This window comes from Balaenoptera acutorostrata, chromosome 9 (assembly GCF_949987535.1).
Source record: "Balaenoptera acutorostrata chromosome 9, mBalAcu1.1, whole genome shotgun sequence".
In the NCBI taxonomy this organism is placed as follows: Eukaryota; Metazoa; Chordata; class Mammalia; order Artiodactyla; family Balaenopteridae; genus Balaenoptera; species Balaenoptera acutorostrata.
Genome location: NC_080072.1, coordinates 29,233,324 through 29,377,502, shown reverse-complemented (window position 1 = coordinate 29,377,502; position 144,179 = coordinate 29,233,324). Strand labels below are relative to the sequence as shown.

The following is a 144,179-nucleotide window of genomic DNA, read 5'->3' as shown; positions in this document are numbered from 1 at the left end:
TGAGTGTTTTTATGTGCTGGTCCTCATCCCAGGTGCTTTACATATATTAATTCATGAATGGCCTTAAATATTACTCAAATCCTTTCCTTCCACTCCATTTCTACTGCCAGCTTCCTAATTCAGGGCTTGTCGTTTCTCCTTTGGATCACACTGCCTCCTAATTGATGTCTCTCACTCTGGCCACGTCAGCCCTCTGGTCTCTCCTCCATATTGGGACAAAGAACCTTTCTAATTCTGAAACCTGATCTTGTCACTTCTCTGTTCAAAATTCTTGCATGGTTTTCTGTGGACTACAGGATAAAATTCAAATTCCCTAGTATGATGATGGACAAGCACTCTTTAGCTATTCCGTTTACTCTCCACCTTGCACTTTCTTTATAAATCACTTTGATGTCCTGAAACACAGTACACCAATTCACTCCCCGCCCCCCCACCTCCATATACCATGTGCAGGCTGGAATGCCCTCCCCTGCTCCATGCTGGCTCTTGAACTCCTTTACTCCTTCAAATCCCAGTTCATACTTCACTGTGTCTCTGAAGCCTTCTTTATCCAACTGCAAAGTCCTAACTCTGTATTTATATTTATTTTCTTTACAAATTTCCGTCCCCTAATAGACAGTGAGCTCCATAAAAACAAGTCTAAAACTTTATATATTTTGATATCTTCAGGTCCTGCCTGTACAGCCTCCTTTCAGAAATAAAAGTTTTACTTCATGGAGTGAGAATACATAACCTCCCTTCTAGTTCCAACATTCTATAACATAATAGCTTCCGAGACCTAACTATATACAGGGAATGCTTGATATTATACAGATATGAACCCCAGTCATCCCTCCAGTCATTCATCAATGGCTGTCTGAAGATAAGGTATTGATGTGTGCCAGATGGCATATTCTAGAAATTGCCACAACAATATCTCCCATCCCTCATGGTCTTCTTGCAATGGACGTGACTCTCTGCCCATTGAGAGGTGAGACATGTTCCTTTCCCCTTGAATCTGGGTGGGCTTGTGACTTTGAAAGAAGTGCTACTACATGACTTTCAAAGTAAGACCGTAACAGGTAGAAAGCAGCCACCATGCTGTCAGGAAGCCCAACATCCACATGGAGGCACCGTGTGTAAGTGTCCCTGCCAACAGCTACAGCTGAGGTCCCAGCCACTCCAGACTTGTTAAAGAGGCTGCACGTGATATCAGCCTTCAAGTTACCCTGAGCCTCGGAGTCTTTCCCACTGACATTTAAAGAACAGAAACAGCCTATCCCTACTGTGCCCTTTACAAATTCCTGGTCCACAGAATCTTGAGTATAATATAATGGTTGTTCTTTTATGCCAGTAAATATGGCGTGGTTTATTATGCAGTAAAAGAAAACTGATACAATAAGCAATAAGGTAGGGCACCCTTTCTTGTACTGCTCTAAGAGAAACACTGGTGCCCCGGGAGGTATCACCAAGTTTTCTGAGAAAAAATAAAGGTGGGGGAGGGAATTCCCTGGCGGTCCAGTGGTTAGGACTCTACGCTTTCACTGCCGAGAGCGCGCGTTCGATCCCTGGTTGGGGAACTAAGATTCCGCAAGCCTTGGTCAAAAATAAAAAATAAAGGTGGGGGAGAGAGTGGTAGTTCTGTGGTCACTCATACTGTATCTCCTTTTTAAAAATTTTCCATTGCATAAAACTAATGGCTTTAAGAACTCCACAACATCAGGTCTTGAGATACAGAAGAGACCATGACAGTAAAAGGCTATCTTTATAGAGTTTAGATTCTAATCAGGAGCGATAAGCATTAAACAAATAAATAAACAAATTATGGGTACATAATGTCACTTAGAGGTATCTGAAATAAATGACGATTGCATCAATTAAAAAAAAAAAAAGAACTCCAGAAGCAACAACCCAAGGCACCTACCACTGTCAACACAGTATTCCCCAAATATATTTAACAATGGACTCCTTTTGTCATCATACACAAAACATACCCCCCAAAACTACAGCTTGTAGAATAGTCTGAAACACTGGGTTAAATTCACCAAATCAAACAATCCCAAACACTGGCCAATTGGAAGAGAATCTTATTTTGTTGCTAAAGCATTATACTCAGGAGGGGCGGCCTTAAATGAGAAGCACAAAACAGTCCGGTAGTGGTTGGCTCAGCTAGCCTTAGTGCCTCCCCTCAGAGGTTCCTACAGGAAATCAGTCCCTGTGAAGTAATGAGAGGGGGAAAGGGAAGGTATTTGATAAGACCCCGTGCGTGTATAATTTGCATAGAGTGTGCAGGCCCAGCTTCAGCTGTACTAACAGGCACACAGGTGTCCCTGGCAAAGAATGACAGGTCTGAATGCATTCAAGGAAAGGAAGGATGGGAAAACAGGGAGACACCTGCTCAAAGGGAGACTATTTCCAAGCAGTAAAAACCTTGTTTTTCTGCATGGCTTCTTTTTATTTCAAAATAAAAAGGATTCACAAGCCAGAGTGGGAAAGTGATCCTCAATTGCCCAGAACAGTTAATCTTGGCTGTTCATACAGTGATAGAAGCCTTGGAATCAGTGAGTCTGTCTCATGCCTGGGGCTTGAGGCTTAGGTGGCATTTCCAGTTCTCAGGTTTCCTATCCACTTATGTTCTGCATCAAAACACCAGAGCCTTGCTCTTTCAGTGTGATTTGATGCTGATGAGAGGCAGGGTGGTACACAAGGTTACGCATCACCTCGAGCCAAGTGGCTGGCTCCCAGCACAGGTTACCTGGGCTGTGGGTGAGCACCACTGCCACCTAGTGACCATCTTTCAAAAGCACACTCTTCTTCCTCCACTTTCAACAGTCCTGATTGCTCAGACTTTAAGGAGATGAAATTCTCCAGATCAAGAAAGACAGAGTAAAATATCATATCTTTAGCTTTATTTCAAAGACATCCACTGGTTAGCACCTTGAAATTATCTTTCATTTGAAAATCTCGAAGAGGCAAACCATATAGCAGAAAGCTCCTGGGCTTTGTCTAAATGGAGCTGGACTGCAGTTTAAAAATGTGTGATTATGAGCTGTAATAAGTACCACAGACTGGGTGGCTTAAAACAACAGAAATGTATTACCTCACAGTCATGGAGGCTAGATGTCTAAAATGAAGGTGTCAGTAGGGCTGGTTTCTTCTGGGTACTCTGCCGAAGAATCTGTTCCATGCCTCTCTCCTAGCTCACAAGGGTTTCTGGCAAGCCCCGATGTTCCTCACCTTGTGGACACATCACTCCAATCCCTGCCTCCATCTCTAGTGTGTTCTCCCCGTGTGTCTGTGTCTCTGTTTCCTCTTACTAGAAGAACACCAGCCATTGGATTAGGGTCCACTCTAATCCAGTTTGACCTCATTTTAACTAACCGCATCTGCAAAGACCCTATTTCCAAACAAGGTCACATTCGGAGCTTTTGCGTGGACACGAATTTGGAGGAGACACTATTCAGCCCAGTATAATGACAGGATGTGAGTAGAGGGGAGAATGAGCAATTGGGTCCTTTTTGCATAAACTGCATCATTACTGCAACTGTGAAGTCTTTATATTTTTCTATTTTATTTAAAGGGAATTTGCTCCAAAAAATTTTAAAAAAAAATTATTGGTCTAGGCCCATCTTCTCCTATAAGAGATGAGGACAATGAAACCCAGAGATGGAAAGTAGATGGCCCAAAGTAGTGGCAGGGCCAAGAAGAGGACTCAGTGCAGATCACCTCTCCCTCCCCTACGCAGCAACACCACCCAAGGCAGCAGCTCCATTGTTGCTGCTCCTGTTGTGGTGGTGGTGGTTTAATAGCAGAGCACCCTGCTGGGCACTGTGGTAGGCAGAATAATGCCTCCCCCAAAGATGTCCACATTTTAAGAAATTTCATTCACTTACTCATAATTCAAGCCCCATTTATTTAAACTGTGCTACACAGATATCTTGAGACAATTTTATTTATCTGTACATTCACTGAATCTTTTCAGCAGCTGTTTATTAGGAACCTACTACTTCTAGAAACAATGGATTAAGAAGTGAACAAGACTCATAAAATCCCTGCCCTCAATGGAGCTTACATCCTAGTGGGAAAGACAGACAGTAAACATGTCCTCAAATGATTATGTAAGAGTTTCAAATAGTGCAAAGTTTTAAAAAGTAGTGATGGGACACAGTGTAACTACGTAAAAAAAACCCAGACGACATGAAGAGCACTGTAGCCAGGGTCAGTGAAGGTCACTTAGGGGATGTAACATTTAAACTGAGATCTGAATGAGAAGAAAGCAGCCATGTGACTATTTGAGGAATGAGTATCCAAGCAGAGAGAACAGCAATGGCAAAGACGCTGAGGTAGAAAAGCTCTATATATTTAAGGGACAAAAGAAGGCAAGTGTGGCTGGATGATCAGAGTAGCTAGGGGTAGGTGGTGGTGACTTTGGTAGAGAATCATAGGCAACAGATTCAGAGGCAAAGACTGGGGACCTTTAAGAAACATGATATTGCATTTAGATTGTATTCTAATCACAAAGAGAAGCTACAGGAGTGTTTTAAGCAAGAGAGAGATATGATCTGATTTATTGTGGGAGAAACAAAGATTTTTAGAAGAGTTGTTCCCTGTCCAAGGACAGGGGAACTCAGAGGTGTATCCCTAGACCAACCTGTGTGGGAAGATTATGGGAATGCCTGTGGGAGGAACTAAGTCATCTCGTCAACCTTCATAGCTGATTTAGGCAAAGGAAGTGAGAAAAAGCGAGGAGACAGAGAGCGTCCCATGAACACACGCAGCATAAGCAAAGGCACTGTGGCAGACAGTGTGTGTGGGCAGGGGTATTGTAGCAGGTCTGAATTAGTGGAGAAATACAGTTAAGGCACAGCATGGTGAGGTCTGAGGTAGAGCAGAACAGGACAATTCCTGGAAAGGCCTTGTATATGCTGGGATAAGGAACATGGACTCGATCCTTAGGGTAAGATATCAGAGGATTTTAAGCAGCATGGCCAAAGGATCCAGTTTATGACTTAGGCAGAGTAGCCTGAAGGCACTGCTGAAGTCAATGTGACAACAAGAAGAGATGCAGAAGGAAAGTTACGAGGCTGATTAAATAATCCAGATAGGAGTTGATCAGAACCTGAACTAGTTGTGTTGGTAGTAATAATAATTAATAATAGCATTAACATGTTGTGGTACTTGCTCTGTTCCAGGCACTCTTTTAAGCAATTAATAAATATTAATTCATTTAATGCTCACAAAAATCCCGTAAGGTAAGACCTATTACTACCCCCATTTTACAGATGAGGAAACTGAGATAGAAGGTAGTTAAATAACTCTCCTAAAAGTAATAGAGCAATACAGTAATAAGAAATAAGTGGTAAAGCTGGGAGTGAGGATGAAGGGAAGGAATTCCAGAAATACTTAGGGGAAAAAGTATTTCGGGGTGTTTAAGGAAAAAAATTGGTAACATTTTCTGAGTAGGAAGAATTATGAAAATATCCTACATTTCCAACTGTGCCTTCGGTGTTTGACTATGGCACTGAATGAGATAGAAAAACAGCGGGTAAACCAGTAGGCCTGTCAGGAAATGGATGGATTCAGTTTGAGATGTTTGAAACACCTGTGGAATATCCAAATGGGTATAGGTGAGCAGCAATTTGGAAAAGCAGTTTACTTTTCTTCTTTAAGTTTTATTAAAATATAACCAGAAAGATGTCCACATTTTAATCTGTAGAGCCTATGAATAAATTATGTTACATGTCAAAGGGGAATTAGGTTGCAATTGAAATTAAGATTGCAAATCAGTTGACCTCGAGATGAGGAGATTATCCTGGACTAGCCAAGTATGTCGAATGTAATCACAAGGGTCCTTAAAAGTAGAAAAGGAAAGCCAAAGAGTGTCAGAGAAAGATGTGACCATGAAAGAAAGGCACAGAGAGATGAACGTCATTGGCTTATTGAAGATGGAGGAAGGGGACCACTAGTCAAAGAATGTGGGTGGCTTCTGGAAGCAGGAGAAAGCAAGGGAACATTCTTCCCTAGAGCCTCCAGAGAGGAACACAGTCTTGCCAACACCTTGATTTTAGCCCAGCGAGATTCATTTTAGATTCTGACCTCCAGAACAGTAAGATAATAAGTAAATGTGTGTTGTTTAAGCCTCTGATTTTATAGTTTTTTGTTATAGTAGCAATAGAAAACTAATATAGACACTCTGAGGAAGAATCTGCTCAATAATGAGAAGTCTGGAGTTAGTGATGGCAGGGTGGTTCAGCTGCTCAGTGAGATCATGAAGGACTCGGGTTCCCTCTTATCAGAAACCTCCACACAACTCCTCCAATAATACTATATTACATGTCTTATTGGTCCAAACTGGGTTATACAGCAATACCTAGTTGCAAGGGAAGGTGAGAAATCTAATATCTGGCAAAGAGTAACAGCATTATCAGGACTAGATCAGCCGAGCCGTGATTCATTGCTTGGAGCTGGGAATATTACTGCCCTGAAACTCGCTGGTAAGGATGCAGTGAAGATGGGTATAAGGAGGTAAATAACCTTTGGCAAAGATATAATCTAGCATCTGCCCAACTCTGAGAAGCTTAAAATTCACAGGTGTTGGGACAACTATTCATTTCTAAAAAAAAATCTAAAAATCCAAATACGGCACTTATATAACCAGATGCCCCCAATCAGAGAAACACAACATACAAACGGGGGAGGCTAAAGTGCACTAACTATGTATAAGAATTAATACTTTCAATGGGTATAGAAGGCAAGAGTCACTGTTCCCACTTAGGAGATAAGGAAACTCTCTCTTAGTCTTAAGGAGGTTAAGTGATGTACCCAAACCCATCTAGTGAGCAAAAGTCAGATTCTCATTCTGCTTTTCCCTAGTTGAAAGAGTAAAGAGGAGCAATCGATGCTAATTAAATGCTGGTAGTTAGAAACTTCACAGATCTATCTAGAAGGGCACCTGAATGGGAGTAGCCAAACTGCTGTTACTAGGAGGCCACTGGACACGACCAGCTCTGAGGAATGAGGAAGGGAAGCATGCAAGGAGGCACAGGGGTTTTTTGCCTCCTCACCTCTGGAACGCTTGAATCAGAATATGATTCTTCTTCTGTCCCAAGAAATTAAGTTTCACATAACTTCAAACTTTTCAGAAATTGAGGGCTGCTTATAGTCTTAGTTATAAAAAAAAAATCATTCCCTTGGTCTGCACCAAAGAGTGATTTCGTAATAGCGGTTACCTCTGAAAAGGAAAGAAAGCGAATGGGATCAAAAGAGGCAGACAGGGACTTTCAACTAAAACCATAATGTTTAATCTCTTAGAAATATGAAAAATCTGAATAAAAACAATGGCACAATATTAAGAGGTATTAAATATTAAAGCTAGCTGATGGGTATAAAAGCATTTGTTATAGTATCCTATTTTTTTCTCTAAATTCATGAAATATCTCCCAATTAAAAAAAATATTTTTAAAATTAAAAGATAATTTTAACTGCACAGTGCAAATGGGTTTTATTCATTATTCATTAACTATATGTGAGTTAAGTGGTGGTTGTGTGCTAGTCACGCTTCTAGACGCTACAAGCAAGACCCACAAAGTCACTGCCTCCATGGAGATGACATTCTTGTCAAGCCAGACAGGAATCAAACAAGGCCACTGCAGTGAGTGTGAAGTGTGTTACAGGAACAAAACAGAGGAATGTGATAAATAGGGACCCAGAAATTGTTGATTCTCATGAGGTAGACAGGAAGAGGAACATGGCTGAGGAGCTGGCATTTGATCTAACACGTGAATAATAAAAACAAGTCATTCAAAGAATCAGGAAAAGAGTACTTCATGAAGAGTAATCAGAGCATGCAAAGGCCCTGAAGGCTTACAGTATTCTAAGAACCAAGAGCGGCCCAGGCTTGTTAAGTCATAGCAAGCAATGTGGTGACAGATGTGGTCAAAAGGTAGGCAAGAGGGCTTTGTAGTCATGGCAAGAAATGTAGATTTTATCTGAAGTGCAATGGGTAGCCAATGGATGGAGGGTTGAGGGAGAGGGTTTAAGGAAGGGTACAAGGTATATATATATATATATAAAACATGTGAAATATATTACAGTGTACTGACAAGTGGAAAAAGCGTATTAAAGAACACTATGATAGTAACACATGTTTGTCCCCAAAATGCATATTGTTTGCATGGCAGAAGTTGGGAAACATTTATTCAAATGTGGTGGGATTTCAAGTGACTTTATTATATTTTCTATCTATATGTTCTATCTCTCTATATGTTCTTCCTTTTCTTTCATTGCCCAGACACTAAACCTTACTTCTAATCCAGTACTCTTTCTGGTGAATCATAACATCCTTCCCATATCTGGCTGTCCTGATAAATGTTTTAGAGAGAGTTCTACTGGCCCTCAGGCTAACTTTGGATCATCCCCTGTAAGTGCCTGATTTGGGGGCCTGGGAGGGATGTGATGGTGGGGTTTCATTTTAAATATGTCAAGTGTGAGATGTTTACATTAGTTAGGACAGCCATAACAAAAGACCACACACTGAGTGGCTTAAACAACAGAAATTAATTTTCTCACAATTCTGGAGGCTAAAAGTCTAAAATCAAGGTGTTGGCAGGGTTGGTTCCTTCTGAGGTCTCTCCTTGGCTTGTAGATGATTATCTTCTCTTTGTGTCTTCACACGGTGATCCCTCTGTGTGTGTCTATGTCCTTCACCTCTTCTTATAAGGATAACACACCTTTTAGACTAGGGCCCACCCTAACAAGCTCATTTTAACTTAATTACCTCTATAAAGAACCTATCTTCAAATATAGTCACATGTGGAGATACTGGGGTTTAGGACTCCAACATATGAATTTGGGGGGTAGGGGGAAGGGGACAAATTCAGCTCAGAACGATGTCCATCCAGGGGGAGACTTCCAGAGGATGTTACAAACGTGGCTCTGCAGCTGAGCAGAGTACACTGGCCTGGAGGTAAAGACTTGGGAGTCTTTTCTGTGTAAATGCACTCACCCTAGGAGAGCCTGTAGCAACAGGAGAGTCCATGACAGAGGGTCGCCAAGGAAAAGAGCCTACGAAAGAGATAGAGAAGGCCTGACCCAAGAAGTAGGAGGACAATTAGGAGAGACTGAGGACATGCAAGTTTCAAGAAGGAGAGTGGTCATTAGTGTCAAACTCTAGGTTCTGAAACCGTATCCTACAAACAATCCTTCTAGGGCCCCTCTCGGATTGCACCTCTACCGTCGGCTCAAGGTCACCACCATGGCTCCCACTGGCAATAAGACAATCAGTCCACCATCCAAGGGTCTCCACAATATGATTCTAACCCCTTTTAAATGTTATCTCCCTTTAGTGTCCTTCAAAATCCTTCAGCATTAGTGACACAGAATTGTCCCTACATACTTGCCCAAAGTGCAGTGGTCTCTGTCCCTTTGTGATTGTTACCTCCCCACCCAGGAATGACCTCTCCATTATTCTGCTCATCCTGATCCTACCGTCCTTCAAGGACAACACCACCCTTAGCAATTTCTCCATATGAAGTTGATTTCTATGTGTGTCTATCTGCTGCACTGGGGCTGTGGACTCTTTAGGGAAAATCCTTTCTATTATTTATCCCTGGCACCCCTTGAAGCCTGCCATGGTGCCTAGTATATAGCAGGTGCTCAAAAAAGGGCTTTTTGCATGAATGAACTAATGTTGTTTTGTAGCAAACAGAATTAAACAGAATCCAGCAGCTGACATTTAAAAATGTTAATGCTACTGACTCACCTGTTTGGGGGAAGGGATGAGTTTTCTTTGAAGACTTAGTGACTTTCACATCTGCCAGATGTGCCGTATCCTCTTTAATGTGGTCATTTATTACAAGGAGAAACAGTTACTCGTGATTCAGGTATTTTCATACAGTTGGATTATTATGCCTGAAAATTAATATTGTTCTGCCCTTTGATATTTACTTCAGGGTCAGTAGAAATGTAACTATCCTCACTCTCTATTTGTGTTCAGTCTAATCACTTAGCAAGAGGATTAGAGCCAGTACACACTGATTTTTTTTAAGACTTGGGAGTGATTTTTTTTTTATTCTGACACTGTAAGTATTTTCCAAATGTATTAATATGTGATAATTATTTCTTAATATTTTAATCGTCTTAACATTCTTAACATGTTCTTAGTCACTGAATATTGAGGGTAATATATACATAAGGTTGTACACTTGTACACAAAATTTTTTCTATGATGTTTTATTGTAATTATATGTACAGATAAGATAGGGTACTGCTTCCTTCAAGACCTTCATTAAAGTCAAATTGGAATTTTATTGTGGATTAAGGATGTTAAGGCGTTAATTACTGTAATTCCTTACATATGATGCTATTCAAAACCTTTCCAAACCCATCAACTCATGTAACAACACTCTGAGATAGTTTGGCTAATGTTATCACCACCATTTTACGCACTAAAAAAAGGGGCACAAGATATTAAGAAGATGTAGTAAGTTATCAGACCCATGACAAAAACAGGTCTCCTTTCCTCAATTCCATGTACTTGCCAAAGACTATATAAACCTCATTACACAAATAATTCATGATTAGATTAAATGACCTTTAAGGTCTCTTCTAATTCTGAGATTCTATGAGTCCACAGATAAATATATTCCTTTCAATAGTCCTTCATATACCAACCTTTATTTTTTATTAGCTGTAGTGCTTAATGGTTAAGAGCCAGTGATCTGAAGTGAATCTGAATCATAATATTCCAGCTAGGCCAATTATAATATTGCTTTAGTCAAGTTATATAATTTTTTCTGAATTTCATTTTTCTCCTCTGTAATTTGGGGATAATAATAGTACCTGCCTTCTGAATTATTATGAAGCTTCGATGAAATAATACCTATAAAGTCCTTAGCAAAGTACCTAGGACATATTAAGCACTCCATAAACACTAGATGATATAATTAATGTTGCTGCTGCTATTATTATCATCATTATTAAATTCGAGGATATATTTGTACTTTTAGAACTATGTCCTGAGGATAGTAAGAATAAACTAGTTAAACATCTTCCCTCTATGAATTTTATACAAACCAGGGTCATGAAATATAGTTAGCCAGTTGATCATTCATGTTGTAGAAGACAGAGCATTTAGATGACCTGGAACTGGAATTCAATCATGAATTAAAATACCCAGTCTCCTGACTGTAATAAAGACAAATTCTCTAGTGGAAATAGTTCACCAAGGATTTATTAAAACTTCCCTGTAGGAGAAAAAGATTCAGAGGTTTTTCACTATAAGTAGAAAATACATAGAATCAGAACTTAAACCTCAAAGCTTTCATCTTTCTTTATGAAATTCAACAGAAGTCCTTTTAAGAAGTGTTAATCCAGTTAAATATTTACCAAACCTTACTCTCAGCTGAAATGGGTGTAAAATCTGAAATTAGAAAGTCTCCTATTTGGTTAACTCCTATCAGATTCGGCTGCATTTTAAGGAGAAGGGCATTAGCACAAAACTTCAGTATCAGTGTTGGAAACTGACAAACCGGTGAAAAGGAAAACATGACAGTCAAAGATAGAGTGGATTTCCTGTGTGTGCTAAAAAGAGAAAACCATTTCTTTGGCTATTACGGATACAATTAAAGTAAAGCTTTAAGATAATGTTTCTATCAGAGGTCGAAGGGATGAATATCAAATCCCAATTATGAGGCAAATATACATATATCTTATCAATTTTTCTTTACACAACCTTATAACAAAAGAATATTATTCCTTATCAACCTAAAATTGTGCAGAGACCTAAAGAAGTGAGTCGCCTGTGATCACATAGCTGGTGAAATATAAAAGTGGATTCAAGTCCCAGAGCCCAAGACCCTCAGCTAGCTCAGACTGTTCTTCTTTATTATTCAACAAAAGTTTACGGAAGTATATCATTTTAAGTTTATTAGGAATCAGCTGGAGAAACAGTGGTGGGTGAGACATTGTTCCTACCCGCTGTAAATTTATAGTCCTGGAAGAGAGATAAACAAATGTGCTAAGACAGCAGTAAGAGAAGTGAAAAAGGAAGCAAAAGAGGGACTACTAATTCAGATCTGCTCTCTCATTACAGGTCTCAAAGAGGGTTGCATTTTCAAAGAAGCACGTAATACAGGTTTACAAGTATACAAACTGTGAGCACATCGAGGTTTAATTTCACTAGCAGGACCCCAGCGATCCAATCCCTAAGCAAACACCCAGGGCTGATCTCCAGAGATGTTTCTGAATCTCAACCAGTACCTCCACAGTTCCCAACCCAGTATGGATTTCAGCGTGAGGATGAGAAGAAGAATGAGAAAGAAGGTAACTGAATGACTCTAAACTATAGCTTAAAACAAAAAATCAACTCCCCTCTCAGAGATACTTAACTTTCAATATCCCAGTTGAACTTTAAAGGACACTTCTGTTTTGGTTAAGGGAGAGTATAGATCCACACAACAAGGTCAAACATATTAGAGTTAGTTGCTTTATACCCTTTCCCACATCAGCACACCAGCCAGCAGCTAGACTAAGGGGGAGACAGCTATGCTGAAACTAGAGTGAGCTCAAAATTATAAAAGCTCACATGTAGTTTTCACAGTCTATAGATTCTCTCTTTCCTTGTCACACTGACCCCATATGCAGTCATTATGTTCTCCCCACAGTCACTCTCCTTTGTGCCATGTTCTTTTATCTGAGTTGGGACGCTGGGATGTTCAACTCTCCTTTGTTCATTAATCATCAAAACTTTAGTGGGCTTCCATTATGTGCCAGGCAACATACTGTGGGTTGGAAATACCAGAAAGAGAATGAAGGGTCCCATCTTCTCCCACATACATATTAACAGTCTACTGCTTGGGCAATAGACTGCTGAAGCAGTGGTAGCAAAGAATGGTTAAAGTGGTTGAACTAGCCCAGGAATGGCAAATAAGCTAGGTGAGGAAAACAATTAGGAGCACTAGAGTCAGGCTGTCGACACTCAAGTCTTGATTCCACTAGCTGTTGGACCTTGAGCAAGTCATTTATGTCCTCTCTGCCACAGTTTCTCCAGCTTAAAAATAATGATAATAACAATTCCTAGCACATAATGTTGTGTGATGGTTTAAAAAGAGAGTACATATTGATTATCTAGAACAATTCCTGGCACATGATAGGCGCTCAATAAATATTGCTGTGTCTCTCTCACCAAGTGATTAGTACTTATGCTGGTTGGGGTTATTTGGATGTAGATGTGATGTGAAGTTAGGAGTGCAAAAGGTGTATTAGGGGGTAATACCTGTAAAAGGAAATGGAGAGGAAGTGGGATTGGACAGAGGGAACTATCTGACAAGCCCGTCTAGGAGCTCTAGAGCAGACTGCCCCTTAGAGGTGTCTCACAGTGGGCACAAAGGGCTGGGCACTTATACCACAGCCCCGCTCAAGGACTGAAAGAGTACAGCCTCAGTTCAAAAGTTCAGACAGACCCCAAAGGACCGAACAGCGGAAGGCCACTAACTAACCATACCGTCGGCAGCTGGGCAGCAAGTCCTTTCCTGAAAGGAGACCTGGGCAGGCATTTCCATGTTGGCCGTAGCAGTCACTGTCTGGGGTGCTGGTTCAGAAGGATTCGGAGGAAGTGCTGGAATTCAGTGCGCTAAGGCAAGTGGAGACATCAGGACTGCTTAAGACTTCAGCCACGGCTCTTGAGCAAGGAGGAGAGGCCCACCTGCCAGGAATCTGCCCTACTCAAATAGATTGTCTCAAAAGGCTCCTCCACCTCTGACAAACTCAGTTCTTTATTCCTTCTTCAGCAGTTTCTTTTAGACCCCAAGGATGCCAAGAGGGCCCTGGCCCTAGGACTCCGCTGCTCCCTAACACAGTGCTATATATACCATGCTCTTCTAAGGGAGGGGAAAGCAGCCAACTGTCCAGAGGCTCAGGATTTACAGAATCATAGAGCACTAGTGGCTCAAGGCCCCACCCTTAGCTTTGGCTCTGTGTGTCCTTCTCAGAACCTCTTCTAAGGCCCAGAGGTTCTCATTTGCATTCAGACTATCAGTCTAGGTCTAGAAGAATGACAGTCTGCTTAGAGCAACACTAATTACTTACACCCCAAACTTATTCCAAAATGCATTTACAGAATCTTTAAAAACAATATAACTAGGCTACTTCTAATAAAGGCTTTATCTAAATTACTGATGCACTTGTAAGGGAAACAAAATAGAGTACAACTATGGGGAAAGTTTCTAGCAAAGGGGGGCTTTGGATAAAAGTAAAATGCTATCAGGGAACAAAATCAGAGTTATCAGCTCAAACAGGTAGTGGATCTTTTAGCACTTAAATATTTTCTTGTTGTTTTGCAACTGTGCTTTCAGTAGGAGGGAATCTGTGATTTAGTAAGACAGCTCATTTTTGCTGTCCATTGTATTTCATTTATGGTTAAGCACAGAGAGGATCTGGGCTGTGGCAGGTGTGTGTTCAGCTGCACGCGGCAGAGAGCAGGAAATCTGAACAGCTGACGGCGATACCTAGTCCCATCTCTCACTTGGTGGCAGCCACCTGCAGGGAGGTAAATCTCCCAGGAAGAAACTAAAAGTCTCAATTGCAACTTTAGAGTCTTAAACTTCAGAACTCTACGTGCACACAAAAACTAAAACAACCTCTGATGTCGATACCTGAATTCTGGATTTTAAATGTTCTCAAATTTTTAAAAATATTTCTTCGTGAAGCGTAACTGGTGGTCATGAACAGTGCCTAGAATGGAGCTGGTTTCTCAGTTCCGTAAACGGTTGCTGACTGTGTAAGAAATAACAAAGCAAAGCTGTCTTCCATCCTTGAAGTTCATGAAGCAGATTTACCAAGTTTAAGACCACACACTATATGTTGGTCCTAATGTCCTCTCTGTGATTCCAAATCATGGACTCATCACTCTTTTCCTACTAAACCACCACCCCAACCTCGCTTAACATCATCAACTTTAACAACACCTGCTCCTGGTCCTTGTTCCCACAAGCCTGTGATAACAGAGATACCCATCAGGGCCCCTGGTCGAGCTTCCCATCCCTCACCTCACCTTCGAATTTAGACTGCAACTCACTTTGAAAGTCAAGAAAGTAAGTGACCCAGAGGTGAACCTTGGCGCAGTTCCAACTGGACTGGAAACGGGATTCCTCCAAAAGGCCGCAGCCATGGCCAGAGACACCTTTCTCATTTCCAGGCAACAGAGTCCCAGGGAATACTCTGTGACTCATCCTCAGCAGCTGTTTCAAGGGCACTGAGCTCTGCAGGCTGAACAGGTGGGGGTCTGTCTTATTTATTTGACAGTTTTTCGTAGTCAAGTGCCAGGAGAAATGAAAATTACAGTCATAGCTCTTAAGAAACTCCTAAAGAAACACAGGGTTAGCCTTGGGTAAATTTTGATATCAGGCAATTGGCTTTAAGGCCCTCCAACTTCATTTTTTGACAATCTTCTTGCTCTATGATGCTCCTGATTATCATACTCCAACTCTCCCCTAACACATATCACCATGTACCTATCAGGAAATATCTGTGAGCACCTGAGAAGGCTGCTCTGACTCTAGCTGGGACTACTCGCTCCCTTTTCTGTGATCTTATTGCAACATACTGTGGCCCAAAGCATATTGCAGTATTGCCTATGATCCGTGTATTTGTCTACTTGATAGACTGTAAGATCCCTAAGGGCAGGCACCAAGTTTTACTCATCTTAACCTAGCACATAGGAAGCTAGTTGAATTGTAACTGATTTGCACTGAAGCCTTAGAAGGAAATTATGGAGGAAAATATTATTTGGAGAGATTAAAATTTAAAGATTCTTTATTAAAACAGATATCCTTTTACTCACATTTTAAAATGAGCAAATTAGATGAGCCAATAATTCACCAAAGAAATGCAAATAAACAAATAAGAAAAAGTTCAGCATTACTAATAAAGAAAATACAAACAAGTTACAAGTTTCTGAGCCGCAAACTGCCAAATATGCCACACACACAAACACACACACACGTACACACGCACCCCTTCTTTTAAGATTTTCAATATAAAGTGCCAGCAGTGTAAGGTCCTTGTTACTATAACCTCATCAACTTTTACATATGTATGCATGTATATATATATATACACACACACACATACACACATGCACACACACATATATATATCTCCCCTGTTTGAGAACATTTGCCCTTTAATTTGCATTTAAAATCAGTTTCTTTAAATATTTTAGTTACAAGCTCTGAATAGTGAAGACATAGTAGATACTGCAAGCACCTCAGTATCTGTTCCCAGCCCCAGGCCTTGCTTCTTCGTTCAAGAGACAAATGAGCACTCTGCACTAAATTGGAGCCCTGGGGTCAAGTGTCAGCAGCCTCAGGCCTGGATGCAGTTGGATATTCCAATGACTGTGCCCAGACCTAATGGACAGTACCTGAGAGGTGACATCAGCCATTTCCCCACTGTGCACTAACAACTTGCGATTGGTTTCTGCCATAGGCCATCCTCCCCCAGACCTGTGTTCTGAGGAGGAAGAACCAAGACCCTGCTCCCTAAGAGCTGCAATGCAGGAAGGAACAGAACTGCCTCTTTAGGCAACGTGCTTACACCAATGAAATTTAAAAGCTCAAGTCAAGCTGAGCCAGTCTACAGGCCTCCCTCACCCCAATCCCTATATATATATATATATATATATATATATATATATAGTCAGGCCATTCAAGATGGCTGTTCTCTTGCTCGCTGTACATCCCCTGCTCAACCAGTCCCTGCTTCACTCACATGACTACCCAATCCTCTTAATTATAGGGCTTAATTAGACCCTGATAACTGATAAGCCCACCTGACGGCAATTCGCCCGATAAATAGTAGCCTCCTTCTCCCCTGGGGTAGCGAAGGCTGCTGTCATGTCTTGCTCACCTTCTGCTGTACACAGTGGAGGTGCTGCTCCAGGACCTTGCTTTGGGCTGGTAAGATTCCATGTCCACTAAGCCACTGATGTCTCTGTCACTGTCTCGGGGCTCTCTCTTCGGTCTCGAGGCTGGGCGATTACAAGAAATGCAGGCCTGCGGGGTGTAGTCCAACATATATATATATATATGTTTTTTTTTTCCTATTCTCCTAATCCTACCTCTAGAAATCTGACCTTAGAAAAAAAATCAGATACAGATAGATAATATTATGATATGCTGGCAGTATTGCTTATAATAGTGAAAAAAAATGGAAACAGCTTATCCAATTGTATGTAGGAAAGTGGTTGTTAGATCAATCAAGTTCATCCAACAATTGAAAACAAACTTTATAAGGATATTTAATCACATGAATGAAAGCTAATGATAAAGTATTAAGTGGGAGACTGCAGGAAAAAACAATTATTTTAAAAAGAGGAGAGTAGTCAACCGGAAAAATGGTAAACAAAAGTCACATAAGATAAAGTCTAAGAATTGAATAGCTTATTACTTTGGCAATTTAGGAGTCCAAATTTATCCTCAGCAAAAGTATTCTTTTGTCTTTATCTTTAAAAAAAGCCAGTTGCTTTTCTGAGTGTCTAACCAGCTCCTGGGCTCTCTGAGAGCTAGAGGTAGAGGAAAGCACACAACATTGAAGTTGAATATGGCTTTAAGGTCTTGATTTCACCACACATTACCCTCATAGGTCTCATAACCTTGGAGATATTAATTAAACTTTAATCCTCAGTTTTTTTCATCTGTCAAATGAGCATAATACTTGTAAAGAGTCTATCTAGCAGAGTAACTAGCAAATACTGATGATAATTTTTTCCATTTCTTGCATATTAAACATATTTATAATTACCTGTCCCACTCAGCTTCTAACTGGACATTAACCAGGTGAAACTAATCCTTGACCATCGTTAATGGGACCAGGTTAACTGACCCTAGAGGAGGCCCATCCATAAACTAATCTGACTCAATCAAAATTTCTCACCTGAAAATCTGAATAGTAGAGGAAAGTTCCAGTAACTGGAAGGAAGTAGAGCTGAAACATCAGAATACAGACTTGAAGCTGATGGCTACAGCCATATATAGGATAAATAATATTGAAAGCTCATTAAGAGAGGAGTAGCAGACATGAAAAGAAAGGAGTGAGGAGAGCGCTTATACATTCTTGTAACAAATTATCACAGGCTTCTCAGGCATGCCAGCCCAGGGTCAGGCTGGACATGGCTGGGGGCTTCTGAAGAGCTACTCTCCCCTGTGGGCCTAGCGGTCCCTTGAACTGGTGGACCCTCACCCTGGAGTCTGCCTGTCTCTCCCACAAAGCTTCAGCCCCCAGAAAAGCCTCAGCCCCTTAGTTTGGCCCACGGATGCTAGCTGGGCTGTGTATGCCAACCCAGGCCCTCCAGCCAGGTGCCACCCAGCCCTCCTGCTCCGTCCAGCCCCTGGCCTTGGTGGCTTCCACCTGTGCCTCTACCCTCTGAGTTTTGCACGTTCCACTAACCCAGGCAGGCAGCGGGTAGAGGCGGGAGCTTCCAGCTGCATCTGTGAGGGCAGAACAGTAACTCCCTCCTGAGATGCCTACCCCCAATAAAAGCAACTCTAACCTTACAAAAATATTCTCAAGCTCAGTGACTTAAAGCAACACAAACTTATAATTCTGACGGTCAGAAGGCTGAAATGGGTCTCACTGTGTTTAAATCAAGGTGTTGGCAGAACTGCATTTCTCCCAGAGGCTCTAGAGGAAAAGCCAATCCCTTGCCTTTTCTAGCTTCTTCAAGGCCCCTACTTTCCTTGATTTGTAGCCTCCTTCCAGCTACGTCATCACTCCAACCTCTGCTTCCATCATTACATTTTCTCTCCTACTTCTGCTGTCACATGGCCTCCCCTACTATGTCCTATTATGACCCTCAGACCTCCCTTTTATAAGGACTCTAATGATTACACTGGACCCATCCAGATAATCTCCCCATCTCAAGCTCTTTAATCACATCTCCAAAGTTCCTTTTGTCCTAATTCCCTTAGCCTGCCATATTACCTTACATGACATCTGGGGAGCATTATTAGCCTACCATTGTGACCACGCAGCCTCAGACTATTTCCAGCCCTGACTCTGTAAGGTTGCTTACTGTAATCTCATGTGGCAGAAATAATGCCTTTTCCAAGGCACATAGGAAGTCTATGCTCCTCAACCCCTTTGCAGTTAGATTGGGGCCAAGTGAGAGATTTAGGCTAATGGGATGTGTTCAGAAGGGAGATGAGCCCTTGCTTCTCAACATGTGGTCTGCAGGGCAGCAGCAACACCATCATCTTGGAGCTTGTTAGGCTCCAACTGAGGCCTCTGAGTCAGACTCCTCATTTCAATGAGGTCCCAGGTGATTCTGATGCACATTAAAGTTCAAGAAGCACTGATATAGGCCACTTCCAACCCTGGCACTTAAAAATACAAAATCCAATCCTCTAGCTCTCTCTTCCTCTACTGCAGTGACCTCAGAGGCCAAGAGTTCCAGGTCGCAAAGCTACAAAACAGAGGCCACCCAAAGCACAACATAACATAAGCAAAAGATAAACTTCTAAGTTAAGGCACCAAAATTTGGGGGATTGCCTATTGCAGCAACTACTTTTTTTTTTTTTTTTTGGCTGTGTTGGGTCTTCGTTGCTGCGCGCCGTCTTTCTCTAGCTGCGGTGAGCAGGGGCTACTCTTCGTTGCGGTGCGCGGGCTTCTCACTGTGGTGGCTTCTCTTGTTGTGGCGCATGGGCTCTAGGTACACGGGTTTCAGTAGTTGTGGCACATGGGCTCAGTAGCTGTGGCTTGCAGGCTCTAGAGCTCAGGCTCAGTAGTTGTGGCGCACAGGCTTAGGTGCTCTGCGGCATGTGGGATCTTCCCGGACGATGGATCAAACCCGTGTCCCCTGAATTGGCAGGCAGATTCTTAACCACTGCACCACTAGGGAAGCCCGCGGCAACTACTTTGAATTATCCTGGTTTTCAGTAAGGTATTGATTTGAGCTAGCTTGGGTAGATTTGTTTCATGCAATCAAAACTTTGCCCACAACAGCAGTTCTCAAACAAGTGTGCATCAGAATTACCTGAAGAGCTGCTTAAAACAAATTTAAGCCGGGCCCCACTCCCTAGAGTTTCTGATTTACGAGGTCATGGGTGAGGCACAATAACTTGCATTTCTAACAAGTTCCGCAATGATGCTGATGCTGCTGGGCTGAGACCACATTTTGAGAGCCACTGGCTTACAATTTCACTGTTAGGAGCTTTCCATCACTATATAATTCAATTCAGACAGTATAGACCAGGAGTCTGCAAACTATTGCCCATGGGCCAAATCTGACCCACTGGCAGTTTTCCCGAATAAAGTTTATTGGAACTTTGGAACATAGCCGTATCTATTTATTTATCATCTATGGCTGGTTCCTCACTACAAAGGCAGAGTTGAATCACTGCAATAGAGACCATATGGCCTGCTGCTATGTACTGAGTGTGGATTAGTTGAGGGCTAATCCACTAAATTGGTTGGGTGGCACTTATAATAGTCTCTATACAAATTCACATGTTGATCTAATCACCAAAGTGATGGTATTAGAAGGTGGGGCCTTTGGGAGATGCAAGTCATGAGGGTAGGGCCCTCATGAATGGGATTAGTGCCCTTAGAGACCCCATAGAGCTCCCTTACCCCTTCTGCCATATGAGAACACAGCAAGAAGATGGCTGTCTATGAACCAGAGAGCAGGTTCTCACCAGACACCAAATCTGCTGACGCCTTGGTCTTGGATTTCTGGCCTCCCAAACTGAGAAATTTCTGTTGTTTATAAGCTACTCAATCTGTCATATTTTGTTATAGCAGCCCAAATGGACTGACACCCACAAAACCTAAAATATTGACTGCCTGGCCCTTTACAGAAATGACTGCTGATCTCTGATATAGACTACAGTGGAATTGTTTTCCTTATATTATCCTGAGACTACAGAACAGGCAGTCAATATACTTGAGTATATTCGTTGATCATTCTCTACTTCTACTATGCCATTTTCACTTTGACAACAACCACAAGAAAATTATTTGAAAACTGGTATTTACTATTATTATTATGTCCCTAGTAAGAGCATTTGTTATCAAGTACAAGTCTCCCCAACATGGAACTGGAAAGATTCTTGGGAAGCAACAGGATTTTCAAAGCGCTTGTAAAAGGTGGCAAAGTCAGGGTTGTTTTAGTATATCTAGAAGAGTGCTGAGGCAGAAGGGAAGTTGCACAAATGAAAACCAGGCATTTTTCAATGTTATAAACACCATCTTGATTACCTCACGACCTATCTGCTTGAGTTACAAATCAAAATGGGCCTCTATGTCTTTCATCACTCTAGGGTCAACCTAGTTTATTAAAATTAAACTGCCTGTTATCTTCCAGAATGGTACATAAGCCTATAATATATGCTCTTTCCACCCACTTCAAAAGCCCTATGACCGATTTTTTTAAAAAAAATCCTTAAATGTGCCAACCCACACACACACAAAAGCACTGTCTTTTTTTTGGTAACTATTCTTTCAGGCTTATGCCTTTTAAAATAGTAGTGTCTGCAGAAATGTCACATCAAAAGAAACTGCCAGAGGTAGAAGTACTTAACTGAAACTTCTTTTATTAGTATACTGGAAGAAATCTGCTGGCCTAAGAATGGAAAAAGGACTGATACTGAATAAAAACACCACGGTGCCAAAGGGAGATTTTTTTTTTTTTGGCTATTAAAAAAAATCCCACCTCATATTTTAAAATCTAAATGAGAAGATTCTCTACTGACTGTAGCCAGTTTCTTTTTGTTTTTTTAAAAAAAACCCTTTCAGATCCTCCCCAGAATTCTGATCCCTAAATGGAACTTAGGGATCAAAATGGAACTTAGGGCTAATGGAACTTAGGGCTAATCCATTAAGTTGGTCAGCTGGCATGTATACTAGTCTCTGTGTAAAGTCAGTCTCCACTACACAGTTGTCAACTATGTCAATCCCCCTCATACTCCTTTAGAGCTACTCACACCAGAGCTCTTAGTAGGCACTGTGCCCTCACTTTTTTCTGGGGTATACATAGACACTTCCCTTTATCTGCAAAACCTTAAGTCCACTGTTTTGATTAATCCTCATTCTATTACCTTATGACTCACCATAGCCTCCTCCCTTACCCACCACCTCAGGAAGAATCCTGACCCTACATCCTCCAAAGTGTCCCCAACTTTCTAAGAGGTCCACAAAGGGGTCCCTCACATGCCCATAGACCAGGCATCCAGTTTCGTCCTTTACCTAGTGTCCGCCATGTTTTCTCAGACTCTGGCTCCCTGTGTCTAGGGCCTGAGAGCAGTATCCACTGCAGATGATGCCCGTCGTATGAATGCCAAAGTTCTGGCCAAAGATATTGTTGCTGAAACTGCTAAGATGGGAAAGAAACGGATGCTGGCTTCCCTTCCGGGTAGGAAATTGTTCCTCTCCCTCTAACTCTATACCACACTTTGTCACTTGGGCCCCAAAGAAAACATGTGTCATCTTCCTGGGGCAAGTCCCTAACCAGAACTCACACATCTTTCTCCAACAGTATGCAACAGTTCTTCCTCCTCAGGACAGTCTAAATCTAGTCATTTAAAAATATATACCCTCAAGTTCTCATTTTACTGACATGGTATTTTCCTTCCAATTAGTCCCCCAGTCACACCTCCACAAACATGTCCATTTTTTAAGAAAGGTTTGGCTTTATATAACCCCTTCTATGACCCACAGCATTGGACAGGCATAAAGATGGATTATTAGAAATAAACATCTCTCAGGAATACTCATAGAGTCATCCAAACATGTCTTTACTTTTCTTGATCACTTCTGATCCACACTGAATCAGACTCAGAAGAGTATCTGAGAATCTTCTCTCCCTGATCTCCCTCCAGCTTCTCTTTTCTACCCTTCTGTTCCTGGCCTGCTGGTTTCCCCACTCTCTCCCAGATCAAGACCATACATATCTTTTTTTCATGGCTCCTCCATAGTTGTATATTGGTTTTTTCAAATTTTTCACAGCTGAGCATCTATAAGCCAAACATTCCTTTCTTGTCTCTAATAGCATCACATTGATGCATTATGCCAAAAGACCCTTTTCCTACCAGTGCCAGGAAGGAAAACGAGGGAAATGGAAAAAGAAAATCGCTCATGTCACATGTATGTTTGTCTAACTAAAAGGTTCTGCACCAAAGATGTATTAAAATCTCCATCTTTGGAGGGGACCTTCAAGATGGCAGAGGAGTAAGAGGTGGAGATCACCTTCCTCCCCACAAATACATCAAAAATACACCTACATGTGGAAAAACTGCTACAGAACACCTACTGAACGCTGGCAGAAGACCTCAGACTTCCCAAAAGGGAAGAAACTCCCCACGTACCTGGGTAGGGCAAAAGAAAAAAGGAAAAACAGGGACAAAAGAATAGGGATGGGAACTGCACCTCTGGGAGGCAGCTGTGACGGAGGAAAGTTTCCACACACTAGGAAGCCCCTTCACTAGCGGAGACAGGGGGTGGCGGGGGGGAAGCTTTGGAGACACGGAAGAGAGAGCAGCAATAAGGGTGCAGAGGGCAAAGTGGAGAGATTCCCACACAGAGGATCTGTGCTGACCAGCACTCACCAGCCTCAGAGGCCTGTCTGCTCACTTGCCGGCTGGGGTGGGTAGGGGCTGGGAGCTGAGGCTCGGGCTTCAGAGCTCAGATCCCAGGGAGAGGTCTGGGGTTGGCTGTGTGAACACAGCCTGAAGGGGGCTAGTGCACCACAACTAGCTGGGAGGGAGTCCGGGAAAAAGTCTGCAACTGCCTAAGAGGCAAGAAACCATTGTTTCCAGGTGCAAAAGGAGAGGAGATTCAGAGCACACCCTAAACAAGCTCCAGAGATGGGCACGAGCTGCGGCTCTCAGCGCTGACACCAGAGATGGGCATGAAACGCTAAGGCTACTGCTGCAGCCACCAAGAAGCCTGTGTGCAAGCAAAGGTCACTATCCACACCTCCCCTCCCAGGAGCCTGTGCAGCCCGCCAATGCCAGGGTCCCGTGATCCAGGGACAACTTCCCCGGGAGAACGCACAGCGCGCCTCAGGCTGCTGCAACGTCACGCTGGCCTCTGCCACCGCAGGCTCGCCCCACATCCGTACCCCTCCCTCCCCCCAGCCTGAGGGACCCAGAGCCCCCTAATCAGCTGCTACTTTAACCCCGTCCTGTCTGGGCGGGAACAGATGCCCTCAGGTGACCTCCATGCACAGGCAGGGCCAAATCCAAAGCTGAACCGCAGGAGCTGTGTGAACAAAGAAGAGAAAGGGAAATTTTTCCCAGCAGCTTCAGGAGCAGAGGATTAAATCTCCACAATCAACTTGATGTACCCTGTATCTGTAGAATACCTGAATAGACAACGATCAAACCAAAATTGAGGCAGTGGACTTTGGGAGCAACTGTAGACTTGGGGTTTGCTTTCTGCATCTAATCTGTTTCTGGTTTTATGTTTATCTTACTTTAGCATTTAGAGCTTATTATCATTGGTAGATTTGTTTATTGATTTGGTTGTTCTCTTCCTTGTTTTTTTATATATTTTTTTTCTTTCCTTTTTCTCTTTTTGTGAGTATGTATGTATATGCTTCTTTGTGTGATTTTGTCTGTATAGCTTGGCTTTTACCATTTGTCCTAGGGTTCTGTCTGTCCTATTTTTTTTTTTTGGGGTACAGTTTTTAGCACTTGTTATCATTGGTGGATTTGTTTTTTGGTTTGGTTGCTCTCTTCTTTCTTTCTCTTTTCTTTTTTAATTACTTTTTTATTTTTTATATTTAATAATTTTTAATAACTTTATTTTATTTCATTTTATTATTTTTTCTTTCTTTCTGTTTTCTTCTACTTTTTCTGCTGAGCCGTGTGGCTGATAGGGTCTTGATGCTCCAGCCGGATGTCAGGCCTGTGCCTCTGAGGTGGGAGAGGCGAGCTCAGGACATTGCTCCACCACAGACACCCCGGCCCTATGTAATATCAAAGAGCAAAAGCTCTCCTAGAGATCTCCATCTCAATGCTAAGACCCACCTCCACTCAACAACCAGCAAGCTACAGTGCTGGACACCCTATGCCAAACAACTAGAAAGACAGGAACACCACCCTATCCATTAGCACAGAGGCTGCCTAAAATTATAATAAGTTCAAAGACACCCCAAAGCACACCACCAGACGCAATCCTGCCCACCAGAAAGACGAGATCCAGCCTCATCCACCAGAACACAGGAACCTCTCCCCTCCACCAGGAAGCCTACACAACCCAGAGAACCAAACCTACCCACTGGGGGCAGATACCAAAAACAACGGGAACTACAAATCTGCAGCCTGCGAAAAGGAGGCCCCCAACACAGTAAGTTAAGTAAAATGAGAAGACAGAGAAATACACAGCAGATGAAAGAGCAAGGAAAAAACCCACTAGACCAAACAAATGAAGGGGAAATAGGCAGCCTACCTGAAAAAGAATTCAGAGTAATAGTAAAGATGATCCAAAATCTTGGAAATAAAATGGAGAAAATACAAGAAACGTTTAACAAGGACCTAGAAGAAATAAAGAACAAACAAACAATGATGAACAATGCAATAAGTGAAATTAAAAATTCTCTAGAAGGAATCAATAGCAGAATAACTGAGGCAGAAGAACGGATAAGTGATATGGAAGATAAAATAATGGAAATAACTACCGCAGAGCAGAATAAAGAAAAAAGAATGAAAAGAATTGAGGACAGTCTCAGATACCTCTGGGACAACATTAAATGCACCAACATTTGAATTATAGGGGTCTGAGAAGCAGAAGAGAAAAAGGGTCTGAGAAAATATTTGAAGAGATTATAGTTGATAGCTTCCCTAATATGGGAAAGGAAATAGTCAAGTCCAGGAAGCACAGAGAGTGTCATAAAGGATAAATCTAAGGAGAAACACACCAAGACACATAATAATCAAACTATCGAAAATTAAATACAATGAAAAAATATTAAAAGCAGCAAGGGAAGAGGAGCAAATAACATACAAAGGAATCCCCATAAGGTTAACAGCTGATCTTTCAGCAGAAACTCAGCAAGCCAGAAGGGAGTGGCAGGACATATTGAAAGTGATGAAAGGGAAAAACCTACAACCAAGATTACCCAGCAAGGATCTCATTCAGATTCGACAGAGAAATTAAAACCTCTAGAGACAAGAAAAAGCTAAGAGAATTCAGCACCATCAAACCAGCTTTACAACAAATGCTAAAGGAACTTCTCTAGGCAGGAAACACAAGAGAAGGATAAGACTTACAACAACAAACCCAAAACAACTGAGAAAATGGGAATAGGAACATACATATTGATAACTACCTTAAAGGTAAATAGATTAAACGTTCCAACCAAAAGACACAGACTGGCTGAATAGATACAAAAACAAGACCCATATATATGTTGTCTACAAGACATCCACTTCAGACCTAGGGATACATACAGACTGAAAGTGAGGGAATGGAAAAAGATTTTCCATGCAAATGGAAATCAAAAGAAGTCTGGAGTAGCAATTCTCATATCAGACAAAATAGACATTAAAATAAAGACTATTACAAGAGACAAAGAAGGACACTACATAATGATCAAGGGATCAATCCATGAAGAAGATGTAACAATTATAAATATTTATGCACCCAAAATAGGAGCACCTCAATACATAAGGCAAATGCTAACAGCCATAAAAGGGGAAATCGACAGTAACACAATCATAGTAGGGGACTTTCACATCTCACTTTCACCAATGGACAGATCATCCAAAATGAAAATAAATAAGGAAACACAAGCTTTAAATGATACATTAGACAAGATGGACTTAATTGATATTTATAGGACATTCCATTCAAAAACAACAGAATACACTTTCTTCTCAAGTGCTCATGGAACATTCTCCAGGATATATCATATCTTGGGTCACAAATCAAGCCTTGGTAAATTTAAGAAATTGAAATCATATCAAGTATCTTTTCTGACCACAATGCTATGAGACTAGATATCAATTACAAGAAAAAAACTGTAAAAATTACCAACACATGGAGGTTAAACAATACGCTACTAAATAACCAAGAGATCACTGAAGAAATCAAAGAGGAAATCAAAAAATACCTAGAGGGCTTCCCTGGTGGCGCAGTGGTTGAGAATCTGCCTGCCAATGCTAGGGCACACGGGTTCGAGCTCTGGTCTGGGAAGATCCCGCATGCCGCGGAGCGGCTAGTCCAGTGAGCCACAATTACTGAGCCTGCGCGTCTGGAGCCTGTGCTCCGCAACAAGAGGGGCCGCGACAGTGAGAGGCCCGTGCACCACAATGAAGAGTGGCCCCCGCTCGCCACAACTAGAGAAAGCCCTCGCACAGAAACGAAGACCCAACACAGCCAAAAATAAATAAATAAATAAATAAATAAATAAAAAGTAAAAAAAAAAAAAAAAAGAATTCTAAAAAAAAAAAAAAAAAAATACCTAGAAAAAATGACAATGAAAACACGATGACCCAAAACCTGTGGGATGCAGCAAAAGCAGTTCTAGGAGGGAAATTTATACCAATACAATCCTACTTCAAGAAACAAGAAAAATCTCAAATAAACAATCTAACCTTACACCTAAAGCAATTAGAAAAAACAGAACAAAAAAACCCCCAAAATTAGCAGAAGGAAAGAAATCATAAAGATCAGATCAGAAATAAATGAAAAAGAAATGAAGAAAACAATAGCAAAGATCAATAAAACTAAAAGCTGGTTCTTTGAGAAGATAAACAAAATTGATAAACCATTAGCCAGACTCATCAGGAAAAAAAGGGAGAAGATGCAAATCAATAGAATTAGAAATGAAAAAGGAAAAGTAACAACTGACACTGAAGAAATACAAAGGATCATGAGAGATTACTACAAGCAACTATATGCCAATAAAATGGACAACCTGGAAGAAATAGACAAATTCTCAGAAAAGCACAACCTTCCGAGACTGAACCAGGAAGAAATAGAAAATATAAACAGACCAATCACAAACATTGAAATTGAAACTGTGATTAAAAATCTTCCAACAAACAAAAGCCCAGGACCAGATGACTCACAGGCAAATTCTATAAAACATTTAGAGAAGAGCTAACACCTATCCTTCTCAAACCCTTCCAAAGTATAGCAAAGGGAGGAACACTCCCAAACTCATTCTACGAGGCCACCATCACCCTAATACCAAAATCAGACAAAGATGTCACAAAAAAAGAAAACTACAGGCCAATATCACTGATGAATACAGATGCAAAAATCCTCAACAAAATACTAGCAAACAGAATCCAACAGCACATTAAAAGGATCATACACCATGATCAAGTGGGGATTACCCCAGGAATGCAAGGATTCTTCAATATATGCAAATCGATCAATGTGATAAACCATATTAACAAACTGAAGGAGAAAAACCATATAATCATCTCAATAGATGCAGAAAAAGCTTTTGACAAAATTCAACACACATTTATGATAAAAACCCTCCAGAAAGTAGGCAGAGAGGGAACTTACCTCAACATAATAAAGGTCATATATGACAAACCCACAGCCAACATCATTCTCAATGGTGAAAAACTGATACCATTTCCACTAAGATCAGGAACAAGACAAGGTTGCCCACCCTCACCACTATTATTCAACATAGTTTTGGAAGTTTTAGCCACAGCAATCAGAGAAGAAAAAGAACTAAAAGGAATCCAAATCGGAAAAGAAGAAGTAAAGCTGTCACTGTTTGCGGATGACATGATAATATACATAGAGAATCCTAAAGATGCTACCAGAAAACTACTAGAGCTAATCAATGAATTTCATAAAGTAGCATGATACAAAATTAATGCTCAGAAATCTCTTCCATTCCTATACACTAATGATGAAGAATCTGAAAGAGAAATTAAGGAAACACTCCCATTTACCATTGCAACAAAAAGAATAAAATACCTAGAAATAAACCTACCTAAGGAGACAAAAGTTTCCTGTATGCAGAAAATAGTCTTCTGTATGCAGAAAACTATAAGACATTGATGAAAGAAATTAAAGATGATACAAACAGATGGAGAGATATACCATGTTCTTGCACAGGAAGAACCAATATTGTGAAAATGACTATACTACCCAAAGCAATCTACAGATTTAATGCAATCCCTGTCAAACTACCAATGGCATTTTTCACAGAACTAGAAGAAAGAATTTCACAATTTGTATGGAAACACAAAAGACCCCAAATAGCCAATGCAATCTTCTTTTTTTTTTTAAACATCTTTGTTGAAGTATAATTGCTTTACAATGGTGTGTTAGTTTCTGCTTTATAACAAGGTGAATCAGTTATACATATACATATGTTCCCATATCTCTTCCCTCTTGCATAATGCAATCTTGAGAAAGGAAAACGGATCTGGAGGAATCAGGCTCCCTGACTTCAGACTATACTACAAAGCTACAGTAATCAAGACACTATGGTACTGGCCCAAAAACAGAAATATAGATCAGTGGAACAGGATAGAAAGCCCAGAGATAAACCTATGCACATATGGTCACCTTATCTTTGATAAAAGAGGCAAGAATATACAATGGAGAAAATACAGCCTCTTCAGTAAGTGGTGCTGGGAAAACTAGACAGCTACATGTAAAATAATGAAATTAGAACACTCTCTAACACCATACACAAAAATAAACTCAAAATGGATTAAAGACCTAAATATAAGGTCAAACACTATAAAACTCTTAGAGGAAAACATAGGCAGAATACTCTATGACATAAATCACAGCAAGATCCTTTTTGACCCACCTTCTAGAGATACGGAAATAAAAACAAATATACACAAATGGGACCTAATGAAACTTAAAAGCTTTTGCACAGCAAAGGAAAACATAAACAACGAAAAGGCAACCCTCAGAATGGGAGAAAATATTTGCAAATGAAGCAAGTGACAAAGGATTAATCTCCAAAATATACAACCAGCTCCTGTAGCTCAATATCAAAAAAACAAACAACCCAATCCAAAAATGGGCAGAAGACCTAAACAGACATTTCTCCAAAGAAGATATACAGATTGCCAACAAATACATGAAAGGATACTCAACATCACTAATCATTAGAGAAATGCAAATCAAAACTACAATGAGGTATCACCTCACACCAGTCAGAATGGCCATCATCAAAAAATCTACAAACAATTAATGCTGGAGAGTGTGTGGAGAAAAAGGAATCCTCTTGCACTGTTGGTGGGAATGTAAATTGATACAGCCACTATGGAGAACAGTATGGAGGTTCCTTAAAAAAACTAAAAACAGAACTACCATACGACCCAGCAATCCCATTACTGGGCATCTACCCTGAGAAAACCGTAATTCAAAATAGTCATGTACCACAATGGTCATTGCAGCTCTATTTACAATAGCCAGGACATGGAAGCAACCTAAGTGTCCATCAACAGATGAATGGATAAAGAAGACGTGGCACATATATACAATGGAATATTACTGAGGCATAAAAAGAAACAAAATTGAGTTATTTGTAGTGAGATGGATGGACCCAGAGACTGTCATACAGAGTGAAGTAAGTCAGAAAGAGCAAAACAAACACTGTATGGTAACACATATATATGGAATCTAAAAAAAAAAAATGCTTCTGAAGAATCTAGGGGCAGGACAGCAATAAAGATGCAGACGTAGAGAATGGACTTGAGGACACGGGAAGGGGTAAGGTTAAGCTGGGACGAAGTGAGAGCGTGGCATGGACATATATACACTACCAAATGTAAAAGAGATAGCTAGTGGGAAGCAGCCGCAAAGCACAGGGAGATCAGCTCGGTGTTTTGTGTTCACCTAGAGGGGTGGGATAGAAGGTGGGAGGGAGACGCAAGAGGGAGAAGATATGGGGATGTATGTATACGTATACCTCATTCACTTTGTTATACAGCAGAAACTAACACTGTAAAGTAATTATACTCCAATAAAGATGTTAAAAAAAAAATCTCCATCTTTTTAGAAGACGATAACCTGTAGTTTTAAAATGGCAACTTCCGCAGTTTTGAGGTTTCCAATATCTTATGGCCAAGACTCAATCTCAGGTTCATCTCATGGTACCAGAGGCATCCCCTGCCCTCTGCAGACTCTATAAAGGTAGTTATCCTAAGCATTTGACCTAAGAATGGGAACTCTGCCCTGAGATAATGACTTTGACCACATGTATTAGTGAGAGTCATTCAGCTTGAAGTAATGGAGACCCAAAATAATAGTGGCCTAAACAAGATAGAGATTGTTTTCCCTTTCCTGTAAAATTCTGAAGTTCAGTAGTCTAGGGCTAGACTACTGTGAAAAGTCCTCAGTAACTCATGTGCTTCTAGGTAAGTGTACCACCGACTATAGAGTGTAGCCCTTGCCCTCTTAGTCCAAAATGACACACCCACTTTACAAGGGGCAGGATGGAGGAAGGACAGGACAAGAAATAAGAAAAAGGGGCAAAAGCTGCTTGCCACCTGTCCCCTGAAGTTCCTAAAAGCTGCCATACAACATTCTACTTACGTATCTTTTTGTTCAAAACGTGGCTATTCTTGGCTGAAAGGGAGGTAGGGGCATTTTACTCTTTGTTCTAGGCAGACATATACCCACCTACAAAGTCTATTCGTGTGGGAGAATAGAAAGAGAATGGATATCAGGGGACAAATAGAAGACTCTGTCATATTGTGCTCCTGAAATCACTCTTTCTCTGTGCTAAAAATAAACCCTGGAGTCACCTAAAATAGAATGCTTTAAATTCCCTGTTTTTATAAAAAGTTGAGCTACAAGTCAAAATTCTGCCACTCAGTGTAACCACTGGCAAGTCACTCAGTGGTTTAATTCTTTGCCTTATTGGAATAGGGATGTCTGTCCTGCCACCTTAAAAGATTGTTCCAAGGATTGACTGGGAATAAACTGAGATAATAAAGGTGAAAGTAATTTTTGAAATGTGATATAAATAACTCTCGAGGCAAAGTAGAATTAGAGCAATAAATTATCTTTTGTCTTCTTTAAACATACATGTCTCTCTTTCAAAGTATCTCCATTCCCCTTTTAGGTTTCTTAGTGAAATGTGGCAGATAGATGTCAAGAGAGCAAAGGATCAGAAACAAAGGCGTGTGGTCTGATACTGATTCAGATAGGGTCATTTGTATATTGAGAAAGAAAAGGAAATTCTCTAGAATTTGCCAATATTTATGAAGACTCACACCTGGTTTCTCAACCTTCTACCTATATTTAATTGTTATTATTAGATATGGGATTAGATCTTCATACCAGAAGTTATTATCCCTTGGACAAATTTTAGGTTCTAGCAATCTGTTTTGCAAAGGAAGCTACCCTAGCCATTTCAAACAAGTAGAGCAGCTATAAAATCAGCTGGTGTTTTTTAATAATTTTCTGGAGGGTTCAGTTTTGCTGCCATTATTGATGCTTCTGTTGTTGTTTGTTGAAAAGCAGTGGAGAGATGGAATGTCTAGAAAGCACCTAAGCATTCTAAACTGCTTCAAGGAAGGAAACAAATCCAGGCAAAGGGAGTCTTGTTAAAGATAACTTGCATAGATGCTGTGGTTTTGCCCTGCTCTGCTGGAGGAACAGAGAGAGCACAGAGTGGGGGGATTGAAAGTTTTGGAAAAGCAAAGGACAATTCTGAAAATCATATTAGAACAGATTCCTGGCTTCAGTTGTATGTTTTTATCCTCTTCCTGTGGTTTGGTAACATACAAAGTCAAGCAGGTTGTTATGCCCTCTAGGTAACCTGGTAAAGACTTATTAGTCAGAATAGGCTGGGTTATGGTACACTAACAAAAGAACCTCAAATTCTCAATGATGTAACACAATAAAGGTTAATTTCTTTCCCATGCTACATACCTAAGCCAGAGGAGACTGTGCTCTACACATCTGTCCAAGGACACAGGCTGTCAGAGTCTCTATCAACTTCTAGGTGCATCACCAGAAGACAAAGCCTCTGCTGTACCCACAGAAAGGAGAGAGAGCGCTGGAGAGTCATGCAAGAGATTTTTACCCACAAATAAAATATAGCCCACAAATAAAACACTTCTGCTCACAGCTCATTGGCCAGAACTAGTCACATGGCCCCAATCTAAATGCAAAGAAGCTACACGATGTGGGCAAGTACATGGAATATTTGGCGATTTTTCTATGCCATAGTGATGGTTGAATTATCTAAGAAATGCTTCCTGCCTCATTTTTTCTTCATGTTTCCTGTAAATGACAGGTTTTATTTTAAAGAACTTTCTTCTTTTGTAGAAGGTAAGACAATATCTTGGTCTTCCAGCATGACTCCCTCTTTGTACACATAGTGAAAGAATAAAAATTTATTCTAAAGGGCATGGAAGGACACATGTATTTATTCTAAAATAGTCTGAATTGTGTTCTGATGAGAGTGGCTGACAGAACAGTGTAATAGGTAAAAGCACAGGCCCTAGAACCAGACAGCCTGGGTTTGAATTTCAGTTCCCCGATTTACCAGCTACATGAACTTGGTAAAGATATCTGAACTCTCTATGTCACCGTTTCCTCATATTTAAAATGAAGATGATTATAATACTTATTTTATGGTTCCTGCGAGGATTAAATTAAAATTGTGCATGTAAAATATTTAGCACTAAGCTTAGCACTTACATGTTCAATGTAAGTTAACTCATTGTTTAGTGTCCCGTCTTTTTATCGCATTGATTCAGTTTCAGACTCCAGTTTTCTAACACGTCTCCTTGGATTAATGATTCATTGTATAGTTTCCATACCCTTCTCCTCTCTCTTTTTCTAAGTCTCTGCTTTTCTAATCTCCCCAGTTGCTGGTTCTCTCTTGTCTGGAATCAAATGGGGCTTCTCTAAAATTCACACACACACACACACACACACACACACAATGTTAATGCAGAGCAGTGGCAATGCCTTTTAGTTCCTGGGTGCTTCTCCTCCACTGGTCCAGTCTGTCTAGCAAATAGTTATGTGACTGAAGGAAGAATACCAGGGACCCTGGAGTCTCCTTGCCTGGTCTGGACTTGAAGCTCTGCCACTTATTTACTGTGGCATTGGGTATCTTAATACACTGCTCTGACCCTTATTTCTTTATTTATAATGTACAGATAATAGTAATATGTAATTCATTAGGCTGTTGATGTACACATTTAGCACAGTGAATGGTACAGAGTAATTGCTCGATAAATGTCTATGCTCTGTAAAATGAGGACAATAATACTTAAAGGACATGCATGAGCTTAAGGAAGCTGCGAAACATCATAAACTGTTATGACGAAATGAATTAGAGGTCCATCTGACTGCCCCCGTGGATGAGAACAAGAAGTTTACCTGCTAATATGGAGACTGACCTTCCTGACCCCTTCCTTGAAAAATATAAAGTACATTATTGTATCTTCATATTTATAAATATTGACAACCAGTGGGCTTTTCAGTTTATTATTTTTTCAGGGTTTTACCAATTGACCTAGCCTGGCAATGTGTAATGAACAAGAACCAGACATTAGACCAGTGAGCAAGTCTTGTGACCTCTGAAAATTTACATTAGCTGACAAGTTCTATACTAGTGCTGTGCAATAGAAATATGTGATCCACTTACGTGATTTAAAATTTTCTAGTAACCACATTTTAAAATAAAGTACTTTTAAAGAAAAAGAAATAGGTGAGATTGACTTAATGGTAAATTTTATTTAAAATAATGTCATTTCAATGTAATCAATACAAAAATCATTGAGATAGCTTACATGCACTCTTATTTTGTCTTTGAAATCCAGTGGGTATTTTCCACTTACAGTACATCTTAATTTGGACCACCTGCATTTCAAGTGCTTAATAGCCACATGTGGCTGGTGGCTGCCATATTGGACAATGCAGCTCAACTATTGTTGGGTAATCTGGTAGGGTAAAAACTTAATAAAAATGTAGCACTTTATATGGAATTATCACATCATATATGTCATATATTACTTTGTAATTTAAATAAAGGAAATAAATTTAAATGACTAAAATAAATTTAAATTACGAATTTAATATATTAAACTTTTTTAAAATTTTACATTACAACATATATATCTCATGGACAAAAGAGAAGGAGGAAAAGGGTACCAGACCATAGAAGGAGCAAATCAAGATATGAGCACAGGTCCTTAATTTCCTATTTTTAAACACAAACATAAAGAAATCGTTTGAAAAAAAAAATCTTTACAAGTGAAAAAACGATGTAGGTCATTGAGCATATGCACAGGTAGAAATTCTAAGGATGCTCACACAGCTGTGGACGTTGGTTCACCAGAATTCACGAGAGAAGTCTGCTGTTCATTTAAAATGTAATGTGATGAGTGTTAACACTGAAATAGGTACTGGGAACTAAAGAAATAAAACAGAAAGTACTGGAATGAGTATTGAATGTTGACTACTGTGTAAGGTGGAATGAGTAAATGACTCCTAGAAGAAGCTACATCTAAATGGAAATCTTGTAGAAGTACTTGTAGGAGAAACGTATCTCAGACCTAAGGAATAGAACCTTTTTTCTCTCAAGTAAGAGAGAAAAAATACATGTGAATTTGGGAAGTGGGGAGGTGTTTCAAGCCAATAAAGTAAGAATTTGACATACGGTCTCCTTAAATAATCAATATTTTTTAAAATATTGAGTTAATATTACTATACTAAAACCCAGTAATAAAGGGCTAGAAATAAAGATGGGTGTTATCAGTCAGTTTCCAACCAGGAAATCTGAAACCACTCCTAATATGTAAAACAGGGAATTTAATCCAGGGAATTAATTATGCAAGTGTTAGAACTGCTGAGAAGCCAGACAGAAGAAAGGACATAACCCAAAGATCAGCAGCCACCAGAAGCCCCATTCACCTTTAGGATTGGAGGGATACAAGTGGGGTTTCCAGAGCCAAAACCTGAGACCACCCAGCAGAAGCTCAAACCACAAAAGGGGTTTCCTCACAAAAGCTGGGAAAACTAAGAGAAGAGGTACCTGTTGTGGCCTGGACCCAGGGAAAAGATGCAGCTACTAACCAGAAAAAAAGAATGTAAAGGAGGCAGATGTGGAAATTCCCTGGTGGTCCAGTGGTTAGGACTCCGCACTCTCACTGGCAAGGGCCTGGGTTCAATCCCTGGTCGGGGAACTAAAATCCTGCATTCCACGCTGTGCAATCAAAAAAAAAAAAGGAGACAGATGCTCTGACTTCCCCCTCCTTTCACTCTCCAGTCTTCCTCCCCAGAGGCAAAAGCCTGCTGACGCTGCAGCTTGGGAAAGGTAGCCTGCAGAGGTCCTTTCTCCCAAGAGCAGAACAGAGAAGAACAAGGACTGCATCAGCTAGCAAACAGACTATGGACCAGCAGAGCATAAGGAAAACTAGGAGTGATTCATGTTTCAATTTGTTCAACAAAAGTGTATTAGTGGGGCTTCCCTGGTGGTGCAGTGGTTGAGAATCTGCCTGCTAATGCAGGGGACACGGGTTCGAGCCCTGGTCTGGGAAGATCCCACATGCCGCGGAGCAACTAGGCCCGTGAGCCACAACTACTGAGCCTGCGCGTCTGGAGCCTGTGCTCCGCAACGAGAGGCCGCGACAGTGAGAGGCCCCAGCACCGTGATGAAGAGTGGCCCCCACTTGCCGCAACTAGAGAAAGCCCTAGCACAGAAACGAAGACCCAACATAGCAATCAATCAATCAATCAATAAATCTTTAAAAAAAAAAAGTGTATTAGTGCCTACTGCAGACTAGAAACTCTTTTCCTATTGGGAATACAAAGGGGAATAAAAAAGATCTCTAAATTTTCATCAATAAAATATTTTGACAAGCTTTGTGAAAATATTAACACCTAATTAGGAAATACACTAGTCAGATAAACTAGGCTATAGGAGGCTTGATGTTAGGAGAAAGGTCTGGGGGATCTCTTGACAGGCCAAGGAAAATAGGGTTATTTGGGGGGACCTCTGACCTAAATGTGGATGGACGTATAAACATGGACATTAGGAATATCTGTCTAAATTCTGAATGGCTTCTGTCTTGGCCCCTCTCCCACTAATGGGATTGGTGAGAACTATAAACTACTGAGGTCAGTATGGTTTGAAGAGTAGCTCTCTGTGTTGGAGCCAAACAGACTTAGATATGAATTCCAGCCTTGCTACTTACAGGTTCCACAGTCTTGAGCAAGTCATTTACCCTCAGTTTTCCCATCTTTCAAAGAGCAATAATAGTAACCCCTTTAAAAAGTTGTTGTAAAGATAATATGTGATCATATATTTAACGTGTTTAGTTAAGTGCCTTGGGCATAGTAGGTGCTTAATAAAAAGAAGTTGTTAATATTTCAAACTGAATATGTAAAGAGCTAATAACACTGTATATACATTAGTCATTAAAACACATAGGTTAACATATATTCATACAAATATACTTTGTGAACACACATAGATAACATAAAAAGAGCTAATTTCAAACACAAGTTGTAACTAATAGTCATAACATTGTTAGTATTCTTTTAGAGAAATTGAAAGGATTTATAATTTTCCAGGAATCATGAGTATATGTCATTTAATATGCATTATATGAAATTTAACTATCCATTCTATAACTTTGATAATATGCTTACTTACCTATTACTAACAGATTTCAAAAGTATTTCTCCATTCCAGATATCACTTACATAAATGCTGAATTATTATTTACAGTGCCCACTACTTTGCGAAGTTTTATCTTTGTCATGCATATTTGATAAAATCATAACCCTGGATAAATCCAACTATTTGTCACTTATAATCCTGAACCCCTGCCACTAAACTGGGCAAAAGAAAAATGAACATCCATGTTTTGTGGCCTCATGTTAATTTTTTTACCATAAACCTCAAGTGGGCCCTTAATGCTGGTAGGCAGTTTTACTCTGCCTAACTCACTGATAACTCAACCCCTCTCCCAGTCTCAGAAAACTATTCAAATCTTTTCATCCCTCAATCCTCAGCAATTCATCCACCATCCTAATTCTGAAATGATGACCTTACTTCCTACTTTACTGAGAAAATGAAATTAATCTCAGGAGAGCTTGCACAGAGACTATCACCACACCTACCAATCACCATCTTCTGCACTCACCATACCTCCCCATCCAGTAGCACCTGCACCCACAACACTGCCTCCTGCCTGATACAGGATGAGCTCTCCATCCTCCAGTCTAAAGCCAGTCCCTCCACCTGTGCTCTAAGATTTATCTCTTCTCACCTACTCAAGAACACTGCAGGACTTCTCCTCTCTTCCTCCAACATCATCACTCTCCACTAAATCATTTGCATCACCATAAAAACAAGCAGTTATTTCTCCCATCTTAAAACATAAAAATCAAAAGAAAATTATTTTTACCCCACTTCTGCTTTACCAAATCACCTAGCTCTTTCCTCATCTTTGGATCAAAATTCCTGGAAAAAAATTTGTCTATATTCAACTGTTTTCTTAAATTCATCTCTTGCCAATCACTTAAACACATACCAATCAGGGTTTTGTTCCCCTCACTCCAAAGGAACTTCTCTAGCAAAGGACACTAGCGGCCTTACATTGCCACATGCCGTGTGCAATTTCCTCTTATTTAACCTGTCAGCAGCATTTGGTACACTTGTCACTCGCTCCTCCTGATACACTCACCTTACTTGACTTCTGGTACACCACATCCTCTCCATTCCCTTCTTTCCTCAATGACCCTTCTGTTTCTTTGGATAAAGGAAGAAAAAAACTTAATCTTATCCTTGACCTCTTAATGTTGGAATACACCAGGCTCCACCCTTGGTCCTTTTACCTTCTCTATTCACACCCACTCCCATGGTACTCTCTTCTAGGCTCATGTCAACAACTCCCAAATGTGTACCTTCAGCCAATATATTTCTCCCAAAATCCAGATTCAGCATTCTACTTAGATGTCTTAAAGATACCTCAAGCTCAACATGTCCATACTGAACTCCTTATCTTTTCCCAAAACTTACTATGCCTACAGCCATCCATTTCAGGTGACAGCAAAATTATCCTTCAAGTTGCTCAGACCAGAATCCTTAGAGTCATCCTTGACTTTTTCTCTCACATCCAACATTCATCCCTCAAAAAATTCTGTTGGTTCTACTTTCAAAATATATCCAGAATCCGATTGTCTCATTACCTTCATTGCTACCATACTAGTCTGAACAAATATTTCTTACCCAGATTGCTGCAATAGCATCTGATAGGACTTTCTGTTTCTACCTTTTTCTCCCTGCATTAGCAACACAGCAGCTAGAGGGATCCCTTCAGACCAAAATCAGATCGATCGTGTTACTCCTCTACACAAAACCCTGCAATTGGTACCCAGTCACGGACAGTAAAAACCAAAGTCTTTATATCGGCCTAAAAGGTCCTACATGATGTGACTTCCGTTACATCTCTGACATCACATCCTAGTATTTCCACCATTGTTCCTTTGCTCCAGCCACACTGCTTAATTAATAAATATTTGTTAAACAAATCAATCCCAGTCTCCATGGAGCTCTTGGTCTACTGGGAGAAACAGAGATATATAAAGGATTACAAAAAGAAGGTGGTAATTAAAGCCCTCCTCTAACTCCCATCCTAAACGCTGGCAAATGAGTGTTGAAGGTTGAGAAATTTGCCAGGGGTGAGTGGTGTAGGAGACTTAGGGAGGAAGCAAGGACATTTCAGGCAGGATGAACATCGCACATGCAAAGACCTAGAGAAATGAATCAGCAGAACATTTGAAGAATTACAAGTAAAGCATCAAAGAATAACATTTGAGATTAGAGGATCTGGATGTGGGAAGTAAACAGAAATACAGTCTATACTTTAGACAGGAATCAGATCATGAAAGATTTTCTATTTGTTTCTTCCCTTACAGCTTTCAATCTACCCTGGGAGTAACTTATTAACCATATCTTTTTGATGAACCTCAACAGGGCCAAAGCAACACTTGGAAAGGATTCTGAATTCCCTGAGTTAAAGATACAAAAGAAAAACCCAGAGTCAGATTTAATTTGACAAGGTGAAGGAGTGGGTGTTCTACTATATCAAATTTAATCTGTATAAAATAATCATCGCTGGTAACATTATTTTTCTTGATCTGCTGCGTTTAGACTATTTTAGTAAGGCTTGATCTCCCTGTCTATCTAAACACTGATTCACTTACAGTAAGCTTCAGGCTAACATTGCTCTTACTAATACCCAACAAATCCACAAGGTGTTAGTTTCAGACGATTTTGTATAAAAGGTGAACAGAGACTAGACTCAGCCTACAGCGTTCCCCAGACAAGGCAGCCAACCTCAGGTGAGTCTCAGCATCTATAGTTATCAAGCAGTGACAGTTACTTCTGAAATCTACAGATTTTTCAGGATCTGGAGAACAAATCTAGAGCTTTCCAACTTCTGTTGTGTAGGGAATTTGTGCTCGTCAACTTGGCTTCTTAAATATGGTTAATACACTGTAATCACTGCTAGCAAGCAATTGATTTTACATAGACCATTCACCTGGCCTCTGAAAGAGTCTTGTTTTAAACAATGGCGGGGGGAGGTTGGAGCAAAAGCAAATGATAATACTTATATGAGATGCTAAAAATGAAGAACTAGTTTTGTAATACAGAAGTTTCTTTTTCTTTTTAAATAAAAATAGTCTTTAAAATGATAATCAAGGGACAAATATGATGATTAAAATTACTTGCTTCAGCGTATTCACTTTAAGACAGTCAGCAGTACCACCCTAATCTTTAAACATTGCTTAAATCATTATACTGGAATTTTGATCTGTAATATGTTCCTACTTTGACAAAAAAAAATTGAGGAGGAGAATAAGAAGAAATGGTTGTTCATGAAACGAAGACGTAAAGAAAAGGAAAAAACATTGCTGGAGCAAAATGTGATTGGAGAGGATGGGTAGACCAATTATTTTTTGTTTGGTCAATTTACATAACAATTATAATGCTTTGGTCTTGGTTTCTCATGGGCCTTAATTGTTTGCTTCCCAGCCCAGGATGAAGTTGGTCCAGTTTTGCTTTCTCTTCTGTTGCTGGACAGCAATCTGCTGCAACTGCTGCCAGCTGACCAACATCACCATCACGGTGGAGAAAGAGGAATGTGGCTTCTGCATAAGCATGAACACCACATGGTGTGCGGGCTACTGCTACACCCGGGTAGGTACTTTGCTTTGCTGGAAGTGAGGGTGCTGAGGGTCTGGACGAGGCGGGCTTCATTAATTCCCACTTTATCAATATTCTAAGTTTCCCAAGGAATAGCCATGAGTCCCTTAGCCAGTACTGTCTGTATTATGATTGGGGTTATTTATCATGATATCAGTTAAACATTTGGACTTATATTTGATTAGGGTAAATGTAAGAAAGCCTCAGATTTGATCTGATCGATTTAGTAATATGCCAAATCTATTTTTTAAATTTTATTTAAAATTTAAAACAATTTTAAAAAATTGTTCTATACTAGATTTTACATAGAGATAAACATACACACATTTAATAATAGAAGAGCTACAATATTCCCCAAAAGCTAATTTCTGTAATTGAAGCCATATCTCTACAATAGAGGTAGTACCAAAATATGTTTGCAAGCCATATAAAAACACAGCCATGTTATAAAAACTGTCTTATTGGCCCACCTGAATACAAATGTCAACAAGCATCCTGAGAACACAATCAGTCCTTGCAGACTATTAGAACCAAAATGAATCAGCAAACCCACTCACTTCTTTATACCGTTGAGAAAACCAAGGCACAGAGGCATAAAACCACTAGTTTGTGTTCACGCAGCTTCTTCGAATTAATCCAAGTAAAGAAGCAGTTTCTACTTTTTCTTTTTTCCCCTATAGCACCTGGCTATCTATGCAGCATTTCATTCTATAAACTGAAATTGAAAACAGCAATTTTTAATGAAATATACTTTATGGGGTGGTAAATGAGTTTAACCAAACTCCACTTATCATATCTTCCTGGGATACAGACTTGGTGGCATGATATTGAAATAAACAGAAGTGCCAACTTCTTCCCTCAGTGAATTTTTTTTTTCACTAGAAAGTGTTAGAATAAACCTATACTACCAGGATTAAAGTTTTTATATGCAAACCATGTAGCCTTTGAAACTGAGAGCGCTGCAAAATACACAGCATTTAAGGGGGAAAGATGTCTACAGGACTGTGGAATATTTAAAATCGTCATGATTTTCATGAGCTTTCATGAAAGCCTTCATAGTCATGCTAAGCTAAGCATTAACATTCCACATTATATATTTTTTGACTTTTTATAAATCCTCAGGGACAATGTATTTGGAAAATTGTTCTGAGAAATTAAACTTCAGTGTTCTATATTTTATAAATACTCAGGGACAATGTATTTGGAAAACTTTTCTGAGAAATTAAACTCCAGTCTTTTATGGTTCAAGTTGTCATTATTATAGCTTTCAACTAAGTACAAAAAGTCATTAAAATTTGTCATATTTCCCTTTTCATCATTTTTGTATATTAAAATTCAACTTTCTCTATAGTTGGAGAAATAATTAATATTTTGACATAGACATAAGGACTAGGAAAAGGAATAACATATTTTCTGTAAGATTTCCAAAACAATCAGGAAACATGGTATAGCATATAGGTCACTTATGAGATCATGTTTCCTTGGTCAGGAATTCCATAAGTGAGCTTTAGTGGGTAAATGTTAGAGCAAGCGGTATTCAATCCCTGTCTCATTTTGATTAAGCTAAACAGAAAGTTCCAGAATACTGTAACCTAACTCTCTCTCTCTTAAACCACTCAGGATCTAGTGTACAAGGATCCAGCCAGGCCCAACATCCAGAAAACATGTACCTTCAAGGAGCTGGTGTACGAGACAGTCAAAGTGCCTGGCTGTGCTCACCACGCAGACTCCCTGTATACGTACCCAGTAGCCTCTGAATGTCACTGTGGCAAGTGTGACAGCGACAGCACTGACTGCACCGTGCGAGGCCTGGGGCCCAGCTACTGCTCCTTCAGTGAAATCAAAGAATAAAGAGCAGTGGACACTTTGAGCTGCCCACCCTCGTCCTGAAAGACTAAGACATCCAAGACGTCTGTGTGTACATGCGCCCAGGCTGCAAGCCACTGTGGGAGACCCCACTGATGCCTGCTCTCCTGCAGAGGGGGAGCTCCAGGAATGGAGAGTGCCGGGGCCTGGGGCCTGTCACCACCCAACCCTGTATTCTAGGTCTGGTTCCATAAGTTTTATTCGGTCTTACTTAACTTACAGACATGAGGTTGCTTTCCCGTTTAATAATCTTAGAAATCCTCTCAGGCAATCCCTTCCTCTTAGTCATAGGGATATGGGCCCAGGGGAAGGAAATGAGCTAAGAGTGGGTGAAAGTACTAAATGTAGCATTCTCCTGCCAGACTCCTGAGCCCTCAAGAGCAGTCCCAGTCTCTTCTTCGTGACTGTAGCCTCAATGCCTAACTTCGTGCCTAGACTTTAGTAAGAAACTCAGTAATGGCTTCCTTAAGGAAAGTAAGAGCAGAAAGGTAGGGGGTAGGACAACACTGAAAGAGGATGTCTGAGGCTATCTGATGAGGCTGGGCTCAGCGATGCCGGCCAGGCCACGGAAGCGGGGCATCTGTTCCAGTTCCGCTTCACCTCTTCTTCTCTGGCACATGGAGGGTGGATGGAGACAGTATGCATCTCTCTGATTTGTTCAGGCAGGTGGTGGTTAACGAGCTCAGGATTTACAAGCTATTACTGCCAACCCCTTTAGTTAAGGGCAAAAGCAAGAAATGTTAATGTGGGTTTGTGGAAATTAGCCCACATCTACTCCATCATTTAAATAAATGGAACAAATGCTGTCAGGCTCCTGCAAAACTCCCTTTGGGAAGTAGGAAAAAAACTACATCGCCCTGCCCTCCAGGCTGGGATCCACACCTTTGGAGAGAGGTGGATTTGAAAGCAGGTTTGAAAGCAATTTTGGCAACTTTATAAGTACATTTATCTTACCTACAAATACATTTGTGTAAAGAAATAGCTCTTTTAGGAAGAATTAGCCATGAGAAAAAAAAAAAAAAAAAACTGCTGTTTTCTAGAATCCTCTCTATATCAGTCTATTGTCTATCAATGTTCTCCAAATCTGTTTCTTTCAAGAGGGTAAATATTGAAACTATTTCATGAGTTGATTTCGAGATGTTACCTCTCTTAGTTATGTACTTGTTTCATGTTCAGATTGTTTAATTTATTTAAATCTTATTTTTTAATAAAGATACTCGCCACCAGAGTCATAGATTTAGATTTTTTTTCCACATAAAAGCAGATGACTAAAATGTCTATATGTTTATAATATTAGTAGAAAGAATCTTACAAAAAAAGTTCTAGTGCTTCTGTAATATTTACTTGTCCTGACCTTTGGAGATATTAAAATTAATTTTGTTGCATTTCTAAAAGTATTTCCTTGTTTAAATTTCCTGTCACTATTTGAAGTCACTTTCTGATGTAGTGGGGAAAGAAAAAGCAAAGAGAGAATCACAGAGTGGATGGGGTCACTGGAGAGTCTCTAGTTCATTCCTTGGATTTTTGATATTGAAGCCCAAGGATGTCAAGTGACCCAGACAAGATCATAAAGACTGTTTATGGCAGGCAGGATAAGAATCCTGGCTTCCCAGCTCTTAGCCCAGCTCTCCTATGGTTACTCTATCATATTAAGTCATTTTGGCAAGGATTGAAGCAAAATTGCAGGTACTGATAATCAGCTATGTCCATTCAAATCTGCTATTGAGTGTGGCTTATAGCTACATTCTCTACAACATTTTGATACATTGAAATTGGAGCTATATTTACAATGTTTAATAAGATGCTTTAAATTATAACACAGCCTTTTCCTTCTCCCTATACTTTTGAAAATCAAAATAATTGCTTTCGCGTTAGAGATACTAGAAGGCAATGGCTCCAGAGTTAATTTGTCTTAATCATCTTGACCAGATGTGTGTAATCTTGAACAAATTACTTGAATTTTCTGGACCTCACATTCTTAACTATAAAATGAAGATACTAATATTATCTGCCTCAGAGGATTATACTGATAATTAAACAGAATAACACATATAGAAAGCTTAGAATAGTGTCTGGCACATAGCAATTCCTCAGTAAATATTAGCTGTTATGCCTTGAGACAATGTAGCAAGTTGGTAAATCAGATTTAAAAACAACCCAGCTTAGACTCTTTCTAGTAATCTTAGGTAAACTATTTAACCACTCTGGGTCTCACTTTTCCTACCTTTTTAAGTGGAATACTATCCCACTAGGTTGCTGTGAAGGTTAAAAAAGATAATGCATGTAAGGTGCTTGGGAGTCCAACAGAAGAGCTATAAACCTGATGCAGAGAGACTTTTTCACCACTTAGCTAAAAAAGGTCAAGGTCAAAATGCTGGGAAGCAGCAGCAGCTTCTGCTTGAGGCACCTCCATGCCACAGTGGAGTGCAACCCTTCCTGAAGAAGCAAGAAAGAAAACTTGTGAGCCCTCCAGGGCCATGCGAAGAAAAGGCACTCCTCCACAGGCCACCATTTGAGTTGAAGCCCATACTATCCCTCCCTAGCACTACAGCAAGGGTCTCTCTTAGCTCTGGACAGTCCTCACACAGCAACAAGAACTATCCTTCTAAACCACAACCTTGACCGTGCTTAATAATGAATGGGATTTCCCATTGTTTTCAAGAGGATAAAATTCAAAAATTTTTTTTTTTTTTGGCCACATCACAGGCAGGCAGGATCTTAGTCCCCCAGCCAGGGATTAAACCCACGCCCCCTGCAGTAGAAGTGCAGAGTCTTAACCACTAGACCACCAGGGAAGTCCCATCTAATCTTTAGCTAGCACATAAGGCCCGTCATGGTCTGACCTCTGATTACCTCTAACTTCGTATCTCCCTCTTCCCCAAGAGGCTGCTGGACCTGGAGACCAGCTGTGAGGGTTGAGGGAGGATTTTGTGCCTTCCACTCCTGAAATGATTTAGCCATAATGCCATGCCTTTTATCCCACAAGAGATGTGGCTATGATTTTAAACTAGTCAGTAAGTCAGCGGTACTGAATTCCAGGTGATAAAAAAAAGTGATGCCAGTACATAAGATTAATATACACTGGATTCATGACAGTGAGGAAAGAGAAAGAGGAACGAAAGTTCTTAGGGAGCCTCAAACTATATCTGTAATGTTTACATCTTAAAATAAATCTAAGTCACAAATATTGTATAACGTCAATATACATAAATCTGGGAGAGGGCTATGCAGGTGTTTACTATATTCTTGCAGGCATGTTAAGTGCTTGCGAGTTGAAACTAACAAGGCATCTTTATGTGCCTTATATTTTTAATTCTGACTTTATGTCTACTGCAAGAAAAATGAAATGGGCTCTAAGCCTAAAGTCACACAGCTAGTGAGGAAAGGCTCAGTCATTAATATTCACTTATTGACTGCGGCAGAGAATTCAGTGTGCACCAAGATTTGTGCCTATTTCTTCCTGGCTGTAAAGCTGGACTACATTTCCTGGCTTTCTTCATAATCAGGTATATCCATATTCCAGCCAATGAAATGTGAGCAGAAGTAGTATGAGATATTTCCATACCTGGCCCACAAAATCCTCTCATAAGGATTTTCCTTCTCTTCCTCTATTGGCTGAATGTCAACACCCACAGTGGCCTTGAAAGCTTTGTGTTTGTGACAACAGAACCATCATCCGCCTGGCATCCTGAATGTCTACATGGAATGGTGTGCCCCAACATCAACAACTCTTTATAGCAAACCAGATGGACTTGACTTCTATTGGTTAAGTTGCTGATTTTTGTGGGTTTATATGTTAGGAAAAAATTGCATTATTTTAATAATACATTAATTGGTACTGGATGTGGAGGGCTGCATTAACAAAAAACTTAGTGTATATGGCACTGGCTTAGTGGTCCTGCAACAGAATAAGAGTGATAATCAGAGTAAAAATTTCCCCTGTGAAAACACAAAGAACAGCCACATGCCTACTGAACCTTTAGCTTGGTGGTCAGCAAATTATGCCCCAGGGGCAAAATCTGACCCTCTTCTTAAAATAAATTTACTGGAACACTGCCATACCCACTTGTTTACATATTGTCTAAGGCTTTTTTTGTACTACAACAGCAGGATTCAGTAGTTGTGACAAGACTGCATGGTCCACAGAATCTAAAATATTTACATCTAGACCTTTAATAGAAAGAGTTTGACAGCTCATGCTGTAAGGGAAAGGTTTACAAAGAGTCTGAATGTTAATGGGATTGGACTTTTACTTCCTAGTTATTAAAGAGATGGCTTGTTTACAAACGGACATAAAAGGAAATGGAGAAAGTTCAGGAATTTGGAGTCTTGATGGTATATCAAAGCCTATTGCTTCTAGATCCCAAATAATAAGAGATAAGATAAATTTGAGGAACAACAGCCATTAAGATTCAGCCCTGAGGTAAGGACAGATTTAGGGTGTGGCCTTCCCACCCAGGTCTTTTATCTTGTGGTAGAACCATTAAACTGTGAGGAAGCAAAAATATATATATATTAAGATTGATAATTATGTTTAAGAAGAGAACATTAGATGTGTTTATAGGCACCAGGAACTAAATGAAAGTTGTTTTTAAGGGAGTTTATTGCCAACAAAACCAAGACCAGACTAAAATTGCCTGATTGTTTGCACAACCTTTGGGTCCCCTAACTTGACAAGCAGGAAGTAGGCTACTAAATCTATACAACCCCAAGGATGGCAACTCTCCAATACCTACTTCAAATGTGGCTGTGGAAGATAATGGATATGGAAGAACCTTCTAGATGATGGAGCCAGGAGCTATGGAGAACAATGGACAAGGAAAGAATGTTCCTCCAGAAGAATCATCAACTAATTAAGGAACTTCCTCCACTGCCAAGAAGCAGGATTCCATAGAGCTTGCCAAGAAGGGTTTGATCATTGCTTAATCCACTGAGCTATGTTTTCTAGTCTTCCTTTTCATGAATGGAAGTGTTACTGTGAACAGTGTTATTGTGTGGAAGTGTCCCAACTTCATCACTGAATACTGAATGGAGGGAGACAAAAAAGATAACTTGTCTTTTTAGTTCATGGGTTGCCAGCCCATAAGGAGCCACACCCGGAAAATGGGGAAACGGATTTAGAGATGGATGAGATCTTTGGAGAGGGAAGGAGGTGGTTCTATCTGAGGGAGAAAGATGAAACTGTTATTTGTTCTCAGAGATTTGGACCATGACAGAGATTGTTACATGTTCACCAAAACCCTTTCTCTCATCTTCCTGGGGACATACATAATGTACTTTTCCCAGCCTCACCTGTAGAAAGGTTTGATGATGTAACTGAGTTCTAGCAACGGAGGTTATCAGAAATGATATGCACTATGTCTAGGTCTGGCTCATAAAACCTTCCCACAGGTGAATCTACTCTCTTCCCCTCTTGAATGGCTGAGTGTTAATGCTTAAAGCAAGCACGGAAGCCCCGTATAGAAGATGGCTGAGCATCCGTGAGCCTGTATCCCTGAATGACCAGAGGACCCACTTACACCCATGCACCTGCTCCCTCTGAGAGGGCTTAATGTCAGAAAGAAATAAACTTCTCTTGTGTTAAGTCACTGAGACTTGAGGGTTTACGTTACAGCAGGTAATGCTACCTTAACACGGGTCCACAGTATCTCAGGAACTTAAATACAATGTTTCGCACCAAGCCACATGAACCAAGCACAAAACAAGTTATCTACTATTGTTCCCATATACACCCTAGATCACCAGCTTCTGGTCAAAAAAGAAAAACAGATTTGTTAATTAGTACTTTAACTTTGATCCCAGATATATGTGCCTGTGTGTGTGTAATTTCCCTAAATGGAACTTCTTTCGTCTTTCAGTCTGAAAATGGGTTCAGTGAATGACACTGAAGAGCCCTGCTGTCTAGTGAAAAACCCTACATAAAAAGTCAAGCTAGTGCCTCCTGCCTGTTCCCCGGGTAAAGTCCCTTTCCCTGAGGCAGTATGATCACGGAGCTATTAACTGGGGAATACAGAATTCAGGAAGTTCTCATGACTTCAAGGCCTGCGTGCTATCTACTGTGCTCCTCTGTTTCTCCACAGGCTTCACTGCAAGGGTATTTTAGGGGGTGGGGTCCATGTAGAGGTAGACCTCTGGGCAACTTTTGGCTAGAACTTAAAATATTGTTCACCCTCAGTTCACTGATAAGGTTTTAATGAATCCAGGAACTCACATGGCACTAGGATTAAATGCTGCCTTTCAAATGAGATTACTTCAAAGCCTCAACCCACTTTGGGGAAACAGAGGTTGATCCTGGGGGAGAGGTAATATTGATTAGACCAAACATTAAAGATTAGTACCAGGGAGACTAGTGAAGCATAGAGGAGCTAGGAAAAGAATTGGGGTTATTAAGCAATAAGTCTTCAGAGGCTCCTGTACATGGAATATATCTATTTCCATCTTAATATAATTTTTCAAAATCTAGAGCACAATGTCTTTACCGCATTAGCATTTCTTTCTCAATCTTCATTATAGATGCTGAAAAGATCAGCAAATAAGGTCAATAATAAAAAAACAATCTGAGCCACTTGGAAGCAATATATGTAATGATCACATGTAAAGCCTGTATATAGAATATGGTCTGCTGGCCCATATGAAGACACAGGTATTTAGACAATCAGCTCAGATTAAATGATGAAAATAATAAACATTCAGAACCAACTGAAATAATAGATGTTGCATCTAGGAAGTCAGTTGTCCTTAAAATAAGCAGAAAGACAAGGGCCCCTCACACAGGAGCTGAGATACAAGTAAATACTGAAGATGTGGCTGCAATGGGTGAGCAGTGAACTCAGTGCTGCTGGGTGAAGTTTACCACATTCTTCCAGCCAGAGCTTTTATACTGGCAAAGGACGACACTCATCAAGTGTCTTTTACAGGAAAGGAAGGTTTTATTGTAAGGATGTTCGTGGAATTGTAAATAAATGAGAATGCCCAAAGGGATCAAGGCAGTCAGGGGCCCCCAAGGTTCATTTCTAGCATGCCTTTCTCTCTGCATAGCAGCTCCAATATCCTCAGTATGGATGTTGTTGTTAATCATGGGCTCCTTTCAACACAGCACCCAATAGCCATCAGAACTTCTTTTTTGAGTCTCTCAGCTTAAATTCCCAAGAGAAAGGATCTGATGGACTCAAATGTTACCATCTCCGTTTGGTAGAGCTCTTCACACAAAGCTATGATGAAGGCTACTAGGTATCCCAACAGTAGGCTTCTGAGTACCCTAGTATCAGGCTGCCTTTGGAAGCAAGATACAACCTTTGTTCCTACAGTGGCCTCTTACCAGCAAAGAACAGCCTGATGCTGTTTTCTTGAGCAAGGGGGAAGTGAAAAGGCAGTTTAATCTAGAAGGGGAAGTCGAACATGGCAGGCAGATTGATTGCTATATCTCAAATAAATATTTATCTGAAGTCAGACCCAATGATTTTAATAGCATTGAAAAGCTCTAAGTTGTTGCTCTGCATTTGGAAAAAAAAAGGTGATTCATCCTTTTGAAGATATGCATATTGATCTGAATTCAGTCTATTTTCTGTACATTGGCCCCAAGGGATGAATATTACATGCCCCTGGACTTCCTTGGTGGTCCAGTGGTTAAGACTCCACGCTCCCACCTTAGGGGGCACAGGTTCGATCCCTGGTCAGGGAACTAAGATCCCACATGCCATGTGGCATGGCCAAAAAATAAAAAATTAAAATTAAAAAAAAAAGGAGATGAATATTACATGTGTCTGTCATCGGTACACCAAGCAAGCAGGATTCATGGAGTATAATCCTAAAAACAACTTTATTTTGTTCCCCACCGTCCCTTTGAATTTGCTCAGAAGTAGCTGTCGTTCCTCAGCCACTGCATGAAAATGTATCAGGCTAAAGAGTATCACTGGTCACTCTTGAGTAATAAAATCTTCATTATTACTCCACAAACATGACAGTAACCCCAAAGCTACAGTTCCAGCTAATAACAAAAACTTCAATGGGAGGTGATATTAAACTTTTCCAATCCTTGGAGGAGTGGGGGCATGATTCTTAACTCTCTCTCTCCATCTAGGATTTGCACCCAAAGGTTGCTGACCCCTCTGGATTAGAATGCAGAATAGTAGGGAAAAAAGAAAGGACAAAAAAATGATTGTCTGCTCTTAGGACCTGACAATCATTTGAAGCTGACTCTTTCCTGAGAATGTGTCTGTGTTCTTCAGAGGCTCCTCTGCTCGGACCCTCCAACACCACAATTCCCTTGACGTGGGTAGTGCACCTCCACAAGCAGGCCTTTCCTGACCTCCCTCAGCTCCTTCACCCAACATTACACCTCCAGCCTCTGGCAAAAACCCTCTTAAGCAGGATCCCTTATTAAATAGATATTCCTGAAGTGGGTTTCCTGTTCAGATCCCAGAATTCTTGAATCATTGGCCCAATACTGGAGAGGAGAGCAGCTGCTTTCCAGATTTGAGGCGGGAGATAGATGGGCCCCAGGCTGAGCAGCTGGAGTTTGTCCCCTGTGGACAGATAGTCCAAGATGAAGACAATAACAGGAGGGAGAAGAAGCTGAGCACCGCCCAGATAAGAGACAAACAGACCACATAGTCCTCCTTCTCCAAGTCAAGGAGACCTTCCCGACCTCACATGCGCAGAAAGCCTCCTTGAAGGTCAAAATGGGAGGGGGGGTGTCACCCTATAGTAGGTGATGTCAACCTAACCATAGGCCTCTTCGCTAGAATCCGTCTTGGCTAAGAGATGCGTGCGCACACATGGGAGGACCCTGAGATAAACCAAGTTCAGACTCAGAACCAGGCAAAGCAAGATGACTGGCCAAAGGAAACCTGGAAGAAATGCCCCATATGTGATTCAAACTACCACGAGGGCATGACTCTTTCTCTGAGCCCGCCTGTGTATCTATCCACACATATCCTTTTTCCTCCTAATAAACACTTTACTTGTTTCACTACTTTCTATCTCTTTGTGGGAATTCATTTCTACAAAGCTGACAGGTCAGGGTCTTGTCACTGGCCACTGTCCCTGGTAGTCTTGTGGCTAGGATTCAGTGCTCTCACTGCCATGGCCTGACTTCAATCTCTGACCCGGGAACTGAAATCCTGCTTCAAGCCGCTGCAGGCCGAGGCCACCCAAGATCAGATCCAGCCCTCTTCCTTGAGGTCACAGGAAGCTTTAGCCAGCTTCTTGACTTCTGGCTTTCTCAGGCACAAGTCAGAAATCAGTCACTGCATCCACCAACTCTAGGGAATGTGTATCAAGCTCTCTGAATGGTTACATTGAAGCCTCCCACCCTTGAACTTGAAATGAGAGGGTACCTCTCTGTCTTGCCTCCTCAGCAACAGGGGATAGAGTGGGAATTTCTCCAAAGTATTCCTCTTTGTAAAATCTTCTCATTTCCAACTGAAACCGAGCAGGGCCCAGAGGGGCCCTCCCAGGTACAAAAGCCCCTCCATGTCCCCCTGTTTCCTATTTGTAGAAAAAACATTTAGTTTCCTAGGTCTTCCCTGAGTTCCAAAGAGCAGATTCAAGTAGTTGCTAATTAGGGAAGTGAAGGAGTGCAGAAACAAAGGAAAAGCAGTCAAGAAACAACAGTTCTGCCATAAGACAGAGTCTCAGTTCCATCAAGGGATGTACTTAACAATCTGATGCAAATCCTTGAGCTGTTCTGCAGGAACTAAGGCCCCCACCCAGGTGGAGGATGGTAACTACATGCTGAGACCCCAGACTGGCTGGAACCAGAGGGCTGATGATTGGGATTTCTGCAACACCACCCTGTTACCTCACCACCAACCACTCAGAAGAAAGTCCTGTGCCCTGCAGCCCTCACCACTCGTTATGTTGCCTTTTAAAACTCTTCCCTGAAAACCACTGGGGAGTTTGGATCTTTTGAGCCTGGGCTGCCTGTTCTCCTTGCTTGGCCCTGCAATAAACCTTTCTCTGCTCCACACTCCAACATTTCAGTTTGTTTGGCCTCACTGTGCATCAGGCACACAGACCTGGGTTTGACAAAACAACCGTCTACATTTTTTTAATCCTTAATGAGGGTTAGAGGTTCTCTATGAAGTTTTTGGCCATCTGCTCTGATATTCCAAGAGGATGGTCTATCTCAGGGCTCATTTTGATACCTGAAATCTATTACATTTTGAGGTCTTGAAACCCCAATTTTAAACATCCTGTTTTACTGCCTAATACATTGTGAGAAATCAACTGATTAAAAATGAAAGAAAAACATTATGCTCATGATTTTTATTTTTGCCCTGTCTTTAGTTCAACGCAGGAACCTTCTCCTAGCTGTACACTGATCTGCAAATCATTCTTGAGTAATCTATTCTTGATGATCCCAAAAGAAATGTAGCGGGGAGTGCTGGTACATGACACAGGCAAGCAACTAAAATGAAAATGATCTCTAGATCAACACAGGCACTGTGAGATGACTACATCTCCACTCAAATGCAATTTCACCATCTCCTAAATTATACTTTCCCCACCAGTTCACTTAATATGCACCTGCAGAATGCTGCTTCCCAATTTAATTTTCCTCTGGGCAAAATGTTACATTCTCATCCAGCCTTGAACATGTTTCATGCCCTTTTTTATTTTCTTAAATAAAATTTGGGACAAAGACAAATGGGCAGAAGCTGCAAGGAGACAGGCCAGTGAGTGAAAAAGGAAGAAGGAAATAAAGCAGTTTGGGAAACTGTCTTAGTTCAGGCTGCCATAACAAAATACCACAGACTGGGTGATTTTGTTGCAGGAAGGGGGACCCCTTCCAGGGCCTGAGAGTGGGCTCTTGTCTAACACTCAGAAATGAATTGTCTGAGGAGACACACGTGCTGAAAAAGCAAAAGACTTTACTGGGAAGGGGTGCCCAGGCGGAGAGCAGCAGGGTAAGGGAACCAGGAGAACTGCTCTGCCAACGTGGCTCGCAGTCTCAGGTTTTATGGTAACGGGGTTAGTATCTGGGTTGTCTCTGGCCAATCATCTTGCTTGGCCCATAGTCTGTCTTAGTCACTTGGGCTGCCATAACAAAACACCACAGAGTAGGTGAGTTAAACTACAGAAATTTATTTTCTCCCAGTTCTGGAGGCTAGAAGTCCCAGATCAAGGTGCCAACCAATTCAGTTCCTGGTGATAGCTCTCTTCCTGGCTTGTAGATGGCCACCTTCTCACAGTGTCCTCACAGGACAGAGAATGAGGGAGAGAGGGAGAAAGAGAAGCAGGGAGAAGAAGAGAGAGAGAAAGAGAAAGAGATAAAAGACTCTCTCATGTCTCTTCTTATAAGGACACTAATCTTATTAGATCAGCACCTCACCCTTATGACCTAATTTAATTAATTACCTCCAAAAAAGGCACCATCTCCAAATATAGTTACATTGGGGGTTGAGACTTCAACATATAAATTTGGAGGGAGGGAGGGTGAGCAGGGACAAAAACATTTAGTCCATAATAGAAATGATTATAACACCAGCCAACGTAACATTATTTTACTCCATGTTGTGATAAGACTAGCAGCCTCTATAGCTGGAATGCCTAAATGTGAAGGTGACATGGTCCTGAATTTCTAATAGTGAATCACAAGCCATATCAGGACCCTTTATCGTTAAGCTTATATAACCTGCTGTGGTAGGCAGAATAATGGTCCCCAAAGATATCCATGCCCTAAACATTGGAACCTGTGAATATATTATGTTACATGGCAAAAGGGACTTTGCAGATGTGATTAACATTAAGGATATTAAAAGGAGATTACCCTGGATTACTTAGATGACCCCAATGTAACTACAAAGATTCTTAAAAGTGGAAGAGGTGTAATTCCCTGGGGGTCCAGTTGTTAGCACTCCGTGCTTCCACTGCTGCAGGCCCAGGTTCAATCCCTGGTCGGGGGAACTAAGATCCTGCAACCACATGGTGTGTCTTAAAAAAAAGAAAAAAAAAACAAAAAGTGGAAGAAGGAGGCAGAAGAGTAGAGTCAGAGAGAGATGTGACTATGGAAAGTCAGAGTGATGCAATGTGAGAATGACTTGACCTGCCTTTGCTGACTTTGAAGATGGGAAGAAGGAGGCCATGAACTAAGGCAGGTGGGTGGCCTCTAGAAGCTAGAAAAGGCAAGGCAATAGATTCTCCTCTAAAGCTTAAAAAAAAAAACACACAGTCTGGCTGACACCTTGATTTTAGTCAAGTGAGACTTGTGTTGAACATCTACACAACTGTAAAACAATACATTTGTGTTGTTTTAAGCCACTAAGTTTGTGATTATTTGTTATGGCAGCAATAGAAGACTAATACACCTGTCAAAGGCTCTAATCCTCCTTCCTCAAAGTGGGTCCAACTCTTCCAGTCAAGATTCATATCTCAAATATGAATGCTTTATGTGAAACGTAAAGCATGACTGGCTAGACTCAAGATACATGGGACCTGAATCAGGATAGTTTATGGGCTGTCTACACAGTTCCATGATAAAAAATTCAGGATGCTTTCAGGAGATAATTTAATGTCTGTTTTTGATGCTAAATCTTCTAGACTCTAAGCACTCCCTGAGGATAGGAACTACTTGTTTGCACTTTTGTCTTCAGAGCCTAAAATTTCAGGGCTTGACATATGGTAGGCAGTCAAAAATTACTCACTGAATATTAAATAAAGTAACTATCACAGACTCTGGATGAAATTTGATAGAATAAGCCTTAAGATACTTTATAATTTTTCACTCTCAGTTTTACTATAAATAAAATTATTACATTTGTCAAGAATTTTTTTTTGTTTTTTTTTGTTCTGTTTGTTTACAAGAGCTAGAAACTCAAGCAAATGAGGGGATCTGTAATATACATAATTAAGAAGGGCTAGCATGGTACCAGCTTCAAGTACGCCTAAGTCCAGGAGAGTTCTCACACTATGTCCTCAGGATCCTCTCCCTTGTTTGAAAAATGATTCCATTACTAAAACTGAAAATTTTAAATATAGATCATTAAACTAGATAGTCCTGATGATTCCTTTCTGTTCTAACAGATTATTGTTTCATGAGAGAATGTCACTTACTCACCCAGGGAAAACAACATTAAAATGTATTTCCACTTACCTAAGAGATCTCTCCAAAGACACACCAACAAAACAGAATTTATCATACCCACTCTTAAAGATTCATTTCCCACACTTAAAGTCAACAGATATAGAAAATTATTTTTAAGATTATAATATAAATTTGAATATACTATTGGTGAAATCACCTCCTTCTTTCCTCTCCCCTAGGTTTTAGCAACAATGGAAACCGTGATAAATATGATATTTTATCCCCTAACATCCTATAATGTAACCAGGTACTGAACTAGGAACTGTGGATAGATGAATGTATTTTCTGAATCAAAAATTGATCTAAAATACATCACTCTGGCCATTGCCTTCAATATCAAAATGATTATCTATTGTTAGCTCCATAAGCAGAGCAGAAAACACTATTCTTGCAAATATTAATACAGTTCGTTTTGCCAAAGAATTGCAGTTTTACTTCAATTATGAGATCCAGTTTGTTGGACCTAGTTTAAACACTGGGGTGTTGGAATTTTGAGACATGTTGATGGTTTGTGGGACAGCATGGTAGAACCTTTAAAATTATTGCTGGCCAGAAAGTCTGAAATACAAGATCTTATCAAAAGGAAGAGTTGAAGGGATAAAGGAGAAAGCAGATAAATTATGAGACTTAATTCTGATTTATAAGTAGCTTGTATATAATGTCAAGTAAAATAATACTTAACCAGAGGAAATAATAAACACTAGAAAACAAAATACAATCAAGTGCTAGGTTGTACAGTACAGATGATGAAAGCTACAGAAGAAAGGAGAAATACATGTCCACTTCAAATATTTCATGTTAACTTCCATTTGAGTCCTGAGTGATTTTATACATTTTCTCTTTTCATATCCATTCATCTGAGCATTCTGGTCATCTCAGTAACTGGCATTCTTGTTAAGCAAAAACCTGACCCCTAGATTCCTTTTTCTAAACGACTTTTCATCCTACTCACTTGGAACAGTGCCACATTCAAAATGACTTTGGCAGATCCAAAAGTTAAATCATTTAAAGGAAATGTATTTATGAAAGAAATGTGGTAACTGGAATATATAGCCACTGATCATAATAAGCGAGTATTTTACTATATACTAGCTGCCCAGGATGGAGTGGGGGAGGAGAATTTCAGCCCACTTAAAAGATACATTAAGGAAGGTTTAGAGTTCTCTGAACCATGACAGGCAAATGAACTATTGAAATTGCTATAGAAAAGGTAATTATATGTGACAAGTTATAATTTGTGAGGTAAAGCCAGAAAAGCAAACCAGTGTGTGTCACTCAGCTCCAGCAGGGATCAAGCCAAGTGCATTCAATGATGTTAAACCAAGCCACATGCTAATCTCCTTTTAGTGGAAAACAATGTTTTTAAAAAACAAGTTCTTATGTCTTACTTTCAAAATCTCTAGATCTTTTCCTCTGTCTTCCTATAGCTGATTTTGAAATAAATAGTTCATCTATTTCAGAACGTAAATTTAGTTTAACGGGATCCTGTTTCCATATTAACAGTTTACCATTACGATCTTTGTTTACAGGATCTACAAGTAATTTGAAAAGTCCTTAGGTTGTAGTCACTAGATCCAACATACAGAAATCCTGAAAGAAATGTAGGATGAGCAATGTCCCAATGATGGTGACAACACTATAAGTTTTGCCAAAATGACACAGAAGCATTCACTTAATAATCAATAAGGAAGATTGTTATTCAGTATAAAAAGAATTACAAATGGACATTTAAACCCACAGTTATTGGGTCTAGAAATAACCAAAAGTTCACAATTGTAAACATTCCAACTTAAAATTGCAAATATTTATTGAAAAGCTGTAATATACAAAAAACTGTACTATGAACTGTGAAAGATACTGAGAAGTATAAGGCAGATCTTACATTCAATGAATTTATAATCTAGTAATTTGACATAGAAAGTATATTGACTTTCAGTCTGTACAAGATGGTATTGACTCATTTCTCCCTGCTTCTCCCTGCTGAGCTATGAATCCTGGAAATAACATAAAAGGCAACCAAAGGAGAATTCTAAAAGGTGGTAAGGAGAAAGTAACTTATGTGGATCCTAACTGGAGGAAAAACACAGCAGCTGGACATCCACCCAAGAGAAGAAGGCAACCCAGACCTGTGTTTACCAACCCCCAACCTAGAAAGGCTTATTCCTCCCCGTGATTGTCCCTCTGACAACATCCTGCAAGCCCAACACCGCTGGGACGATCAGGAGCCCTGACAGCAAAAAAGTGGCCAGGCACCCCCACCGTCCCTTCACACCTCCCTCAAGAATGTGTTAAGAAATGACCCAGGGACTTCCCTGGTGGTCCAGTGGTTAAGACTCCATGCTTCAAATGCAGGGGGCGTGGGTTCGATCCCTGGTCGGGAAACTAAGATCCCACATGCCATGCATCACCCCTTAAAAGAAAAAAAATGACCCAACCATATGCTATTCACAAGAAACTCATTTTAAATTCAATAATGTAGGTAGTTTGAAAGTAAAAGGATGTTAAATGGTATGCCATGGAAACATTAATAAAAAAAAATGTTAAGCAGGAATAGCTACATTAAAATGTGATAAAGTAGGCTTCAGAGAAAAGAAAATTACTTAGAGACAAAGAGGGTGGTGACATAATGACAAATCTACAATTACAGTTGAGTACCTCAACACCCTCTTCTCAGCAAGTGATAGAACTACAAGAGAGAAGCAGAAAGAATTTAAAAGATCTGTACAACACAATCAACTAAGAGGTTCTAATTGACTTACATAGAACATTCCACCACTATCAGCTGAATAAATCTTTTTCTTTCAAGTGCCTATGGAACATTCACCAAGATACACTATATCCTGGGCTATAACACAAACTTCAGCAAATTTAAAAGAACTAAAATCATTCAGAGTGTGTTTTTCAATATAAGTGGAACCAAACAAGAAATCAATTACCAAAAAAGAAAAATAATAAAAGACAATAGGAAAATCTCTTAACACATGGAAATTAGACAGAAAACTCCTAAATAATTGATGAGTCAGAGGAAATCTCAAGAAAAATGAAAAATACATTGGACTGAATGAAAATCAAAGTATGACATATCAAAATTTGTGGGATACAACTAAAGTAGTGCTGAGAGGGATATTTTTATCACTAAATGATTACATTTGAAATGGGGAAAGTCTCAAATCAATAACCTAAGTTCTTACCTCAAAAAACTAGAAAAAGAAGAGTAAATAATCCCAAAAAACAATAAAGATAATAAGATCAGAGTAAAAATCAATGAAATTGAAAATAGGAAAATTGAGAAAATCAATGAAACAAAAAGCTGGTTCTCTGAAAAAAATCAGTAAGTTGGTAAACTTCTAGAAAGACTGAAAAAAAGAGAGAAGACACAAATAACCAATATCAGGAATTAAACTGAGGCTATCACTACAGATCCAACAGACGTTAAAAAGATAAGGAAATACAAAAAACAACTTTATGCTCATACATTCTACAAATTAAAAGATATTGACCAATTCCTTGAAACCCACAAACTACCAAAACTCAATCAAGATGAACTATCTATTATGAATAGCTCTATTATCATTAAAAAAATTAAATCTGTAATTTAAAAGCTCCCAACAAAAAAATCTCCAGGCCCAGATGATTTCACTGGAGAATTCTACCAAACATTTAAAGAATTAACATCAATTTTACACAACTTATTCCAGAAAACAGAAGAGTAGGAAACACTTACAAACTCACTGTATTAGGCCAGTATACCAAACCAAGATAGTTTAAATAAAAAAGAAAGACAATAAAAACGAAAAAAAAAGAAAAAATAAAACTATAGACCAATGGTTCTCATCAACTTAGAAGAAAAATCTTCAATAAATATCAGTAAATCAATTCCAAACAACATACAGCAATATTTATACACCACAACCAAGTAGGACTTATTGCTATGTAAGGCTGGCTCAACATTCAAAATCAATGTAGGGATTTCCCTGGTGGCACAGTGGTTAATCCACCTGCCAATGCAAGGCACACGGTTTCTATCCCTGATCCGGGAAGATCCCACATGCTGCGGAGCAACTAAGCCTGTGTGCCACAACTACTGAGCCCATGTGCCACAACTATTGAAGCCCACACGCCCAGAGCGTGTTGTGCCACAACAAGAGAATCCACCGCAATAAGAAGCCCACGCACCGCAACAAAGAGTAGCCCCCGCTCACCGCAACTAGAGAAAGCCCGCGTGCAGCAACAAAGACTCGAGGCAGCCAAAAAAAAATTAATTAATTAATTTTTTTAAAAAAACAAAATCAATGTAATCTACTGCATCAACAGACTAAAGAAGAAAAATCACATGAACACATTACCAGATACAGAAAAAAATCATTTGACAAAATCCAACAACCATTCACAGTAAAAACAAAACTCAACAATTTAGGAATAGAGGGTAATTATCTTAATTTGATAAACAGCATCTTCAAAAACCTACACTAATGTCAGACTTAATGGTAAAATTTGTATCTTTCTCCCCAAAATCAGGAATAAGGGAAGAAGGTTCATTCTCACCAGTCTTTTTTCAACATAATACTAGAAGTTTCAGCCAGTGCAGTAAGAAAAAGAAATAAATGGCATGCAGACTGGAAAGGAAGGAATAAAACATAAACATTCTCTTTTGACAGATGACATGATTGTCTCCATAGAAAATCTCAAGAAATCGACAAAAAAAACCTTCTAAAATTATCAAGGTTGAATGATACAAGGTCAACACACAAAAATCAATTGCATTTTTAAACACTAACAATAAACATATGAAATACAAAATTTTAAAACAATACAATTTACAGTCACTCTGAAGAAAATGATATCTCTAGGTACAGAGTTAACAAAACATGTATAGGATCTGTTTGCAGAAAATTACAAAATGCTTATGAAAGAAATCAAAGAAGATCTAAATAAATGGAGAGACATACTATATTCATGAATTGGAAGATTCAACATAAAGCTATCAGTTCTCCACCAAAGTGATCTATATGTTTAATACAATTCATATCAAAACTCTAGTAAGGTTTTTTTGGTAGACAGAGACAAGCTTATTCTAATATGTATATAAAAGAACACAGGTACTAGAATAGTTAAAATAATCTTGACAAAGAACAAAGTGAAATGAATCACTTTACCTGATATTAAGGCTACAAGTATATAGCTGTATATAGCTACAAGTTATCAAGACAGTGTGGTATTGGCAGAAGGATATACACACAGATCAATTAAACAAAATAGAAAAACCACAAATAGACCCACACAAATAACAAATATGCTCAACTGATTTTTCACATAGGTACAAAAGCAATTCAATGGAGGAAGAACAGACTTTATAAAATGTGGTGCTGGGGCAATTGGATATTCATAGGTGCACACACACACACACACACACACACACACACACACACACAAAAGAAACTCCACCTAAATGTCACACCTTATACAAAACAACTCAAGAATCACGCAGTTAAATGTAAATACTAATAGTGTGATCCTTAAAAAAAAAAAATGTCAAGCAATCAGGCATTGAGGTGCTCAATTAGGACAATGTGCCAAACCAAAAGTAAAAATCAAACTTTTATTCACTTAATGTGACAGTGTAATCAAGAGGTGCTGGCTCCCTAGTGTTATATATTTCCCCCCCCAAAATGGCCCAAGGTGAGGGTCAGGTGGATCCAGCACAGCCTGAGAACATTGTGTCACTGCTCAGGAGCCCTCAACAAAAGGTTCCTGCCTCTTTATGGATTCATGGGCTGGGGAAAGAGAGAGGGGAAAGGCTAGGAGCGGAAAGGTACTGAGGCAAAGTGGAGAAATGTAACTCAGCCAAGGACCTCAATAAAGAGGTCTCAGCAGAGGTGCTTGGGAAGTGTCTCAGCCAAGCTTCCCAATAAAGAGGTCTCTGACTGGAGGTGACTGGGCTAGGAATGCAGATATGCACACAAGCATGGCTTACCAGTGGGGGCCTTGACAGCAACTCCTTCAAGAAAACTACAGTGCACTGGCTGTGTGCCAGCTGGTGTGGGGTAGGCAACTTCCCCGCCCTCATGCAGGCTTCCAGTCACAACCCTGTAACTGTCTATGGTTGGGCCTGAAAGACCACACATAGGATTTTGTCCTGGAGTCAGACTCCTTAGAAAAGAGGAGATAATCTTCAAGATGTAGGGACAGGCAAAGGTTTCTTAGATGACACCAAGAGCATAATCCACAAAAGGGAAAAAATGATAAACTGGGTGTCATCAAAATTAAAATTTTTGTTCTGCAAAAGACTGTAATGAGAATTAAAAGACAAGCAATAAGTTGGGAAAACATATTTGTGAATCATATATCTGACAAAAAACTTATATCTAGAATATTCAAAGAACTCTCAAAACTCAGTAGTAAGAAAAAATCCAATAAAGAACGAGCAAACTAGACTTCCCTGGTGGTCCAGTGGATAGGACTCTGTGCTCCCAATGCAGGGGGCCCAGGTTCAATCCCTGGTCAGGGAACTAGATCCCGCATGCATGCCACAAGTAAGAGTTCACATGCCTCAACTAAGAAGTCCGCATGCTGCAACTAAGAAGTCCGCATGCCACAATGAAGATCCTGCATGCCGCAATTAAGACCTGACACACCAAAATAAATAAATAAATAAATATTTTTTAAAAAAGAATGGGCAAAAGACTTAAACAGACACTTCACAAATGTAGATAAGCAAATGGTAAATAAGGACTTGGAAAGATTTTTAAAATCATTAGCTATCAAAGAAATGTAAATTAAAACCACAATGAGATAATCACTACACATTTATCAGAATGGCTGATAAAGAATAATGACAATACCAGATGCGGGCAAGCATTTGGTGTATCTTTTATATATTGCTGGTGGGAATGTAAAACGGCATAGCTATCCTAGAAAACAGTTTGGCAGTTTCTTATGAAACTAAACATGCAATTATCATTTTACACAGAAACTTCACTCTTGAGTATTTATCTCAGAGAAATGAAAACTTATTTTCACACAAAACCTATACACAAATACTCAAAGGAACTTTATTCATATTAGCCAAAAACTGGAAATAGCCCAGATATCCTTCAACAGGCAGTTGCTAAACTGAGATAGAGACATACTGTGAACACTACACAGCAATAAAAGGGAACTATCGATACATACAATGTGGATGAATCTCCAGGAAATTGTGTTAAATGAAAAAAGCCAATCCCCAAAGGTTACATACTGTATAATTCCATTTATATAGCATTTTTGAAATCACAAAATTTTTGAAATGGAGAACACAAGTGGTAACGGTAATAATGGTAGGAAGAGGTGGGTGTGGTTATAAAAAGTCAACAGGAAGGTTTCTTGTGATGTTGAAACTGATCAGTACTCTGACTGTGGTGGAGGATACCTGAACCTACGCATCTGATAAAACTGCAGAAAACTAAATACACATTCACAAACATGAGTACAAGTGAAACCAGAAAATCTGAATAAAATAGATGGATTGTGTCAATGTCAGTATGTCAGTATCCTGGTTGTGACAGCATACAGTTTTGCAAAATGTTAATATTAGGGGAAACTGGTAACGTGTACACAGATCTCTCTGTATTATTTCTCATACTTACATGTGAATCTACAATTATCTCAATAAAAATTTCCCCCAAAATATCATCCATCTTTGCTGCAAAGCACATATTTGTTCTCAAGGCAAATGTTTGTCATAACCACTCTCAATGTACTTTAAATTTTTTTAAGATTTTTTTTTGATGTGAACCATTTTTAAAGTCTTTATTGAATTTGTTACAATACTGTTTCTGTTTTATGTTTTGGTTCTTTGACCGCAAGGCATGTGGGATCTTAGCTCCCCGACCAGGGATTGAACCCATCCCCCAACCGCACACACTGGAAGGCGAAGTCCTAACCACTGGACCGCCAGGGAAGTCCCTCAATGCACTTTAAATTTTTTTTTTTTAATTTTTATTTATTAATGGCTGCGTTGGGTCTTCGTTTCTGTGCAAGGGCTTTCTCCAGTTGTGGCAAGCGGGGGCCACTCTTCATCGCAGTACGCGGGCCTCTCACTATCGCGGCCTCTCTTGTTGCGGAGCACAGGCTCCAGACGCGCAGGCTCAGTAATTGTGGCTCACGGGCCTAGTTGCTCCGCGACATGTGGGATCTTCCCGGACCAGGGCTCGAACCCGTGTCCCCTGCATTGGCAGGCAGATTCTCAACCACTGCGCCACCGGGGAAGCCCTCAATGCACTTTAGAAACAGGCTACTAGAAATTAAAGGACCTTTATAGATTACCAATAGATTGCGTTCAGTTTTACCAATATCGAATTTCCCTTCTTTGAAGTCAGGCTTGGCCATAAGACTAGCTTTGGGCCAATATAACATGTAAGAAAGTGACATGTGTCATTTCTGGGCAAAGGCTTTAAGAGCTAGTGCATGCTCTGCCATCTTCTCTTTTTCTTCTGCCATGGCCTCACCAATGTTTCAGGTAGTGGCCACTCTGTCAGCCTGAGGATGATGATGACTTGGAAGCAGAGATCCCAGGTGACTCATGATGGTTACCAATAGGAGAAGCAAGGTATAAATTCTGATTGTTTCAAGCCTTGTAATATGGGTGTTCTTTATTACTGCAGCATAACTTAGCCTATCCTGACTGACATATAGCCCAACACCTCTCATATTACAAGTACTGAAACCACGAGCCAACAGCTTAGAGCCCAGTCTACCTAGGAAGTGAGTGATAGAGATAATACTATGACCTAGCTAGCCAGGGTCCCAGAATGGTGCCATTTCCAATACAGAGTTTATCAATGTGCTTCAGGCTATTTGTTCATAAGAATAAAATTAAAATACAAAGTCCTGTACCAAATTGAATAATCAAATTAGTTTGCCAATTGATACCAAAAATGAAAGAACAGATTTTTAAAAGTAGACTGAATGAAATATTCATACTTCGAATTTTATCATATAGTTCTGAATCAGCAGCCCATCATTCAGAGGGGGAAAAAAGCAACTGATTCAGATGAGTCACATTGGAGAAACCCTTGATATTTTGAAAATTAAAATGTCAACAAGCCACATAATAAGAGAAATGGGAGGCACTGGCTCCATCCTTTTGAACATTTCTACAAAATGAATCAAAATCAAATATCAACCCTAGAGGTTTACTGACCTACAAAAAGATGTTTGGGAATTCTGTAAAGAGATGCTTCAGTGGTGGCCATGAAGATTTGGGGAGTTAAAAGGGAATTTGTGAAGGTAAGCAGCATGTTTTTTCCTAACAAAGAGACTGTTTTACTCAGCATGGTTTTTTGTGAACATTCTAAGAACCTGAAAGATTTCCCATGGTATATGTAAAAAATTCAAAATTTGATTTAAAAAAAATAAAAAGAAAACTTAGGAGCCATTCCAGAATCATTTAAGAAAATAGCCCTCCATCCTCATTTGCTACATGTCACACCAAACGAAAGAATATATGCACTTCTCTGACTGCACGACAGAACCTCTTAAAAACTGCCAGTTACCCAGTCATTCAGGCACTAAGGCTTTACTGAAAATATTCTACTATGATAACAGTCCACGAAGAGAAAAAGATGTAGCTGATATTTTCTTCAGGAAAAAAACTTCACCTTGTCCTTGATTAACTATTCTATTAATTTTTTACTTCTTGAAACCATGAGTTTCTTCCCCTCTAATTTTAATTCTGATGATAAACATAATATGGTCATTGTAGAAAATTTGGAAAGTTTAGGCAAGAGAAAATAAATGCAAAAAAATGTTTTCCTACAATCCCACTCCCCAAGCAGAGACTAGTATAATTTTGGCAAATTTCCTTTGTCCTCTGCACATATCAAATAGAGTCAAGGTGACAGTTTATTGATAATTCTGAATCCTTTTTGTGTTCCAGTCATCACTATGTCAATAATATTTTCTAATATTATTTAAAAATCATTATTAAGCTCATTTTAATAGATGTACAAAATCCTATCATAACACGTACTGTTACTTATTTAATCAGTCCTCCAACATAGGACATCCTGGTAATTTCCTCACTTTCATCATCATAAGGTATCTGAGTTAATTCAACTTTATTCCATATTCTTTTTCATTATTATTTTGATCTATACTGAGCTTTGGAAGATTATTTAATATGGCCCTTTCATTTCCAGGCTGCCCTGCTTCTCCATTTAGCTGCTTCTTCTCTAAACTGTCCTAAGAAACTTGAACAATCTTCTCTTCACAGACACACTTCAACCTTGGATTCCAGCAAATGCTTTCTGGTGCTCTCGCTGATCTCTCTCCCGACAGGTAGGTAGGTAGACAGATAGACAGGTAGATAGACAGAGATATCTATAAAGAAAGAATATCTCACATTCATAAAATAAATAAATGCTTAAGTAATTGCCTAAATTTTAAAAATCCCTCTTTATTTTTGTGATTTCTAAAGGCAACTATAGTATGATAAAAATAGAAAAGTATTGGATTGAAATCAGATTCTTAATACAATTCTACTTCTCTCTTACATGTCACTAAATTACTTGAGCCCTATTTCCTCATTTGTAAAATAAGAAATGTACTTAGAAATCTCTAAATTTTCTTCTAACTCTATCGTTCTCTGACTGGAGCAGTTTATAGTTCTGCTCAGTTGAGTGATCTTGTGTACCAATCGGACTTCAAAGGGGAAAGCTGAAGCCTCTCCTCGTATTCCAGATAGGACAGGTCTGCACGAGAATTAGAGCTTTACCGAAGTTGGAAGACTTGGGTGCAGAAGTCAGGAAAGTTGCCACCAACTACCCCAGCCTGAAGTACTAATGTGGATGGTTTTCAAGAGATGAACCAAAAGCTGCTAACAATCTGGTGAGCCTCTGGGAAGCTCCTCACACAAACTCACTCAGTCTGCTCACAGTCAACAGGTGAGTCTCAAGAGTTCACTTTGGGGACTTCACTGGTGGCGCAGTGGTTAAGAATCTGCCTGTCAATGCAGGGGACAAGGGTTTGAGCCCTGGTCTGGAATCCGCCTGTCAATACAGGCGACAAGGGTTCGAGCCCTGGTCCGGGAAGATCCCACATGCCGTAGAGCAACTAAGCCCGTGTGCCACAACTATTGAGCCTGTGCTCTAGAGCCCACATGCCACAACTACTGAGCCCACATGCCACAACTACTGAAGCCCATGCACCTAGAGCCTGTGCTCTGCAACAAGAGAAGCCACCTCAATGAGAAGTCTGCACACCACAACGAAGAGTAGCCCCCGCTCGCTGCAAATAGAGAAAGCCCACGTGCAGCAACGAAGACCCAATGCAGCCAAAAATAAATTAATTAATTAATTAATAAAAAATAGATTAGAAAAAGAGTTCACTTTGAAGCTATTATGTATCTTAGGAACCTCATGTAATCTCCCAGAGACCAGCTCAGTATGCAGGACCAATGTGATAATTCTCAAGCTCACCTAGAAGCAGCTGGAACTTCTGTCTGCCTTCATATCTAACCTCAACTGCCTCTGGCGCTTCTCCTTCTCTTCTACCTCAAACTCTCACTGAGGACCATGTAGTAAGGGGGATAATGAGAAACGTATTTCATGCCTTTGAGAGTCTCTCAACTTCATCTGTAAAATATCTATTAAACAGATAGTTATTTAGTCTCTACTACAGTCATGGTACTAAGCTTGGTACTACTACAACAGGTACCAAGAAACATAACAGGAGTAACCACTGCCCTTAAGAAGCTTACAGCCAATTCGAAGAGAAGATACCTCCAGGAACCAAAATTGGATGCATATTGAGCTAGACACTCAAGATATAGGGGGGCCCACCTTCCTTTTAGTGCTATTCAAAAGCCATGCTTTTAAGATACTAAAAGTTACTTATAGAAAAAGGAATAACAGGTGAAAATCAGGATAAACCCCAGAGCTTACCTGCTGTATATATCCCCTGCTTGAAGAAAGCTCAAAGGAAAATATGTGGAATCCCCAGGAGGGAGCCCATGAGACCTATAAAAGGGGACTCCTCAAGTTGGGTTTTGGTGCCTGGTGCTTTGGACTGGTGCTTCTTTGTAATCCCTGTTTATTGTCCTTGCAACATTCTAAATGATGTAAAGTACATGAGATTTTTTCCCAAAATCATTTTGTGATTCATTTCTGAAGAACTTAAGAAGTAGTTCTTTGGATGCTCAGCAGATGCATGGCAGGGGGACCTGGAAAAGCATGACACCATGTGTTGTGGGCTACATTGTGTTCTCCCAAGATCTTTACATGGAACCCTTAACCCCTAAGAATGAGACTGTATTTGGAGATAAGACCTTTAAAGGCGTAATTAGGTTAAAATGAGGTCATATGGATGGGACTTCTTCAACTTGACTGGTGTCCTTATGAGAGAAAATGTGGACACACACACAGAGGCACCACAGGTATATGCACACAGAGGAAAGATCATGTGAAAACACAGTGAGAAGGCGGCCATCTGCAAGCTGAGAAGAGAGGCCTCAGAAGAAACCAAACCTGACAACGCCTTGATCTTAGAGTTCTAGCCTCCAGAACTGTGAGAAAATCAACTTCTGTTGTTTCAGCCCAGCCTATAGTATTTTGTTATGGCAGCCGCAGCAAACTAATACACTTACGGTAGGCACCACGGGCACTACCACGGGATTTGGAACAGCTGCTATGGACACGGGTCCTACAGCCTAAAAGAAGCCTCCTAACAAGAAGTTTTTGGCCAATGATCAGCATAAATTAATAAAATTCTCTATTAGTTTGAGGCGATGCATAGGTAAGTACAGAGAGGATATAAGCTTCATGAGGGCAAGACCCTTACCTATATTACTGACTGCTGTATCCATAGTGTAAGCATATATTCGATGAATTTTGAAAATTACATAATCTTATAAAACTATCACATACAGATATAGAATGTTCTCACCACCTCAAAATGTTCCCTCATGCTCCTTCACAGTCAATCTCCTTCCCCAATCCCCTATAAAGGAAATTACGCAGAATATAGTCTTTGGGTCTTGGCTTATTTTACTGAGCTTTGAAATTCATCTGTTCCTTTTTATTTGTTAGGAAAGTCAGTCTCACACATGCAGTCTTTCAACCTCTGCTCTGTCACACAAAAATGGGCCTTAGGCCTGGAAAACTTCCTTACCGAGAGATAAGGAGCCCACACAGCCTATGCCAGGCTGACTGCTTTCCCTGTCTCATGCTGAAAGAGTGTTCCTTTGTTCTGCTTAAGCATGTATGTCAGTGGCTCTCAAGCATGGCCACAGGTTTCAGTATTTCAGACTCCACACAGGAGAGGCCAGTGTCCTGCTGCTGCAGTACAAGAGGGGTGCATAGGCCAATTTCCCTGGTCAGCTGCCAGGGGCATCTGCTAGCCATTAGAGATGCACACACACTGGAGCTGATCTTGCTGTCTCTTCTCTATGTGAGTGAAAGCACCGTTCCATCCAGTGTTTGACTGTGCTGTGCTTTCCCTGGCAACTCTGACACCACGTTATAGTGGGGAAAAGTGTTTGGACTTCTATTCCTGGGAGCTGGCACTGTGATGATCTTTGCTGTCCTGGCAGTGATTACTGGTACATGGTGTCCTGCCCCACATTATTGTTGAGTAACATTCCGTTGTATGGATATCATAATTTGCTTATCCATTCACCAATTGATGGACATTTGGAGTGTTCCTACTTATGGCCATTATAGATTATGTTCCTCTTAACATTTGGGTACAAATCATTGTGTGAATATGAGGTTTTTTTGGTTTGTTTTGTTTTTACTCTTGGATAAATATGTAGTAGTACTGCCAGACAGGATGTTAAGTGTATATTTAAATTTATAAGAAACTGCCAAAATGTTTTCTAAAATGGCTGCACCATTTTGCATTCCCACAGCAATGCATGAACGCTACAGTTGTTTCTCATCCTCACGAACTCTTGCTATTATAGACTTTTTAATTTTAGTCATTCCACTAAGTGGGCAGTGGCACTTCACTGTATCTCCCTGATGACTAATGATGCTGAGCCTCTTTTCATGTGCGTATTTACCATTTGTATATGTTCCTTGATTAAACGTCTATTCATACCTTAGCCCATTTTTTTTAAAACTGAGTTATCTTATTACTGGGTTGTAAAAGTTTTTTCTCTATTCTGGATACAATTTCTTTATCAGCTATCAGTTTCAAAAATATTTTCCCTTGGCCTGTGGATTATTTTTCCCTTTATTTGACAGTGTCTTTTCAAAACAAGTTTTGGTGACATCATCAAGAAGGTGCTATCGATTGATCCTGACTTCGGTTCCTCTCACAAGAAGAGCTAGCAATTATGCGTAGACAAAAACACCATTGTGAAAATCCCAGAACCCAGGGGTGAGGCTGAAGCACCCGCCTGGCCCACAGAGACCAAGAAGGACAGCACTAAAAAGGTGAGAAGAGAGGCTACACTCTGACCGCATCACTGCTCCCCGGGCTGGCACAGTGCCAAACTGAGAGGGCCCCCGTCAGCTTATTGTTTCTCCAGGGGAAAATGAGAGACCAAGTTAGACACCCAGCTCCCCCAGCACTGCAGGACACTTCCCAGGAGGGCCATTTGGGTCTCACCTCCCAGGAATTACTGGGGTAATCTGCAGGGTTCAGCCGTGGGGATCAGATAAAGATGGGGAAGGAGGGCGGGACTTGCATCAATCAGATCTTCGTGGACCACATTCCTGCTTGCAGTGGCACCAGAGTAGAAATCTCAGCCAGTGGCTCTGCCCATCTGCAGAGACAATTTGGTGGCCCCGTCTGGTCAGGGAGCTCATCCAACGTGCAAAGGGATTTCAATCTAAAATGGAATGGAGATATGACATGGAGAATCTCACGCATGCGCCCACAGGAAAATGAAACTTAAGAACTGAAAACAGTGGTTTCCCCTAAATGCCTGACTTACGGAAAACTAGAACTTATCTCCTAACCAATGAACATCCACCGAGAATCTCTCCCCATCGTCACTCAAGCCAATGAATTTGCTGCTTGAACCCTAAATGGACTCCCCCGACTCTTCGCACCCCTTCCGCATTAACACAGGCTGCCCCAAACCTTCAACAGACTCACCTGTAGCTTGCTACAGTATGTTTCCCGAACTGCAATTCCTCTGCTATTCCCGAATAAATTCAATTTCTGGTAATATGAGCTTGCCTCAGCTTACCTCTTTCTTTAGGTTAACAGGCAGTTCTACCTGATTTGGTGCCCAGTCAACAGACTGTACAAGGAGTGGAGCCCATTCTACTATGTCGCAAGGGCAGGAAAGCAAATTGGCAGCCCTGCCCAACTGTTGAGCATAGGCTCCAGTCCCATCCATCCAGCAAGCATGGCCGAGAACACCGGCAACCAGAGAGCCCATCCTACAGCCCCACTCTGGCAAAGAGCGAAGCCAGCAGCCCTCCCCCAACAAGTATAGCCTCTGGTCTTCCATAACCAGGGAGCCTGACCAGTACCCTGAGCAGACTTGGAGCCCAGCCTACAGCCCTGCCCAACCACGGCCACCACCCAGGAATCCGCGTGAACGCACAGCCTAGCCAGCAGGCCCAACTGACTCCACGGCCCGGCCAGGGGCACCCTCCACACACACACCTCAGAGCACCTCACCCACATAGAGACCCTGATAGCAAACCACGGGCTCTACCAGCTGACGTGTCCAGTACCCCAAACTGAGCTGACTGGTGAAGCTCTTTCCCTGCCAAAGTGAACCTGTAAAGTCTAGAAGAGGAGACGGAAACACGCAGATACCAACGCAAGGAATCCAGGATCATGAAGAATCAGGTAAACGTGATAAAACCAAAGGAAACTAATATAAAGTTCCAATAACTGAACCTAAAGAAATGGAGAGTATGAACTCACAAAGAATTCAGAATAATCCTCTTACAGAAGTTTAGTGAAGTACAAGAATATATCCTAAAGGAAATTAGGAAAACAATGCACGAACAAAATGAGATGGCCCTTGAGGGCATTATGCTAAGTGAAACAAGTCAGACAAAGACAAATACTGTGTCTCACTTATATGTGCAATCTAAAAAAAAAACTGAAGTCATAGAAACAGAGAACAGATAGGACAGATTGGTGATTGCGGGGGCAGGAGGAGGGGCAGTGAAAAAGCACAAATTTCCAGTTATAAGATCTATAAATTCTAAGGATGTAATGTACAGCACGGTGACTACAGTTAACAATGCTGTATTATATATTTGAAAGTTGCTAAGAGAATAGATCTTTTCTCATCACAAGAAAAAAATGTAACTATGTGAGGTGATGAATGTTAACTAAACATATTGTACTAATCATTCCATAATATATACATGCATCAAATCATTATATTGTACACCTTAAATGTATACAATGTTATATGTCAATTATATCTCAATAAAATTGTGAAAAAAGATGAATAAGTTCTGGGGATGTAATGCACAGCATGGTAATTATAGTTAACAATACTGTATATTTAGAAGTTGCTAAAAGAGTAGTTTTTTTTTGTTTTAAAAATTTTTCTTCTTTTTCCTTTTTTTTATTGGAAGTATAGTTGATTTACAATATAGTGTTAGTTTCAGGTATACAGCATAGTGATTCAGTACTTTTGCAGATTATATTCCATTATAGGTTATTATAAGATAATGGGTATAATTCCCTTTGTTCTACAGTAAATCCTTGTTGCTTAAAAGAGTAAATCTTAAAAGTTCTCAACACACACACAGGATCATAACTATGTGAGGTGACGGATCTGTTAACTTTTACTGTAGTAACCATTCTGTAATATATACATACACCAAATTGCACATGTTAAACTTACCCAATGTTTTATGTCAATTATATCTCAATAAAGCTGGAAAAAATAAACTTTTTAAATGAAAAGCAATTTTTTCATTTTGATGAAGGCCATGTTATCTTTTTTTTTTTCTTTCATGGTTTGTGTTTTTTGTGCCCTGAGAAATCACTGTCTAGACCATGATCACAAATATTTTCTCCAATAGTTTCTTCTAAACTTTTTATAGTTCTAACTTTAATATTTATGTCTATGATCTACTCCAATGAATTTTTATATATCATGTGAAATGTATTCCACATACATTAACTGTTTATCTTATCAAAATACCTATATTAATTTTTATCTAGTTTCAATAATAGCATTGTAATTTTGATTTTTTTAAAAGTTATTTCCCTGTCTTTTAGAAATACATACTGAAAGTCTTACTGATGAAATGCTATTATTACCGGGGAGTGTGAAGGAGTAGGCAGAAATATAATAGCTGAAGCAATGTTGACCACAGTTGATGTTTTTTGGGGCTGAGTGACGGCTACATAAGAGTTTGTTGTACTAGCCTCTCACTTTTGTATGTTTGAAATTTTCTACAGTAAAACTTAAAAAAAAAATTTGCAACACGAGGAAACTAAGCTGGAGAAAGACAGTTGAGGATACTTATGTTTTTAGATTTATTCTTGGTTAAGTCACACTTCAATTGAGTTATCTGATTAGAAGGAAGAAAAAATAATATAAACACACCAAACACATTATGATTATGGTTGACAATCTTAAAATAAAATCCCAGATGTATTATTTACTGTAACTCTACACAATTACACTCTACGCCATTTGGTTAGAATGGGATTTGCACTTAAAGTTGTGAAGATCAAATAAAAATGAGCAAGATATCTGGCACATTAAGGTTAGTCTGATATCTTCAGTTTCATTACCTATCCCAATGCCTACCAAATACTGGGCATGTGCTTCACATTTTAAAATTAATTTGAATAGGATTTAATCTCATACTGCTCTGATGGCCTATATTAGAGGAGTCTAACGTAGAGCAAAACGGCATACTCTTCAAGAATCAAAACTCTTAACTTGTTTTTGTAAGGTTTTGCCTTACAAAAATCCTGGCACACTGAGTACTTGCATTTGAGATCTCAACTGTACAATTTAAGCAGCAGCATCAAATGAAAGTATTAAAAAAAGAAAAATGACCCCTGCTTTCTTTCCATTCTGCAATAGCAGTTCTATTTAAACTGAAAGAGGCAACAGTTCCAAGGATTAATTTGGTAATCAATAGAAGTATAATTTCCTTTTCTTATAAGGAAGTTCCAAGACACATGCATAGTTACCTATCAGGCTCTCTTACTCTTTTTAAGGTCTCTTATTTGTCTGACATAGCAGCAGGAGAAAGACACTAATTTTCGAATCTGGCAGACCTAGGTCAAATTCTGAGTTACTCCCTTCCTGGTAATCTTTGAAAGTCAGTAAATCTCTTCTTTGCCAATTTCATCTGTCAACTAGGGTTTAAGAACAAATATTTACTGGTTGCCTACCATGTGCCAAGAAATCATGTAAGTGAACAAAAGAGAAATTCCCAGTCCATGTGCAGTTTACATTCTAGTAGGTAAATAACTTACCTAGTCATATACTTACTAATTGGCTGAACCATAATTCAAAGACAGTAGTCTCAGTGTAGAGTATATACTCCAAACCACTAAGTTATATCACCATTTTATTGTGAGATTAAATGACATAAGCTGTGACTAGATGGAAACTCAATCATAGCAACTAAAATTACTCATTTTCTTTTTTTCAATCACCTTTACTAAGATATAATTTACATACAACAAAATGCATTCACTTATTAATTTTTATGGCCTCAAAGTTATTCATAATATTACCTAGTTATTCCTTTAATGTTTACAGTATCTGGTAATTGGTAACTTGTGTCTTCTCTTTCCTGATGAGTCTAGCTAGATGTCTGTCAATTTTGCTATTTTTTTAAACTAGCTTTTGGTACCAGTGATTTTTTTCTATTGTGTTCCCATTTAATATTTTATTGTTTTCTATTTTTATCTTTATTGTTTCTATCCCTCTACTTACTTGGATTTAACATGTTGTTCCTTTTCTAACTTCTTAAATTGGAAACCTAGATTATTGATTTAGACCTTGTTTTTTTTCAAACATAATCAAGTAAAGCTAAAAATTTCCCTCTGAACACTACTATAGCTACATTTCACAAATTTCAATGTTGTGTTCTCATTTTCATTCCATTCATGTTACATTCTCATTTCCCTTGTAATTTATTTTCTGAGGTTTTCTCTCTCTCTCTTTTCCATCATTCTTCTAGACTTACTGAGTATATTTTAGTTTTCCATCTTGTTTCCACTACTGTGTTATTGGCTATACATGTTTGTAGTTGTTTTAGTGGTCATGCTAGGGTTTATACATCTTTAATTTATCACAATCTTCCTTCAAATAATATTATACCGTTTTACTTAAAAGAACTTTCAACAATATACTTCCATATCACCCTGCCATCCTTGTTTTCATATATTTTACTTTTACATATTTCATAAACATGACAATAATATTTATATTTTTTGTCTTTAAAAGTCAATTATCTTTTAAAGAGATTTCAATTAGAAAAAACAATTTTGATCTCTACCCTCTTATTTACTACTTCTGGCACCCTTCACTCCTTTTATCTACATACAAATTTTCATCTGTGACATTTTTCTTCAATGTTTTTTATATTTTATAGTGCAGGTCTGTGGCAACAAATTTTCTCAGCTTTAGTTTGTCTGGAAAAAAAAAATGTTTTTCCCTATTTTGGAAGAATAGTTTCACTAGGTATAGAACTTAAGGTGGAATTTTTCTTTTAGCACTGTAGAGAAATCATTCCATTGTCTTCTACATTACTTGTGTGTGTGTGTGTGTGTGTAGAAGACCAGTTTTTCTTATCTTTGTTCCCCCATACAGAATATATCTCCTCACACACACACCCCAACTGCTCCTAAGAAATTTCTTTTAATCATTTAATTTTAGCAATTTGATTATGATGTGCCTCTGTGTGGTTTTCTTTGTGTCTAACCTGCTTGGGTTGGGGTTCCTTGAACTTCTTGGGACTGTTCAAATATGAACATTTTTCAGCTACTATTTCTTCAAGTATTTTCTTGCCCTCTATCCCTTTTTCTGGGACTCCAAATGAATTAATATTTTCTACAGGTTACTGAGGCTCTGTTGATTTTTTTTTTCTGTTGATTTTTTTTCAGCTTTTCTTTTTGACTTTCAGTTTGGGTAGACCCTACTCATATATCTTAAAGTTCACTGATTTTTTTTTTATTTTGCAGTATCTAATCTGCTATTAATCTCATCCAATAAGTATATTAAACATTGTATTATTCTGCTCCAAAAGCTCCATTTGGTTCTTCTTCATAGTTGAATCATTATTGTCATGGTTTCCATTATATCTTTAAGCATATTCATAACAGCTGTTTTAAGGTTCTTTACTGCTTTAGTATCTTTTATTGGATTTTGGCCATTGTTAATTTTACATTCTTGATTGCTAGATTTTGTTTCAGCTTTTTTTTTTTTTTTTTTTTTTTTTTTTTTTTTTTTTTTTTTTTTTTTAAAAATTATTTATTTATTTATTTATTTATTTTTGGTTGTGTTGGGTCTTCGTTTCTGTGCGAGGGCTTTCTCTAGTTGCGGCGAGCGGGGGCCACTCTTCATCGCGGTGCGCGGGCCTCTCACTGTCGCGGCCTCTCTTGTTGCGGAGCACAGGCTCCAGACGCGCAGGCTCAGTAATTGTGGCTCACGGGCCCAGTTGCTCCGCGGCATGTGGGATCTTCCCAGACCAGGGCTCGAACCCGTGTCCCCTGCATTGGCAGGCGGATTCTCAACCACTGCGCCACCAGGGAAGCCCTGTTTCAGCTTTTAAATAGCATTGGACATTTTTCTGCCAGGTGGTTAATCTGCTTGCCAATAAGGTTGATCTTTTCAAAACTTCTTTTTCAGCTTTGTTATGAAAAGTCTAGAGTAGCCTTTACATTATGGCTAGTTTTGCCACACTTCTAATGTATGACCTTTCTGGAGTCTCTATGGAAATGTCATAGGTGTTAAATGAGCACCCTCCAATCTAGCGGTCAGAATTTTAACATCTCCCAGCCCTTTGTGAGCTATGGGAATTTTCAGCTAACAACTCCCCAATCTTTCCCCAGTCTCATTGGTTTCTACCCTATAAATTTCTGGATTTGTATTCAGCATCACACCCAAGGGACTCATAAGCAGATTTCTGGAGCTTTTTCTCTGCACAGCTCTCTCCTCTCCTGTACTCTGTCCTGCAAATTCCAGCTGCCTCATCTCTTCTCCACACTGTGATCTCTGTCTCCTGAAATCAGAAGAATCATTTTGCTCATCCTGGGATCCCCACCCCTGTTCCTCTGGCAGAAAACCAAAGTGATTTTAGGATTCACCTTATTTGTTTCCTTTCTCAGGGATCAGAGTTCAGGAATGCCTCTTATCCACTGTTTAAAAAACAAATGTTGTTCCATAAATTTTGTCCAGTTCTCTAGGTGCTTAAAGTTGGAGAGCTAGGCTGGTCCCAATTACTCCATCAAGTCCAGAAGTCAAAATCCATCTCATTTTCTTTTTATATTACAAAACATACAGTTTCCAGCCATCAACAGCCTCAAGAAAAACTTCTTAGGAAAGGTACATAAGAATTGTATCTCTAGCACATGAATATCAGGAACTGATGCTACAGAATCATGAAACAATTAATCTTTCAGAGAAAGTTCAGGAGAAGAACAGCTATTTTGGAGTTCTTTGCTGCCAGCAGGGAATCATAAACAATTGATTTTTTTTTTTAAGCCTGTAACTATTTTTGGCTTAGGTCACTGAATCCAGGCTTTTTTTTTGTCAGTATTTTTTCTCCAGTTAGTAGAGCAAGTATAGTCCACAGTTTGGCAGTTGGGATAAGCTACTGACAGGCACTGTCATTTGGTTTGCAACTTTGGTGATGACACAGGGAAAAGTCCCTCATCTAGGGTAAGCAGATGGGATACTCAAAGACAGAAAAACAGAGAAGACATAATGAACTGAAGATGAATTTATTCCCTCATTGTTTTTGTCTTAGTGAAGAAATGCCATGGGAGGTGTTGGCAGAAGTCTGACAAGAGCTGAGGATAATCATTTCCCTTCTCTTGGCATAGGGTAGAGCAATTAGCTGCTCTTGGAAAACGGTAGTAAAGTTTCAGGGAAAAGCAACAAAAATGATTAGGCAATGGAAAAAAAAAAAAGAATCTGTGGGAGAAAGGGCTTAAAACTGACATTGTTTATACCGTGAAGAACACTAAGGTACCTTCACATATATTAGTTTCCATTTATGAAGCACATTAAAAACCCTTTCACAAAACACTGCCAGATTATCTGATTTTATCTTCGTAATAACCTGTGAGCATAAGGTATTATTTCTATTTTATAGAGACACAGACTAAGAAGCAGAGTTTAAGGGATTTGACTCAAACCGCAGAGCCAGCTGGTGGCAGAGACCAAAAAAACAAAAAACGAACCTGTTCCAATCCATTCAACAAGGGCATTTTGGCTATCATTCTTTATCTCCATAAAGGATGCCACCAAGGAAACTAGCTGTAATAAGTGAAATCAAAAGCACAGCAACATCAAAAGACTACAGAAAGAGTTGCCTGGCATTTTCTGGACTTCTGGGTAAAGACAGAAAACTGAATACACATACCTATTTTCACTACCTATCAAAGATCCATTGAAATAGTAAAGGGATTTTTTTTAAAGGCACAACCCACAAAAACATGGAGAACATGAGATGAAATAAAAACAAATTCTGAGAGAATACAAAACAGAAGGAAATAAATATATGATTTAGCAGACACAAGAAAACTGAATCCTTAGCTGGCAGCAATAAACCCTGGAAATTGGCAGTTATCAGGTATCTTTGGAAATGTGGGTAAAGGGAGGATTTTTAAAAAGAAAAGTATCTACGTCTAGTAGATCTCACAGCCCCAGTCTACTCTGAATAGCCAGGAAACCAGCAAACCTCTGCAGCAGCAAAAGATTGGAGGTCTTTTCTTTAAAGAATGTAAGACAGAGGTACCTCCCTTCTGGACTGATGTCACTGCAAATAGCTCAAGGGTCAGCTACTAAAAATAGCTTACTAAAAATAGAGGACACTGCTGCCCCATTGGGCTCACAGAATGCTGTCAGCCAGCTATCACCCTCCAGGAAGGAGACTTTAGATTCTTCTCTGCAGAATCTCACCAGCGCTAGAGGATATAAACATCAGAGGTCCCCCATTCCAAAGCACTAGGTGGAGCAACCTGCAAGGGAGCTCCCAGTTGACAGTCTGCACTCATGTTTTCACATTTTCAGTGAAAATTAACCTTTTAGTTCCCTCTGAAAACTGAGCAGAAAGCCACAGATCAGCACACATCTAGGGAAAACTTCTTCTAATATGTGTTTTTTCCACTGCCACTAAGCAACTGTCCAGTTCTCAGTGGACACTCACTGGGTATGCTACAATTTAACTCAATTCCAGCACTATCTACCTGGAAAGCATCAGATCCCACCTGTTAAGGACTCAGCCCTTCCCGTTCAGACTCCAATCACAAGTCCCAGTTGTCACCTGTGCTTCTGACCAAATGGCTATAATCAGAGGTTCCCACAACCCACTCCTTGGGTTCAGTTAGTTTGCTAAAGCCACCCACAGAACTCAGAGAAACATTTGCTTACGTTTACCTGCTTATTATAAAGGGTATTTTAAAGGATACAGATGAACAGGCAGATAAAGAGGTGGTACACAGGGTGAGGTCCAGAAGGCTCCCTAGAGCAGGAACTTCTGTCTCCATGGAACTGGGGTATACCACCCTCCTGGCATGTGGATGCATTCATCAACCCAGAAACTCTCCACATCTTTTTGTTCAAGAGTTTAAAGCTTAATATGCATTTCCTATGCCACCCACTTCCCCTTCCCAGAGGCTGGTGGACGGGGCTGTAAGTTCCAACCCTCTAGTCACTTGGTCTTTCTGGTGACCAGCCCCAACCTTAGGCTGACTAGGGACACCACCCTAAGTCACCTCAGTAAAGCTCAGGTGTAGGGACTTCCCTGGTGGTCCAGTGGTTAAGACTCCAAGTTCCCAGTGCATGGGGCCCGGGTTCAATCCCTGATCAGGGAACTAGATCCCGGATGCTGCAACTAAGAGGCCACGTGCCACAACTACAAGATCCTAAGTGCCACAACTAAGACCTGGCACAGCCAAATAAATAAATAAATTTATAAATATTAAAAAATAATAAAGCTCAGGTGTACTCAAAAGGGGCCCCTCATGAATGACAAATGATACTCCTATCACTCAGGAAATTCCAAGGTTTAAGGAGCTCTCTGCCAGAAACCAGAGGAAAAGACCAAATGTATTTCTTATTATAACATACTTATAAACTAAAAGATGCAGGTGGAGGGAAGAATTGAGAGAGGAAAAATGACAGAGAGACACTATGTAGAGAGAAGAATCACCCCACTCCTCACCAAAAAAAAAGCAAAACAAAAACTATCAGGCAATTTCCAATTTCAGATCACTGGAGACAAAGAGACCATCCCTCAAGCAACAAGAAAGGAAAAATGGGATTCAAAGTGGCTTAATCTCAGTACTGCAAGCTAGATAACAATGGTGAAATCCTTTTAAAATTCTGAAGGAAAATTATTATCAAACTAGAATTCATTACCAAGCCAAACTACCATTTTTTTTATTATCTATTTTATACATATTAGTGTATACATGTCAATCCCAATCTCCCAATTCATCACACCACTAACCCCCCCCCCTCCACCACTTTCCCCACTTGGTGTCCATACATTTGTTCCCTACATCTGTGTCTCTATTTCTGCCCTGCAAACTGGTTCATCTGTACAAGTTTTCCAGATTCCACATGTATGCGTTAATGTACGATATTTGTTTTTCTCTTTCTTACTTCATTCTGTCTCTAGGTCCATCCACGTCTCTACAAATGACCCAATTTTGTTCCTTTTTATGGCTGAGTAATATTCCATTGTATACATGTACCACAACTTCTTTATCCATTTGTCTGTCTATGGGCATTTAGGTTGCTTCCATGACCTGGCTATTGTAAATAGTGCTGCAGTGAACACTGGGGTGCATGTGTCTCTTTGAATTATGGTTTTCTCTGGGTATAAGCCCAGTAGTGGGATTGCTGGGTCATATGGTAATTCTATTTCTAGTTTTTTTAAGGAACCTCCATACTGTTCTCCACAGAGACTGTATCAATTTACACTCCCACCAACAGTGCAAGAGGGTTCCCTTTTCTCCACACCCTCTCCAGCATCTGTTGTTTGTAGATCTTCTGATGATGGCCATTCTAACTGGTGTGAGGTGATACCTCATTGTAGTTCTGATTTGCATTTCTCCAACACCAAGTGATGCTGAACAGCCTTCCATGTGTCCCTCAGCCATCTCTATGTCTTCTTTGGAGAAATGTCCACTCAGGTCTTCCACCCATTTTTTGATTGGGCTGTTTGCCTTCTCAATATTGAGCTGCACAAGCTGTTTATATATTTTGGAGATTAATCCTTCGTCCGTTAATTCATTTGCAAATATTTTCTCCCATTATGAGGGCTGTCTTTTCGTCTTGTTTATAGTTTCCTTTGCTGTGAAAAAGTTTTTAAGTTTCATTAGGTCCCATTTGTTTATTTTTGTTTTTATTTCCATTACTCTAGGAGGTGGGTCAAAAAGATCTTGCTGTGATTTATGTCAGAGTGTTCTTCCTATGTTTTCCTCTAAGAGTTCCATAGTGTCTGGTCTTACATTTAGGTCTTTAATCCATCCTGAGCCTACTTTTGTGTATGGTGCTAGGGAGTGTTCCAATCTCATTCCCTTACATGTAGCTGTCCAGCTTTCCCAGCACCATTTATTGAAGAGACTGTCTTTTCTCCATTGTATATCCTTGCCTCCTTTGTCATAGATTAGTTGACCATAGGTGCATGGGTTTATCTCTGGGCTCTCCATCCCGTTCCATTCATCTATATTTCTGTTTTTGTGCCAGCACCATATTATCTTGACCACTGCAGCCCTGTAGTATAGTCTGAAGTCAGGGAGTCTGATTCCTCCAGCTCCATTTTTTTCCCTCAAGTTTGCTTTGGCTGTTCAGGGTCTTTTGTGTCTCCATACACATTTTTAAATTTTTTGTTCTAGTTCTGTAAAAAATGCCATTGGTAATTTGATAGGGATTATATTGAATCTGTAGATTGCTTTGGGTAGAATAGTCATTTTCACAATATTGATTCTTCCAATCCAAGAACATGGTATATCTCTCCATCTGTTTGTGTCACCTTTGATTTCTTTCATCAGTGTCTTATAGTTTTCTGAGTACAGGTTTTTACCACCTTAGGTAGGTTTATTCCTAGGTATTTTATTCTTTTTGTTGCAATGGTGAATGAGATTGTTTCCTCAATTTCTTTTTCTGATCTTTTGTTGTTAGTGTATAGGAATGCAAGAGATCTCTGTGCATTAATTTTGTATCCTGCAACTTTACCAAATTCATTGATTAGCTCTAGTAGTTCTCTGGTGGCATCTTTAGGATTCTCTATGTATAATATCGTCATCTGCAAACAGTGACAGTTTTATTTCTTCTTTTCCAATTTGTATTCCTTTTGTTTCTTTTTCTTCTCTGATTGCCATGGCTAGGACTTCCAAATCTATGATGAATAATAGTGGCGAGAGTGGACATCCTTGTCCTGTTCCTGATCTTAGAGAAAATGCTTTCAGTTTTTTCACCATTGAGAATGATGTTTGCTGTGGGTTTGTCATATATGGGCTTTATTATGTGGAGGTAGTTTCCCTCTATGCCCAGTTTCTGGAGAGTTTTTATCATAAATCGGTGTTGAATTTTGTCCAAAGCTTTTTCTGCATCTATTGAGATGATTAAATGGTTTTTATTCTTCAATTTGTTAATATGGTGTATCACATTGATTGATTTGCGTATACTGAAGAATCCTTACATCCCTGGGATAAATCCCACTTGATCATGGTGTATGATCCTTTTAATGTGTTGTTGGATTCTGTTTGCTAGTATTTTGTTGAGGATTTTTGCATGTATATTCATTAGTTATATTGGTCTGTAATTTTCTTTTTTTGTAGTATCTTTGTCGGGTTTTGGTATCAGGGTGATGGTGGCCTTGTAGAATGAGATTGGGAGTGTTCCTTCCTCTGCAATTTTTTGGAAGAGTTTGAGAAAGATGGGTGTTAGCTCTTCTCTAAATGTTTGATAGAATTCACCTGTGAAGCCATCTGGTCCTGGACTTTTGTTTGTTGGAAGATTTTTAATCACAGTTTCAATTTCATTACTTGTGATTGGTCTGTCCATATTTTCTATTTCTTCCTGGTTCAGTCTTGGAAGGTTATACCTTTCTAAAAATTTTTCCATTTCTTCCAGGTTGTCCATTTTATTGGCATAAAGTTGCTTGTAGTAGCCTCTTAGGATGCTTTGTTTTTCTGTGGTGTCTGTTGTCACTTCTCCTTTTTCATTTCTAATTTTATTGATTTGAGTCCTCTCCCTCTTTTTCTTGATGAATCTGGCTAAAGGTTTATCAATTTTGCTTATCTTCTCAAAGAACAAGCTTTTAGTTTTATTGAACTTTGCTATTGTTTAATTTGTTTCTATTTCATTTATTTCTGCTCCGATCTTTATGATTTCTTTCCTTCTACTAACTCTGGGTTTTGTTTCTTCTTCTTTCTCTAGTTCCTTTAGGTGTAAGGTTAGATTGTTTATTTGAGATTTTTCTTGTTTCTTGAGGTAGGATTGTATTGCCATAAACTTCCCTCTTAGAAATGCTTTTGCTGCATACCATAGGTTTTGGAACATCATGTTTTAATTGTCATTTTTCTCTAGGCATTTTTTGATTTCCTTTCTGATTTCTTCAGTGAACTCTTGGTTATTTAGTAACGTATTGTTTAGCCTCCATGTGTTTGTGTTTTTCTCCCTGTAATTGATTTCTAATCTCATAGCATTGTGGTCAGAAAAGATGCTTGACATGATTTCAACTTTCTTAAATTTACCGAGGCTTGATTTGTGACCCAAGATGTGATCTATCCTGGATAATGTTCCATGTGCACTTGAGAAGAAAGTGTAATCTGCTGTTTTTGGATGGAATGTCCTATAAATATCAATTAAATCTATCTGGTCTTTTGTGTCATTTAAAGTTTGTGTTTCCTTATTAATTTTCTGTCTGGATGATCTGTCCATTGGTGTAAGTGAGGTGTTAAAGTCCCCCACTATTACTGTGTTACTGTCGATTTCCTCTTTTATAGCTGTTAGCATTTGACTTATGTTTTGGGGTGCTCCTATGTTGGGTGCATATATATTTATAATTGTTACATCTTCTTCTTGGATTGATCCCTACATCATTATGTAGTGTCCTTCCTTGTCTCTTGTAACATTCTTTATTTTAAAGTCTATTTTATCTGATATGAGTATTGCTACTCCAGCTTTCTTTTGATTTCCATTTGCATGGAATATCTTTTTCTATCCCCTCACTTTCAGTCTGTGTGTGTCCCTAGGTCTGAAGTGGGCCTCTTGTAGACAGCATATATATGGGTCTTGTTTTTGTGTCCATTCATCGAGACTGTGTCTCTTGGTTGAAGCATTTAATCCATTCACATTTAAGGTAATTATTGATATGTATGTTCCTATTTCCATTTTCTTAATTGTTATGGGTTTGTTTTTATAGGTCCTTTTCTTCTCTTGTTTTACTCACTTAGAGAAGTTCCTTTAGCATTTGTTGTAGAGCTGGTTTGGTGGTGCTGAATTCTCTTAGCTTTTGCTTGTCTGTAAAGCTTTTGATTTCTCCATCGACTCTGAATGAGATCCTTGCCGGGTACAGTAATCTTGGTTGTAGGTTCTTCCCTTCATCACTTTAAATATATCATGCCACTCCCTTCTGGCTTGTAGAGTTTCTGCTGAGAAACCAGCTGTTAACCTTATGGGAGTTCCCTTAGTCATTTATCGTTTTTCCCTTGTTGCTTTTAATAATTTTTCTTTGTCTTTAATTTTTGTCAATTTGATTACTACATGTCTTGGTGTGTTTCTCCTTGGTTTATCCTGCCTGGAACTCTCTGCACTTCCTGGACTTGGGTGGTTATTTCCTTTCCCATGTTAGGGAAGTTTTTCCCTAAACTTTTTGTATTTTAGGGAAACCTAAAACTTTGCCTAAAATTTTTCCTTAAATGATTATAATCTCTTCAAATATTTTCTCGAGTCCTTTCTCTCTCTCTTCTCCTTGTGGGATCCTTATAATGCGAATGTTGTTGCGTTTAATGTTGTCCCAGAGGTCTCTTAGGCTGTCTTCATTTCTTTTCATTCTTCTTTCTTTATTCTGTTCCATGGCGGTGAATTCCACCATTCTGTCTTCCAGGTCACTTATCCGTTCTTCTGCCTCAGTTATTCTGCTATTGATTCCTTCTAATGTATTTTTCATTTCAGTTATTGTATTGTTCATCTCTGTTTGTTCTTTAATTCTTCTAGGTGTTTGTTCTTTAATTCTTTTAGGTCTTTGTTAAACATTTCTTGCATCTTCTCAATCTTTGCCTCCATTGTTTTTCAAAGGTCCTGGATCATCTTCATTATCATTATTCTGAATTCTTTTTCTGGAAGTTTGGCTATCTCCACTTCATTTAGTTGTTTTTCTGGGGTTTTATCTTGTTCCTTCATCTGGTACCTAGTCCTCTGCCTTTTCATTTTGTCTATCTTTCTGTGAATGATGTTTTTGTTATACAGGCTGTAGGACTGTAGTTCTTCTTGCTTCTGCTGTCTGCCCTCTGGCAGACCCAAACTACCATTTATAAATGAAGGAAAAAATAAATATATTTTCAAACATGAAAAATTTCCAAAAAATTATCTTCTATGAGAATTGAAAGGAAAGACAAGAAAAATCAGAAACAAGCTATACAACTCAAATAAGAAGTAAAGAGCATCTCAGGATGATCGTGAAAGAAAGCCCCAGGTGATCCAAGGTACACCAGGCAGAGAAGGAGTCAACAGATAGGTACAGATAAGAACAGTACAGGAGAGACTTCTTCTGGAAGACAAAATAGAAACCTGAATGTGAATGAATACATTCAAGGGCATTCTAGACAGTTGCCAAGGAGTCAGAGGTTGGATTAGTAACAGGCACGTTGAAAATTAAGCAAATAAACAAAAGATGAAAATATTAAAATCATGTAGTAAAGGAAAAGTAATCATATTTTTATGCATGGCTCAGCTGTGATTAGGGAATATGATCTTAATTTAGGAATAGTGAATATATTAAACCAAAATTCGATCATCACTGTATTGAGGAAGTACAGGAGATAAAGTTGCATGTGTATAGTGAGGCAGAGAGAGGAAAGAATTATAACCTAATCTTTCATAGACAGAAACCAATAGCTTGGAAAAATGAAAACATATCAATGAAATTATGTAATTTAGAGACACTTACAGGCCCTGGAGTAAACAGTAGGTTGTGTGTCTCCAGCTCTGCTGGGAAATATGGAGCCTACCCACTCCACATGATGTCAAAAAGGCAACACAGCACGGTTGTTGAAAAGCATTTGAGAGGTAAGCAAACCTGGATTCTAGTCTTGGCTCCACCATCTATTAGCTGTGATACCATGGACAAGTTCCTTAACCACTTCAAGGTACAGTTTCCTCATTTATGACATGGAAATAATGATAATAATTATATCTAAAACATTACTAGACACTTGGTTGGCATTCAAAATGTATTTGTTGAATGAATGCTAATAAAGAGATAGTATATGTAATATTTTAGCCTGATATATAATAAACTCTCAGTAAAAATTAGTTTTGTGTTTAGAGCTAGTCTGTTTATTAGCATGTTCTAAATCTAAGCCCTCTCCCTTCTCATCAAGTTAATGGGGGAGAATTGGTTATTATACTGAATTTATTCTTAGAAACTCTGGAGGCATGTTTAACTCCTCTCTTTCTTGGCCAATCTCTCACAACAATTACTCTATTCTATTAACTCTACTTTTATACTATCTCCCACAATATCGCCTTCCTCTTCTGACTCCCCTTATTTTCTCTTTTTTATCTTCAGCAAGTTTCCTAAATGGTTTCACTGCCTCAAATCTCTTAGTCTTCAACTATATCTTCCACCCTGCTGCTAGAGATACCTTTCTAAAACATAAATCCAATCATGTAACTTCCATGCTCAGACTTTCTAGAGCTCCTCATCACTTGTAGATGAGAGCCAAGCTCACTAAGAGCTTGCCCACTAAGCCACTAAACAATCTCATCCAAATTCACCTAAATTTTGTCTCCTGAGAGTCTCTAACCCTCCTCTGCCCAACCAGCTTTCCTCCCCTGTACTGCCCAAGCATATGCTATTCCACAGTCCCTACATATGCTATGCTCTTTCTCACATCTGAGGCTTTGCACACACTGTTCTACCTGGAAAGCTTTCCCTTCTTCCCCTTTCCATTTGGCAAACGTGCTATAAATTAACTGCTTGTTGGTCTCCCCAACTATACTATAGGTTCCTTAAAGTTTGCAGTCTTACTTCCGGGTAGCCTGCCCAGCACCTCACATAAGGCCAGGCCCATATTAGGTGCTAAATAATTGCCTATTGACTAAAGGAAAGACATAGCCCCATGCGAACAGTCACCCTCACTTTGGGGCTTTTGCCTACCAATAATTAAGGGAAGTTGGTTATTCCACGTTACAAAAATCATATTCCTTTTCCAAACAAAGGAATCAGATTTCCAGTTTCCCTTATTTACTGTCCAATACTCAAGGTGTTAAGTATGGAGAAATCTAATTTACTCACTGCTCTGTAAATGAAGAAGAGCTTCCACTGTACCTTAATTCTATCTCCTCTAAGAACAAAGTCAACTGGTACAAACATGCCCATTTTAACAAGCATAAAACTTGCATTTTGGGCTTCCCTGGTGGTGCAGTGGTTGAGAATCCTCCTGCCAATGCAGGGGACATGGGTTCGGGCCCTGGTCTGGGAAGATCCCACATGCCGCGGAGCAACTGGGCCCGTGAGCCACAACTACTGAGCCTGCGCGTCTGGAGCCTATGCTCCGCAACAAGAAAGGCCGCGATAGTGAGAGGCCTGCGCACCGCGATGAAGAGTGGCCCCCGCTTGCCGCAACTAGAGAAAGCCCTCGCACAGAAACGAAGACCCAACACAGCCAAAAATAAATAAATAAATTTTTTAAAAAAAGAAAGAAAGAAAAACTTGCATTTTAGGGAGTGTTTACTATCTTTTAATTTGTTTATTGGTTCTATTCCCACCCACCTCACTCCCTGGGAAGCCCAGGTTAACAACTGGTGTGTCTGCATTGTGCATATCTCTATGTCTCTAAATATTGAGATATGGAGGTACATACACATATGGCACACCTATATGCAGATGCAACAGTCCTCTTTACATGCTTTTCTACATCTCGCTTTTCTCACTCAGCGGAATCTGTGGAAAGTCCTCTAAGTATAATATTAATTCATGTTGCATTGGCTACATAATTATCCACTGTCAACTCAGATTTTTATGAAAGCTTTATCACCCTCTCATTTAAGCTATCTTCTTGGCCTGGTCAGTTCAGGCTGCTATAACAATACCATAGACTAGGTGGTTTTTAAACAACAGAAATTTATTTCTCATGGTTCTGGAGGCTAGCAGGTCTAAGATCAAGGTGCCAGCAGTTTTGGAGTCTGGTGAGAGCCTGCTTCCTATTTCATAGACAACAGTCTTTTTGCTTTGTCTCACATGGTGGAAGGTATGGGGGAAGGGGCTCTCTGGGACCTCTTTTATAAGAGCACTAATCCATTCATGAGGGCTCTGCCCTCTTGACCTAATCACTTCCCAAAGGTCCCACTTCCAAATACCATCACGTTGGGAACTAGGTTTCAACTTATAAATTGGGGAGTGGAGGGGGGAGGGGCACAAACATTCAGTCTATAGCATGGCCAGTGAGAAGGAAGCGCAGAGAAACTTCCTTACCAACCAAATGAAACGAAATCTATAATTCAAAATGGTTGGCAATTTCAGATTTCTGTCAGAATTGAGAAAATGTAAACAAACAAAATCATTGCTGAATATAATCAACTATGAAACTTAGGTCAATGACTTAAATACATATGTTGCTAGACCCCTTTTTAAACAGTCTTAGGAATTTGCATTTGATTCATTTATATTCACTACAACAAAAACAGTACTGCAATTTATAAGGTACCTCCAGGCATTTCATTTGTTAGACTGATCTACAGAAAATTGGCTTATTCCAGCATAATAAAGAATAGTCTTTGCTATATGCCACTAAAATAAATTAATCAAGGAATTTAAAATTGAGTTTTCACACCACAATCTGACTTTGTTTTCCCACATTTCTAAAGTAATAGCATCTATCATCATTTAAAACCAATAATATGATTTGTGCTTTGCAGAAACCAACAACAAATTAAAAACCAAACTTTTACATTAGTAGCAACAGAAACCGCCAACAGTTTGAGAAATGAGTATGATTTTTCCTTCACTATTATTATAGCACATGAAATCTGGGAGCAAATGGAGCCTAGTACCATCCTGTGATTCGTTTAAAAGCTGTAACACTTCAGGACAATGCAAATGGCTTCTCACATTAAAAAGACATTAAATCGCTCAGCAATTTAGTAGAAAAGGCATATAACAGCTCTCGAATTTTAAAATACAATTCTGTGAAAAATTATCCTGGGGTTGCAGGAGACCCTGAGGCTACTGTAATGTACCTCTTCGTGTGTGCTGTAAGTGATGGCAGCCTTCCCCAGGCTCTCCAGGGTTGAGAAAGGCAGCAGTCCTGTTGTTCAAAATATTTAAAATGAGTGATTAATCATGATCTGTGTCATAGGCATACGAAGCGATGAAGATGGAAAAACTGAAAAAAAAACGAATGGCTTTGTGGAGGAAGTGTAACCAACCCTTGATTAATTCTGCTAATGGAAAAGAGTGTCGTGGATAACACAAACATAATTAAATGCCAGATGAAAACCAGCCTGAGTTTGTCCCAAAAATATAAATCGAAATTTTAAGATATGAAACACATTTTCCTCCCATGGAACTGTTATCCATGGGGGTGGGTCTATAATTTAACCAAATACTATCCTCAAAAGAATAATGCTTTGCAGTGTTAAAGAAGTTAGAGTAACAACATTTGACAAAGGGAAATACAGTCCAGATACGTTCTTTCTAGAATAAGCATACTTTTCTACGTACTTCCCCCCTTCCCCATGCCTATCCCCTAGCCTTTAACATAGACAGGCTAAAAACCACAAAGGTGAAAACTTAATTGTTGGAAATTTTAAAAAATCTGCTAGGGTTTCCCATAGTCACTGAGAACAGCTACTGTGATAAAACAGATTAAAATAATCCTGATTTACTAAAGTTTTTATAGGTATACAAACTGGTCTGCTCCCCCAGATACACTCACCAAGACAGGGAGAACGGCCCTCTATTCATCAGTCATGTCTATCCAGCCTTGCAGCATGGATGTTCATTCAAGCTTTCAACAAATAACATTCAGTGGGGATAATGGCCCAGGCAGCGTGCTAGATACTGAGGATGGACTGATGAACAAAACAAATCTTGGTCACTGCCCTCATGGAGTAAAACACCCAGCAACTCTTTTAACACGTAATAAGTGTACAATAAATATAATTGTTTTTTCCTCTCCCCTCAGCTTCTTTTAGCTTGTTTACTCTTCTGTTAAATGAGAATAACAATATATACCTTAGAACATTACTAAGATTAGGAGTTCCAATGAGAGTTCCAAAAATGCTCATTGATTTTGAAATCTCTCTGGCTGCTCAGCCCAGCTGCTAAAATATCAACTTATATTAAAAAGAGGGGGAATGGGGTGGAGCATAAGCATTTAGGGCAACATGCTAGCTGTCACTTCTGCTATAATGGGAAGTGTAAATAAGAAAAGATATCGAATCTAGTATAAAATCCATGGGGGAAGAGATTTTTAGGAGTTTAACTGATGGTTGTCAATATTTAAGAACATTTAAGAAGTGAACTGAAAGGGCATCAGATTCCCAAGGAGATTGTTCTAAGTTTAGTGCCAACACAGTAGGAGATTCCAAAAAAGGTTGGGAAAATGTCAAATAAAAAACATACAAAATTAAAAATGATACTTGCTTACAGCAAGTGAACTTTGGGAGTTGGGGAAGAAGGCAGGAAAATGCCTAGTCAATAACTGAGAATTATTCTTAAATATTTTTACTGGATCCCTTACTGGTTGGTTTTATCACTATAAAAAAAAGAATCACAAGATTTTTGACAACCTACACACAAACATCCATGCCTCTAGAGTTCCATCTGGAGAATTTTGCTATTTCTTGTTTGGGGCCATGGGTATGGGAATCAATTTTCTCCAATTTCCACCACATATCATTCTGAGCATACAAACCAGTTATATTCTCAATGGTGTAGTAGCCGGTAGACATAAACACATAGAGTTGTTACGTATATGAGTGAAAAAATACAGGTGAGAACAAGCAAAGGTTTCTTTAGACTCCTCTCTGTACAGATTAAAATTTTATAGGTTAAAGATTGAATTGAATTCCCTGGCGGTCCAGTGGTTAGGACTCCATGCTTTCACTGCCGAGGGTGCAGGTTCAATCCCTGGTGGGGGAACTAAGATCCCGCAAGCCACAAGGTGTGGCCAAAAAAAAAAGATTGAATTAAAGTTCAACTGAAAAAAAGAACATATACCAAAAGCCAGGAATACTCTAAAAAAGAAAATAAGAAAGGACAAGCTCACCCTGATAATTAGACATGGTACGGAGCTATAGTAATTAGTTTGGGACTGAAGAAGCAGCATGTGTGTCAGCAGAATGGAAGAGAGAATTCAAAAATTGATGTAAACCCATTTGATAAATGAGTATTTCAAATAAGTGGTCAAAAAGAATAGATTATTCAATAAATGATTTGAGACAACTAGATGACCCATTAAGAAGAAAATTAAGCTAGATCCCTATCTGATATGTAGCAATTAAATAATTTCCAGAAATACCTAAGATTTAAACCCTTAAAAATTGAAACCATGAGTATTCTAAAAGAATCAATAAATGCATTCAAAATCTCAGAATGGGAAAGGCCTTTCTAAGCAAGATATAATTCAGAAATCATGTGACTACATTAAAAATTAGTCATTAAAAATTATATTCAAGACTAGGGAGGATATTTGTAATACATACATGAAAGGAACAATTTCTTTAACATATAAGAGAAGTTATATGAATCAAGATTAAGACAATCTAATAAAAAGAAGCAAAGCATATGAACAAATAATTTATAGAAAAAAACAAATGGTCAGTATGCATGAAAAAATTCATAATTCATAACTAAAGAAATGCAAACCAAAACAAGATAGCTCTGCCCAAAAAACTGGCAATAATTTTTAAAGTTTAACAATGACCAAGGCTGACATTGTTGGTAGACGTGTAGATTTATACAACATTTTAAAGGCAATTTGACAATATCTTCCAAAATCTAAAGTATATGTACCCTTGACCTAGTAATTCATTGCAAGGAATTTATCTACAGCCACACTTGCAATACATATGATATAGAGTGTTCACTGCAGCCAAAAATGGAAACAACAAATCCTTTTATTATTATAGTTCTTATTAAATAAAATATGACATCTATACTATGGAATACCATACAGCCCATGATACAAGAGGGAAACCTATATTAGCTGATAATGGAAAGATGGCCAAGCCATATTGTTGAGTTACAAAGCAAGTGCACAATAATGTGTAAAGTATGATCCTTTTTTGTGACTAAAAACCAGAAATATTTCCATATGCTAGTGTATGCATAATTTCTTTTCTGGAAGGAATCACAAAAAAACTATTAATAGTTAGTACTTGTGGATGAGACACTGGGAATCATTTAGAACGTTTCCATACTGTTTGACTAGGCTTATTATGAGCAGGTCATACTTATGAGCAGGCCAGACTTTATTTCCTATGTCATAGACATTACGGACAATTTCCTAAAATATATTTCACCATATCTTTAAAAATAAACAATGTTATTTAACATTTAAAAGTTATAAGTCAGTTACAGTAAGTCCCCTATATACGAACCTTCAAGTTGTGAACTTTCAAAGATGCGAACGTATTATAAACCTATTACAGTATAGTAGTATATAGCCGATTGTGTTAGTTGGATACCTAGGCTAACTCTGTTGGACTTACAAACAAATTGGACTTACAAATGCCCTCTCAGAACGAAACTCGTTTGTATGTAGGGGACTTACAGTATTTGGAACTCAGGATAAATCATCCACTTATCAAGATGAGGCTGAGAAATTTTCATCTAGTCACATGTGATTGCATGTTCTAGTTCCTATTTTCAGCTGACCATTGAAGAAAAAAGGGACATAGATAGCATTTCTGTTAATAAGGAAATTGGTTCTCTCTCTCTGTTAATTAAGATATCTGAAAACATAAGCATATACTTAAGAGTTTGCCTGTAGAATTTCCTTAATTAAAAATTATATTGAGACCTAAGCAAGGCCTAACTGTAGAATACAAAAAGACCTCTGTACAAAGCATGTGAGTGAGTTATGCTCATGCTAAAGGACTGGCCCAGGCGACAGCAAGAGTCAATAACAGATATCTGAAGTTTAAGTGAGGAAAGTGCAGTTATTTACATTTCAGGCATTTGTTCAACAACAAATATTGATTGAGCATCTACCACATACAGACACCACCAGGTCAAAAGCATTTAGTAAAACAGACTAAGTCTTGACCTCATGGATCTTATATTCTAACCAGAAGAAACAGTAAAGATAAATAAATATGTAACTAATAAAACATCAAGTAAGAGCCCAAGAAAAAAATTAAGCAGGATAAAGAGATTGAGAATGAAAGAGTGGTTATTAGGGAAGGCCTCCCTGATAATTGATGTTTAGGTAGATTCTTGAACTAATGAGGAATAAGCCAACATAGACTGAAGACGAGAATTCTAATCTGAGGGAATGGCATGTTTAAAAACCCTGACATGGAAGTCAGATTTGCGTGTTCAAGGAACAGCAAGGAAGCCAGCATGACAGGACTGTGGTGGACAATGCAGAGTGTAGTAAATGAGACACAAGGTGGCATCAGGGAATAAGCCAGGGCCAGATCATGCAGGGCCTTCAAGGAAATAACTTAGAATTTTACTCCAAGCATCAGGAAAAGCCACTGGAGTATCTTGAGCAGGAAACTGATGTGATCAGATTTATTTTCTGAAAGGATTCCTCTGGCTGCTTTGAGAGGATAGACTTATGGAGTGTACTAGCCAGGGTTCTCCAGAGAAACGGAACCAATAGAAGAGAGAGAGAGAGAGTAGAGAGATCAATTCATTATAAGGAATTTACTGACATGATTATGGAGGCTGAGAATTCTCAAGATCTAAGTCAGCAAGCTGAATGGAGACCCAGCAGAACAGGTGGTACAGTTCCAGTCTAAGTCTGAAGGCTGTGAGAACCAGAAGAGCTGATGGTGTAAGTTCTAGTCCAAAAGCTGGCAGGCTCAAGACCCAAGAAGAGCCGATTTGTCAGTTCCAATCTGAAAGCAGGAAAAAAAGCAAATGTCCCAGCTCAAGACAGTCAGCAGAAGGAGTTCCCTCTTACTCACAGGAAGGTCTACTTTTTATTCTAGTCAGGCCTTTAACTAACTGGATAAGGACCACCCTCATTAGGGAGGGCAATCTGCTTTACTCAATCTACCAATGCTAATGTTAATCTCATCCAAAACATCCTCACAGACACACCCAGAATGATGTTTGACTAAATATCCAGACATCCCTGGCCCAATCAGGTTGACACATAAAATTAATCAACACACAGGCAAGAAGAGAAACAGGGAGACCATGAGGAGGTTCTTGTCAGGCAAGAGATGATGATGGCTTGTAGCCATGGAAGTAGTGGAAAGTGGCAGGATTTAGAACATACTTGAAAGTAGAGCCAAAGGAAACTGCTGATCAATTTCATACAGGGTATGAGAAGGAAGAATCAAGGATGACTCCAAAGTATTTGGCCTGAGCAAGCAGCTAAATGGAGATGTCATTTACCAAGATAATAACAACAACATTAATAATAACTAATAGTTAACTCTTAAATGATTCTTAGTAGGTACCAGGCACTTTTCCAAATGCTTTACATATATTAATTCACTTAATCCTCACATACCTTATTTCATTTAATCTTCACTAATAAGGAAACTAAGGCACAGGAATTTTTAGCAACCTGTCTAAGGTTACACAGCTAGTCAATGAATATGTACTCACAACCCCTACTGCACTAAGAGCAGCTTTTCTTGTTTACTTTCCTTTTTTGGTGGGAAGAGGGTGACAATAAAGTAGAAATCAAGAATTTGGTTTAAGACACGTTAGAGTTAAGAACTCTGTTAGATATCCAAGTAGAGATGTCAACAGTTTCATATAAAAGCCTGGAGTTCAGAAAAGAGATCAGCACTGGAAATGTGAATTTGAAACTCATACGGGTGGTATTTCAACTAAGGGACTAAATTAAATCACCAAAGGAATGAGCATAGACAGAATAAAAGAGGTATGAGGACTGACCCTGAGGAACCCCAACATTTAGAGGTCAAGAAGATGAGGACAATCCCACAAAAGCAAATGAAAGCCAACAGTCTTCCAAGTAGAAGGAAAACCATGAGGGTAGATTACCCTGGAAGCCACATGAAGTCTTTCAAGAAAGAGATCACGTGTACGGAAGCCACTAAGAGCTAAGAAGACTGACCACTGAATCTCGCAACCATGAGTTCTTGGGTGATGTTCCAGAAAGTTTCACTAAATTTTATTACATTTTGCATTTCTTGTTTATACATATCCTGTAAGCAGAAAAAATTATACATTTTTTGTTTGTTTTGTTTTTATTTTTAGATTTTAAGGAGAGGAGCTGGCTAACCACTCATGAAGTTCTCATAATAGTAAGTTGGTGAATGGAATAAGGTCCTCAGTTTTGATGGCCTTTATTTTAACAGTTCACACAGAAATGTTTAGGTTCTAGAGAACCAACTCACCCTGAAAGTTACAAATTTACTGATAGAATCTGATTTGTTAATCAAAAAGCCAGTGTATCCATTTTTATTAGGAAATACACCATTCTAACACCATTGAAGGTTGAAGGAGCCAAATGGAAAGGAGGTTATAGTAAAAGGAGCCCTCCCAGAGTGGTATTACTTTGAAGAATTTACCATAGTTCAGAATCTAATCCTTACTCCGCCTGGTATTAAACTCTGGGAGCAGATTTGACTTGAGAAGGCTGGCTCTCACTAATCACATTCAAAAGACTCAAATGAACTCAAAAGAAGTTCATCTGTAAGACAACTATAACTGAAAATTCAGGACGCAGATTAATATAGAAAACCAAACCATCATATTGTTGATTGACACAAATGGAATTTTTTTAAAACGTGCTTGCTACATGATTCATATGTTCAATGGCATATTTAATGAACATCCCTGTAATAATAGCCATACTTGGTTGTCTTTGGACCAAATAACTCCCTCTCCTGGCAGAGTGGACATCTGCTATTTTACCTTGTCTGACATCTCTTTCCCTTCCGATAACAGTGTGATTTTCACTAGACAACTTCCTCCCCTCTGTCCACACCCTTGACTCATTTGCCCTGCCTTTCCTATCTCATTTGTATCTCAGAGAAATCTAATAATTGTTGCAGGGAAAGGGTTTTCTTTATAGGGTATTCCACCTAAAAAATGAAGAAGAAATGATAGGATTATAATATCACCATTCTGCTCCTCTTAATGAAATAATGGAATTAGGCAAAGATCACAGAAAGAGAGACAACTAAATAGCATGTGTTTCCTATTAGCAGTATACAATACACTCTACAACATATTTTTGGCAAAAAAGAAAAAATTATCAGACCTGAATCTGATCACCTCTTCAGATTTAACTACAGTCTATGGGGAATATAGAGGTAGAGAAACATGTTTAATAACACTATACGAATAAAAATCAGAAAAATCAGACTCCTCAGGGCAAAAAACAAACCAGCATTTTCTTCAATAAATAAATTGCAACAAGAAAGATAGAGATAAAGGAGGGGCCACCAATAGATTAAAAGAGACTTAGATGATATATCCACAGTAGTAGTTTACAAAAATTATCCCATTCTTCACCCCATCCTATGCAATATAACTTTGTAGTGCTTTCCAATCTGACACTGACTTGGCAATATCACTTGCTTTGCCCAAAAGAATGTGAAGTGATTGAGTGCCACGTTTAACCCAAAACCTCAAGAAACTTGCCTGTTACTTCTTTGCTCTCTCACTCTTTTGCCATCATTATGAGAACGTGCCTGAGATAGCCTACTGGATGACAGACATGTGGATCTACGTCAAATCATCCAAGACACCACGTAGCCAACAGCCAGCCAAGCCCAGATACACAAATAGCCCAGATAAGATCATCAGAACCTGCAAGCTGACCCCAGATACATTAGCCATAAATTCTTGTTTGTTTGTCCTGAGAAGTAATGTGTGTTTTGCTAAAAGCAATATTGAACAATAGATAAGTGATACATTCACCAAATTGCAATATAAAGATCTTCTTTGTATTCTGATTTGAACAAACTGTTAAATAAATGTGAGTCAATTGGGAAAGCTTAAACAGTGACTGGATATCTGTGGACATTATGGAAATATTCCTTTTTTTTTTTTTCTGTGCTGACATTATGGAGTTAACAGCTCATTTTTTTGCAGCATGATAATGATATTGTAACTCTGTATTTTAAGAATCTCTTAAAGATACATACTGAAATGATATGATGTCTTGGATTTGCTTCAAAATAATTTGTGGACCAGGATGGTGATAAGGATGGGGAAATAGATAAGATTGATCATGAGCTCATATTCCCTGAAGATGGATAATAGCTATATAGGGCTTAATTATACTCTTTACTTTTATATGGTTGGAATTTTCCATAATTGAGAAGACATGCATGGGGAAAAAAAAAAAAAAAACAGGCTTGCACCCAAAGCAAACAACAAAAACAACACTATATCAGGAGGAAAAAAAAAAAAATAGGTTAGTTGAAATTCAACTGGCTACTATTAAACATGCCATTTATTCATTCAAAAATTAAGCATGTGCCTAGTATTTGTCACACACTGGGGATATAAGAGTGAACAAGACAAGCAAAAGTACTTGCCATTGAGGAACTTACATTCTAATGAGGAAACAGACAATAAATAAGTAAAATACACAATATATCAGATAGTAATCAGAGCTATAGAGAAGATTCCTTCAAGTCTTTGCTCAAATCATATCTTCTCAATGAAACTTCCCCTGGGTAAAGGGTTAACAACACCCTTTCCCTTTTCCTACAAATATGCCCTTGGGTTAATATTTTAGCACTGTTTCCCTAAAAAATCTGATAAAGGTAGAAGAGCAGTTGTGTCACTAAGCAACAGTGCTTGTGGTAAAAACAACCCTGGATTGATAAGTAGCATCTGGATTGAAAGTTATATATGTGAACTACAAATTCTCCGTTGGAATCTATAGCTTTGGAATCCTTGAAAGTGACAATTCTTGTAACTAAACACGTCCCTTGCAGGAACATACTGGGGAAACAGGGTTTCTAAGCCGGGGTGCATATTGTACTTACCCAGCTGGACCACCTCTTTTCACACCTGAACTAAAACTTTGGTTGGGGTGCAAAAAAGACTGGCTCCTGGATGACTGTAGGGATTGCTGCAAAGACTACTCCCACTGTAGAGAAACATTTGCCTGCCCTGCTGGCATGCTATTTTTCCTGACCTCTATCCTTCTAAGTAAAGCTTAGGGCAAGTAGGGCCTATGGTAGTTTAATTGAACCGGAGAAGACTTCCCAGGTGGCAATCATGTTAGGAGCTAAAGAGAAAATGAGCTGGAAATCAACCATGAAGCAGACCAGCAGGAGTATGGGAGAACTAGAAAGGTTCTGAATGAGATATCTGGGCACGTGGACAGTCCAGGAATGCAAGACTAGAGGTCAGAAGCTAAAGTCTGCAGGCACTAAAAGGGGCATCTGTAGCTTCATTTGCACAGCTACCCTCCCATTACCCACACACGTGTAGGATGCCTGCATTTGGCTTCCTGGCTTTTGGATGGATCCTGGGGAGCAAACTCAAACTCCCTACCACTGCTCTTGCACCTGTTGATGGCACTGATAACTGTCTGCACCTGGCTGGAGTGGGTGCCACAGCCAATCGGCAGGAATTCCTGGGAAGCCCATCCTGACAAAGCACAGTGGATGAGTCAGAGCCTTAAAGCAGCCAAAGCACTGCTGTGCCAAGGCAGCTCTGGCAAGTTAGTGGGAGCATGTGAGAAACTGCGTCTCTAGGCCCAGGATGTTGGGTCCAGGGACTCAAGGAATGCTTCAGAGGGCTTGGTCTCCAATGTATTATGTCAACAGAGGAACATCCCGTTTCCATGGGCCCTTCACAGTACAGCTCCTGTCTGCTTCTCTAGCTCCATCACCCTCCACTCCAGACCCTTCCTGCCCAGCCTGCTCTCAACATGCTGTGCTTCTCACCACTGCTTCAACACTTGAGGCCTATTCACACCCCCGTGTCTTGCTAAATATTATTCCCTCTGCCTGGCTCGGACTTTTCCACCTCACTTTCTCTATCTGACCCAGAAAAGGTTGCTGCATGCTAGCTGACTCCCTTGACCTAAAGTCACCTTTGCTGTAGGCGTCCCTCTCTCCAGCTCCTGCTTCTTCCCCTTTCCCTTAGACCTATCCACATCTCCATTAAGTTCTCCTCTAATCATTCAATTTTTGTGTGTTCCAACTCTTTCCAACTGGGACTCTGACTGAGAACATTTACAGAAATGTATTGAACATTTTTACTTGTCAGTTTCTTCGCTAAGATTATAACTTCCTCAAATGTGGAAACAATTATTTTATCTATTTGTTCAGTAGTTTAACAAGTATCAATATTTACAAGGTCCTCCACTATGTCAGGACCCCAGGGATAAAATGACAAGCAAGAAAGACCATGCCTTCATGGAATTTCTGTCTACTAAGGGCCATTCAAAGACTGTCTTGGGATTTCTTAGTTTTGGAGACCATATCATACATCATATCGAGCATTTTAAATGTACCAGTAAAAGTTATGAAAGCAGTCTTACAATTTTTTGTGTGGCATCATGAGATACAAATAGCACATATAATTCATGAATTGTTATGATTTTATAGAAATTATGCTTATCGAGGACTTCAAAATTAAGAAATAAACTTTTCAAAAGCAATGAAATATTTATGAATACCCAACTAAATAATGAAGTCAATATTTAATTATTAATTCAGATTTTCTTCATTTTTAAACTTTGGACTTTTTTATTAATTTAAATTTATGAATTTGGATTTTTAGTTTTATTTTCACATTTTGGAATTTTGGGAGACATGATAATAATACTCACCAATATCTGACCCTCCTTACCTCTGGGCAAATAGAAAGCTGTACTTCTCAGTCCCTACAGTTGAGCAAAGCTATGTGGTTAGTCCTGCTCAATGAAAGGGAAGTGATGGGCAGAGAAAAGCCTCGATTATTCAGACTCCCTGTCTCTGCCTTGGCAATCAGGAAGTCTGGGTTTTCTAGATGGGGCAGCTAAGAGACAGTGGAGGTTCTATCACCCTGGGTTCCTGAGTGACTTTATAGAGCCCAGAATGCCCCTTCCCTCACCATTAACCTGCAATGAACGTGTAACATAAGCTAGAAATAAAGCTTTTTGTATTGAGCCACTAAGGACTTGGGAAATAATTGTTGTTATAGCATAATCTAACCAATGCTTACTAATACAAAGCCCCATGTTGGTTTTTTGGTTTTTTTCAGGTCTCTTACATTTTCAGAGGCCCTGTATCCAGGCCTCAGACACCATGCCAACACTACCTAGTAAATGAAACAACCCTAAATCTACTAGGGGACACAGGAGATCAAATGAGAAGTTAAAGTTTAATCAATGCAATTCATTCAACAAAGACTTATTGAGCTCATGTTATGTGGAAAGAGGATGAGATCAACTTCCCCTGAGTCACGTGGGCTCCATGAGAGTGCGGTGGATACTGGAACAGATTCAGAGTTCTAAGTAGGAGAAAGACAGATGGCTGCTCTGTAGACAACCACTAGTATCTGCCTCAGGGCAGCAACTTCAAAGTTGATGACTTCTTTCACCAATGGTCCCAAATAAAATAAGGATAAGACACTTCTGGTACTAAGGAAAAAATGATTTCTCTGGGAGGATAAACAGAGACACTGCTCTGTGTTGTTTCAGTCTGCAGGCTATTAAGGAAGGCCAAGGAGGATGGGTTCTTATAAGGAAAAAGAGGCCATTCCATTAAAGAGAGAGGAAAGCACTTTCTCTTCAAGTGGGGTGTGGAGGAAGAAACGGGCTACCTGAGAGATGACAGTGACCAGAAAAAAAAATAAGAGAAAGAATGCAAGAAAAAAAGCTCTCAAGGATTCTGACCCAGGAAGATTCTCTATCTTTGGTGGTTAGTAATTCTATAGTTAAAATATTACCTTGTACAATGCTCCCTGTCAGGTTGAGAGACTGGGGCTCAGGCTCCTTTTTCTGTTGATATTTGTACTTTTTAAAATATAGTTTTCTGTATATTGCAACAAAAGCAAGCAATAATCACTTTTAAATTGATTTTATAGAGGTTAATTTAACTGCAGTAAAATTCACCAATTTTAGGTTTACAATTTGATGAGTTTTGAAGGCATCAAGTTGATCATTACTATCAAGATATAAAACATTTAACTTGCCCCCCAAATTCTCTCTTATTCCTTTGATATGTACTCTTTTTGAAATGCGGCCTTAAGAAAGTTTACCAACCTCAATTCCATGAGTGGACTCTCAATAGATTGCATCAAAGATGATAATCATAGACCCCTTGCTAGTGATTGGTTCAGGAATGAGTATGAAAATCTAATTCTGGCTTAGGAGAGGATTGCTATAAACTTCTGGGAAAGCATGGTCATCCTCTTCTGCTCCTGATGGAGTAACTAACTGATGCTAGACATTTCACCATGAACAAACAGAAAACTGGACAAACTTTATGAAAGAACTGTTTTCAGACTTTAGACAACAGGTAGGGCAGGACTGTGATCCATTATGTTTAGCCAATTTCTGCCCAGAGGAAGTGTCCAGGCTGCAAAGCAGGGCAGTATAAGCCATGCAGAGAAGGCTCATCTACAGAGCCGGGGAGACAGAGATTAGGGTTTGGGAGGCTAAGCAGCTGAGATTTCTGAGGCAGAATACCAGAGAAAAGGGAACTAAACAGAGAAGATGCCAGAAATCTGCATCAGGGTCCCAAGTCTTGGCTGAATTCTAAGAGGCCACACAGCTGCTGGTCAAAGAGCAACTATAATGAAAACAACAAAATCAGGTTGCTAAAAGCTGAATATCTTAGCACTTCTCTCATTAGTCATGCCATCCTACTCTCTTTATTAATAATGCTACAGCACGGGGGCCTCTGTTTCCTTTACCCCATCACTTTCTACTCTCATCTCTGATGCACAGAGGAACTTCTCCCATAAAAATGCAATTACGATGGGACTTCTCCAGCGTTCCAGTGGTTAAGACTCCGCCTTCCAATGCAGGGGGTGCAGATTCGATCCCTGGTCGGGGAACTAAGATCCCACATGCCGCACGGTGTGGCCAAAAATATATATTAAAAAAAAGCAACTGTGTGAGTGCTCTAAGATTAACTTGTGATTCTAAAGAAAAATTTGTTTGCCTTATGGGTGGTCCATTTAAGAAAATAAGGCTTCACCATTGCCATCCAAAGATGGAGCCTGAAATAGGTGTTCTGGGGCAGCAAAATTTGCCAGAACCCAGCAGGGGGTGGGGAAAAGGGAGGGGACGGAGGCAATAAAAGGACAGAGGGCAACAGAATGAAAAAGAGGGTATTTCTTGGCACCCATCTGATGATTGCTCTGTTTGGACTGAAAGGTAACCCAACGGCAACAGGAAAATGTTCTATATCATTCTCTGAACTATGAATATGTTTGTAATAAGCCATTCATAAAATCAGATTCTTTCTTGTAATACCTGGACTCACCCATTTCCAAATGTTTTTAGACAGAGTTACAGTCTAAAACAAACCCTCTAGTTCTCAATAAGGTAGAATCATTCCTCAACTATCACTCTGCTAACATCTGACTTAGGAACTACAAGGTATCCATAACCATAATTTAATTTCCAACATTCTATTTCAGATTAGAGTAAAACATCACAAAGAATGGGATTAATATGCAGAGCACTGTAGAAGGAGGCTGGGGAGTAAGAAGACAAGCAATGGGGAGTTTAGAATCTGCACATAAGCAAGGAGCTAGAAAGAAAAGTTTTCAAGTCCTGTCTGCTTTTCAGTGCTGGGGTCATAGAATTTTCTTCCAACCCAGCAGGTAAAACAAAAGATAATGCCCAGCATCTCCTACTTGGCTCTGCTTGGTACTCTAAGCTTAAAATAGCTACTATAGATAATGAATACCATAGCATTGCTAATTTATTTAAATGAAAAGAGTCCTCATCTGTGATTTTCCCATCTATATCCACCTGTTAAACTGCCTGAAGCAGAGAACATGCTGGTGGTTACTAGACTATTACTTATACTCGTGGGTTTAAGCTCATTAAAATGATTTTGGAGGCTCTCAGAACAATAAGCATGGCCTGTTGTCACTATTTCTATTTTTATTTCTTTGGGATATCACCTAGAAAGGCTGGATTGGATTACAGCAAGTGACTACAGCTAAGTGTGAGGGGATGTGAAAAACAGAGTCTTCCTAAGCTTTTGCTACATTCTCAAGAATAGGTGGGAAATGACGCTGAGGAATTTAAAGTCAGTTAGACCTGGATTTGCCAAGGGGAAGTTATTTAACCATTCTGAGCCCTGGTTCTCTTAACAGTAAAGTTGGACAATAATATATATGTTACAGAATTACTGTTAATAATTAGAAGCAACAGGGACTTCCCTGGTGGTGCAGTGGTTAAGAATCCACCTTCCAATGCAGGGGCCGCAGGTTTGATCCCTGGTCAGGGAACTAGATCTCACATGCATGCTGCAACTGAGTTTGCATGCCACAACTAAGGAGCCTGTGAGCCGCAACGAAGGAGCCCACCTGCCACAACTAAGACCTGGCGCAACCAAAAATAAATTTAAAAAAATAATTAGAAGCAACATATATCTAATACACAAGAATATCCCCAATATTTCATTAAGGGCTTACAGATACAAGCACAGTAGCAGTTATATTGGTACCATAGAAAGACACATAACTATATAAAATAAAGCTTATAATAAAGCAACTCTCCTGTCAATATAAGTAGAGTTGCATGAGGATTAACCATGAATGAAAGTGAAAGGGAAGGGATTCTATTTCCAGCTCTAATAGTGTAACTTGTAGCAAACCAGTGAATTCTTGCATCAAGAAAAACTAGAAGGAACAAGATTTAAAAAAAAAAAAAATCTCTGTTTGAAAGCATTGAGAGCTGCTGAGGCAACCAGGACTGAAGGGCCAAGATCCTAAAGAAAAGTGAAGAGAGAGAGGTAAGCCTGTAAGTTTCCCATTGGGGAATTTCTTAATTCTTAGTGCTGGCTAAAAGGCTAAGAATCTGAGCAGAGTGTGTTCTTAAGAGGCAAAGCAGCTGAAAGAGTTTCTGGACAGAAAAGACAGAAAGCGGAGTCCAAAGACAACAGGGATAGGGGGAGAGGCAAGCATGACACAGAGTCGACTTTTTAAGATACACAAAGCAAGAGGGTAAGAATCTAAGGAAAATGCCAATGAAAGCATAAGGGAGTTTACAATGGCCTAACAGTGCCAAGGAAATAAAAGTAAGAGCATATGACCCAGCAAAAAGAAGGGGCCCTAATAAACACCCACAGCCTCTCAGTTAAGACCCTTGGAGGGCTATGTCCACAAGACTGGGGGCAAACCAGTTGGATATTCGTCTTAATAAAAATTACAACACAGATGATTCACAGCAACTCAGTTGTTGATCACATTAAAGTGATCTGACCCACCCTCCCCCCAACCCTAGCTTCCTGGCAGAGAACAGGGTGAGCCCTTTCTGAGGGAAGATAAAATCAGGAATCGATGCAATTTTTTCATATACAATGTCCATCATTTAATGAAATATGACAAGGCATACCAAGAAATAAGAAAAAGAGAAAACCCAGATGATATAAAGAGACCTTCAGATTATCTAGATCACTCCTGTCCAACAGAACTTTCTGCAATGATGGAAATGTTCCATATGTGTGACATCTAATACAGTAGTGGCTGCACATATGTGACCGTTGAGTACCTGACACGAAAACTGAATTTATTTTATTTTAAATAATTTACATTCCTATTTGAATTTAAATAGCCACAAGTACCTAATGATCCCTGTATTGGGCAGCACAGCTTTAAATAGAATGCATACTTTTCATGCTGATAAAGGGAAGAAATAATAAAAAACACTTGATTAACCCAACAAAGGAGGGAAAAAGGAACATAGAACAAACAAGACAAAAAGGAAAGAGATAGTACAATGGTTAATACATATCCAATTATATCAGTAATTATATTAATTACAGAAACAATATATACTGCAATAGAAAAACAAAGATTGTCAGACTGAAAAAAACCACCACACATTCAATTACGGAAATTTCTTTATATACTGCCTCTCCTTCACGCTCTCTTCTTCTTCTCTAGAACTCTCATCATATTAGACATATGCTCACCCGTTCATTCTATCCTCTATGTCTTCACCTTTTTTCCTATTTTTCATGTCTTTACTTATCTTTGCTGCATTTTGATTAATTTTCTCAACTCTCTTCCAATTCAGTAATTCTCATTTTTCCTATGACATATCTACTGTTTAACCCTTCTATTGAGTTTTTAATTTCAATGATTTCATTTTTAAGAGTTTTTTCAACTGTTTTTCAAATTCATATATTCTATTCTAATATCACAATATCTTACTCTTTCCTTTTGGTTTTTACTCCTTTGAGCACTTTAATAATATTAAGCATGGTTACTCTACAGTATGTTTCAGATTGTTGTATTTTATCAAGTTCTTAAAGTCCTAATATTCCTCTTCATCATGTCTAATTATTCTCTCTCATGAATTATTTCCTCTATGATTTATACATTTTAATCACTAACTCTTCATGGGAGTTCTTTACTGCCCTGGACTGCTAGAAGTGTTGCTACGGAGAGTTTTGCTTTTGCTGGACACTCTAGGATTTCATTGGTATGAAAGATGAGTGTTCACATTAAAATCCTAGGAAGACTGTCAAATGAGACTTAACATATACATATGGAAAAAGCCTAGAGCTTTCATTTCTCAGGTGAATTTTCTTTACTTTTTGGTTTTAGTGTTTAGCTTTTCTAATTCCCCTTTCATTGAGAGACAGCAATCCCAAGGTCCTACCTGTATGCAGGGGCCTAAGTTATAACTTTCTGCCTCACACAAGTCAAAGACTGCCTTCTGCCCTACAGCCTCTAGCTCCTAGGGGCTATATGCAGTCAACAGCATCCTTTGTACAACTATCCTTCAACTACATCTGATCCAGTAAAAACCAAACTTTGTATCAATGTGATGGTCTTGCATTCACTCCTCAGTCAACTAGAAAGCTGAGCACTGAGAAGAGTATCTCAAAACCGTACTAATTGTTACCCTTACCAAATATGATCTCTCACCTTGGCTGAACCCTCATTCAGAGTTTCAACTTTACTCATCTCTGATCAGCTTGCTCTCCCAAACTGCATAATGACTATCTTATAATGGGCCCTCCATATCTGAGGGTTCCGTGTCCTCAGTTGGTTGAATCCGAGGATGTGGAACCCGCAGTAGGGAGGGCTGACTGTACTACACCATTTTATATAAGGGACTTGAGCATCTGTGGATTTTGGTATCTGTGGGGCTCCTGGGACCAATCCCCCACTGAGGAAGTACTATACTTTCTTCTAAAGCTCCTATTCAAAGCAGATAATCTTCCTGTTACATCAGTAGAATCAGACCCATCAAGCAGGATGTCTCTCAATATTCTGCTTCCAGGCAGACATTCACATACAACACCACCTACTTTCCTTTAAGCTCAGAAGTTTGGTGTCCCAACTCCTATCCTAGGTACGCTCCTCCATCTCTGAGATCTCTCTCATTTCCTCCCTCTTTTGTGAGACCTTTTCTCCAATGTTCTCTCCTGTATCTTCAGTCTCTCAACTGGCTTCTTTCTCACACCTGATAAACATACTCAATTGTCTCTCTCTCCCTAAAAGACTAAAATAAAAATAAATAAATAAAAATAGGGTCGTTTCTCCCAGAATCTTCACCTAATGTCTGGCCTCTTTCTTCTCCTCACTGAAAATACTTGAAAGATTATTTATTCTTCTTGGCTGTACTTTCCAATCATTTTTCTACCACATGTAATCTGGCTTCTGCCCAACCACTTCATTGATATTGTTCTTATTTAGGTCATCAATAAATTCCTCATTGGCAAACCTAATGGACAGTTTTCAATATATATTTTACAGGACCTCTCCACTGCACATGACACCATTGATCATTCCCTCCTCTCTATTTCCTCCTTCCCAAATTCCCTATTTCCTTTTTCTCCCATGGCACTGAACTCTCTGCCAATCACTTCTGTGGTCCTGTGTAATATTTCCCAAGGTGCTCTCCTTCACCCAGTACTCACCTTACACAACGTACTTTCCTTGCTAGACCTCACTTAATATCTTGATTTTATTGACAACTTAATAACCAATGAATCCAGTGCTTCTGCAAAGGCATTTTCACACCCATACACATTAACTTGTAGACAGACATTGTCTTGTGGTCATCCCACAGGGCTCATCCTATGTCCTGAATCAAATTTGTCATCTCCTTTGGTAGAAGTACTCCTGCTCTATGTTCTCTTCTTCAATTGGAGACACCATCATTCACCTATGATAGAAACCTGGGAATCATTCTTGACTCCCACGTCTTCCTTACCCTTCACATCTATGTGCAGTAGTATAGCATGGTGACCCAGAGATTAGCACTGAACAGGTCCTTGCTCCTGATTTATTAACTATACTGGGCAAGTTATTAGATGGCAGTTTCATAAGTTCAACCTAGTGCTTAGTCTCTTTAAGCTTATTTTCCCCCATCTGCAAAAATGGAAAAGGTATGGTACACATTACAAAGAGGATTGGCATGAAGATTAAAGAAGGTAATGCATGCAAAGCATTCAGCCTCTTGCTTCATACATAATAAATGCTCAATAAATGTAGCTTGCTTTATCAAACCCATCAAGCCCTATCTACTTCCAAAATATATCTTGAAGTTGTCTCCTCACTATTACCTCCTCACTATTTACTCATTCACTCATTTATTAGCAAATTCTTATTGAACAGTCACATGTTCCACGGACAAAGTTAGGCCTTGGGAATTCATGATGAACAAAGTAGACATTGCCCCTGCTTTAGTGGTACTTCCAAAATGGAGGGGAGGACAGACTGTTACACAGCTATTACATGAAGTCATAAAAAGTCATGACCCTAGGGTTTGTTCTGGTTAGTGAGAGTACATTCTCCAGGTCCCATCCCCTTTCCCTAGGGTCCTGGGTGAGGAAACACATGACAAGCCCAGAGATGAGAGAACTGTTGAAGAAACTCCTGCCAGAGCGATCTACCTAGACCACAAATCTGACTATGTCACCCACTGTGTAAACCTTTCTATGGTTCTTCATTGCCTTCAGGGTAAAGTTAGACTCCTTAAACTGACAGATAACCTACCTCATCTCTTAAAATGAGAGAGAGAAAGAGTGCTAAGATATGTTTCAATAATACTGAACTATCTATATTTCTGTATACATGCCATTTTTTTTATGTTTTTATACCTTTGCTCCCAAGGCCCCTGAAACATCCTTCACCCTCTCTCTGCTTTGGTAACTCTTTATACAAGCTGGGATTCTTATGGAAAGAAGAAAAGGAAAGCAAGCCAACTCAAACTAGCTTGAGAAAAAAAGAGAAATTCATTATAAGAATACTGGGGTGTCTCATGCAACAGGACAGGGAAGTGGCTGCTCAGCTATCGTAGGTAACAACAGAACCAGAAGCTTGTATGCTGGGAGCATGCATTCTCTCCACAGCTCGTCTCTGCTTCTCCCTGTGAGTTGTCAATGTAACTCAGATTGTTGTTGTTTTTCCACTACCACAAGGCAGAAAACAAGGCAGTTGACAGTTCTCAAGCTTCACTGGGACCCGTGTTGAAAAATTCTAGGGAGGGACACTGATTGGCCCAGCATATTTCAGGTGTCCATTCGCGGACAAAAACTTGTAGGCTAGGGACACAATGTAACAGTGAACTGAATGGCTCTTCTTGCCATACCCATGTGGATGGGGGAGGAAAGCACCTAGAAAAGCTGAGGAGAGAGAACAGGACAGATTAAGGAACACAATGAGTAGAGTACATTTGTACTCATCCTTTATGACAGCTCAGGTGGTCCTCCTCCAGGGACACTCCAGACCCCCTTTATTGGGTTGAATGTCTGTATTCTATGCACCCTTACTGCCCCATATGTATGCCTAGTTGTCTAATACTGCCGTTAAAATATTCAATGATCTGCTTCTGTGTCAGTCTCTCATGAACTCCTCGAGGACAAGTGCGTATCATATTCAGTTTGATTCTTCAAACTCTGAGGATACAAAAGCAAAGCAATAATGAATGTGTAAATTTATTAAATATTTCTGGAAAAAATGAGTAGGTGATTACTCAAACCGACACGTGAATTTTATTTCTGAAACTCTAGCTATAAAAAGTCATCATTTCAAACTTTCTTTGAAGTCACTACACATGTATCCTCTTACACAGCAAACTCCAGTGATTAATAATTCCAAACCTTATTAATTATCTTTTCTGAAGTAATTATTAGAAGTGAGAGAATCTATATAATGGATTTGATTATATATATTTAAAATCACTTAATTAACCCAATATTCTGAAGAAAAGCACCAAAAAACTCCTACTATGCTTAAGAACTTTCCAATCCCAGCTCATGTGACAGCCAGTAAAGTTAAATAAAAACGCCAATTCATTGACAGAGGCATTCTCTGTTCTCCTTAAAAGTACAGGAAACAGTAGCTCACCACTGTCAAGGCATTTATCAAATATGTACAAAAAATGAACAAAAGGTAAAACAGAGTGAGAAGAATCTTGGTGAAAATTGGCAAAACAATGTTCTGCTCTCCCTCTGCTGGCTCCTAGGTAGTATTGCTCTTCAAAGGCCTGCCCAAAGGCCCAAATGAGGGTTCTCTCACGGAAGCCCCAAAATATTTAGAATTGTTCACACTGTTCATCTAAATAAGCCCCCCTCAAGCCAAAGCATCCCCCCAAAGCCATCAGTATCTTTTCTCCCTATAATTAATAACAGCTAATAATCTGAAAAAAATAGATATATATATGTGTATATAACAGGATCACTTTGCTGTATACCTGAAACTAACACAACATTGTAAGTCAACTACACTTCAAAAAAAATAAAATGAAATTATAAAAACAAACAAAAAATAATGGCTAATACAGAAAAGACAAAATAAGTAGACTCTAACGGCTGGACACCTAATTTTTCAAGAGAGTAATTCAAAAGAATAGAGATATATGTAATATTATATTTTCTGGTTTTCTAAGAATATGATCCTTACTCATAGATCAAGATGCAACCTGATAGAGTGAGAAAAACCTGCATTTTGAGTTAGAAGACCTGGGTATGATTCTTGAGCTTTCCCGATTATCTACTGGTTGTGTAACCTTTCCTACTTGTCACTTTTATATTGGTCGCATAACGTGACCGTTTTTGGAACTGAGTTTCATCAACCGCTAAATGAAGATGCTAGGCAACAGAACTGTTGGATCCTTTTCTTGTTCTAATATTTTCTGATTTTAAGTGCTGTTGAATTACAAAATTTTAATGGTTTCTGCTTTTTCTTGACACAATTTGAGTCGTTCTCAGACATAAGCAAAATGGTTGAAACCTTTCCTGTCACCATCAGCTTCTTTCCTGGATGCAGTGCCAAACACACTGTGGACACCCAAATGAATGCTGATTGACATATCAATGGTTCTGATGGCAATGAAGAGCCCCGGGGCTTTAATTCGGGCCGAATTCTCTCCTGCTTATATATCTAGAACTCGGAGCAGCAGCTGTGAACAGATCTGTATCTCCTTGCCCACGCCACCCTCACAACTGTCTGAAACCTTTGCTTCAAACGGGAAAAATGAGAAACAGCTAAAAATGTACTTTCAATCTGTTCTACTGTCCAGTCATTAGTTAAATTCCCTATACCACATTTCTTTAAATCAACTGACTCTTCGATATTGTTGCAAGGAAGGAGGGTACAAAGTGGTGAGAGGGAAGTCAGGAGGTACAGTTTCAAACAGCTCCACTTCTCAGTTTAATATCCATCTTTCAAGACTAAAATACAGCATGTCGTGAACGAGAGCACATGTGTGAGCTGCTCACTCAGTGCTCATGTATAATTGGCAGTCTATAAATAGTAGCAAACATAATTTTAGCTACCAGTTATTGAGAGCTTAATTGTGGCAGGTATATATGCATATATATATACATTACCTACTTCAGGAGATCAACTATATATATATAGTTGTGATACTGTGATCTGCAATAAGAAATTTTTATGTGGTTTCGGTCCCTTTTCCTGGCACAGAGCTCCCAAAATCCTTAGAACTCCCTAATTGATAAGAGTAGTAAACAGGCTCCTAACAACTACACCAGAGTTTTGTTAATGAGGGGACTAAGGGAAAGCCCCAAAGGCTAGGGGCTGGTTGCCGGGGGAACCAACTAGGTGAGTAGAGGGTTGGAACTAGAGGCCTCATCCCACCTCTGGGAGGGGAATGGGGCTGGAGGTGGAGTTCAATCACCACTGGTTAATGATTTAATCAGTTATGCTTAATGAAGCCTCCAAAAAACCCCAAAAGGACTGGGTTGAGAGAGCTTCCCAGGTTGGTGAACGCAGGTAAGCTTCTGGGAGAGTGGTGTGCCCCAGAAAGGGCATCAAAGGCTCTGCACCTATTCTCACCTGCCTTGCCTTATGTACCACCATCTGGCTATTCCTGAGTTATACCCTCTTCTAATGAAGCAGTAATCTAGTAAGTAAAATATTTTCCTGAGTTCTGTGAGCTGCTCTGGCAAATTAATGGAACCAGGGGATCACGGAAACCTCAGATTTATAGCCAGGAGGTCAGAAGCACAGGTAACAACCTGGAATTATGATTGGTGTCTGAAGTAGGGAGGGGGCAGTCTTGTGGGACTGAACCCTTAACCCGTGGGATCTCACACTATCCCCAGGGAGATAGTGTAAGAATTGAGTTAAATTGTAGGACAACCAGCTGGTGTTGTGGAATTGTTTGGTGTGTGGAAAATCCACACATCTGGTGTCAGAAGTAAAGGAGTATATAGGATAAAGAAAAACACACAGGAGGAGGTGTGGTATGTGTGTATATATATATATAAACTGTAAAAGATTAATAAAAAGAAACCTCAATTGAATGGAGTTGGGAGACCAGAAGGGGGCGCTCTCACAGATGGTAGCAGAGCCCCCCCAATAGGAAGAAGACAGACTCAGCCAATGAAAAGCCATGGACTCTTTGTTTACTACGCCCTCCCAACTTCCTTTCCTCTCTATAAAATCATTGCCTCCCCTTGCTGTGCAGAGACTTGCACGTGGCTCCCATGGTTGCAGAACCTGAATTGCAATTCTCTGCTGATCCCAAAGAAACCCATCTTTGCTGGAGAAATATCTGGCAGTCTATTTGTTTCAACAATACCACAGAGGTATATACATACATAGATAATACCACAGAGGTATATGTATATACACAGAGGTTTGAACTGCGTGGGTCCACTTAACAACGGATTTTTTTTTTTTTTCAATAGTAAATACTACAGGACTCCAAGGTTCATTGAATCCATGGATGCAGAGCCAAGAATAAGAAGGGACAACTATATATACTGTTAAAAATAAAACTACAGGCCCAAAATGACATCACTTGCGGTAAAGTCCACAATGTCAAACCTAGATTTAATACCTAATCTAATTGCAGTTGAACATTCTGCAGAAATGTAATCTTAATCAACCAGTTTGGAATTTTCCGGTCAGCACCTTTGAGGTAATCTGTCAAATGGGCCCTCTCCATCCCCCCACCCCCATCCCGGAAGAAGAGGCAATCTGCATAATAAAACCTCTGCCATTCCTTTCTCTCCCTCCCCCCACTCCCCAAAAGATGTCCCTTTCTTTTATTTTGCTAATAGCTCCCTTGCCCCACCCTTCTTCCTACAACAATCTTCCATTTTGTACCACTCCTTGGGATGCCCTTCTAGTTGTTAGAAGACATGATGCCCAATTCATAAACCCTTGAATAAAGCCAACTAGATCTTCAAATTTACCAGGTTGAATTTTGTTTGACTAGCATATAGCTAAACTCGCAATGATTGGAAGCTATAATAATTCTTGCTAGTATATATACTTGTCAAAGAACAAAATTCAACAAAGTCCATTTTAAAGATTTTATTGTTGGGAATTCCCTGGTGGTCCAGTGGTTAGGACTCTGTGCTTCCACTGCTGGGGGCCCAGGTTCAATCCCTAGTCAGGGAACTAAGATCCCGCAAGCTGCACAGTGCGGCCAAAAAATAAAGATTGTATTGTCTTTATTCAGCGATTCATGTACAGATTAGCAGATTGAGAGAAGTTTTGAGGAACTGTACAGAATGAAAGCCTTTTACAGGTAAAAGGGAGCAAGAACAGGGAAGTCATACTAGGCATTTGCTGACTGATTAAAGTGAGGGTATTTTCCTTATATGTAGCAAAGGGAAGTCTAGGAGCCTGGTTAGGTAACTTGTGCTGAGCAGGCAAGCACTGATTGGTTTACCTTGGCCTTCCTTATTTTGGGAGAGCCAAGAATAGAAACTTTGTTAAGTTTTGGTTTGCTGACAAGGGACTTACTTAGCATGAGCGATTCCATCTTGGGCCAAAACTGGTTACTTTAATATATTATATATTATACATATACACACAAACATGTATATGTATATATGCTTGCTACATACATACACACACACACACACACACACACATGTTTATTCCCCACAATAACCCTATAAGGCAGATGATATTATCCCTATTTTACAGATGAGGAGTTGAAGCTTAAGTTATTAAACTAACTTCCATAGGTTATGCCACTAATAAGTGGCTGATCCAGGATTTGAACCAGGCATATAATTCCAGAGCCCACTTAGAGTTGTTTTGTGCCCCAAGTGGTGCAGTGAAGTAACTTAGTGTTAGAAAACAATTACTTATGCAACCTCCAGAGTAACTAAAATGAAAAACCAACAATAACAACTGATAACCCCAAGTGCTGATGAACATGTTTAGGAGTATAAATTGGAGCTGAATGTAGCGTAAATTGATGCAACCACTTTGGAAAACTCTTTGGCAGTATCTACTCACACTGAACATACACACTGCCTATTATCTAATAATTCCACTATTCACTAAATATCCACTACATACGTTCACACGAAGTGTGGAATATACGTGCACTAAAAGACAGAATGTGCACAGCATCATAATTTGTAAAAGCCACAAATGAAATCAACCCAATGTCTATCAACAGTGAAATGGATAAAATAACAGGTTCTCACCTTCATGTAATAGAAATACGATTCAGTAATGACAAACAACTACTGCTACACCCAACAGGGGTGGATATAATGTTGTGTCATGGAAGCCACACACGAAAGAGTATATTCAGTACAATTCCAAATTCCAAAAACAGGCAAAAATAGTCTATGGTAAAAGTAGTTAGAATGGTGGTTACCTTTGGCAACAGGTGACAATAACTGGGGGCAGGGAGGGCAATTTAAAAGAACCTTCTGGGATAGTGGAATTTCTTGACCTGGGTAGTGGTTATACAGATATAAAAATTCATCAAGCTATGACTTGTGTACTTCTGTGTGACATATTAAAATTCAATATGAAAGCTTACAAAAAAAGAAGAAGAGGAGGAGGAGGAAAGCAATTACTAAGAATCCGTCCTCGTTCATTTCCCATAACCCCTTCCGGAGAGCCAGGCCATCTCATCCGAAACTTGGGACCCATTTCATGTTAATACTTCATGTTTTTCCTAGTTTGTGGTTCTTGTGCACATCACCTTCTTCCTCACATACATATCTAATCAGTTACGAAATCCAACTAAATCTGCTTGCTTAAGTTCTGTCCTCTCTTGCTTTCTTAATTCCCTTAGTTCAGGGTTTCTCAATCTTGGCACTACTGCAATTTTGAACCAGGTAGTTCTTTGTTGTGAGGGGTTCTCTTGCCCACTGTAGGATGTTTAGCAGTTTCCCTGTCCTCACCCCACTAGATTATCAGTAGCACCCTCTAGTTGGAATAACCAAAAATGTCTCCAGACATTACCAAATGTCTTGAGGGCAAGGGAATCACATCTCACTCCACAGAGCCACTGTCTTAGTAGATCGAAGACCTCATTATTAATCACCTGCATTAGGGCAAGAGAGTCTACCTGGCCCTCCTGGACAGGACTGTACCTCTTCCCTATTCTTCACACTCCTTACAGTTTTAGTTTTCTCCAGGATAAAATCTAGTATCTCTAATATGGCCAAAAAAAAAAAGGGTATTATCTTTCCTCTACTTACCTCTCCAGCTTCCTACCCCAGCTATACTGAATTCCTTGCAGTTCCCTGAAGGATGGATGAAAGTCAGAAGTGTTAGTCAGAAGTGTTAAGTACACTAGCAGCTTAGAAGATAAATGCAAAACTCCTAGGATGTTTTATATATAGAAAATGAGTAAGCATGTACTTTGTGAAACACAGACAGAACTGTGTTAAATATACATAGTAAGTTAGTAAACTATAAGGCATACCAAAGTTAAAATAAATCAAATATATGATGGAACAGAAGTTAAAATAAATCAAATATATGATGGAACAGAGCATCATTTAGAGTCAAAAAGGAATGGAAAAACCAAGATATGAACAATTATGCCATCTCTGGGATGACAACTATGTCACCCCTAAATCAGCCATCCATAGGTGACACCTAGTATAGTCTCATACATGCTCTATCCAAGAAATGCAAGTAAAACCCGTGTCTGGTCATCAGGCTAATTAGCAAGCTCTGGTTTTGACCAAGCACGTTTCCCTGCATCTATCCAACAGAGCAGGTGTGTGCCATTGGCCCAAAGCACTTTCCACCTGTGGGCCTCCTTGCTGTAACCTCAACGCGAGTCCTCATAAGCATAAGATCAGTGGAAAAGGCTGATGTGGCAGACAACACAGGAACACTGCATAACGCATGACTCAGCTGATGTTGTCCTTCCACTTGCTTGCACCCTAGCCTGAGTGTGTCAGCTTGCCCCAACTCTTTCCCCTTACTTTTCACTAGATATTTAAATTGATTCAGTAAACCATGTTATTCAAGCATCTTAATTTGTCCTGTGAGCCTTCTGTTTCACTACCTCTAGGATAGATTGCCTAACAGTTTACTTGGAGGCCACCATTGCATCAAGCAGTTTTCCATACGACAATTCAACTCAGGCATTAATCTCCTCCCAGAACTTCCCTGCTTTAGCACCTCTCATTTTATCCTGTCCATATCCTTGCGTTTCTGATGGCATTTATCACACCACACTGTGATTAACTATTTATTCCTCTGTCTTTCTCATTAGTCTATGAGCTCTTTGAAAGCAGGTATAAATTTCATTCTTCTTCTCTCATGATAACTTAGCAAAGTGCCAATCACAAAGTAACTACTAAAAGAACTACTGAATGTCACCTCCTGCGGACACAGTTGAGGGGATTACCCATTGTTCTTGCCTTTCTCCCATTTCTAAGATGGGTGTAAATTAGGCAGCCGCAAAACCCTGACTGGGTTCAAAGCAGCATGGAGGTGTTAGGAAGGACCATTAGAGAGGTTCCCTGCAAAAAACAACTTACAGTAGGTGTGTATAGTATTGCTAGCAAGCTCGGGCTTCGGTGGATCTTATTTCCCTGTCTCACACTTTTCACCTGGCTAGTTAAAAAAACAACAGTGGGGCGGGGTGGGGGAAGGGGCCCTCCTACCCCCACCTGAAAATGGCTGCAGGCTCAGACGCTTCAGTCTAAGGGATCTAGGGCCCTCAAAGATTGTAGGTGAATAAAATCTGCTTTAGAAATTAATCAGCTCTTAAATTGGTCCAGACAATAGGGTTACAAGAAAGATACTGTGTGTGTGTGTTTCCCTTCTGAAAATTTGCAAGCATCTTCCCGGTGCCTACACTCTACTCAAAGTAATAAACATAGCTATTCTTATAATTTATAATAAAGGAGATGCATTTTGGAATATATTTCGCTTGAGTGAAAGAAATCAAAACTTGAGACCCTAAATAAAGTGTCTCTTCTGAAGGTCTTTTTAACTCATTCACTTCTCCTTCAGGGATTAGGAGGGTTGGGGTGCAAGAATGTGGCGTCACGCACAGGCGTAGAGATTCGCGAACACAACCCAAGTGAGCCAAACTTGCATCTTGTAAAAGGTGGCCCCAGACACCGCCCAATTCCCTAACGCCCAAGAACAGAAGGAAAAAAAAAAAAATCCAGTCAGCCTCTGAAGCAACCATTGCCTCACCTTGATTCATTCGCCAATTCACGCCGCCCCGCCCTTTCCGCCCCGGAGGCGGGGGCGCCAAGCTCCGTTCCCCTCTAGGCTTCTCCCAGGCCTCTCTTTATGGTCGCGCTGAGACTCTCTAGCCTGACTCGCCGCCCTCTCGCTGGTAGCGCCGGGAAGAGCCGAGAAGCCGGCGGCCGAGGCACAGCTGAGACGTTGCGGGTGTGGCCCGGACCCCGGCGGTGGAGCGCTCCCGCTAAAGGTGGGAAGGGCTGGGGGAGGCTTTGGGGAGGATCGGGGGCGTGGAGAACGATCCCTGGGTGGGAGGAGGGCCCGGGCCAGGTGATGGAGGTCCCCAGGAGAGGAGGGGGAGCAGGTCGGACACGTGAGGGGGAGTGAGGTGGATTTTCAGCTGTTAGTTGAGGCCTCCGCCAGCCTGCCACCCTGCAGCGTTCCCCGCTTCCTCCGCTTCATCTGCGGCCCCTTGTGTCAAGGCCCAACACGGTTTCTACCGCTGCATCTGTTGACCCCGCGGGTCGTCGCCTCTTAGGGAGACCTGGAGCCCTGCTAATTTTGACTTAGGCTTGTCTTATTTAGAGGAGAGCTTTGTGGCCTAGAGCCCCATCCACAGCTTATATCTCTGCTATTTGGTTTTTATTTTTTAAATCGGAGCCCTCCCAGCCCTAGCATTTTGGTTGAGGCCGGATGCCGAATAGTCTTCTTTCTTCCATTCCCGTACCGTGAACATGGTAGAGGCTCGTATGATGTATCTGGTGGCTTGCAATATTCTGATACAGCCGTGAAGTAGGGGCGTTATGCATATGAGCACAGGGTTGAGGTGGGAATAATTACAGGATCCTGAGCACCTAGTCACATTGGTTTGGGCAGATTCAGCCTTCTTTGTGTGAGATTCTGGCAGTTTAGGAACATGTATTCATTCGAAAGATGTTATCTACTAAGTGCCAATATTGTGCTAGTTACAGGACCCTGGTGATTCCTTGCCCTCACGGAGCGTAATACATAATGGGAAAAACTAACAAAGAAGAAAGCCTGTGATGAGTGCTATGAAAAGGGAAGTCCCTGAAGTTCCTTACTCTTTTGTCTTGAGTGATAGAGAAAATAACACCATATAGCTCCTGTCTTCCAACAGCTGAAAAGTAAGAGTAAAAGTTTCAAACACAGAGGAAGAAGGACCTATAACAATAGTACTGGGGTAGGGCACAGCAGAAAGGTGAAGACGCTGGCACTGTCTTGAAGGATTAGTTAGCATTGCCTGGCTTTCCAAGCAAAGAGACAATATGAAGACATAAAATATAAAAGAACTTTGCTAGTAGACTATTTTGACCTGGAGTATGTGACGTTTGAACAAGTAATGCCATGCTAAAGAGTCCAGACTTTGTTTTCTAGGAAGAGGTGAAAGTGTTTTCAACAGAATAGCTTACAGTTCAGTGTCACAATCATTTACCCAACTGTTTGGCAGTTTAAGTATAGTATTAAGTACTGTTTGACAGTGTTGACCACATCCAGAATTCAGGTAGAATAAGGAGAGCTTTGCTCATTCATCTTAGTCTGGAAACAATCTTTCAGTTGTTGAAATCGAGGGATTCTGTTCTCTTTGACAGTTAAGGACCATAGAAATAGAGAGAAATCACAAATGGAGTTTGGAGACCTGAAGGGTTTGCTGAATTGTGCCAAATGTGAACAGTAGGCAGTATATAGATGGGTCTTATTGTTTTAATCCATTCATCCAGCCTGTGTCTTTTGATTGGAGCATTTAGTCTATTTACATTTAAAGTGATTATTGATAGGTATGTACTTATTGCCATTTTGTTGATTGTTCCTGGTTGTTTTTGTGGTTCTTCTCTGTTCTTTTCTTCTCTTGGTCTCTCCCCTCATGGTTTGATGATTTTTTTTTTTCAGTGTTATGTTTGCTTCCTTTCTCTTTTTTTTGTGTATCTATTATAGGTTTGTGGTTACCATGAGATTCATGTATATTGACACATATATATATCAGTTTATTTTAACCTAATTCTTGTGTAAGTTTGAATGCTCTAAAAGCACATTTTACTCTCCCCCTCCCCCATGTTTTATGTTTTTGATGTCATATTTTACATCTTTTTATTTTGTGTATCTCTTAAATACTTAATTATAGTTATAGTTGATTTTACTACCTTTGTTTTTTAACTTTCATACCTGTTTTTAAGCAGCTGATGCACTGCCTTGACTATAAATTTGCCTTCACCAGTGCAGTTTCTTTTTTCATATATTTCCTTATTTCTTGTTATGGCCTCTTCTACTCAAAGAAGATCTTTAACATTTCTTGTAAGACTGGTTTAGTGATGATGAACTTCTTTAGTTTTTGCTTGTCTGGGAAACTCTTTATCTCTCCTTCAATTCTGAATGATAACTTTGCCAGGTAGAGTACTTGGTTGCAGGTTTTTTCCTTTCTGCACTTTAAATATATCATGCAAAGTTTCTGCTGAAAAACTGGCTGATAGTCTTTTGAGGGTTCTTTTGTGAGGGTTCTTTCGTATGTGATTAGTTGTTTTTCTCATTCTGTCTTTGAAATTCTCTATCTTTGACTTTTGCTGATTTAATTATAGTTTGTCTTGGTGTGTCTTTAGGTTTATGTTGTTTGGAACTCGCTGTGCTTCTTGGACCTGGATATCTGTTTCTTTCCCCAGGTTAGGGAAGTTTTCAGCCGTTACTTCTTCAAATATGTTTTCTTTTTCTCTTCTCCTATAATGCAAATGTTAGTATGCTTGATGTTGTCTCTGAGGTCCCTTAAACTCTTTTAAATTTTTTGCTTTTTGCTTTTCTGCTTGGATGACTTCCACTATTCTGTCTTCTAGATTGTTGACCCAGTATATTTTTCATTTCAGTTATTGTATTCTTCATCTCTGTTTGGTTCTTTTCTATCCTAACTCTTAAGTTCTCAGTGTGTTCCTCCATTTTTCTCCCAAGTTTGTTAAGCATCTTTTTGACCATTACTTTGAACTCTTTATCAGGTAAATTACTTATCTCTATTTCCTTAGGGTTTTTTCCTGGACTTTTATCTTGTTCTTTTTTCTTTTTTTTTTTTTTGGAACATATTTCTCTGTCTCCTCCTTGTGTTTAACTCTGTTTTCGTATTAATTAGGTGAAACATCTACCTCTCCAGGTCTGGAAGGCATGGCTTTGTGTAGGAGTGTCCTCTGTATGGACCGTGTGTGCCAGGCAGCTTTGTCAGGCTGGTTGGACCTGGAGCAGGTGTGGGCCAGTGTGTCCTGGAGCATGTTCACATTGGGACCACCCTAGTGGGGTGACTGGAGCTGGAGCAAGCATGAGTGGAGCAGGGGAGGGATGCGGTCCCAGGGCTTGCCATGCTCAGACCACCTTGGCAGGACAGCTGGGGCTGGGGGGTGGGGTGGGCCTGGGGCATGCTGGGGCAGGCTTGGCAGGCCAGTAAGAGTACCTGGACCGTGATTCTGTCCGCACTATTAAGGTGTAAGGGGAACACACAAAAAATGGCACTTTCTGGCACCTTGGACCACGGAGACAGTTTCAGCAGTTCTCTGCCCATTTGGCAGACACTTGAGGGTTAGTAAATGGATTTCCTTCATCTAGAGCATAGGTGCCCTTTAAACAGTTGCTTCTTTGCTCTGCTCTAGGGTGGGCAAGTCTGCGTACAGGCCCCTCAGTGATATCCCTCCCTACCGAAGGTCCTCGTCAGGGTTGGGGTTCCCATCGATACCATGCCTCCATCTCTTTTACCCATCCCCTGTGTCGTCCCTCTATCACTTGTTCTGCAGCCCTCAGTTCTTCTTTGGCAGGAATGGATCTGTATGTAGGTACAAATTCAGCATGTCCGTGGGAAGAGATGAGTTCAGGGTCTTCCTACACTACCATCTTTGACTGGAACCTCCCAAATAATTTATTTTAAATAATACTATGGACCATATTTTTGTTTTAAGTTCACTTTATCTTTCTTATGGGGCCTGGGTCTTCTTGAGGTTTAAGACTATCCCACTTGGCCATTTAACCATTCTGTTAGTACCCATTCAAGTGTCCTGTAGGTAGTTAGTATTTGAAGATAATGGGCACAAAAAGTTATCAGTTGCCAGAGGCATGATTTGTGTGTGTGTGTGTGTGTGTGCGCGCGCGCGCGCTCAGGCAGGTGCACGCCTAGGACTGAAACTGCTGATTTGCAAAGTAGGGGTGAAGTTATTTTTTTTTAATTAAATAAATAAAAGGTAAATGGGGAAATGCCTTATAAATTGTAAGACCCCTATACTGAAAAAACAAGGCATTTTTCCTGAAAGGGAAAGACTCTTAAAAATTGACCTAAAAATTCAGTAATTTATTTTTTCATTAAATTTCCTCTTAATGCTCTTTTTCCCACTAACTTGAAGAGTGGTAACCAAGCACCACTATCTCCCTCTGCTTTTGTTTTGTTAGTGGAAGTGATGGTTGTGGTTCTGCTTTGACTAACTTCTATAGGAGGCCTGTGATCATGTCCTAGAACTTGTGTTATTATGGAAACTTGCTACTATCGTGGCCTTGTATGAGGTCACTCAGCTTCTTCAGTGCATCCAACCTACCTACCTTAGAGTTGGGTAATGAATAGCAAGAGATAGTGTTTAAAACTTATTCCATGGAATCTATAAAAAACAAATAACTTTAAAATATAATGTTTAAAAAATGAACTCATAGATAAAGAGAACGGATTGGTAATTGCCATTGTCAGGGGGTTAGGGTGGGCAAAATGGGTGAAAAGGGGGTCAAAAGGTACAAATTTCCAGTTGTAAGTAAGTAATGGGGATGTAACATCCAACATGATAACTAATTAATAATACTGTACTGCATATTTGAAAGTTGCTGAGGGAGTAAATCTTAAAAGTTCACATCACAGAAAAGAAACATTTATAACTGTGGTGACAGTTGTTAACTAGACTTACTGTGGTGATCATTTTGCAATATACACAAATATTGTATCATTACATTGTATACCTGAAACTAATATGTTATGTAAGGTAATACCTCAATTTTTTAAAAAAGCTTATTCCCTAACTTGTCAGTGTTCAGATATATGAGGAGCAAATGCTTGTGTTTACTACCTAAGGTATAGAAGAAGGGGTCTAATAAATCTATATTTATTTCATTCTCTCTCAACTCTTCTGGGAGTGCTATAAAAATATTGGAAGTTAATCTTAGAATCACAAAACATACTCTGTTTAGGTACTGAAGGAAAGTATTGGCAATTCTAAGGCAAGAGAAAATTGAAAATGCAGAACTTTTAAAAGAAAGTGTCAAGTAATAAAATCCAGAGTTAGTAAGGAGAGACTTTATTGAAAGGGTTATTGCAACAGGGGAAAAGGGATTATAGCAGTGGAGAGAATTCTCTGACCAAAAGATTTACCAGCTTCTCAAGGGATGAGTAAACAAAGCTAAAACAGAACTGCTTGGTCTGATTGTAGATCCCAGATTGTTTTGCCCTGAGGCCAGCCTATTCTCTGGAGGGGTCCTTTGCTGGCTCTGGCTGAGGGTAGGCCAAAGTTCAGGGACCTAGGGGAAGGAGAGAAACTTAAAATATGGTTAACAAGCATTTTGTTCCAATTGATTATTTTCAATAAGCAGTTCAGCTAATTATTCATAAATTTATAAATGAGACAATGGGAATTTGGAGGTCCTTTGTCCTGGTCATAGGTAAACAAGGGGATGTTCTTGAGTCTTATGGAAGCCATATGGAGAGGAGTAGGAGGGTTTCTTTAACCGTGGCTATTCAAGAACCAGGAGCACAGGTCTCAGGTAAAATTTGACTTGTTAAAAAGGCATTTTACTATTTGAAGTGGAAAATAATTAAGTGTACAAATAAAATTCATTGAAACATTTATACAGGAAGGCCTTAGGATACTCATTGACATTCAGGAATTTAAAAATCCTCCATCACTATGTGTAGTTTGAAAGCACTTAAAGACCAGTCTCATTTGTATCAGTGAAATTTTCCTGAGGTGGTGGGGGGAGTGGAAAACAAATCTAAATTACTCAGGTCTAAATGAACACATTTGGGGCTTTTAGTTTGTTACATGGTTTTCATCTTAACCTATAAGAACTGGATTTTTTTTTTCACTCCGTCAAAGTGACTTGGCTGGAGCAAATTAATTTTTTCCTATGTTTAAAATATAATTTCCCACAAAAAAAGGGAGAAGGAAGTAAAATCATGACTGTCACACAGATATAAAATTAGCAACACATGGTTTTTGTTTACCTTATTAATGAGGGGACTGGTAAGATGTTATATAATCAGTTCAAATGACAATCAAAAGAACAGACACATTTATTGATCAGGAATATTGAAATAAATGAGCAAATAGAGGCAAAACTGTCTTCTTCCACAGTGGGCCAGGGGCGTCAATTGTACCTCTACCAGACAGAATTTACAAGAATATAGACAAGAGTTTTGCATTGCTGTTAGTTTTGTACAGTTGTCAGCTGTAAAATAGCTCAAAGGCAATGAAAGACTCAGAGCTCTCATGTAATGGGAATGTGAAAACCCTGAAGGTTGTACTCTTCAGCAGTGCAGTTTTCCACTGAAGCAGGTATTTCTTTCTATACCTAGTTTATGAAATTTACAACTCCCCCTCCCCCCCTCAAATAATCTTCCCTAAGTGTCGGACTTCCTGGGAGGCAAGTACATGTCTGTGTGTGTGTGTTTCTTATTCTTTTTTGATATACTCTATAAATATAGAAGATGCTTGGTTAATGTTTTTAATTGAATTATCTAAAGCAGTGCATCTCAAACTGTACTGTGCTTACATATCACCTGGGGATTTCCTTTTCAAATGCAATTCTGATTCAGTGAGTGTGGGGCTTTCCTGAGAGTTCTCTTTTCTATTCAATAATAAGTTCCCAGCTGGTGCTAGTACTATTCAATAGTTCATGGACAGTACATAGTAATGTATTTCTGACTATTAATTGAGGAAGATATTAGATAATCATCACTGGAGAACGTGGCACCGTACTGCAGGTGAAGGGAGCAACGTGAAGCTACTAGACTATCGCTTGAAGAAACAAAAATACTAATTGTGGGCCACATTGCCAGAGCACAGGCCAAAATGAGCAAAAGAAACAGTTGCTAGGAAACAGATCCAAAAAACTCTATAGCAGAACTTTAGCTTCAGAGGAGAGAACAGAAATGAGGACACTGGGAGATACAACAGGGGAGGAGCAACCAGAGGGGTATAGGTTTTAGAAGGCAGGCAGTAACCACCGAAGATCACTGCCTGAAATTTTGTGTTCCTTGAGCTAACCTGACTTTTTTTTTTTTAAAGCAATGCTTGAACGTAAAACTGCTTTGACACAGGTGTGTACACTTTTACCGTGACGGTTTCACTCAAGTTAGTGGTATCAATATGCCATTGAGCTTTAAGCAATGTGTAAAATATATTGTGTACTGCAACTAGTGATTTGTCTTCTGTCAGATGGGGCACTTTAATTTTTAACTGAGCAGGTCCTGTAATTTGTTCATAAGTAGTTCAGTTTTCTTTTAGCAGCAAATAAGAGGTGGAAAAGGCATGGTAAATGAGGCCACCAGATTTAGCAAATAAAAATACAGGATGTCCAACTGAATTTGAATTTCAGACAAACAACAAATTACTTTTTAGCAATATTTGGGATATAATTAAAATTATTTATACATTATCAAAAATTCAAATTTAACTGAGCATCCTGTATTTTATCTGGCAACTCCAATAGTAAAGAATTCTACCCTAACAGTGATACCTGAGAGATGGCTTCTTAGAAAACAGCGTAATTGTGCAGCAATTTAATTCCTTCAAGTGTTCCTCCATTATGTACTCAAAAGTACGCCAAGAGTTCAGAATGGTTAGAAGCCACTGCTTACCCAGAAGGGGATGTTTTCAAAGACTGGTAGGGTTATGGCTAACTTGAAAGAAAAACAAATTCCTCTCTATGCTCTCCAACTAAGAGTCTAGATTCTTAGTGGTTTAAGGTTAATAAGAGAATTTATGCAATTGTGGAAGATGTCCAAGCAAATACTTACCAGAAAAATTAATTTAGTAGGAGTGAATCATATTTCCAAATTTCCAAGAGCGTCAGATCACTTAAAAATAAGGATTCAACCTCACCGGTACAACTTGAGTCTACTGATAAACTCTTGTGAATGAGATCATAATTTAGCCAAGATTAAAGGAAAATAAAGGAATAGAAGCCCCTAGTAGCAAAGAAAAAAAAAACTCCCTAACGGGTAAAAATGTTTTATTGCCATGGACAGATAGAATTTCTAAAATAAAATTTCCAAGTCACAAGATGCTTTTCCTGTCAAATATGATCAGGGTATAGCCCAACTTCTTGAATGCTAAGAAATAGTTTTACGTTCAAAAAATCATATTATACATTAGTGGCTACAAATTGGTGATAGTTACCTACAAAGATAAAGAATCTGTGACATTAATAAGACATTAAGCGTTAGCAGTTTCCATAATGTGCTGTGGAGATAGTTGATCAAATTTCCTTCCTGTTGACTGTTAAGGAAGGTCAGAGCCAGATTTGTGACACTATCTGCTGAAGTTTAATACAACATAGTTTGGTGGTGGTGTTTTATAACTGTATCTCTGGCTTCTTCTTTTCCATTCCTTAATTTATCTTAACCCACTTATCTGTTAAAAGAAAACAATTAATTAGATTTATACAAGCAGTTTCATCTGATGTGATTGGAACCTATACTTGGTAATTAAATTTTAAAAGTTGGTTAAAATAGAATTTAAAATATTCTCTGTTTTAATCAGCTTTTAAAATTTTTAAGTTAAAATGTTCAAACACTTTAAATTCTGGGGTTTTTTGGGAGGGGTGGCAGTGGGGACCGTGTCTGGCCAGCCCTCATGTCCAGGTATTTCAGGTAACACTGCATTTCCCAACCAGGGCCAGACCAGGGTGAGGCAAGAGAGGCACCTGTGGTGCAAATCTGGGAGTGTGCCCGCCTTCAGGGGCGCGCCAGTGTCTTCTCCCAGGCTCAGCCCACTCTCGACCTATACTCATCCCCCATAAATTCTGTTTTTTAACTTTTAAAATTTTGTATTTTAACTTAAGACATAGAAATGTATATTTACTCACCATTTTTTATTACATGAGACTAGTCTTTTCTTTATATATGGCTTTACTGATTACAGTTTCTCTCTGCAGAAAACATATCAGAAAGTATCTAAGCTTTCTAACCCTTTTTTTAATGTGGAGCAAAGCTTATAAAAACACTTGCAAGATTTCCGGATCCTTGACTTTTTCAGCACCCTGCCACTGCCCGGATTTCAGTGGTTCACATCTATTTTCAACAACAGTTTTTTCCTAGTGACTTGTATTTGTTAAAACTTGTCTTAAGAATTCAACTAAATTTTTGCATTTGCTTTGAAAAATATTTAGTTATGAAAAATTTCAAACAGAGCACAGAAAATAATGAAAAACTTGTGTAGATACCACCAAGCCTTTTCTTCTACAAATCTCTCTTAAAAAAAAAAAAAAAAAAGTCCTTCCTCTTTAGAAGTATATATACCACAGACTTGGTATCTATTATTCTTAATGTATATTTTAGCATGTATTCAAGTTCTTATCCAGGAACAATGCATACTATTGTATATGTAAAATTTTACGTGATATACTATATGTCCTTTTGCAGCTTTTTCACTTATGATTATCTTTGAAATTTATTCGAATTGACTCATTTAATTCATGCAGTTTATTTTTAACTGTCCTGTAGCAGTCCCTGTTGAGTAACCTACAATTTCTCACCCTTTACCATTGGGTTATTTCCAATTTTTCACTGTCAAAAGCAATGAATGCTGAAAGACTTTGTATGTATCATACGCAAAGTCCTATGCTCACATGGGACATACATTTCTCTGGCACAGACACCTAGAGCTGAAAATATAAGGCCCTGGGATGTGGACTTCTTCAGTTTTGCAAGAAATTACCAAAAACTCTAAAGCAGTTGCAGCAGTTTACGTTCCTACAAGGTATAAGGAGCGTGTAAGAATTGGCCACATTTTTGCCTTCACTATGTTACCAGATTTTTAAAATCTTGCCAAACAAATGTTTGAGAAGTGGTATTTCATTTTCATTCTCCTGATAACTATGAGGTTAAACACCTGCATTTGTTGGCTGTTTTGTTCTCTTCCTCTGTGAATTGCCTGTGTATATTTGTTTCATTTACTAATGGGTGGTCATTTTCTAAGTGATTTGTAGAAGTCAGGGTTTTTTTTGTATATTTGGAATAATAATCCCAACAACACCTTTCCAGTGTGGCTTCTTTTCCCTTCCTTAGAGTTATATAGAAATGTTTAATTTGGGCATAAAATCAAACGTGTCCGTCTTTTTCTTTGATATGTCCTTTCTTGTTTGAGAAATTCTTCTCTACCCCAGTGTCACAAAGTCTTCTATGTTTTCTTATAAACATTTTTACAGTTTTTCTTTTCAAGTTTTATTTTATAATAACATCTGGAATTGATTTTTGTTTGTGAGAAAAAGATTTTAGCCTGTCTTTTTCCATATGGTTAGCCGGTTGTCCAAGCATCTTTAATTAAATCTTTCTCCCATTAATGTGTTATACCTATTGATTTATAATACCACATGTCATACACCAAGCCCTCATCTTTTCATGGATCTATTTGTCTATAGTATACTGATACCACACACTTTTAATTATAATAGCTTTATAGTAAATAAATTTCTTGTTTTGTTTTCCTTCAAGATTACCTTGGCTCTCTTGAACCTTTACTCTTCCATATAGACCAGCTTGCTAAATTCCAGGGGGTGGGGGAGTTGTGGAATACCTGGTGAAATTTTGATTGGAATCATATTGAATTTATAGATAAATTCCTAGAAAATTGACATATTTACTATAGTCACACTTGCCATGATTAATTTCAACATTTATTTAAGGTGTCATTTGTCTTTCTGTTTGATCGTTTTCTCCATAAAAGTCTTACATATCTTTTGTAAGATTTATATATCTCGTAAGATATCTTTGTAATGTTTTTGTTTCCAGCATGCCTGCTGAATTATCTTTCTGGTTCTAATAGTTTGTCCATTGAACCTCTTGTATTTTCCATTTAGATATTCATATCTTTGAGTAATATTTCTTATTTCTTCCTCTTTAATCTTTATATTGAATACCTTTTAATACCTTTTAATATGGTGTTAAATGGAAACTGTGATATAAGTATTCTTGTGTAGTTCTAACTTTACAGAGAATGCTTCTAATGTTTTATAATTAAATATAATAATGTTTTTGTAGGCTCTTGGTAAATGTCTTTCTATTCCTTGCTTGCTAAGAGTTTTCCTTCTATTATGCAGATATTGAATTTTATCAAATGCTTTTTCAGTTTCCCAGATAAAAATTTTGCAGCACAAATCTGACTCTCTTTAATGTTTTCTCTAGGGTGATCTGCTAGACAAAAATCAAAAAGAGGAAATTTGCTAGAATCAAAAATGATGGATCCATGTTCAGTTGGAGTCCAGCTTCGAACCACAAATGAGTGCCATAAAACCTACTATACTCGTCATACAGGTTTCAAGACTTTGCAAGAATTGTCATCAAATGACATGCTTTTACTTCAACTTAGAACTGGAATGACACTTTCTGGGAACAATACAATTTGCTTCCATCATGCAAAAATCTACATCGACAGATTTGAGGATTTGCAGAAGTCATGTTGTGACCCATTTAACATACACAAAAAACTAGCCAAAAAAAATTTACATGTAATTGATTTAGATGATGCCACTTTTCTGAGTGCAAAATTCGGAAGGCAGCTTGTACCTGGTTGGAAACTTTGTCCAAAATGTACACAGATAATCAATGGAAGTGTGGATGTTGATTCTGAAGACCGGCAGAGAAAAAAACCTGATTCAGATGTATGTATAGTCATTTTTTCTCCGTTACTTCTACAATGTGGGGTTATAATTATAAGGAAATCACATTTATATCACTATTTATTACAGTTGAGCCTTGAACAGCACAGGTTTGAACTGTGCAGGTCCACTTATATGTGGATTTTTTTCAGTCAATACTGTACTATACAATCTGTGGTTGGTTGAATCCAAAGTTGCAGAGGGCCAACTGTGGGACTTGAACATCCTAGCATTTTGGTATCCACAGCGGATCTTGGAACCAATCCCCCTCAGATACCAAGGGACGACTGTATACTAACTAGCAGGCAGTGAATATAAAGTTGGGGAGGTGAAAATAAATGGTGTTTCTAAATATTTGTGTAAACCCAGATTGTTTGGTAAAGAAAGTTAGCTTAGGAAAAGAATAACATAATATTCCCAAGACTTTCAAGCCATAGCTCCTAGTGCTAAGACATTCTGGCACAGCCAGGACTTAACCATCCTAGCTCCTTTTCTGATACCAAAGTAACTCAGTAGGATATGCCAGCCAGCAAGGGTCTGAAATGTAGCAGGATGAAGTCCCCTTTTTTTTGAAGGACTTGAAAACTGCTGCTTTAAAAGGAACTTCAGAAGTGACTTGAAGTAATTATTTCTTATTTCAGCCTTTCTTTCTGCTTTGGCACTATCCCATTCTTGTTTGGGATTTTAAGATGCTTGTGAATTTCCTTTGCTTCTGGCTCTCAATTCTTACTTGGTATGGTCAAGACTAATTTTAGGACTCCCTACTGTCAAAAAGCATACATTTTTACATTGTAAGTATTAATTATTTTATAACTCTCTTCCTTAGTCACATGTTACCTTTAAATTATTTAACTGTATCAGAACAACTAAAGATTTCATAAAGCTGTCTCTGGTGCAGAACAAGGACTGGTACGTCAAAGGAGCACTTCTCAAATTTTCTATTTATAAGCAATTTATAATTCTTTCTTCTGGCATATTTTTCTCAATTTTCTCCTTTTCATTATATTAATAAACCAAATTAAAATTTTAAATTACATGTAGTGCTTTTCCTTCGTTATCCCCTCAAAGGCATATCTCCAGGACCCAATGTTATCTTGCAGTTTATACTAGGTACTTGCTGCTGTCACTTTAGATGTATTCTCCACTTCATTTATCTATTGTTCATGTGGAATGTATCACATAAACCTTTTTTCCCCCCAGATAATGAAATTAAACCCTTAACCATCAAAATTTTGTTTTACCAAATTTTTTTAAAAGGATTATAATACTGTTACAGAACTTGAAACTTTATTACTTCTCAGCTTTAAAAATGTATGTAATCGAACCTTTTCCTAAGGACCCAAGATCATTAGTAGGAACCTGTGCTGTGTGCTGTGGGTTATACAGCAGTTTTTCTGCCTTCTCTCCCATGTTGGCAGCAGCCATTGCCATTTTCACTGTGCCTGTCCTCCTCTCCTAATATGCCAGAGACTAAAATTAGATAATGAAAATATCATAAATAAGTTAACCAGTAAACTTTGAATATGGTCCCGGACCATGGGCCACATAAATTTTGTTGCACTTGGGCACTAAAACCCTTTTTTTTTCTTTTTTGGGAGTTCCAGACTGTTTTCCAAGCTAAGGAATAATCTAGATTAACATTAAGTGAAATATTTATGTATGGTCTGATATTAAGATTTGAGTTGATAATTTGTTTACCTTTATTCAGGGAAGAACTGCTAAAGCTCTGAGGTCATTACAATTTGCAAACCCAGGAAAGCAAACTGAATTTGCTCCAGAAACTGGTAAAAGAGAAAAAAGAAGGCTTACAAAAAATGCAGCTGCTGGTTCAGACAGGTAGGCTATGTGTTATTTAAGGTATATGTTAACTTGCTTCACATCTGTATTGTTTTCCTATCTTTCTCTTTTAAGTTTTGAATGTTTCTGGTTAGATATTTTAAATTCGATAATCTGGAATTAGTAAGAACCTCCAAGGGCCTCATAGAAAATTAAAGCATCCCCTTCCACTCTAAAAATTTACTTCTAAGAAAGTATCAATGAAGTGAACAAGACAACATTTTTGGCACAATAATTAAAATAATTTAAACTTATTATACTTCTCTTTTTGTTTTGTTTTTGGCTGCGTTGGGTCTTCTTTGCAGTGCGCGGGCTTTCTCTAGTTGCGGGGAGCGGGGGCTACTCTTCGTTGTGGTGTGCGGGTTTCTCATTGCAGTGGCTTCTCGTTGCAGAGCACGGGCTCTAGGCGCATGGGCTTCCGTAGTTGTGGCATGCAGACTCAGTAGTTGTGGCTCGCGGGCTCTAGAGCACAGGCTCAGTAGTTGTGGCGCATGGGCTTAGTTGCTCCGTGGCATGTGAGATCTTCCCGGACCAGGGCTCGAACCCGTGTCCCTTGCATTGGCAGGCGGATTCTTAACCACTGCACCACCAGGGAAACCCTATACTTCTTATAGCTAAAATAATTCACTTGTTTGAAAGCACTAATATATAATCAGTATGTCTCTGCTCTATAGGTGGCAGCTAAAAAATAAATTTTATGAGAATACAAGGTTACTTTTTATTTTTTACATGTCTAAAATAGAAGGTTACAGTACAGTCAATAGAATGAACAAGAAAACTAAATTGTTTAGAATATGACTTTTTAAACCGAGCATTTCTAAAATGCAAATTGACAAATGTTAGTGTAATCATTCAGAATTATTTTCTACATAGGCCATTTATTCCATCTGTGAAGGTTTTCCATTGAATCATGTAAGTGTTTTTAGGCAAGATTTGCTAGAGTCCATTAAAGAACAAGAAACAGATTAATTGCAATATAAAAAATAATTGGATAGTATACTGTGATAAAAATCTGTGTTCACAAAGCAGTAGATAGATTGGTTGCTAATAAAATGTACCACTATTACCTAGCCTTTTTTTTTTTTTTTTGGCAAGGAAGGGGTAAATAGTTTTAACAATTATTGTTTTTAGACACAGTTCTTGTCCATTCCTTTGGATATGTTTCAACACTTTACAGTGAGGTCTCTTCTTGCAAGGAGCTCATTAGCTATTAATTGTAGAGTAGCTTTGAGTCAGGTAAGCCATGTATCAGTTTGGCGGGGTTTCATCCCTAATTCAAAACATTTTATCCCCTTAAGTTTTTTTCATTAACTGTTTTCAACTAAATATTCAGAAATAATATATTTGTGAGAAGTAACACACCTTGTGTTTTGTATTACAGACAAGTGATCCCAGCGAAGAGTAAGGTCTATGATAGCCAGGGTCTCCTGATTTTCAGTGGGATGGACCTGTGTGACTGCCTCGATGAAGACTGCTTAGGATGTTTCTATGCTTGTCCTGCCTGCGGTTCTACCAAATGTGGTGCCGAATGCCGCTGTGATCGCAAGTGGCTATATGAGCAAATTGAAATAGAAGGAGGAGAAATAATTCATAACAAACATGCTGGATAATGTGTGGTATCAAATTACGGGATCTTTAAAGTTCCTTTGTCTATTTCTAAAATTCTGAGGTACCTTTTAAAGTTGATTGCCAAGTGACAAACATGCACTCTGTGCACTAATGTTGCTTTTAGGGTGCTTTAAGATAAATTATTTGATGTAAAGTTTGATGAACTATTTATTACTCAGCAGTCAGCTTCAAGCCTGTCTGGGTCAATGTAAACAAGCAGTGTATAGGCAGTCCTCAATTTGCATAATTCCCAGGTCGACAAACTTCAATGACAGTGATTTAGTTAAATAAGCCAGTTCCCTAACAGCACAGTTCAAATTTCAGTCACCATGGTATATTAATTGTGAGTATTTACATGAAGTACAAACTTCCTTGCTAGCTCTTAAGTCCACAAATCACTATGCAAGTAACAGATGTGCTTCAAGATCAGTGATCAATCATGTTACTTCTCTCAAATTCTTCTAGTGATTGGTCACTGCACATCTGTTACTCAGTTTGCTCAGACAGGAAAGCACAGAGTTGTGTTGACTCCTGCCACCCATGTGACATTTTACAAAGTGGATAATCAGAATTGGCCAACAAAGATGAAAGTGCAGTGAAGAAATGATAATGCAAGAAGTGTGACTTGAATTGAACATACATAGAGTTGTAGAAGAAATCACTGATCATGGGAATGTTGACACTGCTGCTATTCTAGAGCCTCTAGATATGCAGCTAGAGGAACTCAGTGAAGGCAAACTTATCATCATAAATGAGAAAAGGAGGAACATGTACCAGAGGAAGTGATGGTAACAAACTTCACATTAAAGGAACTTACAGAGGTATTTCACAACATTGAAAGCACAAACGATAAAATGGTGGAAGCTAATCTAAACTTAAAGGAGTCTGACAACTTGCAGTGGTATAGAAAAAATGCTTACCCAGTACCATAAATTATTTGACAAAAAGGCAAGTACTATTGCTCCTGATTAGTTATTTATAATGAAATAACACTTTAATTCTCAGTGTTTCTAATATAAATTACAGTGTACCAAGTAAATACTTTTTTACAATTTTTTCATTTTCTTTTACGTTTATAACTGACACTTTTTAATATTTTGACAGATTTTTTTCAAGGTCACAGAACAATAATAATTTTCCCCATTAATTATTAAGATTGCTTTGATTGCCATTTTTATGGTCCCACACTACCGCCCATGCAAGGCAAGGACTACCTATAGGTGAGAATAGTACCTACTTCAGGAAAAGTTAATTTTGATACAGCTAAGTAGTTGAACTATTTTGGAAATAATCTACATAACTAAGTGCTAAAATACATCATTTCTTCTCTCCACTTATTCTTTTAAAAAAAGTTTTAATACTGTAAACCTTTCATTGCTTAGACTGTGTTCTTGGTGAAATTTGTGCTTGGTGGCAAAAATCTTATTCTTTCTGTGTATAAAACATGGATATACATACAATATATAAGCAGATGTGCATTATATCAGTGGTATTTCAATTTAATAGGGTGTTGACTAGGATTAAAAGGGCTAAAAACAGCTCCTTAATGGAGTAATAATGAAACAAGGTGGAGAAACACTGGTTGAGACAGAGTATAAATTATTTGGAAATTGATTGAATCTTGACGTTGGAATGTGTATGGGTACCCTTTGGAGGGTGGGGGTGGGTGGTAACTTCTCTCTGCTCTTTTTTTCAAGACAGCTATCCATCAGTCTGTCTAAAATTTTTTATTGTCTAGGACATGGCCTCTAAACTAGCTTTTTGTTTTCCTTAAGTATAGTACTTTAATCAGATGAGCTTTTAGCAACTTGAAATACTTTTAGCTGTTGAAAATAGATTTATACAGCCAATTGGATGAATTGACCAAAAGAGGTTTATTTTTACTCCTGTATACTTTTGGTATCTGTTTCAAATGACTGGTTTTACTTTGATGGAGTGCCATTTTCAACCATGGAATTAAAATGTCATATTTAAGTTATAAGTGTTTACCGACCCAATTATTAGAAGTACAGTTTATCAATTCCTTGACTGATATGTTTCAACAGAGCACTGACAAAAAGAATATTTTGGCTTTCTGTACTTAAATCAGATGCTAGATTCTTTTTTTTTCCTGAATTAAGGAAATATTTTGTCACAGAACAGACGAATACAGGCTCCTAATTTTATCTGAACTTCTGGGTTATTAGACCTTCTTAGTTGAGTTACTGCCATCATTTTTTTTGCTTCTAAATATGACTTAGTGTATTGCTTAAGCTCTTCATAGGGACAAGTTAAAATCTTAGCTTTTTTGTTTGTTTAAAACAGGAACATATTTTCAACAAAATAAATGACTTTAAAATTCAAATTGTTGTATTTCAACATTCCTTAGTAGAACATTTCTGTTATTTTTCAAAGATGATAAGTTTTTTAAGGGAAACTTTCTCGAACAATTTTGCAAATATTTGTTCATTATGCCTATTTAGGAGACCAAACTTTTAGTAAGCATGCAAAATGTTTACAGAGAAAGGTATATCTGATTTGGAGTAGGCTATAATAAAAGCTGTGTTTCAGAAAAACTACATCACAAGTCCACTTACTGTTTTAATATAAAATTACAGTAATATAGAATACAATGAAATTGTGTAGATCCTTTTTGTATTTTGCATTAAGTATGATTCAAAGTGGCTAAATTATTTTAGAATGTTATTAATCTAAAAGCAAAAATAAAAGTTTTCATAAAAGTTTCATAAAAGTATGAAACATGTAGCTTTGGCTATAGGTGGGTCCTGGTTGAAAAGTTAACATAAGACCAAAAACGTTGGTCTTCCACAGTGTTGGTCACAAACGTTAGAGTGAAAAATGCATGTATATATTTGAATAAAATGAATGTCATCCCAGTGATCTTTTTCCCATTTGTCTTTTACAAGTATAAGAAAATAGCTACTTATCTTTGGAATATTATATATGAGATTCTTCTATTTTTTTAAATATTATGTCTATTTCTAAATAACAAGCTGCTCTACAACCTGACAGTCTATTCTAAAACTGCTTTCCTGGTGTGGATTCAACTAAGTAATTTTTAACAGATGTATTTTGAAACATGCATACATATTTATACATATAGAGAGTGATTTATTCAGAGAATATAACTTATAGTAAGTTCCAGCATGGTTCTTAACTTTATGGAGGTCAAAGACCCCTGTGAGAAGCTGATGAAAACTATGAACTCCCCACAAAAATGCATTTGAGTACTCATAAATATTCCACATTCAGAACCCCTGAACATGTATTGAAGTACCTGGGTAATAGGCATTTTCTGTAAACCATTTGATGTTTTGTTTTTTTTTAAGTGAGGATGGCTGTCTAAAGTGTAGTTTGGTTTTTTATGTAATGTTGTAGGTGGGTTTTGTTAAGCGAAATCAGAACGGTTCAGTTCGTTGAAAGACCTCTTGCTACCCTGAAAAGGCTAAATCCCACCGTGGCCCACCGCTCCCACCTCCAAAAAGGTAATTACACGTTGAGTAGCAATGTAGAAAACTGAGGTGTCTTACATGGACTGAGCTTTTGTAATCAGAGATTTTCTTGCATTATGGTTATGCTGTTAGAAATGGCTTAGCATCCTTGTACAAATTCATGCGACACTGCTTTAGTTTTTGCTGACATCTGCTGGTATTTTCATGAAAATAAACTCTCTGCTGCTGCTACTTAATGGTTAATCTCTTTGCTTATAAATTAAACTATGAATACTGGTAATTACATTGAAGTGGGATATTTTTTAAAATTCTCAAAGTAGAGTGGCTTCTCTTTTTTAGCATTCTTAGGTCTTGCCCAGCAGCAGTCAACAAATTTTTAAGACTATGAGTGAGGATATGAAAATATACATGGACACTTCTGGGTTTCTTTTTATTTTTATGAAGTTGGAGAGACTGTGAAAAATAATGCTTTTACCTCTTTTTTAAAAATCATCAAATACTTCATTGAACACTTAGTTTAAAAAGTGTAATAGACTTCTGTAGAGTATATACCCCAATTTGTAGATTATCTGTAGCAGCATAGTTAAGAGGATTGACTAATCTTACCAGAAGATAAAGGAGATTTATCAAATAGATTATTAACTCAGGTGGGTTAGTAATTCTCCATCTTTTTTTTTAATTTATTTATTTTTATTGATTGATTGATTGCTATGTTGGGTCTTCGTTTCTGTGCTAGGGCTTTCTCTAGTTGGGGCAAGTGGGGGCCACTCTTCATCGCGGTGCGCGGGCCTCTCACTGTCGCAGCCTCTCTTGTTGTGGAGCACAGGCTCCAGACGCGCAGGCTCAGTAGTTGTGACTCAGGGGCCTAGTTGCTCCGCGGCATGTGGGATCTTCCCAGACCAGGGCTCGAACCCGTGTCCCCTGCATTAGCAGACAGATTCTCAACCACTGCGCCACCAGGGAAGCCCAGTAATTCTCCATCTTTAAATGCAATTTGAAAGTATTTAATTACAGCCCTATTAAGTGGCACAATTAAAATTTATTAATTTTTCCCCCTTGAAATGAGGGAATAATTTCTTAGTGAAATAATGATTAGAAACCTCAGTTTTCCCATTTTTTATCACTACAAGCAAACAGATGTTTTATTAAAAAGTTGCTGTAATCTTCCTAGACTATGGTTTTAAAATAAGTGGACTTATTAAAAATAAAATGTTTGCAAACATTGCTGAAATAGCCAAAACCTTCCAGTACTCCCAATTTCTAACAGCTAATATATACATGAAAACACGAAGTTTTGGGCTCATGATTTTCATTGTACACAGGCTAGATGATACTTTCTTTACTCAGTTCTTTTCAGAGACACGTTTTGAGGTAAGGGCACATTTTACTTTAAAGAAATAAAGTAAAACCAGGCCTTGGCTCAGAGTTATGGGAAGTTTGCCTTATCGAGAGAACTTATCTAAAACCAAGATTGAAGAGTTTGGCCTTTAAAAGGAGACCTGAAACAATTCATAATGTAAATACTAGCTCTGTAATTATCCCTTTGTTATCAACATCCAATCAATTATATTGACCAATTTGATAAGTACAAATCAAATTTTGGTTTTAGTTATCTTATATTCTAGTAGCCCGAATGTATGATTTGGGCTTCAGGGTAGTATTGCAGTTACTTTAAAAATTAAATTTGTTATTTGGTGGCATAAAGTTACGAATAGTGACAGTACTGGTACCATGTAAGTGGGTTCTACAAGGCTCTGGGTAAAGTACAAATTTAATTTTGGCATTAAGAGAGGTAAAATGATTCAGGGATGTTCAGTAAATTGTGGTATCCTTAAGGTTTTTAAATAACAATCTCATGCCTTCCCCAAAGGTTATTTAGCCTTTTGATTTGGATTGGACTTTGCTTGTTTTTCAGATCAGCTTAGTGTAGTGAGATCAGATCAGTTATTAAAAGAGAGTCTGCAAACACAGAAAACAAACTTATGGTTACCGAAGCGGGGGAGGGGTAAATTTGCAGTATGGGATTAACAGATACACAGCACTATGTATAAAATAGGCAAACAAGAATAACACTGGGAACTATATTCAATATCTTATAATAACCTATAATGGAAAAGAATCTGAAAGAATATACATGTATAAATGAATCACTTTACTGTACACCTGAAACTAATACAATATTGTAAGTCAACTGTAGTTCAATTAAAAAGTCACCCCACACCATGCAAGGGAATTTTAAATTTGTATAATTCATAGTAATTCAATCACAAATTATTTGTTGTTTTAATGTCTTTTTTCCTATTGCCCACAATTCAGAATTCCCTTGCACAAAAAAAAATAGATTGGCCTAGAGGGCCAATCTGAAGTGATCTGGAGAAAACTATCACATGAGTTTTTTTTTTTTTTCTTTTTATTACATGAGATTTTTTAAAAATACTGATAAGCTTCTAATCACTTATGGCTTAGGGAATGAGACTATGGAAAGAGAATTTCTGCATAAGATACAGACCCTACAATCTGGTGCATGCAAATAAGATTCATTTTTTTCCAAAATATTATGGCTCATGGCATTCCTAAATTAGGCCTCAAGAAGACTCCTATAGGAAATATTGAAAGGGAAACATTTCCAAAGTTTTTCAGTTAAAGTTTCCAACTCATCCTCAAAATGTATAGCTGAACAAATATTTAATTTCTCTTTGATATCTTTTTGTGTCAAAGAACTACACATTTTAGGGTCAGAGACCAACTAAACAGCCCTAACAGACCAAGCCTCCCACTGTGTGACATACCCACAACCCATGTTAGGGGGCTCAGACCTTTTAAGGGAAATGGCCTTAGGAGATTCTTAACATCCTGCATTTTGTTTTCCCCTGCTCCCAACTATTGGGCTTGGAGAGAGACCTGAGCCAAGGAAAGCCAGCCTTCATATTGGACAGCAGAGCTTATAAATTGGGCAAATGTTAAGGAAACACTGCCCAAATGGTGAAAGTGATTGACTGAGCCAATCATTCTCTCAGGAGTTTAAACAGAAGATAAAGAAGAAAAATACAGTTTGTATAAGGAGAGGTGAAATGACGGAATAGCTAAGACACTATAATGGAACACAAGAGTTCTATACCTACACACTATACCTTCAACAACTGGTGAAGCTGTCACTGAGTCACCAGAGCTGCTGTCAGATGAGTACATCTGTTGTATCTCAAAAATACCCAGTCTCAGTGCAGCTTGGCCACACACAGTCAAGACCCCTCTTATTTTCATATGTATCCTTGCAACAAACACCATTACTTAAGAAACCCTTAATGAGGAGATAGCTTTTTCACCCAAAGAGTCTTACTAATTACGTCTGCCCTTCTAGTTAAGAGAGAGTGGAGGTGTAATATTACGCTCCTGCCTGTGTTAGCATTGTATTGTCGGAGAACTCTAGACCAGTGGTGCTCAAATTTGAGCATTCATCAGAATCACTTGGGGGGCTCGTTAAACCACAGGCTACAGGGCCAGGGTTAAACTCAGGGTTTCTGATTGAGTAGGTCTGGAGTAGGGGCAGAGAATGCATTTCTAGCAAGTTTGCAGGTGAGGCTGAAGTCGCTAGTCTGGAAACCATGCTTGAAGAATGACTGCTCTGTCAAAAAATACTTTTACCTGGGCCTCACCCACAGATATTTGATTTAATTGGTCCGAGTTTGGCCTGAGCATTGGGAGTCCAACCTTTCTGGCTCAGTGTGAGAATCACTCAGAATTCAAGTAGGCTGATGTTATGTGTCAACTTGGCTAGGCGATGGTATCCAGTTTTTGGTCAAACATTATATACTCTAGCTGTTGCCGTGCAGGTATTTCACAGTAGTTGAGGCACGCAGGCTCTAGGGAGCATGGGCTTCAGTAGTTGTGGCTCGCAGGCTCTAGAGCACTGGCTCAGTAGTTGTGGCACACGGGCTTAGTTGCTCTGCAGCATGTGGGATCTTCCCAGACCAAGGATCAAACCCATGTCCCCTGCATTGGCAGGTGGATTCTTAACCACTGTGCCACCAGGGAAGTCCCGAGCCAGTTCCTTAAAATACATCTTTCTCTCTGTATATGTATATGCACATCCTCTTGCTTCCATATCTCTGGAGAACCCTGGCCCCTGGCCAATACAATAGCCTAATTAGTCTCCATTCCAAATTGGTTCCCATAAAGGTCCTGGCTCTAAATCAAAGAGTATAAACCTTTCACTCATTTTTTTTTTTCTATATCTTTCCTTAGAAGAGTCAACGAATATATAGCTGAGTCATTTTTGACTCCTTCCTTCTGTTCATATTATTAAATCCATTTGGTTCCCCCTCGGAACATTCTTGAATCTGCTTTGGGTTTTTTCTTCATTTTTATTTTGTCTCTACCGCTCCAGTTAAAGCTCAGGTGTTTTGCATGCCCCGTGTCAATTCCCCCTTTCGCTGTTAGACTGAAATTTGCCTTTGAGGCATCACCCTTATACTCAGCCCATGTAGTTCAGGTGGAATAGACCTCACATTCTGGTTCCAGGAGTGGGTACATCACCAGCTCCAGCCTTTGAGAGTGCAGCATCTCTGTAGACTTAGTGTTTTAAGGGTGGATCTGTGGTTAGCAAGGCCAGTCAAAGCCAATAAACATCAGCTTTGCTGGGACTAGAGAAAAAGCGTTTTTCTATGAGGGCTGCTCAGCTTGTAGATTTAAGACTGGACCTACTGGTGGCTAATTGGGATACCGCCTAAGAAGAATCTGCCTTAGAATGAAAACAACATGGGTAAAAGCAGAAGCCAAAGATCAAAACACACAGACAGGATTTGAGTCCCTGGATCCAGTTATGTCTGAAGTCAACCCAGGAATTTTCGGTTACACGAGGCAATCATTTTGTCTTTTATCCTGTGATGACATTAAGTGAATACAAGGTGGTGACCAGATGGAGAGTTAGCTCTTTTCATCTGAGGATGAAGACCACCAGAGCTCAAGGGTAAAATGGCCTGTTTAAAACTCATGCCCTTGGAACATATGTATATGTTTCAAGGAAGGAGAGCAAGCAGCTGTGACCTGCATCTTTATTCCTCCTCCAAATTCTTGCAGAATCTTCTCACTCTGTAGTTCTCATGGACTCAACCTCCTTTAAAAGACAAATGTAGCGTAGACTGTGGTAATTTGCCACTAGGGTCTGAAATTCTATAATAAAAATAAGAGACCTATACTTAAGATATCAGTGTTTGGTATTTTTGTTGGTATTACTTGCTTTTAAGGCACTTAGAGTGTTTGAAAATTACACTGAAGCATTCTCTCTGTAATCCTATGTTCCATAGTTGGAACTCAGTCCGAAGTTAAATGATCAAAAAATTTTAATAGCTGGGTCTGAATTAATTAACTTTGCAGGAAATTAAAGGTAGAGCATTGCCTCAAATTTGTGATTTATAATACACTGCTAGCAAAGTTAGATTTAAGTATTAACAGCTCCAGTTCTTCTTCCCTTCTGCCCTTACAGGCCATTTAATTCTCCGTGGTTGAAGGCAGAATGTGAGGCAGTGGTTCCGCCAGACAAAAGAGAACTAACTCCGTAGAGTTTTACATCATCTATATGTCACTTCCAATGATAATAGTGCCAGAAAATTAAATGTATAGTGACTTTCTGATATTTGATAGTATTTTAGATAGCTGGATATTCTTAATCATTTATGGTAGGAATATTCAGATGCTTTCCTCTTTTTTTACATTCTACTATTTTGATGTATTTTTAACTTTTTTTTTAGTTTTGAAATTAGGTAAAACAAAGTATAGATTATCTTTGCCATGAATTTCATAGGTTCACATATTTCTGAGGTTTCTGTTCCAAAACATCTTTGTATCGATATCCTTGATTTCCTTGAAAAAGTATACAGCTCTAAAATTTGGATAATTAGAGAAATATTTGGTTTGTTAAATCTTTGCTGTTAGCCAAAGCTTTGGTAAAAATAAAGACACTTCAAAAAAAGAAACTGGTTTTATACTTCTACATTGTTGGCTTTTGTGCTTCAAAACTTAAAATAGCTGATTCTATACAATTAATAACTGGGGCAGACCTAATCATAAAATATGAGTTCATACGTAAGAGTCTTAATTCTTAGCAATGAGCTACCTCTGTTAGGTATTATTTCATCTTTCCGAAACCTGGCCTACTTAACTGCTTTTTTTTTCAACTGTACAATACAGTGTTATTAACAATAGTAACCATGTTTTACATTAGGTCCTCAGACCTTATTCATCTTATAGCTGAAAGTTTGTACCCTTTTACCAACCTCTCCCTATTTCCTTCCCCCCTGCCCCCCAGCCCCTGGCAACCACTTTTTCACTTTCTGTTTGACTTTTTTTTTTTTTTAATTCCACATTTAAGTGACACCATGCAGTATTTGTTTTTCTCTATCTGGCTTATTTCACTTAAGCTGCTACTTTTATAATTATGATTTAACAGATGAAGAAACTGAGGCTCAAAGAATTTAATAACTTGCCTAAAGTCACATAGCTTATAAATGGAAGAGAGGGAATCAAATGCAGTCTATTTGACACCAAAGTGCGAATGCCAACCTATATTCACTATATTCTTTCTCCGTTCATCTTATGCATGTGAAGTTCTTCCTATTCAGGATGCACTGTAGCTATTTGATTCTGACGGTTTAAGTATTACTATAGTTATTATTATAGTTAGGTATTATTATAGGTTATTTAAGGTGTATACTGAGATTAAAGATTTTACCTACTTCTATCCCCAGCACTCAGCCACCTCCATAAAAATGGATAGAAAATTATTGCCTGGTCAGTTCCAAAATGTCTTTCTGCTTCAATTCTGAGGAGTCACTTTGAAGAGTAAGATATACACCTGATAAGTGATAACAACAGCTTTTCATTGTGTAGTTGGGCACATAACTGAATTGTACTTTTGTTCCAACTTTTAAAAACCCTTTGTATCCATCTCTGTTGTAGGATGCCCGTATGTCCAGAAGAGGGCGATGTTTTACTACAGACGTACAGTGAAACGTCCACTTGCTTTGGATAAGGTCTACTACATTTAGAAACTTAGAAGAAATTTAGAAAATTTCTTAAAGTAGAGTTGAAGTGCCATTTGCTTAAGTGGTTTGGGGGAAAAAAATGTTTCTTCTAAATATTACGTGGAGAGGAGAAAAATTTCCACCTCATCTTTATATAAATTGTTCTTTCAACTGGAAATCAAACATTCTATTGAAATACGGATTGCAGTGGAACATTCCAGACCTAGACAATATTTAAATTATAAGTATTTATAATCCAGAGAAAAGAACATGGGCTCTGGCGTCAGACAAACTTGTCTGAATGCTGTCTTTGCTACTTCCTGGCTTTGTGACTTCAGACAGGTTATTTGGTTTCTAGAGGCCTCAATTTCCTTGCATGTGAAATGTGAATAGTGGTAAGTACCTGATAGAGATATTGTGAGGATTAAATGTTCCAGGTTAATACAGATGCATAATAAATGGCAATTTCTTATTCAATAGAAATAGAAGTGCCTGATAAAATGCAGGAGGCCCCAGTAATTTGAATTTTAGATAAGCAACAAATAATTTTTTTGTGTTACGCCTCATGCAATATTTGGAACATACTTACAGCTACTGCATAAAATATACTAAAGGTATCTGTTTATCTGAAATTCAAATTTAACTGAGTGTCCTATGTTCTTATTTGTTAAATTTGGCAATCTGAAACAGAAAACTCTGGCACAAAGGGGGAAAAAATAA

The 144,179-nt window shown here is 39.0% G+C and overlaps 2 protein-coding genes, 1 long non-coding RNA gene and 1 other non-coding gene across 4 annotated transcripts; 3 read left to right on the top strand and 1 right to left on the bottom strand.

Moving 5' to 3' along the window:
- The first annotated feature begins 40,990 nt into the window (after positions 1-40,990).
- On the top strand, positions 40,991-43,006 carry FSHB (follicle stimulating hormone subunit beta). The gene is made up of 2 exons (XM_007181003.2): positions 40,991-41,149; positions 42,776-43,006. The coding sequence occupies exons 1-2, from the start codon at positions 40,991-40,993 to the stop codon at positions 43,004-43,006; spliced, it is 390 nt and encodes a 129-aa protein (XP_007181065.2).
- A 19,538-nt stretch (positions 43,007-62,544) lies between these two features.
- TRNAG-CCC (transfer RNA glycine (anticodon CCC)) lies at positions 62,545-62,617 on the top strand. The gene has a single exon. It is a non-coding gene; the product is annotated as a tRNA-Gly (tRNA).
- Positions 62,618-70,809: 8,192 nt separating this feature from the next.
- On the bottom strand, positions 70,810-117,697 carry LOC130708950 (uncharacterized). Its single transcript, XR_009009336.1, has 3 exons — positions 117,665-117,697; positions 115,699-115,743; positions 70,810-70,920 (listed from the first exon to the last, which is right to left on the bottom strand). It is a non-coding gene; the product is annotated as an uncharacterized LOC130708950 (long non-coding RNA).
- A 70-nt stretch (positions 117,698-117,767) lies between these two features.
- Positions 117,768-136,671, top strand: ARL14EP (ADP ribosylation factor like GTPase 14 effector protein). Its single transcript, XM_007181004.2, has 4 exons — positions 117,768-117,905; positions 129,072-129,547; positions 131,253-131,380; positions 132,762-136,671. The coding sequence occupies exons 2-4, from the start codon at positions 129,122-129,124 to the stop codon at positions 132,988-132,990; spliced, it is 783 nt and encodes a 260-aa protein (XP_007181066.1). The 5' UTR covers positions 117,768-117,905; positions 129,072-129,121; the 3' UTR covers positions 132,991-136,671.
- The last annotated feature ends 7,508 nt before the right edge of the window (positions 136,672-144,179 follow it).

Bases quoted from the DNA above. Each gene is read 5' to 3' on its own strand.
- FSHB (XM_007181003.2), top strand. From the start codon at position 40,991: ATGAAGTTGGTCCAGTTTTGCTTTCTCTTCTGTTGCTGGACAGCAATC. The intron at 41,150-42,775 runs GTAGGTACTTTG...TAAACCACTCAG, and splicing joins CGGGCTACTGCTACACCCGG to GATCTAGTGTACAAGGATCC.
- ARL14EP (XM_007181004.2), top strand. From the start codon at position 129,122: ATGATGGATCCATGTTCAGTTGGAGTCCAGCTTCGAACCACAAATGAG. The intron at 129,548-131,252 runs GTATGTATAGTC...ACCTTTATTCAG, and splicing joins GAAAAAAACCTGATTCAGAT to GGAAGAACTGCTAAAGCTCT. The intron at 131,381-132,761 runs GTAGGCTATGTG...TTTGTATTACAG, and splicing joins GCAGCTGCTGGTTCAGACAG to ACAAGTGATCCCAGCGAAGA.